Below are 144,179 nucleotides of genomic sequence, written 5' to 3'. Positions count from 1 at the left end.
GAAGATGACAGCAGCAATGTTACAGAACAAGCCATTAGCTGCAGAAAGCTGTTGTCCACAAGCCTGGTAAAAGCATCTGACTTGCTCTGCAGAGAAGCATTATTCCCAGTCATTCATATATTTAAATCATGCCTGTGTACACTCATCATTTGCCCATAGCAACCAACAAACTCAGCTGTGATACCTCAGATCTATAGATTATCTGTAGTTGTACATCAATGTCCTGAGGTCTCTCTCACAACAAAGAGTTTGTATTGTGTGTTTTGAGGTGTCTGTCTCTTTCTTTGAGACAAGTTTAATCCCCTTTAAAGAAATAAACAGAAAGAGAAGTAAAAAGGGTTTCTACAACTCTCATGTGACCAGAAAGCTTTTCTTGCCTTCTCTAAATTTTTATACCAAATACATTTCACCAAAAAGCCAATGCACTTGCTGTACCTATTCAACTATGTATACACCTTTATAGGTATTTGTGTAGGTAGATAACTTTCCTTAAAAGTGGCAGATAAGAGTAGATATGAATTCCACCTTGAAGACAAAACCATGTTAGTGAACTTGAAGAAAGCCATGCTATGCACTCTGGTGATAGGTTCCTTTCCATCTTGCAACTGGAAAAACTAAACTGCAATCAGAGAACACTCCTTACTCAGCCTGCTGCAAAATAAATCAGTTCTAAAAAATAAACCAGCTGCTGGTGTCCTGCAGGAGAAATGTTAGAGTCACAACCAGGTGAAAGTGAAACTAGGCCAAAAGCACCTATCTTTTGTGTGCAGTTCAAAATGCACACAGCATTCCCTAGCTACCGAATGTTTCTTAAGATTCCTGATCCATGCATCTGACCTTATTCTGCGGGGTTATGATGTTCCTGTGCACTTTCCTGAGGAAAATTTGAAAGCAGACTTCACTTACCATGCTGGCAACCACATAAGTAATTATGGGAAACATGAAAAAATCTCTGTAATCATAACCTAAACATGCAAGGTAATGACCCTCTTCCGCAGTGTATGGAACTTAGGCCTCAGTTACATGTCCTTTTCAAATGTCACCCTCTTTATCTACAAACGTAATGAGTTCTGCCTAGCTTAGCCAGTGTCTCACCTTAGATTTGAATTTGTAGCCATTTCTATAGATATAAGACACTGGAGGTTCCCCCCTGTAAATACTGTGATTGCAAATCTAAAATTTCCTTTCCACTGAAGCAAGGGGTAACATAACCTAGTTGTTCAAGGCAGTGTATCTTGTATACATGGCCCAGAAATATATAATAGTTTTTTTTGGTCTTCAAATCATCACAATACATACTTAAATATACATACTTTTAATACATTCTGATTTAAAGTTTCAGACAATATTTCCTTTACAACTTTGCTTTACCAGCAATTACACATAATTCAAATAAGTTTGTCTTAATTTTTTTATTTTTTTAAATGTGTGAGGCGAGCAGCATATATGAAAACAAAATTGAAACTGGGAAACATTAAACATCTCCTGTTTCAAAAGAGATTTTCAATTCACATATCCCCTTATCACACCAGAACATATTTGTGTAACAGCATCATCAGCAATAATAGCAGAGGTTTGGACGGAAGAATGTTTGTTTATTAACAGCTCTTGCAGAATCATAGGAGGACAATACCTAACAGATGGTCTGTTTCTGGAATATATGGAGCAGATTACCAGTACTTTTCTCGTATTTATGTTCTTGCCAAATAAGCAATGACTATTTTAAAGATATCTGTGGCAAACACTTAAGAGACAGGTTTACGGGAGTACTGAATATCCACCCCAGAAAGAATCAACAGGAGTTGCAGACATTTGGCCTCTCTAACAAGTAGACCTATAATCTTCAGTAATTTTCTCATAGTACTACTATAACAAGCTAAAATAGGTCACAATTTCTACCTACATTGTAAGCAATCTTATATTATTGTGTCTTATTTTCTGTTTTGGCATAGTACTTTTGTTTTCCAAGAAGCTGAATTTGCTGCAGTTAATATAAGAATATAAATGCATAGAGTAAGTTTATATATATTTTTAATACAGACACAAAATAATGAAAAAGGATCACAAATATTAGCAATTCTTCTGGAGTATAAATGCGCCCTATGAAAAGCTTACTAATCATATACCCAAAGCTTTGTTTATTCTCAGGAAATATAGGAAACTAAAATAAATTAAACATAGATGCTGACCAAATCTAAACTAGCAGAATTCAGAATACAGTGCTTAGCCCTGTAGGTATGAATTCTGAATAGTGACTTGAGATTTGCTACTGTTAGTCAGTACAGCCTGTTTGACAGACCTCTCTCAATTGTGAAATGTTGCTCTATGTGGAGAAACAGCAGTAAAAATGTCATGAACAAATATATTTATGCCTGAAGGATTACAGATATTAAAATGCAGTGTGAGTTGGGTATCAGCTACTTGTGCAGACAACAAGAAACAGCATTGAAGCCAAGCCTCTGAAGGAGGAACAAGAAGTTTAATCCATTATTTAATATTTCTTCTGTTTTTGACCAAAAGAGAAAATATTTCAGTTATGAATACCATAATTACACACCTTGTAGCCCTGACATTTATGTACTATTGAGGTACTATGAAAGTTATGTACTGCAGGTCTCATAAAGCTTTCCAGTCCTCTCTGCAGAAATGTTATATCATCTTTCTTTTTCTGTTTATTGTTATGACCAAAGGATACATACAAGACCATATGTGTGTATGAAATCTATCTTATTAATTGCTTGAATAGCTGTAGACAGAATTGATTAGCACAAACAGAGCAGATAGGAATTAAATCCAGGGGTGAAGGGATTTTGTTCTGAGAAAATCAATATTTCATATGGATATATCCTTGGGTTTTGTAGCTATTATTTTGGGGATGCATATAAAATAGATCCTTCACAATGTAATCACATTTAATTCTCAAATACTTGGTGAAAACATTCCACTCAGGAGTCTGGACACGTTGTAATTGTCCTTCCCAGACAGGCTACTGTCACGTATTACACCCAGATAGAGAGTGATCTTTGCCAAATCCTTCTCTGCTGCTATCTCTTCTGAGATCCAAATGATGTCAGTTTCAAGCAATAAAAAGATTGTACAAATATCTGTGGGCTCCACACTCTTCAAGTTTCACACATATTTATCCCAGTAATTTCAACTGTTTAAAGGGGTTTAAGTATGTACCTGTATCAACAGGAAAAGAAAAATTATGTAAGTCCAAAACAAACATATTTATTTGAATATTTCTGCTTTTCATTATTTTTTATCTATTTTTAATGTATATAACAGAAAGAATACAGAAAATAGTAATAATGTGAGCACAGAAAGGTATATGACCCCAGATCAGTTTATTACACAGATTAGTGAGGAGAATCCTAGTATATAGGAGTTTTTGCAGCTTACCTGCAGAAAGATTTTTCAGCCAAACTTCTCAATTCCAAAATTTGTGAATTTAACTTTAAAAGAACTTCAAAAATTCATCGGCATTTCAGTTGTTTTTGAAAGTGAAATAGAAAAATATACCTTAGATTTCTATTTTTCAGTTTGAAAGTTCAGTATTTAATTTATAAAATATTTAAAACATTTAAGCAAAATTATCCAAGGTTAACATTTAATTCAAGCAAGACTTTCTTTTTGTCTGGGCTATGAAAGGTAAATGAAGATCATCCCTCTATCTGGATGCTACAGGAAGATATTTCTATCCAGAGTACACAGTACTCAGTGAATCTCACACTCAACTTTCTGTTTAAAATCTGAGAATATGTCCATAAGATTATATTTCAACTCTTTGTCTCATTAGCTGCTCCACTGGACTTTGATTTAAATCAGATAGGAAAACCTCTGTTCTTAGAATCCTAATGGAAGAAGACAATCCTGATTTACAAGCATTAAGGAGTGCCTATTAAAAATATTTGCATTGGTTTAATGCCTTACCCCAAATCATCGTAAATGTTCAAGATTTTTGAATAAAAACACATGAAATTTCTGAAGATACAATTTTAAGCAGCTCCTGGCTTTTCACCTAAAGCCACTGCATGTCTAAATCTAGCTATTTAGATGGTTTTCATTATAATTTATCTTACTGTGTATCTGCCTGCAGCCCGCACCCAAGTCTCACAGCAGTGTCCAGCAATGATGCAAACCAGGGTCCTGTGTGCTCTGGGCCCATCTCAAACTCAGGTTCACAAAGTATCTCCAGAAGGCCTCTGTTTTTCCCTTTCTTTCCTGTCCAATAATTTCTATAAATTCTTTAAACACTTCCTTCTGTTTTTAGAAATCCTCTGCCATCCCCAAATGGCGACCCCCCTGCCAGGGCTCAAAGTTGGGACTCAGCTTACTCTGCTGTCCTCACATGCCATGAACTCTGTATGCTCCTCTTTTTTGGCATTACTCACTTCTGCCCTCCTCGCCTTCCTAACAGTCTCTAATGTTGTTCACACATATGTTCTAGATGTGCTTGCATTATATACTTGCTTCCGTCCCAAAAGTGCCATTTTCTCCTATACCTCCTGTCTTGGTTTATGGCAAATTTGGGTGGAAACCTTTGAATGGGGTTTTTCGAGGAAACAGATTTAAGCAGTCCCTCCTTTAACTTGGGGAGAAGTGTTTCCTTGGAGAGAAGTGGAAAAAAACCTGTTTATTTAACAGCAAAGAACTCCTCAGCACAAAAATGAACTAAACAGTAAAACTTTTCACCGCTCCAAAGAGATGACAAATTCAGACAAGTTTCTTTCATGGGTCACAGCCCAGCTCACTCAGTCTTTTCTCAGTTTTTCTAGTGCTGGGAAATGCCACGGCCCAGGCCAGGCCTGGTGGGCCACAGGTGTGAACTCCCAGTGCTCCTTCTGGGTTTTCAGCCCACAGCAGGTTCAAACAATTCCAAGAAAAAGGGAAAACCACAGTCCAGGGAACTTTTTTGCCTCACCTAGCCAGAAAAACTAACCAAAAGCAAAGGAGAGCTCTTTCCTGCTGTCCACTGCAGACAACACAGTCTGTGTGAAGGATGCAGGGGAAGTCTCTGATAACAAACTCTACACCTTTTCTCTCCTTTTTTACACCTGAAACCAGTCTTAAAGCTGCAGAATTTAATATTTAATGCCAACAGAGCAGACGATTTGTAGATACAAGCACCATAAAGTTACCCCAAGATATTCCAACCCTTATCCCCATATCACTACCCTACTACCATATTTAATATATATTCTAATTTTATAAACACATACATCAAATACAGTAATTTCACGACCATAAGGCGCACCGGACTACAAGGCACACCCCGCCGGAGTCGGCAAAATTCGCAACTCTGTAGATCAGATAAGGCGCACCTGACTATAAGGCGCGCTTTTTTTTTTGCAGAGAGGCTCCTCCCCCAGCTCACCCCGCATGGTTTCTGGCTGAGGCCCCGCCTCAACCCGACAGCCATTGGCCCCCGGGCCCACCTGCACCCAGCAGGGGCGGTGCAGCAAGCCAACGGGCCCCCCTGGACCAGGCAGCCATGGGCTCCCAGGACTGCCTAGACCCGGGAAGGCAGGTGCTGCGGGCCCCATAGCCCGCATTCACCCGGCAGCCATGGGCTCCCAGGACTGCCTGGACCCGGGAAGGCGGGTGCTGCAGGCCCCCTAGCCCGCATTCACCCGGCAGCCATGGGCTCCCGGGACTGCCTGGACCCGGGAAGGCAGGTGCCGCGGGCCCCCTAGCCCGCATTCACCCGGCAGCCATGGGCTCCTGGGACTGCCTGGACCCAAGAGGGGTGGTGCCGTGGGCCTCTGGGCCTGCCCCCAGCCAGCTGCTGTGGCACTGCTGGCTCCCCCCACAGCTCACACTTCCAGTTTGGCAAATTTTGCAACTTTGTACATCAGATAAGGCGCACCGGACTATAAGGCGCACTTCTGGGTTCGAGGGAAAATTTTAGTCAAAAGGGTGCGCCTTGCAGTCGTAAAATTTCTGTATTTTTATATATACAGGATACAGACAATAACAGTGACATTTAATAGCAATATTTACATATGGTTCTTACCTAATAATTAAATTTCTCTGAGGTACACATCTTGTTGTTCCATTTTTCTGCACTACTTGCCATGTGCAACCTGGTATTTGAGCAAAGACAATCCCCTGAATGGGTTTGTCTGTATTTGAGGCAGAATTGTTTTAAACCGTCTTTTTAAACAAACTTCTAACATGCTCTACTGGGACTTTACTTTCATCTACTTTATGCAAGGACTCAGGCTGGGCAGGACCTGCTTGGTTGGTGGAATCTTGGGTGTTAACTAACCAGGTGGATTTTGCTAGATGCTACTCCCAATTCTTGAAAGATTTCTTTTTTAATGCTTTCAAGGTGGTTTGTAACAGTCCATTGCACTTCTTTACTTTGCCTGCAGCTGGTGCATGGTAGGGGATATAGTACACTTACTTCATGCTGTTTTCCCTAGCCCAGGTGTTGATAAGGCTATTCTTGAACTTAGTCTTGTTGTCTGATTTCATTTTATTAGGGGTATCATGTTTTCCAAGCGCTTGCGTTTCCAGGGTCAGGATGGTATTCCGGGCAGTGGCATGAGGCACAGGATAGATCTCCAACTATGCAGTAGTGGCTTCCACCATGGTTAGCATGTAGTGCTTGCTTTGGTGCATCTGGGGCAGTGTGATGTAGTCAATTTGTCAGGCTTCCTCATACTTATATTTGGACACCACCCACCATACCAGAGGGACTTCATCCATTTGGATTGCTTGATGGCAGCACACATCTTACAATTATAGATAACTTGAGAAATACTGTTTATGGTTAGATCTATTCTTCAGTTTCGTGCCTACTTATAGGTGGCATTTTTGCCCTGATGACCTGAGGCATCATGGACCTATTGAGCTAGGAATAACTCTTTCTTGTGTTGCCAATCTAAGACTATTTTTGACACTTCTATTTGTGCAGCTTGATTTACTTGCTTGTTTTTTTGGTGCTCCTCATTAACTTTACTTTTGGGGACATGGGTATCTACATGATGAACTTTTATGAGTAGCCTCTCTATCTGAGTGGCAATGTCTTTCTATTCATTAGCAGCTCAGATTGGTTTTCCCCTACATTGCCAGCTAGCCTTTTTTTACTTTATCAGCTAACTCCATTAGAGCTTTGGCTACTGCCCATGAATTGGTGTAAAGGTAGAGCTTTGGCCACTTCTCTTTTTCATCAATGTCCAAGGCCAGCCGAACAGTTTTGAGTTTAGCAAGCTGACTTGATCTATCTTTTTTTTCAGTAGTTTGTGCAATCTGTCGTGTAAGGCTCCATATGGCTGCTTTCTACTTCAGATTTATCCCTACAATATGACAGAAGCCATCAGTAAAAAGTGCAAAGTGTGTTCATCTGCTTGGTAGTTGGTTGTATGATGGGGCTTCTTCAGCATGTGCTACTTGTTCCTGTTCCTCTTCATTAGTGAGACCAAAGTTTTCATCTTTGCGCAAATTTGCAATTATTTCCAAAATCCTAGGGTGATTTAATTTTTCAATTAAATTTCACTGGGTGATGAGGGCAATCCATTTGCTTCATGTGGCGTCAGTAGCATGGTGGGTAGAGGGAGCCTTTGCTTTAAACATCTACTCCAGCCAAGAGGAGTTGTGCATCCATGCTAATTACTTCTGAGGCAGCTTGAACTCTTTTATAGGCAGTTAAGATTTCCTTTTCTGTGGGAATGTAGCTGGCTTCGGACTCTCAGTAACTTTAAATCCAAAACTTTATGGCAAACTTTGAGTCTTACCAGGTACCTTCTGCCAAAGGCTCCAGGACAGACGATGGCTCCCAGAGGTACAGTAGAGCACATTCTTCACATCTGGTCTGGTCCTGACTGGGTCAAGGGGCTACTGCATGAGCGATCTCTAACTTGACCTAGATGAAGGCTTGCTGCTACTCATGGCTTCTGTGGAAATCATTTTTCTTGCAGGTTATCAGATAAAGAGGGCTTACAATCTGGCTGTACTCAGGAAAGTGCATTCTCTAAAAACTTATGGCATTTAAGAAACCATATGTTTCCTTATTGCTGGTCGGTGGAGACATTGTGGTGATCTTATTGATTACTTCAGAGAGGATCTGACGCTGTCCGTCTTGCCACATTACTTCCAGGAGCTGGATCTCTCAAGCAGGTCCTTTGACTTTGATTTTCTTGATGGCAAAACCAGCTTTCAGGAGAATCTGGATGATTTTCTCTCCTTTCACAGATACTTCTGTTGCCATGTTCCCCCACAGAATGATATCATTGCTATACTGTAAATGTTCTGGAGCCTTTTTTCCACTGTGGCCTGGATTAGTCCATGGCAGGTGGTGGGGCTGTGTTTCCACTTTCTCGAGCCCCACACTGGGCGCTAATAAGTAGGGCAAATTTGGGAGGAAACCTTTGAATGGGGTTCTTCAGGGAAACATATTTAAGAAGTCCCTCCTTTAACTGGTTCGGGGAAAATTATTTCCTTGGAGAGAAGTGGAAGAAACCCTGTTTATTTAACAGGCAAAGCACTCCTCAGCACAAAAATAAACAATACTAAACAGCAAAATTTTTCACCGCACAGAAGAGATGACAAATTCAGAAGAGTTTCTTCCATGGGTCACAGCCCAGCTCACTCAGTCTGTTCTCAGTTTTTCCAGTGCTGGGAAATGCCGCTATTTTACCAAAATATGAGTGTTAGTCTAATACCGATACTCAACTATGCCAGACAAATGACTCTAAGAATTTAAAGTTAGAAAGTGCATGTTTATTCAGCACTGGGCAGCAGCATGGGGTAGCCCCCTAATATGCATTGCAAAATTACAGGTGATCACAAAGACCATTTATTGACAAAATGTTCAAACAAATACATATTCAAAATAACAGCCGTTCCCATTCCCTGCTTCCTATGGTAATTAGCTTGAATAGTTATTAAGCAGGCGTGGTTGGTTTCTTGAATTAAGTCTAGGGTCATTTTTGGGGGGAGGGGTCTAAAAAGGAGGAAGTAAGGCAAGTATTCCTCGCCCTGAACTCTCGACCTTTTCTGTCAATGACAATACAAATGGCTTTTGGGACAACTCCAATTTAAGAGTGAGTTTCTGGTTGCAATTGTTTGTGTTCTTTGGACCTACTTACTAGTTCCATCCTTTCCCATTGCAAGCACAGCTAAGCAAACATAAATTGACAAGCAATCAATTATTTAAGTTTCAGCTAACTATCTCAAGCCCAGTTTCTTCTAACTTTTAACTAAAATCCTAATTTCCCTAAGATTAGTGTTTCAGCCCAGGCCAGGCCTGGTGGGCCACAGGTGTGAACTCCCAGTGCTCCTCCTGGGTTTTCAGCCCACAGCAGGTTCAAACAATTCCAAGAAAAAGGGAAAACCACAGTCCAGGGAACTTTTTTGCCTCACCTAGCCAGAAAAACTAACCAAAAGCAAAGGAGAGCTCTTTCCTGCTGTCCACTGCAGACAACACAGTCTATGTGAAGGATGCAGGGGAAGTAAGTGCAGTCTCTGATAACAAACTCTGCACCTTTTCTCTCCTTTTTTACACCTGAAACCAGTCTTAAAGCTGCAGAACTTAATATTTAATATTTAATATTTTAATATAAATCATATCCCCAAGCATCATAAAGTCACCCCAAGACACCTGCCTTCTCACTGTTGCCATTGTTTTGGCTCCTGCCTGAATGAAGACTCCCTAGTCCCAGGAAAATACATCTCCTTCCCTCTGGGAGATTTCCATACTCCTGTCCTTACACTTCATTTTCCTACCTGGATAAATCAACCACCCGTGGCAGTTCCAGCTTTTCAGCACAGTATCAACACTCCCTTGCCCCACAGAGAACAACGGGAATGGAGTAGGTAGGCTAATCAGGCACAGTGCAACACCCATTCTGTTTTCTGATTCCTGCTGAAATCTGCAGGCTCATCCAGTCTCCTGCCATTTGGCACGCTCAAAAACAGCCAGAAGACATCAGACGGTTTGTGCTGTAAGTCCTCAGAATGTGGCAGCTGGTATTTTATCCATTAGCAGATAGTAGAGGGATTAATTCAAACATCATCATTGACTAATAATTATGACACGGGTCTGCAGCAAACCAATTTTTCTATATGACCTTTTTCCTGGTTATCAGGAACAATTACATCCTGATTTTTAAAAATCCTCAACTTTCAGACTCAATCCTAAGGTATTTATTATTCAGGAAAGTTGTAATTATTAGTTATATTGCAGGAAATGCAAGTTATGATTATAATGAGACGTCTAGCTTTGAAGACATAATTGACCTAAATATAATGGTAATATTTAGGCTGGAATAAAGGCTAAATTGAACCAACCAAATTTGCAGTGGTCTTGCAGATGACTGGTTGAGAAAGAAAGAGTACAGTAATTTCATGATTATAAGCTGCACCATTTTGACTAAAATTTTGGTTCGAACCCAGAAGTGCGGCTTATAATCAGGTGCGACTTATATATGGACAAAGAACAAAAAGTTGCTGTTTTAGTTTGGAGGACAGGTGTCTGCTGAGAAAGGCAGGAACTTCTCTTTGAAATTGAGAATGTAAACCCCCTCCCTCCAAATTATTAGAATTTTGAAATCAAGGGGTTTTCAGGCAAAGATATGGGATTTAGGAACAACAGTTCTCTACTAGGGAAATCAAAATAGAAATACAGTACTACAAAGAAACAAACCCCAAACCCTGAAAAAGTCAGAGTACAACCTGACACCTTGTCAGGCAGGGTGTTGGTAGCAGTTCAATTAAATGGTGGTTGCAGTCCTCTTGCAGTGACAGATGTGATTCAGTTGAAGCAGTGGTCCTGTAGAAGGTACAGTTTCCCTCTAAAGGTCCAGTGGTGATGTGGAGAAATCCAGTTTTCCTCTGGAGTCCAGTGAAGAAAGGGGTTCCCTTAGTGTCCCAAAACCTCTGTTTTTTTCTTGGTAAGAAATGTTGGGCCCTTCCCCCCGTCTGGAGCAACATCCAATGGGATGAAGTTATTTTATCAGTCACACAGTGGGACTCAATGGGCCATTAGCAGAAACTGACTCGCTAGAGGAAGGATGAGTTGTGAAAAGATAAAGAACAATACCCTGCCTGGTTTCAATGGATGGCCCATTAGCAGAATATCTCTCGTGGAGATAAGGATTACTGCTTCCACCCTCACCAGACGGTGATAGAATAGATACCTTTTATCACGCTCTGTATTGTAACGTGCGGCTTATAATCAGGTGCATCTTATATATGGACAAAGAGCGAAAAGTTGCCGACACCAGGAAGTGCGGCTTATAATCACGTGCAGTTTATAATCGTGAAATTACTGTAAGTTTGGATATGCCGTTTTATGCAATGTGCCCATAAAGGCACCATAATGCAGTGAGTAGATAATTACACAACAGTTAAATATTATATCAAGGAAATAATCTAAAACCTCAATGTGATATTGGAGAGTGGTATGTATCATAAAATGAAATAATTCCTTATGGCAATTTTAATTTTAACTCAATTCTTACCATGAGGATTTTAATTGTGTTTGTGCATATAAATTTTTCTTGTCAAAAAAAAAAAAAGAGATACTACAACCATGATGAGAAGCCATTATTGTTTAAAAAGAAAATAAATTCTCATTCTCATATGCAGGCCAAAATAATTTAGACACCAGTACAGAAACAACTTTTTTTCACATCCTATCAATGAAAATATAATTCATCTTTCTTGTATGTTTCTTGATTGGTCCTGTTTTCTTGATTGAACAGGTGAAAGAGATAGTTGAGTGTTCACTTCTGATAGTGAGACATCACAATAATTGACTTCAAACTGCCCAGCCAGGCCATGGCACTTGGTTCTCCATCCATCCCTCCACTGTTTTCAGAAAATAAAAACATTTGTATCAGGAACTGTTAAGCCTTTACTACACCGTATTCAGTTCCCAGGAAAAACATTTCAGTTCATGTCTAACAACTCCTTCACATTTCATTGCTCCCAAGTGGTGACCGAATTTCCCCTGTATTTTAGATATTCTAAAGCAATGTGATTTTGAACAGCCTCATCTTAACTGATGCAGCATTTAAAGAAAAGAGAGGAATAACTACTTTCTGTCATGAGATTCCTGGGGTAACACAGGCAGAAACCACTACATAAAACCAACTTCGTATGCCTTGGGCTGGGTTTCAAAGCAGCTACAAATGCTAGGGGCATGGAGATGTTCAGCTGTGTACACATACACAAAGAGAAACCATGCGCCTGAAACAACACCAGCATGGTTTCACACTGTGCAATAACTCCAGAGGGTGTGTTTAGATTCTGAAAATGAAGATAGAAAGCATGAGACTGGAATGTTTGAACTCATTTCCTGAGAGAGCCTGAAAACTGCTACTCTGTAAAAACCTATTTCAGTTTCTGGTCTCAAACATAGTCAAGAAAACCTCCCAACAATGACATAAAATGCTTTTACTGTCCTTGTTTATTCCAGTTTTTAAAACGGTCCTTAGAAATCTTGCTATTAATTAGCTATACATGTTAAAACACAGCCAGTCACAGAAAACTCACGCTTAGTTATTAAAAATTAATACATATCATTAATATATATCAGTGCATTCCTTTGCTTCTTTCTAGTCATTTCAATTTTCTCCTCTTACTAATCAATCCACAATACTTAGCATATGCTTCATGCTAACACATAGTTCATATTATATAAACAATCTACCTTTCAGACTCATTTCCAAATAGCATCCTTTTAAAATCATGGTGTTTATCTTGATGAGACAAATGACAACTTGTATCAGTTTATTTCATTCTATTTAAGTGATGAAAAAAACCAGTTATTCTATTATATTGGTTTTAGTTGGCCTTGTAATCTCTCTTTTTCCTAAGTCACAAGCTCCTGTATCACTCCACTACATGCTATTCTTCAATATTTGCCACAACCTGGTACCAGCTATTTAATATAGAGTACTGTTTTATTACCACTTGGAGGCCATACAAATGTATCAGGAGTATGCATTTTCAGTCATTTTTAAACTAAGCTAAACATACCTTGGCCCTATAATCTTTCTTCACAGGGTAATAGTTCAACAATTCAACACTTATTTTCTTTTAGCATTCTGTTGTGGTTTAGTCCAGCAGGTAGCTAAACACAAAAGAGCAGCTCACTCACTCATTCCCAAACCTCCACTGGGATGAGGGAGAGAATTAGGGGAAAAAAAGTAAAATTCATAGGTTCAGTTACAGACTGTTTAACAGAACAGTAATGGATCAGAAAATTGCAACAACCACAAAACTAGAATTAGAATATACAAAAAAAGAGATGTAAAATGCAATTGCTCACTGCTGTTGTCTGAAGCTTACCCTGCTCCCTGTTAGCTCTGCAGCAGGGAAAGCCTAAGATTTCAGCATGAACAAGGGTAAAAGATACAAAAGAGGCTCTTTCCTTCCTGGGGGCTCTGGTGTTTATTTCTTCATGGTTTCCAGGAGGCAAAGAGGATGAGCGCAAAGGACAGGAGGGTCTTCTAGGGTCAGGGAAAGGGGCGGGGGGAATTGGCATCCTGCCAATAAGACAAAGGCAGAGGGGACAGGGTCAAACCACAGTGTATTATAGGGGTCACAGGAGTCAAGGGACATAACGTTCTTAACACATCTTGGATAGTGGATTACAACAGCTCACTGCTTACCGACAGCCAGCACCCTGCTTGTCCCTGACCAGTGGCTTCCTAGTCAGCTTTCCCCCAGAGTGTAGAATATCCCATGGGTGCATTGGGATCAGTTGTCCAGGCTGTGCACCCTTCCACCTTTCTGTGTCCCCCAAGCCTCTCACTGGTGGGGTAGCACAAGAAGCAGAAAAGGCCTTGATGCTAAGCAAGTCCTGCTTAGCAGTAACGAAAACGTCCCTGCATTATCAGTATTACTCTCACATTAAATTCAAACACAGCACTGTGCCAGCTACTTGGAAGAAAATTAGCTCTGTCCCCACCTAAACCAGGCCAAATTCTAGTCATTCTTTTTTGTCTATACATGACATTCGGATGCTTGCTACCTCCAAGTAAGAAAATGGTTTTGTTTCAGGATTATACCACACTGTTTCTGTTAATAGTCATTCAGTTGAATATATGATTTGGAGATACAGCTCATTTTCTTTTGAAGCATGAATCCTATGAGTCATAAAACAAAAAGAGCTGATATGAACTATTAATAAAGCTAAATATTACTACAAGAGACATTTCTGAGGGAAGGTTTTAGGGTCTTTTTAACAAATTCCCACCCTTGCATTTTATTCTGCCATTTAGATACTGATTTTTTTAGAGCACAAAATCAGACACCAAACCTCATTTTATTTAAATACAGATGTGGAATCATATACCTTACCATACTTAATTCCACTTCACTGCTTTCTTAAAGTCCACAATTTAAAATTCCTACTACTGAAAAACCAGCAAGAGCTTACTTAAAAAAATAAAGTTCACTTTCTACAGGAAAAGACAATTCTTATAAACTTCTCTAAATCCTAGCATTAAACCAGTAAAATTTCAAAGTTTTCCCATTCCTCTCAACTGATATAACTTACTTCAAGTTAATTTCACTATTGTACACCTCCTGTCTGTAGTTATTCTGCATTTCATCTTCAATGAATGACCTATTTTTGGGTTCAAGAATTAAAAATAATCTTTCCATTTTAGTACTAATAATTTATAGAAAGGATGCCATCAAGATGGAAGACGAGATGCACTTGGAAAAACCTAGAACCAGCACAAGTTGAGAATGGATCCTATGATCTATGACCTAATTATGGCCTTCCATTACCTGAAGCGAGCCCACAAGAAAGATGGAAAGGGACTAGTTATAGGGGCATATAGTGATGACAGAACTAAGGGGAATGGCTTCTAACTGAGAGTGTAAGTTATATTAGGAAAAAACTTTACTCTGAGGGTAGTGAGCTGAGGTAACCCTGGTACAGGTTGCCCAGAGAAGTTGTGGATGCCCCAAACCTGGAAGTGTTCAAGGCCAGTCTGGATGGGGCTCTGAGCAACTTGATCTAATGAAAGGTGTCCCAGCAGGTTGGAACTAGATGATCTTTAAGCTCCCTTCCAACACACACCATTCTATGGTTCTATCTTTCTATGATTCTAAATACTGTTATTATAATCTTTACGGGTCACAATATCTAGAGGCCTGCAACAAAAGAGATGTTGTACAAAGATGTCCAAAGAGATAAACTCTTGAACCAAAACAGAAGTTACGACTTAAATGAAAAAGAACAAAAAGTAAAGGAGTAAGAAAGACAGGGATTGTGCTGGCAAGTGACAAGAGAAGTGAATTCACTCTGCCCAGTTTTGCATGGACTAAATTTGCAAGAAATACTTAACTATGTGGGATCTCACTCACACCCAGAGCAATAGTCTAGCTGTATTAAGAAGCTGCTTTAGGAGAACATGTTATTTCAAGCCCCGAGCTGCAATAGTGAAATTAGGTTGTCCCCCACACTTCCTGTAGCAAGCTCTCTGCCAAGCTTCTATTTCACTACTCTTCTGCAAAGTTTTATAATTTCTGCAAGGCTATACAGGTGACAAGGTCATAGATACAAAAAATTGACGCTTTCCAGTATGCTTCCTAAAATCATTACTAGTTATTACTAGAAATCCAAACAGTCCATTCATGCTCAGATCACATTTTTAAATTTAAGTTGTTGAATTGCCTCTCTTCCTTTTGCTATTAGTAGGCAAAACTGTGTATTCTTGCCATAACTGCTAATGTAAATAAAAAAAAATATATCCATGAAATGTTTATGTTTTTTGTCATGGTTTGACGTTGACTAAAAGCCAGGCACCCATGATAAAAACAAACAAACAAACAAACAAGCAAACATTCACTCATTCTTCTCTGATACAGCTGAGCAGAGGAGGGGGAAAGAAAAATTGAAGGGCTCGTGAGTTAAGGATTAGGAGAAAATACTAAAGGCAAAGCAGGATCAAACTTAAAAGTATAAAGAAAAAGTATAATTAACAGAATTAAAAGAGGACAATGAAAGTTAAAATAAACCTTTAGAAAACCATTTTTCCCCTCCAGCCCCTCCCTCCTTTCCACCAACAGCGCAAGGACACAGGGCATGGGAGTTTTGGTCAGTTTTTTACTTTTTTGGTCGGTTTGAGAGGAATTTCGTCTGCTATACCATGGGGTTCTTCCCACGAGAGACAGTCCTCTGTGAACTTCTCCGACATGGTTCTAATTTTCAGGAGTAGCAGTCCTGCCCAACCTGCTGTAATATGAATTCCTCCTACAGGTAAAATAGTCCTCTGAAATTACATAGTGTGGGTCATTTTAGTTCATGGGATCCTCTATTTTTAGTTCTCATTTTAGTTCAAGCAAGGATCCTCTTTATCTGTGGAAGCAAGGGTCTTCTTTCTCTCTTCAAGCTTTCCACTAGATTACAGCTTTTCAGCATCCACACACTCCAGCATGAACACCTTTTCTCACAGGCTACGAGTGGACCTCTGCATCCCCCCATGCACTTCATTAATTACAGGGAAAAGTTTGTTGTGTTATAGTCCTCACCATGGCTTGTAGAAGACTCTCAGCTTCGACACCCAGAGCACCTCCTGCCCTCCCTCCTTTCACCGATCTTAGTGTTGCCGTGTTGTTCTCCTCACATATCTTCACCTTTTCATTTTCTCTGACTTGGGAGAGAATTATGTCCATAGGTTTATTTGTTCTCAGGTTCTGCCAATTGAAAAGTCTTCATAGGGTTTAGCTGCACTGAAATGTTGATCCTGTCCAGGTTTCACACTGGGGAATTGCTCATCGTGCCGCCCGCTGTCGGCCATGCAGTCCCTGCCAGCACCGCAGGCTCCATCCAGCACATCTCTTTATGTGGGGTGCCAAAAAGTAGAAGCTGCCCTTCTACCCTCAGCACGGCTGGCTAAAAGCAGCCAGGTAGGTAAAGTCCACTGCTGGCCATGCTGAGATGGTGGTGGCCACGTGGCCACTGGTGATGGTATGGCCTCTGCACCCCTTGGAAGGAGGATTGTGGACAATTTTTTTTCTTTCTTAAATATGTCATCACAGAGGAGTGACCAACTTCCCTAACTGGATCAGCAGCATGTCCAACTTCAGAGCCATCAGTGATTGGCTCTGCTGAACACAGTAGAAGCTTCAAGCAGGTTCTCTCAGAAGCCACTCTTTGTGGCTTTCCCCAGCTCCACCAAAAACTAGGCTGTATTAAACCAACAGAGTTTTATTCTCTTTTTGCAAATACTGTTCTGTCTTTGCTTTGGATTCCTATGAATTCAGACTGAATTACAATACGAAGCAAGATGACAGCACTCAACATTTCCCAACTAATTTTATTCTGTTTGTTTGTGCTGTCAGTAGCAACAAAATTTATTGCCACAGAAAAGTTTGGAAAAATGCACTCTTCTAAAATTCTACATATTTTCCAGATATAAATGAGGCCCTATCTGTGAAAGCCTCTCTCTTTCTACTAGTTAAAGTAGGGTCAAACACCCATCATGTTCTGCTGTTAAAAATGTGTGGAAATGAAATGCCACTTCCCATCCCTTTTTTAGGCAAGAGTAAGAGAATTTAAAAAAAGGAGGAAAGAAGGAAAAAGCCCACTCACAAAGAAAAGTTCTTAAAATAAGCAGTCACAAATAATGCTTGTTACCCTAGCAACTGCCACATCCCATGAAATTCAGTTTACCCCCAGGCTCCGCAGCATACTACAGAAATTTAAAAGGGTTTGGTCTTAAGAAATAGTTCACGTTCACATAATACAGACACACATACGCCCCAGAGGATTGATACACAAGCAAGGAATGTATTTATGTTTCTGAGTAATGCTTTATATACTTTTTTAATTTTACTATTTAGTTCTGAAACCCTGTTTGAGAGTTGATTTTTCTAACACTGAATTTGACATTAAGTTAGCTTTGTGATGCAGCCAAAAAATAGCACTAATTGGGACCACTGGGGTAAGGGAGAAACAAGAATTCAAAATAAACAATGTGGATAATACACAATGGGTTATTGCAGAGCACAGGTATATGATTGTACTACTCGTTCCAGAAGAATTTATCTATTTTGTATCATTCTAGCAAGATAAAGAAGCTAATAGATGGTGGCGCAGTGTGAGTGCTAACACAAAGTGAGGAGTGGGACATAATGGCAAGGGGAGTGAATTAAAATCTTAATTCATGAGACATACTAAAGCAAAATAAATAGCAAAAGTGTCCATTTTCATAGTTTTGGCAGCATAGAAGACCACAACTTTTGTGTTCTACAATTTTTTTTTCTCGGAAGATGTATGTTAGCAAAAAAAGCACCTTTTTGAATCACTACAGTCAACATATGAGATGTTGGCTTTCATCTACAGTTATTCATTCTGAATTTAGATTAGCACAGAATAGCCTAGGAAACAATTTCACAAAAGCAATGTTCATTAAAATATAGCTGCTTCTCAACAATAGGGAAATGTGAGCCTGGAAGTAATTATTATATGAGAATTGCTCAGAACTTTGTATTTAACTATGCTGTGACAGTAGTTTTCACAGAGTAAGAACAGGGAGTTTTTGAACATGAGTGATACAGAAGCCTGCATCTACCTTTTTAATATTGTAGACTGTACTACCATGTAGTAAACACTTGGCTACATCCTGCTTTTGTACAGGAAAATATAAACACAAGCACAATAACTCAGAGAAAACTTTTTAAGTAAAGCAGACCATGGGCAGCCCTGTTCAGTCTATGGCCGCATCTTGGGACTTGAAAAAGACTGGAAGCCTTTAACACAGTCAATGATTTGTTCAGGGAAGCCTAACTCTCTGCACTGCTGTCTAGGGAAGCTCTGGCAACTGTGAACTTTAGATTTTTCTATTATAAAAAGCAATTAAACTTGGAATTTAAAATAATTTTAAAATATCTGTTTTAACATGCCTAATGACAGTGAAGTGAAATAGAAGGCGTAAGGGCATAATGGCTAAAGGTGCAGTTCAGCTGAACGTGCAGCTGAAATCCGAAATTACTGATGTCATGTGGATGTCATATTACAATCAGGCTAAACGCTATAATGGCCCCTCCCAGTCTTAACTCTTCCAGCCTCAGGGAAGGATAGAAGAAAAGAAAATAATACAGAAATTCAATCTGCAGTAAGAGAGTTTCAACAATCCAAGGTTCAGGCCAATAGGAAATATATTTCAACCCACAAACATCTCTTGCAAAACAAGGGAGCAAGAGGAGACAGCTTGCTTTAATGGAAACAGATAAAAATGTTGAACCCCATGGAAATGCAGAGCAGATAAGCTGCCTTAGCTTGCCTTGTTAGCAAGAGGATGTTGGATGACTTAGTCAAGTGAGTCAGAATATGGAGCACAGCACACACATATCCTACAAGGACAGTGACTGCACATGGGTATTTCTGCACTATCCAGATGTGCTTTAACAGCTGTTGCTCCATCTGTAGAATTCTTAAACATAATCCTAAACAAGAGGTCAAAAGGGACACTGCAAGACAACCAAGCCTGGCATCACCTCAGTTTTAAGGGCAGCCTGATGTACCCCTGCTCCGAGGACAGGAATGCATGCATGGTTGGAACACGTTTTTTCAGAAGGGACTTTGACCCTGTCAGAAAATATGGCAACTCCCTTAGTAATCTGGTTTTGAGACCAAGTGATTCATTCAAAGTTTAAGGAAAAAAAAATTAAAATTAATCCAATATTCTTGGGCTGAGATTTCATGCAGTTTTTCTTCCCTCACATTTTTAAATTAAAGAACCCTTTTGAGTCCTCATTACTTTCAATTAATTATAAATAAATAATTTCTCATTATTCTGATAACCTGTTGCCTGATCTCACTTGTATGAATAATTTATTGTGTGCATGAGACCTTCCCCAACAATTTCAGCAACAAAAATGAAACAAGGAATTCACCGTCTGTCAGTCTCATCACCCAAGCACCTTGACATTTTTTTCCTCCCGTCATCTCCTCACTTGTTCCCCAAATGAGTTCCTGCTTTTGATGCATTTAGAGAACTTTGCACTACCATCTTTTATTTCCACAGAGAAGTAAGTTTCCTAACTATCTCATAACCCTGTTTCCAACTAAGCAGTCCATCATACACTGTCTGACTTGTCCTGTGCATTTAAGTAGGTTTTTAAATTCTCAAATCAGCCTTTCCCCTGTGATAGCAACCCAAAATCTTCTAAGGAGTCAGATATGATTTAATGCTTGGAGGTTTCTTACTTTTTGGACTGCCTGGTTTTTACATAATTAAAACACGTGTAATTCATCCAGAGGTAAGAGTTCAGTGTCATCTGGAGCAAAGCACAAAAAAACTTCTTCCAATAAACTATCCAATAAAAATTCTTTGAGAAAGCAGCTGTCTGCTAAATAAACAAAAAGTAAAAAACAAAACAAAAAAAAAAACCAAAACAACACCACCAAAAAAACCCCAAAACCAAACCAAACCAAACAAAAAAAAAAACCCCAAAACAAAACAAACAAATAAAACAACAAACCCCAAAACACTCACTATATATATGATACATATTCTAATAAAGACCTTTTTATTCAGTTATAGCATGTAGTTATGGTTCATATTGACAAATGTTGATCAAATAATTTAAAAAAGGCTTCCTTTTCCATCTTAAGAATTAGGTTTGCATTTTGGTAGTGAGCATTTAATCCTTCAGCCAGTTTATAGCATCCTGATGATGTCATCTTAACTGGGTGGATAAAGACAGATTTAGTCTTCCAATCACAGAAAATATTTAGTCTAAAAGGGAGCTTTAATCAGAATGATTACTTGCTGTGTAGAAATTGCCCCAGCAAGCAGCATTATTGACCCTCCCACTGCAAGAAATTTAAACTTCTGCCTGTTGATCAGTCAGGATTACTACCTTTTCACACCACATGAGGATTAAATGCACTTCCCAGATCAAAGATATGAGAAAACTTTTCACTTGTGTGAGTAGAATACTGCAGATACCTATTGTTGTAGGTTTGTTTTGCTAAGTTGTCTTTAAAGGACACCTTGGGGGACTCCAATTTCAGTAATTTCACGACTATAAGGCGCATCCTTTTGACTAAAATTTTCCCTGGAACCCGGAAGCGCGCCTTATAGTCCGGTGCGCCTTATCTGACGGACAAAGTTCAAAAAATTTGCCTACCCGGAAGTGAGAGCTGCGAGCCACAAGGGGAGCCGGCAGGGCCATGGCTGACAGATGGAGGCAGGGCGGAGCAGCGGTGGGCACACCCTGGCCCCGTAGAGGCAGAGCCGCCCCTCCAGAGGCATGCCCCGGCCCCGTGCAGGCGGCACGGCCCCTACACAGGCATCCCCCGGCCCTGTGGAGGTGGAGCCGCCCCTCCAGAGGCACCCCCTGGCCCCGTGGAGGCGGAGCCGCCCATTGACAGGCACGCCCCCGGCCCCGTGCAGGCGGAGCCGCCCCTCCAGAGGCACGCCCTGGCCTCGTGCAGTCGGAGCCGCCCCTCCAGAGGCATGCCCTGGCCCCATGGAGGTGGCATGGCCCCTCCAGAGGCTCACCCCTGTCATGTCTCCTCTGGTTAACACACATACTTTTGCTTTTTTTTTTTTTTCTAGCAGTATTTATATAACTTAGTATTTAGCTTTAGCTACTCTCATAAGGTTTCTGCCTTTTTCCTTCAACTCACCATCAAATAAATACAAAAAACAGTGCCCCCAAAATTATTTCTCCTGACATAAGCAAGTCACAACTGATAAAATTTTTTAAACCAATAAAACAAGTTAAGACTTTTTCCCTGGAAAATTGGCCACTTGAGGCAATCTTTTAATTCCAAAAATGGTTGCCTTCTGGCTGATGTTCTAAATTAAACAACAAGAACTCCAATCAGCAGGCAGCTGATGGGAAGTTTTACTGCAAAATAGTGTCACAGCTTTATTTTCCTGAAGTCCAGATCCTCTAACATTAAAACCAATGGCATTCTTCCCATTAACTGGAAACCTAAATCATGTAAGGAGGGAAAATGCCAACATTTATATGCATTTAAAAATATGTCTCTTTTTGAGGCCACATAGAAAAGTTATCAATTACTGCAGTAGTGATTTCAATACTGATTAAAATCTTGGATGACTCTGCAGTTAATCAGATAAAGCATCTATCATATGACAAGAGCATGTAAAAATGAGAAGGATTTTTTTCTTTACGTTTCTTAGAACCTAGTTCTAAGGAGACAGAAGAAGTTATTTGAAATGCATAACCAGCGTCTTGAAAATGGAAGGCAGATAAAAACATTCAAATATTCAAAACCAGCTGCAACTCAAATCCAGTGCTCAAGTTTTGGGCCTCTCACAAAAAGAAAGACATTGAGGTGCTGGAGTGAGTCCAGAGAAGTGAATGGAGTTGATGAGGAGCAGCTGAGGGAGCTGGGAGGGCTCAAGGTGGACCTTGTTGCTCTCTACAATAACCAGAGTGGAGGGAGTAGCCAGGTGGGCGTGGGGGTCAGGCTCTTCTCCTAAAGCGACAGGACAATAGGAAACAGTCTCAAGTTGCACCATGTGCGGTTTAGGTTCAATATTAGGGGAAATTTTTTCATGTTAAAGGTTGTCAAGCACTGTGAAGACTGCCCAGGGCTATGGCGGCATAATCATCCCTGGAGCTATTTAAAGACCTGTAGATGTGGCACTCAAGGACATGGTTTAGTGTGGACTTGGGAGCAGGTTGATGGTTGGACTCAATGATCTTGGAGGTATTTTCAAACTTTAATGACTCTGTGTTTGTAGAAGAACTAGGTACTCCCGCCTTCTAAAAGCCTCTCTGAAAAGTTAAAACTAATATCCGCAAAGCACTTCATCATCTCAAAAACATGCCTGTGTCTCACTACATGTACAGATTGGAGCAGTCTTTATAGATCATTGTGTCCCACCTCTGCTCCTGGGATTCTTTTTTCCCCCCAGGCTTGCAGTTCTACTTCAAAGCGATTATTAAATCAATAGGAAGGTCGCTATTTACATAAAGGTTTATCTACCATTTTTACTGAGACCCCATCAGTATTTCTTACTTCAATTTTTTTTTCCAACTATCTCTTTACCAAGCCTAATTCAGAAAGAAAACTAGCTAAATATTGAAAAGCCCATTTTAAAAAAAGTATTTAAATTCTATGGAAAGCATTATTATAGATGGATATGTAAAAACCTTACATACAGTCATTTGTTTGGAGCCGTAGCTATTCTCGATATCCTCCAATTTTTCTTCATAAAAATTGGAAGATGTCTGCCACAATTAACATTAAAAACTTAACATCACCGAGAAAAGGCAGAAACAAATTAATTTGCATTTAATACATTCTTTTTTCTGCTCTCATTCACTCAGCTTAAAATGTTGGTTTTCCACTGCTCAATATTCCAGTACACAACGATATTCTCTCTCCCCTTCTGCTTTTATCCATTTGCAGACTTTAGTTCACACCATGCTGCAAAATTCCTGACCTGAAATAGACTTCTAAAAGCATCCCAGTACCCCATACTTTTTTGGAACATTTTCTGACTTTCTGAAAAATCAACTAATGTAAAGCACTACAGCAAATCATGGCTTGCTCCATTTTCTCATAGAGTTCAGGCTGTCAGTACAGCTCTCAATGTTCTTGCATATTTTAGCACTTCCATCTCATCACAGAAATAACAGCTCTGGGAAGGGTCTAGCAAAATGCCAAAATGGAACACAACAATAATCCCACCAGATATCATAGTTGGTATTAACACCATAGTAGATACTGAAGGTTGAAAGTTTCTTAATGTTTTAAAAACTGAAATTAATAATAAATTAACTTAATAGACAAAAGTTTAGCTTTTTCATACAGCTTCTCAGAATACAAAATTGCACCACCTACCTATTCACTCTGTGTAGGGCTGCTCATTATCATAAAACACCACAAAATTTGAATTCAGGCCACACTCAATTGGAACAAAATGATTGTTTTATTCCTTCAGCACTCTCATCTGAATTTCATCTAAGCTTATGAGTATGAAAGTGTTACATACACAGCCTCAAGCTCCTGCTTCCCACCTTCATTGCAGTCTAGACTGATCACAGCATTTTGCAAAGATATTGCATCAGCCTCCTTAACTGGGCAAAAATACTCAATTTCTTCCTAGAGAGGCCAGCTCACCACCTTCTTCCATGTCTTTGTTTTTTCTGACACTGGAACCATACTCCTGCTATTCTTGTTGTGCTGCTTCTCTGAGGTTCCCTATTTATTTCTCCAGCCTTTCCCCAATATATTACAGTAAATTCTTCCTATCCTTTCACTCTCCACAGAAATTAATGCAATGTGCAAGGTTCCCCTCCTCTTAAAAAGAGGCTCCCCCTCTTTTTACTCCAGGCCAGTTTCTTGATAGGTATGCCTTGATAGGATGCCTTGATACCAGGGATAGGCAAGGTGAGAGAACTTGTCTCCTAAAACTGAATGGAATGCGGTCAGTTAATTTCCTTACCTTCTGTTTTGTTTTCAACACAAGCCAACTGATTCCAGGTTTTTCCCCCAAAAGTGATAGTCTTCTTTCCTCAGCTCTTCTAATGTGGCCTCTGCAGGTTTGCATCAATGTCATTCTCTACCACCACACTACTTAAGAGTAAGTTTAGAAGGGTGTAAAACAGAGTGGGTATTGAAATATTACGGTTATGTTCCCTTGCTCTTTCAAGAAGGAAAGGATACTTTCCACATCCTGTAGACCTGAAAGTACTTTCATCTTCCCTGGGTGCTTTTGTGATGGAATAAAGAGGAAAAAAAAAATTACCCTGGCAAAATCAGTGGGGGACAAAACCCATATAATCTGTCAGAAGGAGTTCAAGACTTGGAAAGTTGGCATTACCTTCTAGCTAAAAAAATGTACAGTGAGACACAGGAAAAAAAAAATCAGTACAGTAATTTCACAATTACAAGCCGCACCTAATTATAAGCCGCATGTCCAGGTGTCGGCAACATCTCGTTCTTTGTCCATAAATAAGCCGCACCGGATTATTAGCCACACTTTCGTTCGAAGCAGCAAGGATCCGGGTGCAACTTTCACAAAGTTGCCAATTAGTAACAGAATCAGGGGGTTGCGCAGTTTACTGGCTCGGGGCCAGGCAGGCCCGGCTCACGGCCACCCCTCCAGGGCCAGGGTATGCCTGCCGCCGCTCGGCGGGCTTGTATTTCCAGGTTGGGAAATTTCTGAACTTTGCTCATATATTGGCCACATCGGATTATAAGCCGCACTTCCGGGTTGGGACCAAAATTTTAGTCAAAATGGTGCTGCTTATATTCGTGAAATTACTGTAATTCAAACATTATTGTATTCTTCTAAGGATCTATCTGACATATGTTTGTGCTACTCTTACAGTGCACAGTGTAATCACCCATCATGGAAAGTGATGTCCCAACTAAGCAATTACAGCAAACCATTAATGCAAAAAAGTCATCCTCAGAATCATGAATAAATCCTCACTTGCCATCTCCAACAACATACAAAGAGATGTGGTTGCCAAGCTTGACATTGTCTTTAAAGCTACTAGCATTGTAATGAATACACATTTTTCAGTTTTAATCAACATTTTTCCTGGAACAGCTTAACAACTTACAATAATTTCATGACCATAAGGCGCACCGGACTATATGGCACACTTTTTTTTTTGCAGCAAAGATCTGTGCCACACAAAGTAATGAATTAGTAACAGAAACCCGCAATCATGGAGTTTATTGGCAGGTGCTCAACTTGCAAACATTTTTCACAGATTGGTGCAGCCTTTAAACACAGCCCCAAGAGCCCTCCCTGTGCGCGGGGCCCAGCACTCCCGCCCGCCCCCAGCTGGCGATGCAGGGCTCGGGGCGGCCGTGGCTCAGGACCATCCACAGCTCGGGGCGGTGGGGCACTGCCCGCTCCCTCTCTCTCTGTGTGGCTCCTGCTGGCCGGGGGCTGCCCACTCCCTCTCTCCCCGCACGGCTCCTGCTGGCCGGGAGCTGCCCGCTCCCTCTCTCCCCGTGCGGCTGCTGCAGGTCGGGGGCTGGCAGCTCCTGCCCCACCTCGCAGCTCGGCTCACGGCTCGCACTTTATTTTTGCAGCGAGGAGCTGTGCCGCGTGCAACAAAGTAATGAAATACTGGCAGGTGCTCAATTTGCAAACATTTTTCACAGATTGGCGTAGCCTTTAAATGCAGCCCCAGGTGCCCTCCCCGTGCCGCAGACCCTGGCACTCCCACCCGCCCCCGGCACCCCCGCTCGCCCCCGGCACCGGCTGTCGCGGTTCGCAGCTCCTGGCTACCACCGCGCAGCTGCAGGTCCCGGCTTCCCCTGCCCAGCAGCTGCAGCTGCCGCGGGCCCAGGCACTCCCGCCCAGCGCTGGCTGGCGCAGCTTGGCTTCTTGCTCCCCCACGCCAGCACCAGCTCCTCCCTCCCCGCATGGTGGCCAAGGCCGGGGTCAGCACTGGCTCCCTCCCTCCCCACGCGGCGGCTGAAGCCGGGGCCGGCGGCAGCTCCCTCCCTTCCCGCACAGCTCCTGCCAGCTGCGGCTGACCGCTCCCGCCCCTTCTCGCAACTCGGTGCTCCCGCGGCACCGCCCCCGCATTGTGGCTCACACTTCCAGGTTGGCAAATTTCACAACTTTGTCCATTATATAAAGTGCACCGGACTATAAGGTGCACTTCTGGGTTCGGGGGAAAATTTTAGTCAAAAGGGTGCGCCGTATAGTCGTGAAATTACTGTATTTATACTTCTGTACTGTAGCTTCACTATAAAATTAAGTCTTATTTAAAGCATTTTTTCTAGTTTTTGCTGTCTATATTATCAATAAAGATTATCTCTTCCAATTGTTTCCCTTTAGCACATAATGCTTTAATAATGCAACTTAATAACTGACTTCAACCAGACCACACTACAGAGCTTTTAAAAACTGATCATGTTGGAAAATTTGTTTTTGATTCTATGGTACCACTGATTCCATGGTACCACTGAAACATAGAAAAAACTAAGTTATCTATTATTAACAATTCCTTGCTTAGTCTGTATTACAGGTAGTGTAAATAGTATTTCCCATGTTATGACGGCTGCAAGTGTGTGTGAGTTAAGCAATCACTATGACCGTGTCTGAGCACTTTGACAAACAAAAGAAAGATAAAATACCAACACATTTTTTATGTCTGAACTCAGCTAAATAGCCATCAACCAGTCTCTTAGTGTATCAGTATACCATTACAGCATTGGACATCAAAAACATTCACATAAGGTAAATGTATTGCCCTTTTCCCAAAATAAAGAAACAGAACTACGCAATTTATTTCACAGAAATCCAGGAGTCCAACTTTCAAGTTGTTTTTAAATGCTCCCCAGTCTAAAGTTGTATTTTTTAAAACATCCTCTTTTTCTCCTACACAGTGAATTAATCCACAACAACAGCTGTTTATAATACCCTTTTAATTTTTCAGCCAGAAATATAATTTAATTTGATATTTCAATTAACAGTGGTGTTTATTCCATAAACAAATCCCCTATCTCTTTAGCATCTGACCATATTCTTCTGTTTTTCAAACTAAAGACTATATAGGAAGACTTTACTTTCAAGACATTAAATTTACATTAGAGTAGTTAACTTTGAAAAATACACTTTTTAAAAAAAAAAAATTATTTTCCAATAAACCTTAAAAAAATAACCAAAGCACAAAATGTTTAGTAGTGGGCTGCCTTCATTTAAACTGTGGAGTGACAGAGTAAGAACTCATTGTCCAGAGCACATGTACTACCTAATGTTTTCTTGTAATTCTGAGTGATAAACAAACAAAAAAAAAATCTTAACTCTATCAGAAACAACTGATCAAGTAACTTATGTTTCAAAGCAATATGAAATTATTTTTAACTTCTGCAGAGGTCATCAGGCAAAATCAAGTTTTGTACTGCTTTGGTAAAAGACTGCACCTAAAAAAAAAAAAAGACAGTATGAAAACCATTTTAATTTTTAAACTAAAGTTACTAAAATGTTTTAAACACATGTAGAAATACAGCATCAAAACTGCATTTGATGCCATGTTTGGATAAAAATTCATTAAGTAACAAAAGTAAGCCAGTGCATTATACTGCTGAAAAATCCAAAATCATCTCTTCAATGCTGACAAGAAATATTTCACTGCATTGTTGTGAAGAAAAAATCTGCCCTCCAGAGCTCATGTTCAGTGCTTCAATTCTACAGAACTTCCAAAGCTATACTGAAGTTGACACCTTCTGCTACTATAGATGAAATGAAAATCACAAATTAAAATCAAAAACATTACCAACATACTAGTACAGACATTCCAATTTCTTCTCAAGACAATATAAAAACAAAATCCAATAAAAAAAAATACAATATAAAATACAACACACAACCAAAAATCTTCATCTCCTGGAAGACTTGCTTTAAATAACTTAAATATTTATTCTGAATATGTTTTACGGAATAAAAACGACAAAGCAATTACTTCCATGCAGAAACTTAAAAAAATAATTTAATAGGATTCGAGTAGCAAACGTTTCTTTTACAAATGAATCTCATCCACATAACCAGTACAAGCACATTCTCAAAATGTATGAATTGGATTGTTTAAACAGCAAGTGATTCATCCAGTCAAGTTTACTTTCCAATCTACATTGTATGAAAAACCCACACATCTTACTATAGAAACAAAAAGTAAACCCAAAAAACCTCCTTGAGCACTTATCCAAGAGCAGTTTCTAACATCAAGTCAAAATTAGCAACTACCAAGCAGACATCATCAATTTGTCAGTGTTGAATTATGGTAAATAGCAGATGTAGCAGTACAGAAAAAACATTCCAAAATCAAAAGTGTTTTTTTGTTAAAATGTATTTGAAGAAATACCTACTAATTGCAGTCAAATCAGAAGCTGCTTGATCAGGAAAGATTTCTCTCTCCTAGTATTTGTAGAAAACTGCATTGCCAAGACTGTATACAAATAAATTACAGTAATTTCACGACTATAAGGTGCACCCTTTTGACTACAATTTTGATCAAAACCTGGAAGTGCTTCTTATAATCCTGTGCACCTTATATATGGACAAAGTTGGGAAATTTGCCACGCCGCAAGTCGTGGTTGACACAGGGGCCAAGCCGCGAGGCGCAGCGGACGTGGGGGCCGAGCTGCGAGGCGTGGCAGCGGCAAGAGCCGAGCCACAAGGTGCACTGTGAGCTGAGCCACATCAGCCGGTGCCGGGTGGGAGTGCTGGGGCCCACGGCACGGGGAAGGTACCTGGGGCTGTGTTTAAAGGCTACACCAATCTGTGAAAAACGTTTGCAAATTGAGCACCTGCCAGTAAACCCTGCGATCGCATGATTCTGTTACTAATTCATTACTTTGTTATGCGTGGATCCTCGTTGCAAAAAAAAAGTGCACCTTATAGTCCAGTGCGCCTTCTTTATAGACAAAGTTCGGAAATTTGCCAACACCTGGAACTGTGCCTTATAATCCAGTGCACCTTATAGTTGTGACATTACTGTACTTTCCTCATAACATGAGCTGATAAAACCACCTACAATGTGGACAGACTCATACACAATAAAACAGTGGATTTTTGCAGCAACAGAGAAAAGTTCTGAAACCATTTCTGAATTTGAGATGATAACTCACATGCTATTCCTTGCAAACATACGATCCCCTCTAAGAGTAAGGTGTTGGAGTTGGTATTGTAGCACTTCTGTGTCAGCAGATTCCTTAATGCTCATTTTGTCTAAATTGAGGTAGTCCAGGGATTTTGAATGAGACCTTTTACCTTTCAAAAGGCAGACAGGTAGGGGACCATAAAGTGCCTTACAAGGTTCATATGGTAAAGCTTTATTGTATTTATCCCCTGAGCTGGGCATCCGTCTCCTCCTCCTTCCATTTACTGCTGGGATCTCATATGGCTGATAGTACCTACTTCTAGTTTTGTACAAACGCGAAGAACGTGGCAGTCCTGAATCAAGATGTTTGGAGCCCAAACTAGGACCAGATTCTCCTTTGTTCTCCTCACTTCCCGTACACTTATGAGCTAATTTTAGCAGCTCCTCACCAGTTTTGAAGCCAACCAGGTAGTTAGAATCCATGTGAAGGATCTGATATCCTGCAACTGTTCGCCGCAATGGTGAGCACGGGGTGCTGGAACAGCGTGGCTTTTCTGCTTCAATCCTGGCTGCAGAACTCACCTCTGCAAGATGCACAGGCAGGGCAGAGTAGGCAGTTCTGGACACTCCATTCACATCAACTTCCATTTTAAATACAAAGCTTTGATCCTAAAAATAAAACAGAGCTTGATCAGAAAAGGCAACACAAGGTGCTGACAGAAGACCACAGAAATGGAATTTTGTATTTGTATAACCAGTACTTCCCTATTCAGCCTAATCTTAGCTCTGCACGGTGTCATGTAACAGAATTATCACCCACATCTGTCTTTCAAAATTATCTTGGGTGGGTTTTTTTAAAAAAGATACCATAAAGATACTGATAATTCTGAATAGCTAAAAGCATACTTGAGTACTATCATACACAAAAATGGAGCATCTCTCTGGATCTTTTTTGCAGCCTTTTGCTGCATTTGATTCCTTGTAGTCCCTCATCTCTTGGAGCATCTACATCCACTAGCAGATCCATAGCACTTTCCTCCATCTTTACTGTGTAATTTGTCTAGTGACAGTATTCTTACTGAACAGTTTTCAAAAACCATGCCTAGAAGGTACCCCCTCATTCAGATATGACCATGGACCAGACCTGATCTGAGTTATTGCAATACTTCCATCTTCCAGATGTGCAGCTTGCTTTAAATTCAGAGAATAGCATTCTAACTGTTCCACACCTGTCTGATTAGGTCATCAGCAATCCTCACCCACTCCCCAAGAAAATTCACGTATCGTCTTATTCACAATTAATCAAACATAGACTCTTTCATTCTAACAGGATTGTAATGTATTTCTAACAGAGTATGCCGTTTATAGAATATAGCATTAGATTCTTATAAGCAGTATTTATTTGGTTTATTTTCTATTTCTCTTGTAAACAGACTGCTTAGTCCCGAGTCAAACCTGTTGCTCCCTATACTAATAAACTAGGATTAAAAAAAATGCCCATGGTTCTGCAAAAGAGGATTTTATTTGCCATTATCAGACTTTTATTATGGAGAGATTACTTCTGATATTCCTTATGGTCTCATATTTTCACAGTCACGGTGTACGGAGGATTCCTCATTACCAGTTTTCTGTACTGTAACTCTTGCAGATAATACTTCATTGAGTGCGTTTTTAAGCATTTTGGGATTTGACTAGATGGTCTGGGGTTGGACTAAATGATCTCCATAAATCACTTCCAATCCTAACAATTCTGTGAATCAAATAATACAAATAAAACAGTTAAATAAATAATTTAAATACTGAAGCAAAACAGAGACCAAAAGATTTTACTGCCGGAAGTCCACATAACTCAATAATGCTTCCCATTATATTTAACTGACTTCAATATACATACACAATTACCAATTTTAGAACAGCAGCAGCAGTTGTTTCCTATTTTAACACCGTATCCAGCAGCGAAACAGTAAATTTGATCAAGCTTCAGGTGCTGAGACAAAAATATTAATGACAATTTCATAAATTGAAATTATGTACTACCAGGAACCATGATTACTGGAGGCATAGCACACAGAAATGCTGCATTACAACTTTCAGCTACCCTGTGACTTTAGGTAAGAAATTTAAGTATCTGTTCATGTTCTTAATTCCCAAGTTTTACCCTGCAGTTTGGAAATCTCCTGGAACCTTCCAAAAAGACTCAATTTGTTCTGTTAAAAGAAACTGAAATGATGCTAGAAAATGTATAAATACAAAGGATATACTGCAAGGTTGGAAATCAATCATATTATCTAGTCATATATAAACAGCAAAATCAACAAAACAATCAAACAAACAAAACCCAAAAATACCCACAAAAAACAAACAAAAAACAAAAAAACCCAAATCAAATAAAATCAAAAGTCAAACAAGCCCAAAACAAACAAATCACTTGCCAGTGCAATGTGTGCCCTAAAGAGGAAGGAGGAAGAGATATCTTCGTGCACTTTAGGAGTTTAAAATCTGAAAGTGACACAAAGGCTCTTCTCAGTATACAACTTTTAAAATTAATTTACTTTACTTTTGCTTGAAACATGGCTGTGTGCTCTGGTAACCGAGAGCAATCAACTTGGAAAAGTAACCATGCAGAAGGGAAAGAGTCAGCAGTTCACCACACAGTAATTACCCTCACTGTAAACCAGTACAAAGAAAAATCAGAGCCAAAAGTCTTCAAGCCAGCAAGGTCTAGCCTAGTCCTTTAGGTTCTTAAACTGCAGAGTCCCATTCTGTGCTACAGTGTGAAGAACAGTATTAAAACCAAGAAATCTTTCAGACATTTGAAAGCAACAGCAACATCAGAAGCTGGTGTCACAAACATCAAAAACTCAAGGGAAACAGCACTGCTATCTGGTCACAGGAATGACTGGACACTCCATAAGCAAAGGACCAAAACTCAGCACGTATGTGTTCAGCTCTTCCTTCCCAAGAATTTTAATGCCAGTTATTCAAGTTGCCATATGGTTCAAAATTATTTGTATCCTTATCTGGGAAAAAAACAATACTTCCATTTAACAAGATTACTTCTTCAGATCACAGTTGGCTTGTCTTCTTGCCTCTCAAACAGAATGCCAACAAAGTGATGCCAATTCAAGGTAACTTATAATTAAAGAGTATTATTGAATCTAAGCAAGGAGATTAACAAGATGGCACATCCTTTGTTGCTGAACCACATATCAAAAAAAAAATGCAAAGTAACTGAAAATAGCAGTTACCAAGAGAGTTCATCTGATCAGTACCTACTAGAATGGCATTCAAAAGAGAATTAAACGAGATTTTACAAGATTTTATCAATTTTATTTGTATATTTAAAGCAGGTTCTGCATATAAATAACCAGACCCAATCCAGATAAATACTGAGAAAATTGTCTAAAACAGAGCAGAGAAATAATGAAGATAAATGCTAGATTAACTACTAAAAAACACTGTATGACCTCAAAGAATCCATTAACACTCTTGAGACAGTTCTTTTAGTGTAAAGCCATCAAAATTGCCACATTTTGCAAATAGAAAGGCTTTCTGGTTATTGAATCTTTCACAAAGTTTTATCAAAACTTCCACAAAGTTTTATCAAAAGTCAGATACCATTCGTATCTTTCTCATAACATGGGACAAATAAAAAACAGACATGCAGGACACACTAGGGCCTGATATTACAAGATATGCACTGTAAATTATTTATTGTTGAAATGACTTCTTGCAGTATGCCTCACTGGACTCAATCTTTTGGGTTTTTTTCCTGTTCCATGCATTACTTCCTGTCTTCCTGCGAAAAGAAATGTGACTGACTAAAAACAAACTTCAATTACAGTAAATTCACGAATACAAGCCGCACTGAGTATAAGCCGCATCTCTGGGTGTTGGTAAATATTTCGGTTTTTGTCCATAAATAAGCCGCACCCGAATATAAGCCGCTCTGTCGTTCACAGCGAGGACCCGCGTGCAATTAGTAACAGAACCGTGGCATGGCGGGGGGTTTACTGGCTGAGCTAAGGCTGTGCAGGCTCGGCCCGCTAGGGGCCGCTGAAGGGGCCAGGTGGCCCAGCCCGGTGCTGCCGCTCAGGGTCACCCGCCGCCGCTGCCACTGGGCTCGGTCACTCCGGGTCGGCGCTGCCCCGCGGTGGCAGGCAGGGATGGAGCTTCCCCCGCTCCTACGGCAGCGGCGGTGGGCGGGGACGGAGCTTTCCCGCGCCCGTGGCGCCGGCGGCGGGCGCGGACAAAGCACCCCGCCTCCTCCCCGGGCCACAGCAATGGCTGCGTGGGGCTCCCATCGGCTCCCCGAGCCGCAGCAATGGCGGCGCGTACTTCCCACCCCCTGCCCGGGCCGCGGCAATGGCTGCACAGGGCCCCCGCCGGCTCCCCGAGCCGTAGCAATGGTGGCGCCCCCCGCCTCCGTCCTCCCCGGGCCACGGCAATGACGGCGCCCCCCCCCGTCCTCCCTGAGCCGCGGCAATGGTTGCGCGCCCCCCCGTCCTCCCCGGGCCGTGGCAATGATGGCGCGGCCCCCCCCCCTCCTCCCCGAGCCGCGGCAATGGCGGCGTGGCCCCTCCCCTCCTCCCCGGGCCGCGGCAATGGCGGCGCAGGGCCCCCGTCGGCTCCCCAAACCGCGGCAATGGAGGCGCGGCCCCCCCCCCTCCCTCCCCTGGGCTGCAGCAGAGGAGGGAAGAAGAGAGCTCTCCCGCCTCTCTCCCCGCCCCCCGTGCTGCCTGCAGGGAGCCAGGGCAACACGGTAACACTGTAACAATTGCGAAATGCCAGCTTTTACTGGCAGGTGCTTGGCTCGGCACCCTGGCTGGCATGTCTGGGGTTGTAAATGTCAGAAAATTATTCACGTGTTAACTGCCCCCAACTATTAGCCGCACTTCCAGGTTTCCACCAAAATTTTTGTCAAATTGCTGCGCCTTGTATTCGTGAAATTACTGTACTCAGTATTTAATGAAAAAGAAAGATGAAGAGTCATTTTCCTTGATACTCATTATGTCAAAATATCCATCTCAGTAAGATTTTTCAGTTTCCGTTTTTACACTTCTTTCCCGTGGTCTGCTAAAGGTTTTTTTAATTGTCCATATGCATCCCGTTCCAAGGTGGAAAGTCTTTGTCCCATCTTGGAACCAGAAAAACTGGGGGATTCAGGTAGGGGAACCCAACCAGTTAAAGGGAGGAGCAACAGTCTTTCCTCTTCCCTCTGCTCACCTGCTTTTCCCACAGGGGTTCCAAGATGACTGGCTCTGAAGATCACTCAATGCGTTGGGCCCGATGATTTCCACAGCAGAGAGCTCCTATTTCGGTTTGCAATAACCCAGCTAAACTGAAAACCCTCCAAGTCCCTCTCAATATGAGAAGTCCCTATTCAGGAGCACCACGTGTTGCATCTGCAGAGGGTTTTCCCCTTGCGACAATCTCACCAGCTTAACCAGGTTACAGCATGGATAATAAAATACATGGGACAGGTGTGCCAGAGATATCCTTTAAACCATGTGAGAAGGCAGCATCCAAAAGCAATGTTGCTCAAGAGCAGTCAGCAACCAAAGATGTGAGGGAGGGATTGGGTTCACAACATATAGGGCAAAGAACACATACCTGAGGGCAAAGAACACAGGACAGGGACCTGACCTTATATGTCAAAAGTCTTGCACCAACAGAGAATCCGGGCTAGGAATAAGATTTGCTTTGGAATGAGCTAATTAGCAACTTCCAGTGCTCAGCCTCCCAGGGTCTCAGGTTTATGTCCTCTATCTCAGTTGTTTCAATTCCCACACTTTTATGCTTTGTAGAAAGTCCACATTATATTGGAACCACTGTAAGTTAGTCGTAACAAAATGGCATTTCTAATGCTACTTATCTCCTCAGCTAGAATCTGAACTGATTTGACAACACTCCCTTTTCTTCTTGATAAGCATTAAATTTCTATCCATTCAGTAAAAGCTTTCTTCTTAAGAACTGATTCTTCCTCCTAGATGCCAAGTATGCAGGCAATACAATTACTTCAGAATCACTAATATATGTCATATTGATAAAATTAAGAAAAACAGGATGGAGATGGCCGTGGTGATACCAACTGTAAAGAGTCAAAAATACTGAATAGAGATATTAAGCGAGTTTTGTTACTTTCTCATCTTAGTGCTGCCATTACTTGACATACTGTTGGGGGAGTTTTTTACTCTTTCCCTCAGTGGAGGAAATTTTTCCCATTAGCATGTCAAAGGAACCTGGCCTGGGAAACTCTCCGGTTTCCAATTACTCAAGACAAAAGAGGGGGTGGGAATGAACAGCTGTAAGTTGCTTTGTCCTGGGGCCACTCGCTCTCGCGGCCTGAACACGGAGGAGAGAACTTCTTTTTTCTCCATGGTGCGGCCAGATCCTGCACTCCAACACTGCTACAGTTTCCTGCTTCTGAGAACAGCACTGAGAACCAGGACGCAAACAGTGAGCGGAGGTTTCTTTTCCTTTACCCTTCTCCCACCTGGGATCCCCTGCCACTGCCGCCTGCCTGCTCCTGCAGTTCCCGTGACTGAGAGAAGAGAGAAGGCCACTCCACCCCCGCTCCACCGGGACCGTGTGGAGGAGGAGGGCATCTGACTAGACAAAAGACTAAGACCGAGTTTCGTTCTATTTTGTCACTGATCTTTTCATAGCTGATGTTCTTATTTTGTCTTGCAGACGTATCAGTAAAGAACTGTTATTCCTAAACCCATACCTTTTGCCTGAGAGTTCCTTAATTTCCAAATTATAGTAAACTGGGAGGGAGGGAATTTTCACTCTCCATTTTGGGAAAAAACTCTTGCCTTTTTTCTTTTCTGGCAATACTGTCCCCTAAACCAGGACACATACACAATGCACTTAAAAGACAAAACGTTTTCTCTGTGAAACATCAGGAGTAAGTGAAATCACCCAGCACATGTGAAGCCAGGACACTTTTAATTATTTTAATTGCATCTTTGTGAGGAGTAAAACATAAGGTCTACATCATTCTCCTTGCAGTCTGAAGGAATGAAAAATGTTTGCTCTTCCTTACAAGAAATTCAACACTCCTCTAAGGTAAAGAGAAGGGGGGAATATGAAATTGTTGCACCACATAAGAAAACATTCAGATGGAGTAGCAACTAAGGGTAGCACAGGTTCACTTCCTCAAAATTACATGCAAGAAAACAAAATTTTGTGTAAGACGTGTATATGTATAATCCTGCAGACCTTAAGGAAACATGAATTGATATTACTGAATTAATAAAGCCAGTGCAGTAATTGCAGAACGTAATGTAAAACAGCTTACAAAACAACTAATAAAGTGTGTGTCTATATTGGGGGGGAGGGGAGATGTTCTTGTCAACAGGCAAAATACTAAGTCATTCAGCTACCCAATATACCAGGCAATAAATACCACATGGCTTACATAAAACTAGAATTTACAAAATGTTCTTTTTAAAAAGATGATTACAGTAGTTTCACGAATACAAGCCGCACGGATTATAAGCCGCACCCCCGGTGCCTCGACAATGTTGCTGTCTTTGTCAATAGATAAGCCGCACCCCGAATATTAGCCGCACTTTCGTTCGTCGCGAGAATCCGTGCGCAGCTTTCACAAATTGGCCAATTAGTAAGAGGATCGCGGCATAGCGGGCTTTACTGGCTCGGGGCGGGGCCAGGCAGGCTCGGCCCGCTCATGGTTGCCGACGGGGCCGGGTGGCCCAGCTCAGCGCCACGGCTCGGCGGGGCTGGCCGGGTGGTGCTGCCGCCGCCGCCGGGCTCGCTGGCCCCCCTCTCCCGTCAGCACCGCCCCGCTGCCGCGTTCGCTCGCCCGGCTGGCAGGGCTGCCGCCGCCGGGCTCGCCGTCCGCCCCGCTGCCGCTTTCGCTCGCCCTGCGCCGCGCCTCGCGAGCGCCGCGCCCGCCCCGCGGCGCTTTCGCGGCTCGCGGCGGCGCTTTCGCGGCTCGCGGTTCGCGGCTCGCGGTTCGCGGCTCGCGGCTCGCGGCGGCGCTTTCGCGGCTCGCGGTTCGCGGCTCGCGGCGGCGCTTTCGCGGCTCGCGGTTCACGGCTCGCGGTTCGCGGCTCGCGGCGGCGCTTTCGCGGCTCGCGGCGGCGCTTTCGCGGCTCGCGGTTCGCGGCTCGCGGCGGCGCTTTCGCGGTTCGCGGTTCGCGGCTCGCGGCGGCGCTTTCGCGGCTCGCGGTTCGCGGCTCGCGGTGGCGCTTTCGCGGCTCGCGGTTCGCGGCTCGCGGCGGTGCTTTCGCGGCTCGCGGTTCGCGGCTCGCAGCGGCGCTTTCGCGGCTCGCGGTTCGCGGCGAGCGGCGGCGCTTTCGCGGCGAGCGGCGGCGCTTTCGCGAGCGGCGGCGCTTTCGCTCGCCGGGCGGCGCTTTCGCGGGCGCCGCTTTCGCGAGCGCCGCTTTCGCTCGCCCCGCCGGCAGGGCTGCCGCCGCCGCCACCACGCTCGCCGGCTGCCCCCTCCCGTCTGCACCGCCGCCGCGTTTCCTCGCCCTGGCCGGCACTGCAGGCCCCCGCACCGCCGGGCTCCCCCACGCTGCTGGCCCCGATTATGCTGGGCTTCCCCCGCTGCCAGGCAGCCCCACCCGCCGGCCTTCCTGCTTCTGCCATGCTCCCCTGCACTGCTAGCCCCAGTTCTCCCGGGCTCCCCCACCCTGCTGGCTCAGGCTCTGCCGCCCGCCCCCGACACTGCTGGCCCCGCCTCTGCCAGGCTTTCCCACCTCTGCCAGGGCCGGCCGGGCTCCAGCTTGGCTTGGGGCTGCCGCGGGCTCTCACTTCCGTGTTGGCAGCTTTTAGAATTTTGTTAATAGATTAGCCGCCCCGGAATATTAGCCGCACTTCCGGGTTTCCACCAAAATTTTGGTCAAATTGGTGCGGCTTGTATTCGTGAAATTACTGTACATTAACTTCTATCAATATGCACCTAATCCAAGTAGCAGTAAACAGAGTTCTTTAATTCTTGTCATTTACACAGTTTTGAATAGAAAACTCTTATGATCCAGAAACCTATCTTTTAAAATCGAAGACGGTCTTAGTGTACTACTAAGAAACTACAAGCAACACAAGTTACTAGCTCAGACCAGACCCACATGACAGAACATACCACGTACACAGAAGAGAGACAGATGGAATGTCAAGAGTCTGACCAGACTAACGAATTTTGTATAAGCAGACTTAGCAAGCAGAAGAAGTGAAAGAAAACGGTGGGAAAGAAGGCAATTTAATATTTGTCTGCCAAGTAATACTAGACAGAAGTGTTTAACAGACAATAACTTTTCTGAAATATTTAGAGTCTTCCACATAGTCAATGCAACTTCATTGCTGGACTGAATCACAAACAAGCACTCCCCTTCACTTGGTCAGTAAAACTATGCTCCTGACCAGCATAAGGTGGTTGTTTACTATGCTGACTCATCAAAAGTTGAAACCATTAGATACACACATACATACATGCAAAGAAGATGATATATATTGTAACAAAAATAATTTTTATTCTTTATTTAGTGAGTAAAACAATGTTTCCCTCATCCTTTCATTTTTACTTCTCTGTATTTTTGATCTTCCATCTTTTCATCAACTAAAATCTCAGTTTCATTTTCAAAGGTCTTATTTTCAGGTTAGCCTACTAGAGAACACACCAAACAACCTGGATTGTCAACAAAAAACTAAACTGCCTTTTAAAAATAAGAGACAGGAAAAAACAAAAGGAGAGCACTTAAAGTATTCCAGTTTTCACAAAAAATATACTGATTTATTTTCTTTAAAAACCAAAGTTCTAGCAGGACTATAGGTCTCCACTGTGCGTTAAAAAATAAATTCAGGTTGGGTAGTATCCTACATTTCCAAGTCAGTGCAGTTCTGGTGACATTACTTTGAAATGATCAGCCTAAACCAAGCAATATTCAGCCTCTGACCAGGAACAGCTATTCAAAGAAACTTTAAAAATAGACCTACTCACACATATTATGAAAAATATGTTTAATCAATGCAATTTCATTTTTTCACTTTTTTAAATGGAAGCTCTTTAAGTAACTAGTTCTTTGTCCTAACTTTCTACAATCTGCAGCAGATATTTAGCTATTTGGTAGAAAGGTTTTGATGCCTTGAGAGACTATCTAGAACAGAGGCTAGACAGTGTTAAAGGAATAAAGTAAGTATTTCTTAAAAGGCCTTCAAAGGACACATCTTGGACAGTACAAGATTCTGACTACGGCTATACCCAAGATGGACACCCGGTCACAAGTTTCCAGACTCTTATAAGTTTTGGTCCATCTACATATTAATTGCCCAATTACAGCTGCAGGTTATGAAGTCTCATTCTCCTAGACTGCTCTCCTCAATTCATTGTTGCTTATACTTTTTAGGCCTGAAGCTGCAACGGTGTCCTTGGTTCTCAGGCTGGAAAAGGATTGCTTTATCTAACAAACCATGAAGAGCACTTTCTAACACTTTTATACAAAGTTCAGAGTTGCACACTAATCCAGCACAGAATCTGGAAAATCGAAAGCTAAAATTAAATGCATCAGTTTCACATTCACTTATATTGATAAAGGTCACTTTCTCAAGCTCACTAGAGTAATGTACATAACATCTTCAAAGTTTTGTTGTTTACCTGCTTCTCAAATTCTCCTTCCCTTACCTACATGCTGCTTAAAAACAAGTGCAATGCAAGTATGGAGTAACAATTAATAAAAGCCCAACAGTACATGCAGTTACAGTAAATTTCTATTAAACTTACAACTAATGTGAACAGAAATCTTCCTCCCAGAATGCTCAGTTCTGACCTATCTGACTTTGCCATACCATACAATATTTGCATATGATTACACATGCCTGGTGGCCAAGCCAACAGCATAAGGCTGATCAAAGAAGAGACTGTACAGAAAGCCAAACTATAATGTCAGTACTCTTGAGCAAGAGCTTAATTTCAGTGATTGCACTGCCACTACCTCATTTCCCTCTGCTTCAAAGCCAGCATGAGAACAACCCTCCTCTATCTTCATTATCCTAACAAATGCTCTTCCTCAAGGGCGAAAAAAAAAACCAACTGAAGCAAGCACACCTGGCACTGCCCTGCTGGAATATGGTTCAAAATATACCAACAGCAAGAGGGTAGTGGGAGGAGCAGCTTTCTGACATCCATTCATTTCTTCACGCAGCTATGCAAGTGCACATGTGTGACATCCCGGCCTACTTTAGAGAACACAGTAACAAAGAACGTTCATAAGAAACATTTGCTGGTGTTCATAATTCTCTATTTTCTTTGTAATGCTAGACAAAATCCCTATATAAAACAGCATATAAGTAATATATACAGAGAACTACAATCTGAGATTATTATCCTACATTCTGCAGACCACTCAAAACAGCACCACAGCTGCTCAAAGATACTCTTCCAGTAAATGTGCAGAGACAGAACTGGAAGAAGATGCCTGTTAATGAACCTAAGCAGCTTAGCAAGTTTCATACTCTAAAGAAACACTTTAATGCACTTTAGTGCACGCGGGAAGTCAGGGAACGTCACAGGCCATAAATATTAAGACAAAACCCTTAAGTCGATGTGTACTCTTCACTAAGCAAAATTTACTACAAAGAAATATAAAGTTACCAACAGAAGGCTGTGCACTTCTGTTGCTGTCAGAATCAATAGTAAGGTCATATTCAAATTTATCTTGCCTCAGAGTATGGGGCTGCCAGAGGCTTTAAACTGCAATTGAGACGACAGTTATACATACTAAATACATATATACACTAATACCAGATACAGCTGCAAAAAGCTATATTCTGGGCTCTTCCGCCGCTTACACTGTCACCCATCGGGTGGCACGGAGAGCGCCCAGGAGCACCCTCAGCGCAGGCTGAAGAACCCTCATGGCAACTCCCCCGGCTTCCCTGTACATAGGGGGATCGCCACCAGCATGCTCCTCTCCAGCCCGGGCAGCTCCGGCCTTGCTCCTCCCGGCTGTCTCAGCCCCGCCGCACTCGGGACCGCAAGGTGGGCTCCGGACCCTCCAAGAGCGCACAGCCGCCGCTCGCACCTCGCGACCTGGCGCTCCAGTGCACAGCCCACCCGGCCCCTCAGTCCACAGGCCCCACCGCCGCAGGCATCGGATCTACCGCCCTCGGGAGGCCCGGTCCACACCGTGCGGCTCCTTGGGCCTCCTCCACCGCCCAAACCGCACTGCTGCCGCCCTACGATCCGTTCCTGGGCCCACCCAGCTCCAGGAGCCAAGGGCAGGGCCAGAGGCCATGGAACCGAAGCTCAATTGCTGCCCGCTCCTACCTGCGGCCCAGCGCGTCGGGGCCCGCACAGCAGCGGCTGCCACAGGGGCGGCGTGCGGAGCACTCCGGTACCGTGGACCCGCCCGGCGCTGGGCTGAGGGCGGAGCACGGCGGCGGCTCCGTGCAGTGCATCCAGGCTGTCCCGAACTCCGCCTCTCTGCCCGGCCTGAGCCTCGGTGTGTTCCGCCTGGTTTAATAAGCATTAGTCTGATCTGCCATTTTCCGTCGTATGGAGCTGTAAGAATGGATCGAGTAACCATCTCTTGATGGCTTTCTCTTCACGGGAAACCGCTCACTTCTGTAGTATTTCCACGCGGTCTGCAGAGTTTGAACGCTGACTAGATAACAAACCTTTAGTCATGGGTTTTTCCAACAACCAATCAGATCATGTCCCTATTGCATTTTGCTGCGTAAGCAAAGATGCTGTAACTGCAGCAAATCTTACAAGCAATTGCTTAACTTGGCTTTTGCAAGTAAAAACGGAAGAGGAAGGGAAAAGTGTGCTGTCACAGTCCTATGTTTCCCCTTTAGTAATAGGTACAAGTTCTACCCCACAGCTCTTAAATCTGTGGGGGTAGGCTTAAGCTATGTTTTGTTTCTGAAACGTGGTCTTTGAAGACGCATTCTTAAACACACAGCTGAAGTATATTAATCTGATTGGGAAGGCCGTGTACATGTCCCCCATACAAAGGCCATGTTCTGTTCTCTCTCTAGTCCCCATGGTCCTCCTAAGAAAGTTGCAGGTGCTTTGGTCTTGAGTTGCACTGAAGGGTGTAGGCATTCCATATGCACCCAGACTAACCATTGTGCACCCAAATGCTCCTGGAATTTGTGTTTCTTGGAAATTCTTAGCTAAAGCAAACAACAGAGAAATGAAACCCACGGTTTTTATAAGGAATTTTAATTATAGGCTCTGCAAGTCCCTAAGAATTATAGGTTTGCAAGATCACAACAGTCTCTAAGAAATAAGTAAATTTCAGAACAGAACATGGGGAATGTATCTGGTCAAGCAGCAGAAAAGGAACCTGTTCAGGGTCATTATGATGCCCCATCCATGTTGCTTACAGTACACAAACTCCTTTGGTTCATGTTGATACCTGCAATACTGGCCTGAATGGGAAATCCCATCATCCTATGTTGTCCTGAGGTATCAATGAGGTAAGATCTTGTGAGTTAGTATATCACAACTTTCGCCCATCAAATTTCCTCCCAACAACTTCCTGCTCTTGCTGTCAGCTGAGTTTTCAGACTCTGAAATGGAGTTCCAAGAAGGAGAGGGCAGGCAGCAGTAGTGATTGACTAGGAGACACCAGGTGCTTGGGAGTGATTTTAATGTGTTTTGACTTCGTAGCTGTTTAAAAGAAAACATATTTTACAGATTAGCAGTACTGTCTTATTATCTGTTCCCCCTCTCTCTCCAGATATTTTAGTATTTCATTAGCTGTAAAATTTGTTAACGTTTATCATACTGACAGAATTAACATGGTGCAAAACTTTTAAATTCCTAGGCACCAAAAGAAAGGCACATCCTGAAGACTTCTTCTAAAGCTAGTGTTCAAATTCCAAACCGAATACTTAAAAATTAATCTACAGTTTCCTAAATCCCCATAATTTTAAAAATTTTGTATTTTCAATGCAAACATGCTGTTAATATTTTCCCAAGATAAACTACTGTATTTCATTGGTTTTTTGCAATGTTTATCAAGGCATCCAAGAGACATGGAAAATGAAGATATTTTAGATAACTTGGGCTTTGTTTTCCCACATAAGATCTGATTAACACCTTTTAGTCCTACTGCAAGACAGAGGGAAAGAGACCATCATCTCTCTGCATCATCCTGGCAAGAACATGAAATGCTAACATCTTAGAGTGTCTGTGCTCGTCAGTAGTTTACCACATCAATAACAGTCAATTAGAATGATGATACATGACACTTTGTGAGTAAACGCTATATTAAATGTGAAATACACAGAAAACAGCTCAATTTCTATTCTTATCTTCAAGCTCTTCCTGATTTATTATCCCTAGAGTGCTTTTATCAAAAGGTTTAGTATTCCATGTTTGTACATTGGAAACTGCTATGATGAAAGCTGAGCAATTTATAGAGTATTAACTCATTGTGTTTCTTTGGCTCTCTGTACATGGATTTAATTCCAAGGCCTAATGAGACAAGCATTTTTATGAAATACTCACTTTCCTTTCCCTTTTAAAGGACTTTCACCATTATTTTGAAAATCTGGTTTTTGCTGGAAATCCAGAACCACATTCACAATAAAAAATAAAGTGCTAATTTGAGAGGGGGAAGGGAAGCAAAAAGTAGCTGTGAGAAGGGTAGGTTGATGTGGCAGAATAATGTTATACTGAGGAGCAGGGAGGGAAAAGGAATATTTTTGTTTTAAAAGACTAAGAAAGAAATATTATGTATTGCCATATAACTTGCAACTTTTGTAATCCAAATTCAAAAGTTTGGTAATTTCTTAAAGGACTTCTTGGCTAAATAAAAAATTTAGCAGACCAGTGAATACAGTGAGAATTTATTTAAAACCTAAACAAAATTTCTTAAACACATGATTTATTAAAATACCATCTTAATTTTTTATATAAGAATTTTTCAAAAAGAGTTTAGTAAGTGTGAAAAGCATCCTTTGATTTATTTATTGGGACAACTTGATGTTTTTTCCTAATCTGATTTCAGCCGGAAGAGCAGCCTATTTAAGCAAGGTGAATTTCGTCCAATGGACACAAGCACAGGAAAGAATATGAAAAAGAAGTGGTGGGTTTAGAGCTTTTTTCATACTGCAGATTTTCAGGTAGTACCAGCTCTGATTCAGAATATCTGGAAGCAATAAACAGAACTATTCAACTTGAAAAGACGCATTGTCCTACAGCATGAGATCTAAAAGTTACTGGGAAAGGGAAGTGAAGTTTTGGACCAGTCATTAACAAAATCTGAAATTGTGTGCACATGTATAGGAAGAGGCAACAGAAAATACTTGCCAATGTTGCTGTAGGTCTTTTAACTGAATGTAAGTAAGTTTATCATAATCAAGCTGCAAATTGTTAAGAAGCAAGAGAAGTGATGAAGACATGTCTGTGAGTGGACCTGGCTGCTCACAGAGTTGGTGCAGTCTCCATCCTTCAAGGCTGTCAAACACAAACTGGATTAAGTGACATGGTTTGGTCCCACAGATCACCCTGATTTGAGCCACCCTGACATTGAACCACAGTCCTCCTGAGGCCGTTTCCATCCTAGTTACTCTGTGTTCCTGTTTAACCTTAGTGCTTTTGGATTGAATACTTAGCCTATCGTGAGGTTAAAATGTATGGGAATTAATAATGAGCAGGACAGAATGGTATAGTATAGTATAGTATAGTATAGTATAGTATAGTATAGTATAGTATAGTATAGTACAGTATACTATAGTATAGTACAGTCGGAAGGGACCTACAATAATCATTACACTTCAGAGCTGACCAAACTTTAAGCCCGTTATGAAGGACTTTGTCCAGATACCTGTTTTAAAGGCACGGACAGGCTCAGGGTATCAACCACCTCTCTAGAAAGTCTGTGCCAGGGTTGACCACCCTCTCAGGTAAAAAAAAAGCTTCCAGTCAGAATCTCCCCTGATGCAGCTTTGAGCCATTCCTACACACCCTGTTGCTGAATTGCAGGGAGAAGAGCTCAGCACCTCCTTCTCCACTTCCCCTCCTCTAGGAGCTGAAAACAATAGTGATGCTGCCCCTCAGCCTCCTACTTTCCAAATCCCATCACTCCTTGCAGGACAGACCTTCCAGGCCTTCTACCTGCTTGGCTGTCTTCTGGATGTATTCTGATGTCTTAGCATTGTTTTTAATTTTTGTGGCCCAGAACTGCACATAGTTCTAGTCCATGTTTATTTACTCGTAACTAATATTAAAGCTAGAAAAGGCGGGAACCTCCAGGTTTTTGCTTTTTCCATTCCATTCTATTTCAAATACAATGTCATTTCAGTCTTTTGAATTCTCTTGGCTGGATTTTCTCCTTTATTTTCTTTTCTACTTTTCGGTGTCTGTAACTCTACATGTTCTGTGTGAGTGCTCTTTAAAAATGTTTACAGACCTAGTTTAAATACATTAATAGTTCAAAATACTTTTCAGAGTAGCCTTTTAAAATAATTTGCAGTAATTTCACGACTATAAGGTACACCGGCTTATGAGGCGCACTTTTTTTTTGCAATGTCGATCCATGTGCAACTTTCGCAAACAAATTACTAACGGAATTGCGTGATCACGGAGTTTCATTTTCAAGGTGCTCAATTTTCAAACATTTTTCATGGATCAGCGTAGCCTTTAAACACAGCCTAAAAAGAATCAAAACACTAAAAAAATACAAACAAGAACAACATCAGCTATGGAAAATCAGTGACAAAACAGAACAAAACTCTGTCTCAGTCTCTTTTCCAGTCACAGACACTCTTCTCCTCTGCACAGTCCCGCTGGAGAGCGGGGCAGGGCGGCCCCCTCCCACTGGCAGCAGCAGGCAGGAGCAAGGAGGAGAGGCGGCAGTGGCAGGGCTGTCTGTGTGTCAATTCTCAGCGCTGTTCTCAGAAGCAGGAGGCTGTAGCAGTTTCGGGTTGTAGGGCAGATCTCACCACAGAGAGACCTCTCTCCTCTGTGTTCAGACCAGCAAGTGTCTCCCTCAGAAGGACAAAGAACCAACGACCATCCACCCTGACCCCTCAAACCCTTCCCCTAGTGATTGAGCCACAGCACCCCCACCCATCCCTTTTGTCCTGAGCAATTAAAAACTAAGGGAGCCACCCAACCAGCTTTCTTAGCAGGATAATGGGAAAAATTCTCTACCTCCACCAAGGGAAAGAGTAAAACCACCCCCAACACCACTTCAACCCATTTTTGCTTGGGAAAGGTGCGGCACAGTATCAGTTAACGGTAAATTTCCAAACTTTTTCCATATATAAGGCGCACTGGATTGTAAGGCACACTTCCAGGTTTTGATCAAATTTTAGGATTTTAAGTGTGCCTTATAGTCATGAAATTGCTGTATGTAAGTTTTACATATAATATTTTAAGTCTAAATATATTCCAAGCCATCACCAAAAGAGAAATTAAAAAGCTGTCAAGAGTCTGAAGACAAATAAGACAGGAGGTCTGAACTGACTTAGATATTAAAAGATTCACATTGTTTTAATACTTGTATTAGTATACAACACATAATAAATTTATTAAATAAAGAAGCAGTTATTCCTTCTTCTGGAGAGATGAAATAGGAGATGTAGTAAGACAGGTGCACTCAGACCAAACAAACTTGGTTGGAAACAAAGATACTGTCATTGTATTACAAGTATTCTGGATCCACTGCAAAGTGCATGTCAGCCAGTTACAGTAATTTCACGAATACAAGCCACACCAATTTGACCAAAATTTTGGTGGAAACCCGGAAGTGCGGCTAATATTCCGGGGCGGCTAATCTATTAACAAAATTCTAAAAGCTGCCAACACGGAAGTGAGAGCCCGCGGCAGCCCCAAGCCAAGCTGGAGCCCGGCCGGCCCCGGCAGAGGTGGGAAAGCCTGGCAGAGGCGGGGCCAGCAGTGTGGGGGCGGGCGGCAGAGCCTGAGCCAGCAGGGCGGGGCAGGGAGGGCGGCAGAGCCTGAGCCAGCATGGCGGGGGAGCCGGGGAGAACTGGGGCTAGCAGTGCAGGGGAGCATGGCAGAAGCAGGAAGGCCGGCGGGTGGGGCTGCCTGGCAGCGGGGGAAGCCCAGCATAATCAGGGCCAGCAGCGTGGGGGAGCCCGGCGGTGCGGGGGCCTGCAGTGCCGGCCAGGGCGAGGAAACGCGGCGGCGGTGCAGACGGGAGGGGGCGGCCGGCGAGCCTGGTGGCGGCGGCGGCAGCCCTGCCGGTGGGGCGAGCGAAAGCGGCGCTCGCGAAGCGCCGCCACCGCTCGCGAAGCGCCGCTGCCGCTCGCGGAAGCGCCGCCGCCGCGAGCGAAGCGCCGCCGCCGCTCGCGAAGCGCCGCCACCGCTCGCGAAGCGCCGCCGCCGCTCGCGAAGCGCCGCCGCCGCTCGCGGAAGCGCCGCCGCTCGCGAAGCGCCGCCGCCGCGAGCGAAGCGCCGCCGCCGCTCGCGAAGCGCCGCCACCGCTCGCGAAGCGCCGCCGCCGCTCGCGAAGCGCCGCCGCCGCTCGCGGAAGCGCCGCCGCTCGCGAAGCGCCGCTGCCGCTCGCGAAGCGCCGCCGCCGCTCGCGGAAGCGCTGCCGCCGCTCGCGAAGCGCCGCCACCGCTCGCGGAAGCGCCGCCGCTCGCGAAGCGCCGCCGCCGCTCGCGGAAGCGCCGCCACCGCGAGCGAAGCGCCGCCGCCGCGAGCGAAAGCGCCGCGGGGCGGGCGCGGCGCTCGCGAGGCGCGGCGCTCGCGAGGCGCGGTGCAGGGCGAGCGAAAGCGGCAGCGGGGCGGGCGGCGAGCCCGGCGGCGGCAGCCCTGCCAGCCGGGCGAGCGAACGCGGCAGCGGGGCGGTGCTGACGGGAGAGGGGGGCCAGCGAGCCCGGCGGCGGCGGCAGCACCACCCGGCCAGCCCCGCCGAGCCGTGGCGCTGAGCTGGGCCACCCGGCCCCGTCAGCAACCATGAGCGGGCCGAGCCTTCCTGGCCCCGCCCCGAGCCAGTAAAGCCCGCTATGCTGCGATCCTGTTACTAATTGGCCAATTTGTGAAAGCTGCGCACGGATTCTCGCGACGAACGAAAGTGCGGCTAATATTCGGGGTGCGGCTTATCTATTGACAAAGACAGCAACATTGTCGAGGCACCGGGGGTGCGGCTTATAATCCGTGCGGCTTGTATTCGTGAAACTACTGTACTTTGTTTTCCTTGTCAGTTACTTATCTCTGACCGAACAGGATGAAGATCTGTAAATTCTAATTTTCAGGACTCTGGATTTTCGATACTATAGAAATAGTATCTATTTTTATACGCTATATTCATACACTGTGCGGCACAGAGACAACTTGTCGTGGTTAGGACAAATTTGGTAGGAAATCTCTGAATGGGGTCCCTCTAGGAAATAGATTCAAGTGGTCGCTCCCCCAGCTGGTTTGGGAAAATATTTCCTTGGAGAGAAGTGGATAAAAATTGTTTATTTAACAGGCAAAGCACTCCTCAGCACAAAAATGAACAATACTAAGCAACAAAACCTCAAAACCTCTTGTGACTCTGAAGAGATGACAAATTGCATAAGTTGCAGCCCAGCTCCCTCAGTCTGCTCTCAGACCCCTGGCACTGGTGTAATATATGTTGTTATAATTCATGTTTATATAAAAAGGTTGTATGAAATAAAATAGAATAAAAAGAACCTCTTAAACACCAAGCACCCGGGGCCATAGACAATGACCGTAATTAGCATATCAACAGACCCAGCCAGGTGATCTCCACAACGGACAGGAAGAGATCATCGAAAAAATTCCTGCCTAAGTACCAATCATCTCCGATGGTTCCCATAAGTGAGAAGACACCACTTCATTACACATCAATATGGAGCAGACACAGCCTTCATCAGCATGCAGGAAGGTTCTTTGTACAGAGCAGCACCAGAAAAAGGATTTAATCTAAATATGAGAATCTGCAGCAGAAACAAAGGAAACTCTCGCCTCAGGCCAGAAAAAACTGTATAAAGTTGGAGTCTCTGAGATGGCAGGGTATGAACACAGGGAGATCTGATGCGATAGAGGTCAGATCAGTGTGTGTGTCTACCCAGTGCCAACCCCGGGCTCGGCGCTGTCGTGTTTTTGCTTGTGGTTTCCCAGGACCATATTTTTGGTCACAAAAGTAAAAATTGCTGTTTTGCTATTTAATTCGACTTGATTCGGTTATTATCTATAACAATCTGGTGACCCCCGACGTGATCCTGATTTGGGGTTCAGGTGGGACCCGCTTTCCGTCCAGGAGGCACCTCACTGACTTCAGCGACCTGGCAGGATTGGGAAACTCCCCAGTACCATTCAGGAACCCGAACTAAAACCAGAAGCCACAATCAAAAAGGGGGAAACGGGCCCAGAGCTCTCGGATAACTGTGGCAACTTTTCACTCATAAAACTTGACGTGCACAAAGAATCCCTGCAGGAAAAGGAACCGTAAGTATTGCGTGGTTGAGTGAGGTGTGACTGAGCGTGTGAGTGAGACGTGATTTGATCACGAAGCGAGTCCGCTTCCCGCGAGGGACGTGGTTCCACCATTCCCACGAGGGAAGCGAACGTTACGTGTAAGAACTCTTTCTCACGTGTCAAGCCTAAAACTAAGGGTGTTTTGGGTGTCGGTCACAGGGTGGGGATCAGGAGGGAAGTACATTTCCTAGGATTTGGTAAACTGGTAAACCTCTCGGTCCAGGGGCTAGTTCAAGCCCAGGAAAAGAGAGCTCGTCTCCTTTCGAAAAGCTCCACGGAACGGTTCTCTGTGTGAGGTGAGTAGATTGGAAAAATTGAAATAAATAAAGTTTAAAACTGCAGTTCAATATGTCTCAGATTCGGAAGGTCCCGGCGTGAAACACGGTAAAAAGGTATACTAAGATAGCTTGAGATTTTTTATTTTTGTTTGTAAAAGAAATCAAAAGAAAAAGAGCAAACCCCTGGATAAACTAAAAAAGATAAAAAAAGGTAAGTTGCCCGAGATCCCACGAGACAGCCCGCTGGGTTGGAGGATAGAACATTGGGAAAGGAGGCCCGATTGGAGAAGTAAATCTAAGGAAAAGTTGATTCACTATTGCATGGAGGTTGGGGGGGGCATGGAAATCAGGGAGCATGTAATTTGGCCCGTTTTTGGTACGTTGAAGAGATGGGTTTGCCTGGTCTTAATCAGCCATGTGAGCGAAAAATACCCTCAGGTAAGAGAAGAGAAAGATTATGCCAAATTATGGAAGCACACCAGTACTGGGTTATATCCGGTCAAAACTTGCAAGGATGTTGCATCTCCAGGTGAGGTATGGGAACCCCTTGATAGTCTACCACCTCCATACCTAAATCCTCACCCCAACCTCTCCCTGCCTCAACACCCCAACCTCTCCCTGCCTCAGCACCCCAACCTCTCCCGGCTCCGGCACCTTTTCCCGCACCCACGGATTTCTCGTGAGGAAGAAGACAGACGTAAAATCCTCCCTTTGAGGGAGGTACCTACCGCCCCGGGAATTATTGGGTTTGTGCATGTACCAATAAATACTGGGGATGTGAGAGCCTTTAAGAGGGAAATGGATAATTTGATGGATGACCCAATAGGGGTCGCTGACCGTTTGGACGAATATTTAGGGACCAGCATATACACATATGATGATGTTAATGCCATATTAAGGTCGTTGTTTAGTATCGAGGAACGAGAAATGATTAGGCAAGCCGCAATTCGGGCTTAGGAGCGCAGAAACCCACTGGGAGGGTGAGGGGACCAGAGGTAGCCCAGCATGAGACCGTCGTGGGACACTCAGACGGAAGAAGGCAGGCTAAGAATGACGGAGCTAAGAAGCATGGTGATACAAGGCGTGTGGGAGGCGGTGCCAAAAGGGCAGAACTTGAGTAAAGCGCTGGGGGAATGTCAGAAGAGGGAGGAGTCCCCAGCTGAGTGGCTGGAGAGATTGAGAAAAAGTATCTGAATGTATTCAGGGACGGACCCTGACTCCCCTATAGGAGAAATCCTCCTGAAAACTCGGTTTGTTGCAAAATCGTGGGAGGATATACGGAGGAAGCTTGAGAAGATAGAGGGTTGGCAGGAGTTGCAGGAGTTATTAAAGGAGGCCCAGAGGGTTTACATGAAAAGGGAAATAGAGCAACAGAAGACAAACGTGAAAGTATTCATGGCCACCGTGAGAGAAGCCCAGAAAGAGGAGCAGACCCAAGGCAACCCGAGACTGGTGCCGAATCAGCAGTCCCAGAAGAAACAAAGCCCCACCCAGAAGAAACAGGCAGCTGGTCAGGGAGAAGTGCCCGAGTGCTTTTACTGCAAAAGAAAAGGGGGCATTTCAAAAGGGACTGTACAAAGCGAATAAAGGATGAGAATATGTTTCAGGAGGATTGGAGGTGTCGAGCTCTTTCACTTAGGGTCCAGAACATCCCGGGAGCCCCTGGTAAAGCTAAGAATAGGACCCCAGAAAATAATTTTGGTATTTTTAGTAGACTCTGGTGCAGAGTGCAGCACTGTTCAGCAGTTACCTTCAGGATGTGTAAAAAGTAAAGAAACTGTGAAGGTTATTGGAGCAAAGGGGGAACCTTTTGAAGTGTCTGTCATTAAAGATGTTGAAATAGAATCAGAAAATAGGTTTTGTTTAGGCAATCTGCTATTAGTAAAAGAAGCTGATTATAATTTATTGGGAAGGGATTTGATGGTATCATTAGAGATAAGCTTGATTGTGGAAGGTTCCAGGCTTATGGTGCGTTTATTTAAATTAACAATAGAAGATGAAAAAAGAATTGATTCAAAGGTTTGGCACAAGCAAGGGGAGGCAGGGAAATTAGAAATGGAACCAATACACATAGAAATTGATAAACCAGAAGAGCCTGTTAGAATCAAACAGTATCGCATCCCTATGGAAGGAAGAAAGGGGTTGAAACCTGTCATAGAGGACCTCCTAGACAAAGGAACTTTGGAACCTTGTGTGTCCAGGCATAACACTCCTATCCTAGCAGTCTGAAAAGCTGATGGCAGCTACAGGTCAGTCCAAGATCTTAGAGCAGTAAACATGAGAACTAAGATCTTGTTTCCCACAGTCCCAAACCCATATACTCTGTTAAATAAAGTTTCTCCAGAAGACACCTGGTATAGTGTAATAGATTTAAAGGATGCATTTTGGTCTTGTTCCCTGGCTGAGGACAGTGGGGACTATTTTGCCTTTCAATGGGAGGACCCAGACACCAATCGTAAGCAACAATACAGATGGACCTCCTTACCTCAGGGATTTGTGGACTCACCCAACCTGTTTGGTCAGGCCCTGGAACAGCTACTAAGCCAGTTTGTGCCGGGGGAAGGGGCTAAATTGCTGCAATATGTAGATGATTTACTAGTAGCCGGTCAAAAGGAAGAGGATGTCAGGATAACCTTCATACAGTTGCTAAATTTTTAAGGAGAAAAAGGATTAAAGGTCTCTAAATCAAAGCTGCAGTTTGTTGAACCAGAGGTTAAATATTTAGGGCATTGGTTAGTAAAGGGAAGGAAGAAACTGGACCCAGAAAGGATAGCAGGGATTATATCTTTACCCTCCCCACGGACAAAAAGGGAGGTAAGGCAATTATTGGAACTCCTGGGCTATTGCAGGCAGTGGATTGAGGGATACAGTGAAAAAGTAAAGTTCTTATATGAGAAATTGACTACAGATTAGGTAAAGTGGACAGAACAAGATGAGGAGGAGTTCAAAGAGGTGAAAAAACTCTCCTAACTGCTCCCGTCTTAAACCTCCCAGATGTTAAAAGGCCATTTCAGTTGTTTGTGGATGTTGATAACCATACTGCCTACGGGGTTTTAACACGGGAGTGGGCAGGAGCTAGGAAGCCGGTGGGGTATGTGTCAAAGCTTCTGGACCCGGTAAGGAGGAGTTGGCCCTCTTGCCTACAAGCAATTGCAGTCGTAGCATTGTTAGTGGAAGAAGTGAAGAAAGTAACATTTGGGGCCTCACTGGTGGTGTATACGCCACATGATGTAAGGAGTATATTGCGACAAAAAGCGGATAAATGGTTCATGGATGCTAGGTTGTTAAAATATGAGGCTATACTAATAAATTCACATGATTTAGAACTACGAACAGTCACTGCAGTAAATCCAGCACAATTTTTATATGGTGAAGTATCAGAGGGACCAACCCATAAGTATGCTGAAATAGTAGAATTACCGACAAAAATCCGAACGGACTTAGAGGAAGAAGAACTTGAAGGGGGGGGAAAATGGTTTGTGGATGGTTCAGCAAGAGTGGTAGAGGGAGAAAGAAAATCAGGATATGTAATAATTGATGGGAAAACAGGAGAAGTAATTGAATCAGGACCCTTAAATGTGAGTTGGTCAGATCAGGCATGTGAATTGTATGCAGTTTTATGAGCATTAAAAGGATTAAAAGGAAAGAGAGGAACAATATTTACAGATTCAAAATATATCTTTGGGGTGGTACATACTTTTGGGAAAATTTGGGAAGAAAGAGGACTAATAAATACTTGGGGACGGGGACTGGTCCATGGAGAAATAATAAAACAAATCCTAGAGGCTGTCCGAGAGCCAGAAGCAATTGCAGTCGTGCATGTGAAAGGACATCAAACAGGAATACAATTTCGGATCAGAGGAAACAATTTAGCAGATAAGGAAGCAAAAAGTGCAGCACTACTAATGGTAAGTACCCCAGAATTCGGGGAAAGTGGGACTCAGGGATATCCCCCTTGTCCCTCCCAAAAAGAGATTGAAGAATACAAAAAGATAGGAGGTATATTAGAAGAAGGTAAGTAGAAATTACCAGATGGGACAGAATTAATATCTAAGGATTATACCAGAAAAATTCTAAAGAGACTACATTTGCAAACACATTGGGGATCACAGGCTCTGGCAGAACAATTTCTGAGATTCTTTTGGTGTACCGGGATTTATGAATTAGCTAAACAGGAAGTGCAGGGGTGCCTGATATGCAAAAAGGTTAACAAAGCCAGGACACGATAGGTAATTTGGGGTAGTCGCCCTATAGCCTATTGTCCATTTGAAAGAATCCAAGTGGATTTCACTGAATTACCAAAGGTTGGGAGGTATAAATTCTTGTTAGTACTAGTAGACAAATTAACTCATTGGGTAGAAGCTTACCTAAGCTCAAGGGCTACAGCCCAGACAGTATCTAAATTTCTTCTGGAAGAAATCATCCCCCGGTATGGTATAATCAACTATATAGACTCAGACCAAGGAACACATTTCACCTCAAAGGTTATTAAACAACTGGCTGAAGCCCTAGGGATTCGGTGGGAATATCATACACCATGACATCCCCAGAGTTCTGGACAAGTTGAGAGAATGAATCAGACTTTAAAGGCGCAACTATCAAAATTAGTAATAGAAACAAAAATGTCCTGGCCAAAATGCCTCCCCTTAGCATTATTAAATATTAGGACAATGCCTCACTCTGAGACAGGGCTATCTCCTTTTGAAATGTTATATGGGATGCCATATGATCATGGGATGCCAGTAGGACATCCAAAAATAGAAGATGGACAAATACAACCCTACCTGATAACAATAAATAAAAATTTACAGGAATTGCAAAAACAGGGAATCGTCACACAAAATGCTCCTTTGGGGTTCACCATACACAAAATACAACCAGGAGATCGAGTCCTCATTAAAATCTGGAAAGAAGTTTCTGTCTCTCCTCACTGGGAAGGTCCTTTTCTTGTCCTTTTAACCACAGACACAGCAGTCCGGACAGCAGAAAAAGGCTGGACACACGCCTCCAGAGTAAAGAGGATAGAGATAACTGAGGAAACACCCAAGTGGAAAGTGGCTTCCACCCCTAGAGACCTCAAGATAAAATTGCGCCGAACAAGCCGATAAGCAACCTAGATCAAATACGGTGTATAGCTTCCAGGTGCAGGTATTTCCTTTTATTCATTTCAGGTGCCAGATCTGTCGTGGGGTTTGGGTTACACATTGTGTATGGGGGATCCAACCTGGAGGGCTCTGTACTAAGTGTTTTGAGAAAGAGCTATCTCTGACTGACCGAATTCTAGTACTTGCCACTGAATTGAATATCATTGAACTAGATTCTGTAGAGCAGTTTCTTTTATACCAACACGGGCTTAGTGAAAAACTAAATTGCAGAACTGAAATTTTAAGAGTGCCGGAGAACAAACAAGATACCTTGTTGGATGGACACGATAAAATTATCAAGGTGGGATGTCTTTAAGAGGCAACATGCAGCTCGGACTTTGCGTTGATCCCTGAAGAATAACTCTGCTGCCAAGAAGATGGTTTTCCTTGCCGCTAGCAGCAAACTAGCGTAGGCAGAGGCAGAGAGGTACGCCTGTGGGGAATCCTGGTGAGCCTGAGCCTAGCCATGTTCCCACCGATTAATGCATACCCAAGGAACTCTGCAAACCCTGCGGCACAAAGCCGTAACAATGAGTGTGGGGGATGCCCACTAATTAGCACCCTGACTAGCTCTGTCCTGGCCAACTGCACCCATAAAGGAAAGGAGGAGTACTGTACCTTTAATGGCACTCAGTATGTGAAGTGTAAATGGGGAAAGAAAATGATATGGTATGATCTCAAGGCAAGACATGGGAAAGGGCAGTCAGAGACATTCGCTCACAATATCCAGAAGAGAAATGTCAATCAAACACCTCTTCCCACTTGTGGACAATGCAATCACTCGGTGTGGGTAGGGGGAAAACAGAAGTCGGTATTTGTGGCTTATTTTCAGGTGAATGAGTTATGCTATGACAATACCCGATTAGGTATGTGTGTCATGGAAGGGAAAACATATTGGGTGGGCAAAAATCTTAAGTTTGAGAATGGGTTGATCTCGGACGGTAAACCAATCATCATCGACCTACTTGAAGAAAGTGATGAACGGGTTTGTGCCCAATTCGATAACACTCTTTGTTTCTCCAGAAATAAGGAAGGCATGGATCCTGAAAGTAAAATAGAGCAAATAACAGTAAACTCAAACAACAAAAGCAAAACTTGGCAACCAGACACCCTTGTTGGATACTGGAGCCTAGAAAGAGAGAATAACTGTGAATGGAGTGACAAAATTGGACTTTGTTGGAACAAAGGCTCTGGAGCTAACCCTTACCAATCACTAGGGGAGTTAAGTACTTATTGGACCAAACCAGAAAGCACAGAAATCACCTGGAAAGCTCCAGATGGGATATACTGGGTGCGTGGAAGGAAAGCATACGGTGAATTACCACAAAGGTGGAAGGGGTCATATACTTTGGGGATAATTCAGCCTGTTTTCTTTACCTTGCCAAGATCTGACAGTGGAATGTTGGGGGGACCCCTCTACGAGACACTGAAACGGGAAAAAAGAGAATTGAAAGAGATACTCCCTGATGTGGGTGGTAGCCAAACTTGGGGAGGGAAGGAGTGGCCAGCTGAGAGAATAATAGAGTATTATGGTCCTGCAGCCTGGGTGCAGGATGGGAGTTGGGGTTATCGGACTCCAATGTACCTTCTAAATAGGCTAATAAGGCTGCAGGCAGTGGTGGAAATTGTGTCCAATGACACTTCAGATGCTCTCAAATTATTAGCTAAACAGCACTCCCAGATTTGAGTTTTTGTATATCAAAATAGAATAGCCCTGGACTACTTGTTAGCTGAGGAAGGAGGGGTTTGTGGGAAGTTTAATGAATCCGAATGTTGTGTGGAAATTGATGACTATGGAGAAACTATAAGGGATCTTGCTACAGAGATAAAAAGGGTGACACATGTCCCTGTCCAAAAGTGGAATTCCATTCTCCAGGCATCTTAGTGGGAACAGTTATTCTTGGGAGCATGGTGGAAAAAGATTGTGTTCTTTATCCTGTGCTCAGTAGCTGGAGTCATCTTCCTACCATGTTTGATACCTTGTTTCATCAGATTAATATACTCAGTAGTGCAGGGCATGCAAATAGCCGCTATGCTCATGGACCCAGAAATTGCATCTGGGAGAGCGAATGGCAAGGCATCCAAATTGCTAAAATTGGGAGAACAGGAGGTAGATACTAGTGCAGTAGAGGCACTTGCAAAATTTGAAGAGCAAATGGGGAAAAATAAACGCCCTTACATAGATTATCAAGAATAGCCAATGGAAGAATGGGATAGCAGTGATGAGTCTGAAGAAAACTGAGAGGGGAACACAAATTAATTTGGTTATATAGAAGGGGAGGGATTGTAATATATGTTGTTATAATTCATGTTTATATAAAAAGGTTGTATGAAATAAAATAGAATAAAAAGAACCTCTTAAACACCAAGCACCTGGGGCCATAGACAATGGCCGTAATTAGCATATCAACAGACCTAGCCAGGTGATCTCCACAATGGACAGGAAGAGATCATGGATAAAATACCTGCCAAAGTACCAATCACCTCCTATAGTCCCCACAAGCGAGAAGACAGCACTTCATTACACATCAATATGGAGCAGACACAGCCTTCATCAGCATGCAGGAACGTTCTTTGTACAGAGCAGCACCAGAAAAAGGATTTAATCTAAATATGAGAATCTGCAGCAGAAACAAAGGAAACTCTCGCCTCAGGCCAGAAAAAACTGTATAAAGCTGGACTCTCCATGATGGCAGTGTGTGAACACAGCGGGGGTCTGATGCGGTAGAGGTTAGATCAGCGTGTGTGTCCACCCAGTGCCGACCCCAGGCTCGGCACTGTCGTGTTTTCACTTGTGGCTTCCCAGGACCCTATTTTCAGTCGCAAAAATAAAAATTGCTGTTTTGCTATTTAATTCGACTTGATTCGGTTATTATCTATAACACTGGGAAATGATGATGGGCCACAGGTGTGAGCTCCCAGTGCTCTTCTGGGTTTTCAGTCCAGAGCTGGTTCAAAAAATTCCAAGAAAAAGGGAAAAAACCCACAGTCCACAGAACTTCTCTGACTCAGCTAGCCAAAAACTAAGAGCAAAGGAGAGCTCTCCCCTGCTATCCACTGCAGACAGCACAGTCTTTGTGAAGGATACGGGAGAGCAAGTGCAGTCTCTGATAACAAATTCTGCACCTCTACTCTGCCCCTTCACTCCTGGAACCAGTCTTAAAAACCAGCCTTAAAGCTGCAGAACTCAACATCCAACACAAATAGAACAGATGATTTGGGATACAAGCATTATAAAGTCACTGCAGGACATTGCACCTCTTATCCCCGTATCATCAGATTACTACCATATCTAATATATGTTCTAACTTTACAAATACATACATTATATATATATATATATATATACACACATACACAGTATACAACCAAATACAGACAATGGCAGTGACATTAAGCAGTGATATTTACATATGATTCTCACCCAACAATCAGATCTCCCTGAGGTACACATTGTGTTGTCCCATCTTTCTGCATTATCCACCATGTGCAACTTGGTCCCTGAGCAAAGACCATCCTACGAATGGGTTTGTCTGTACTTGAGGCAGAATTGATCCAAACTGTCTTCCCTAACAAAACTCTGACATACATCAGTGGGACTTTGTCTCCATCTACTATATGGAGAGGCTTATATTGGGCAGGGCTTGCTTGGTTGGTGGAGCCTCAAGTGTTCACTAACCATGTGGTCTTTGCTAGATGCTGCTCTCGGTTCTTGAAAGATCCCCCACTCAATGCTTTCAGGGTGGTTTTTAACAGTGCATTGTACTTCTCCACTTAACCTGCAGCTGGTGCATGGTAGGGGATATAGTACACCCACTCAATGCCATGTTCCCTAGCCCAATTGTCAATAAGACTGTTCTTGAAATATGCCCCACTGTCTGACTCAATCCTCTCAAGGGTACCATGCCTCCGAAGGACTTGCGTTTCAAGGGCTAGGATGGCGTTACACGCCATAGCGTGAGGCATAGGATAGGTTTCCAGCCATCCACCTCTCAGTCCACCTCTAAGTCTCGTGCCCACTTATAGGTGGCATCTCTGCCCTGATAAATGAGGTATCATGGGCCCATCGAGCTAGGAACAACTCTCCCTTGTGTTACCAATCTAAGTCTATCTTTGACACCTCTATCTTTGCAGCCTGATCTGCCTGATCATTGTTTCGGCGCTACTTATTAGTCCAGCTCTTGGGGACATGGGCATCTACCTGATGGACTTTCACGGGTAGCTTCTCTACCCGAGTGGCAATGTCTTTCCACTTGTCAGCAGTCCAGATTGGTTTTCTCTGACACTGCCAGTTTGCCTTTTTCCACCTTTCCAGCCAACCCCACAGAGCACTGGCTACCATCCAGGAATCAGTATAGAGGTAGGGCTTTGACCACTTCTCTCTTTCAGCAATGTCCAGGGCCAGCTGAACAGCTTTGAGTTCAGTAAGCTGACCTAATCCACCTTCTCCTTTAGAAGCTTCTGCGACCTTTTTGTGGGGCTCCATACGGCTGTTTTCCACTTTCGTTTCATTCTATAATGTGGCGAGAAAAATCAGTAAAAAGAGCGTAGTGTGTTTCATCTGCTGGCAGTTGGTTGTATGGTGGAGCTTCTTCAGCCTGTGTCATTTGTTCTTCATTTTCATCAGTGAGACCAAATTTTCACCTTCTGGCCAATTTATAATTATCACCAAAATCACCAAGCAATTCAATTTTCCAATACAGGTATGCTATATGATGACAGCAGTCTGCTTGCTCCATGTGGCATTGGTGGCATGGGAGGTAGAGGGCACCTTTGCTTTGAACATCCACCCCAGCACTGGTAGTCGGGGTGCCAGGAGGAGTTGTGCTTCTGTGCTGATTACCTCTGAGGCGGCTTGGATTCCTTCATAGGTTGCTAAAAGTTCCTTCTCTGCTGGAGTGTAGCTGGCTTCAGACCCTCTGTAACTTCAACTCCAAAATCCCAGTGGCCATCCTTGAATCTTACCAGACACCTTCTGCCAAAAGCTCCATGGCTCCCAGCTTCAGGGTAAAGCACATTCTTCACATCTGGTCCTGTCCTGACTGGGCCAAGGGCTACAGCATGAGCAGCTGCTTGATCTGGGCAAAGGCTTGTTGCTGTTCAGGGCCCCACTGGAAAGTGTTCTTGCAGGTAAGTAGGTAGAGAGGGCTCACAGTCTGGCTGTACTCAGGAATGTGCATTCTACAAAAGCCTATGGCACCTAAGAAAGCTTGTGTTTCCTTCTTACTGGTTGGTGGAGACATTGATCTTATTGATGACTTAGTGGGAATCTGATGCCATCCATCTTGCCAGTTTACTCTTAGGAACTGGATATCTTGAGCAGGTCGTTTAACTTTGCTTTTCTTGCTGTTTCTTGATTGCAAAACCAGTTTTCAAGAGAATCTGGATGATTTTCTATCCTTTTTCAAACACTTCTGCTGTCATGTTCCCCTACACAATGATGTCATCAATGTACTGCAGATGTTCTGGAGCTTCACCCTTTTCCAGTACAGTCTGGATTAGTCCATGGCAGATGGTGGGGCTGTGTTTCCACCCCTGGGACAGTGGGTTCCAGGTGTACTGCACGCCCCTCCAGGTGAAAGCAAACTGAGGCCTAAATTCTGCTGCCTAGGAAATGGAGAAAAATGCATTGGTAATGTCAAGGGTAGTGTACTACTTTGCTGCCTTGGACTCCAGCTCGTACTGGACTTCCAGCATGTCCAGCATGGCAGCGCTCAGCGGTGGAGTCACTTTGTTCAGCGCACGATAGTCCACAGTCAATCTCCATTCTCCATCAGACTTGCACACTGGCCAAATGGGGCTGTTGAAGGGTGAGTTTTGCTAACCACCCCTTGACTCACCAGTTCATGGATCATTTTGTGGATGTGGATCACAGCTTCTCAAGTTGTTCTGTACTGGCAATGCACTGCAGAGGTGGCAGTTGGTTCTTGTTGCTCTTCCACCTTCAGGAGCTTTACTGCAGATGGGTTCTCTGATAGTCCAGGTGAGGTGTTCCTCTGTCTCTACAGCTGCTATTCCAAAAGCCCACCTGAGTCCCTTTGGGTCTTTGAAATACCCATTTCAGAGGAAGTCTATGCCCAAAATGCACGGGGCTTTTGGGCTAGCCACAGTAAGGTGTCTCTTCCACTCATTTCCAGTCAGGCTCACATCAGCTTCCACCAAAGTAAAATCCTGTGATCCCCCTGTCATGCCAGCAATAGAAACAGATTCTGTCCCTACATGTCTCAATGGGATTAGTGTGCACTGTGCACCAGTCGACCAAGGCCTCATATTTTCATGGTTCTGATGTGCCAGGCTAAAAAATCCACACAGTCCAAAAACCACAGTTTTCCCTAGCCTCTACCTGGCTAGAGAGAGGGCCCCTCTAAGCCTGGTTATTCTTCTTTCCCTGAGCATATGTCTTGGAGGTTCCTTCAAGGGGATTGGACATATTATCATCATACCTGGCAGTTTGGCTATAGGCTACTGGAGCTGCTCCTTTTTGATGGAACTTCCTCCCTGCGCCTTGCTGTCCTGCAATTCAAGTACCTGTTTTGCCAGAACAGCAGTAGATTTCCATCTTATCTTTCATGTTTTCTCCACAATCACATGGGAAAAAGCACAGCTCAGCTCGTGGGGTGTACCTTCTCTCCTCATCTGGGGAATGTCTATGTTAGGTACCGGAACCTCTGATCTGTACTACTGAGATTTGGAGAAATTTGTCTTTCATCTCCTAAGTTTCTTGTGATTCTCCTCTATCTTTCCTTCTAATTTCTGCAGACATGTTTCCACAGCTGCGATTCTTAACTGTTGGGCCATGCACCGTATCTGCATATGCTTGGAGATTCTTCACCATATCAAGCAAGGTGTCTTCCCTGTCATCCTGCTTCATTATTGCTAAAGCAGAAGCATATTCTTGTGGTTCAAGTGGTACAAGTTTTCGCCACATCGCAGATATACATGGCACCAAGTCTGGCTTCTTAGTTGTTAGGTCATCTGAGAAGACAATCTCTGCCACTGCCATTTCTCTTAAGCGTTGTTCTATAGTCTTCCACTGGGTTTACTGCATACAGAGATCATCTGCACATGGATATCTTTGTGCACGTGTGTATATTTCCTATTTCCCAGGACCTGTGCCCAGAGACTGTGAGGGTAAACCCCCATCATCATTCCTTGGTCGATAACCGGATCATGTGATAGGGATTCCAAATGCCTTGCTTCAGTACCTACAGCATCCCAAAGATGGACTAGCCAATTTATTATTGATTCATCAGGTCACGGAGTGTAATCCTTTCTTAGACCATGAAGGTCTTTCAGAGAAAAGGACTCAATAGAGACTTCTGATCTTCTGTCAGTTGCTATGACTTCTGATTTTGTATCAGGAGCTTGCTTTGAGATTCCTTCCCCATCATCGTCCAATGGCTAATCAGTTTTGCTTGTGTGCTCCTTTCCTACAGTGACTGCCAGTGGCTTAGGCTCGCTGTCTGGCTTAGCTACACCTGAGTAACTGGGGTGTTGGCTGATTTATCTCCCTGCCCCCTGTCTGCTGCCCTGCAGTATCTAGCAGTATGCGATACACATATGCTAGGGCCCAGCTTATTGCAAGGAGCTTTTTCTCATTAGAATCATCATGGCAGTTCTCTTCCAGATATTTTCCCACCTCATCTGGGTTCTGAATTTGTTCACTTGAAAATTCCCAGGCTGGGGGATTGTCACGGTGGGCATTGGTAGGAGTGCCACGACCTTCCCTGATAAGCATCCTTAGAAGGACATCCTGGGGGCACAGACACGTCTGCACTCTCAGTGGGTGACCAGCTCTGTTGTGAATCTGGGCAAGGCAGAAGAAGGAGGTGGGGTCCTTGTGTGGAGTTCCAAGGAGAGCCTTTATTGCTTCAGCCTCGAAGGCATCCAGGGACGAAAGACCAGATAGGGGAAACAGGTGTATATAGGAATAGTGAAGGGCAGGGCAGAAGACTGGGACCAATGGGATGAGGGCACAGGGGTGTAGCAAAGGGGAAGGACCAATCGGGTGCAAGGAATCAACATAAAGCAGCAAAGGATGCCAGAGGCAATCTTTTTGCACTCCATAACCAATGGTTATGGCATAGGAGTTGGTCTGCCAGGGGAGTGCAGTAGGCTTTCTCTTGGCCAGTTCTGTGGTCCCCACATGGGATCAGAAACTTCCTTGAGGGTTCAGCCAATTCTTGACACCACTCAGAATTTTCCACGCCTGGGCCTACTCCTGGGTCAGGGGTCTCATCAGCTCCTCTGGACATCTCAGCCCTCATTCTACAGAGGCTGCATATACAGGAAGCTTACCAGGTGAAGTACCAGGAAGGTGATATCCTTGGTATTCAGGGGAAACTGAACATTCTCAAAAAGATTCAAAGGAAAAGAGGTAAAGGCTGAAAAGTCTCATCCCCTGCTCCTCCTGTAACAAACTGGCTGCAACTACTAACAAACCCCCAAAACATGCTACTGGAACTGGGATGCAGTGTAAGATGGATAAACCATAAACCATACATACCTGGAATAAACTCTAGTTCCTTTATAAACTTTCTATAAATCATTACCACTAAGCCCAGCACAATAGCTGTTCTAATCTGTGGACCTCTGCTGTAAATAGGGACACTACTGGAGCTATCTCTGGATAAGAAAAAAGCCTAGGGACCAGATAGGCACGAAGGCCTCCACTCTGAGAGACATTATGAATTCAAGCAACATGGCTACTGACTGCTTTATCCCAATACAGCGTAGGTTCAACCAAAATGCAATCAGGACAGGTTTTTTTCCACTTTCTCAAGCATTGGGTCCCAATTAATGCATTTGTCCTTGTTAGGGCAAGTTTGGGAGGAAACCTCCAAATGAGATCCCTCCAGGAAACAGATTCAAGTGGTCCCTCCCCCAGCTGGTTTGGGAAAATATTTCCTCAGAGACAAGTGGGAAAAAAATGTTTATTTAACAGGCAAAGCACTCCTCAGCACGAAAATGAACAATACTAAGCAACAAAAACTCTCGCTGCTCTGAAGAGATGACAAATACAGAAGAGTCCCTTTCATGGGTTACAGCCCAGCTGTTGTGGGTTGGCGAGGTTTAGAAATTTTTCCCATTATTGTGTTAAGCTAGCCGGGATGGCTCTCCTATTAGCCGTTAAGAGCTGGAGATAAAGGACTGCTGAAGCAATGATGGCCCATTAGGGAAAGGTGGAGTCCTGCTTTTGTGTTCCGCAAGTAAGAGGACACTGGGGGTAGGAGAACTACACAGCTCGCCGGCCGAACTGGAGGAGAGAGGTTCCGTTTCTCCTGTTGGGATCAGGCTTCTTGGATTTGGACTGCTAAAGCTTTCTGCTTCCTCGGAACAACTGGGAACTGGGACGCCCACGGTGAGCAGAGTTTCCTTCCTCTCACCCTTTCTTCCACCTGGGGTGGTGAGGCCACCTGGCCCCCTCCCCTGCCCCTGTGCAGCAGCCGCGACTAAGAAGCCGCCCGCCCTGGTCCATCGGAGAGCCATCGGTGACTGAAAAAAAAAGGACTGGGACTGAATTCCGTTCTGTTCTGTCACTGTTTTTTTTTTCTTTCGTATAGCTGATGCTGTTTTTGTTTGTCTTATAAATATTTCAGTAAAGAACTGTTATTCCCAACCTATACCTTTTTTGTGCCTGCGAGTTCCTGAATTCCCTTTTCCTGGTAATACTGTCCCTTTAAACCGCGACAGATCTTGGCGCCCGAACGTGTGGCACGAGGTTAAGGAATAACAGTTCTTCGGTTGCCTGAGACTGTTTTTTTTTGTGTGTGCTAGCAACATGTGGTCCAGTTTAATCTGGTTTGGGCTGCACGTGTTCATACATGTATATCTCCCATTTGCAAACCCTTACATAAGCATGGGCCCTGTAACTAAGGCTACTGTAACTGTTATCGAACTTGCTTTATGGGTTGATAAGGTGAGGAATTCATGGATTTTTAACTTCCTTTGGACGGCGGGTACATGGATTCAGGGATACCACACACTAAATGCATGTTTTTGGGATTACTTTAATAATGGCACCTACTGTGAGGGAATAACACCAGGGGAAATTTTCTCCCAACCCCTCACCCAAATTTTTGGGTCTACCCCACCAGTTTTTGAAGGGTTCAGATTTCCTCTGAATGCTAATGATATCGTACAGTGGCTGGTGTTACTGATAGGCTTGTCCTATTTAACATTAAGAGATAACGGGAGATTGAGCTGGATAACAACTCTGATACCTACTCCAGGAAATAGGGATGGTGCTGCAGACATTGACCCTGCCCCAGAGACTAGGGATGCGGCCACAGAGACTGACCCTGCCCCAGAGACTAGGGATGCTGCCACAGAGCCTGACCCTGCCCCAGAGACTAGGGATGCTGCCACAGAACCTGACCCTGCCCCAGAGACTAGGGATGCTGCCACAGAACCTGACCCTGCCCCAAAGACTAGGGATGCTGCCCCAGAGCCTGACCCTGCCCCACAGCCCATCTCAGAAAGAAACCAGCCGGAGTGGGTGGGGCTTCTAGTGAAGGAGATACGTGAGATGGGCCAGATGATGAAGGAGTACCTCTCCCCAGCTGGTGACAAGCCCTGCCATAAAGGGGGAGAATCCAGTGATGCTGTAGTGGAACCCATAGGTGTTACATCTGCCCAGGGTCCAGCTGAATTGCAAGGGCATTCACAGCCAGCAGCAGTCGCCCCTGTAGAAACTAGGAAGTCTAAAATGAAAGCAAGGCACCTAGACAAAGAGGACCAGAGAGGAGGGCCCTCACAACCAGCAGGGGAGCCAGAGGTTGAAATCATCACTGAGTCCCTGTCTTATGAAAATCTCCGCAATCTGCGGAAAGATATTGCACGACGGGGCCGGGAGGCTTTGACAACTTGGTTACTTCGGGTCTGGGACCTTATGGGTACAGGTGTGCACTTGGATGGTACAGAGGCAAGGAATTTGGGATCCTTGTCCCAGGACTCAGGTGTGGACCAAATATTCGTAAGGGAGCCAGGCCCACTTCCCCTCTGGGAGCGGCTTTTAATGAGTGTAAGAGAGAGGTTTGTCAACAAAGAAAGAATGCAGGAGTACCATAATAGAATGCATTGGAAAACCGTTGAGGAAGGGATTCAACAGCTGAGAGAGGTGGCGGTACTGGAGGTACTCTTTGGGAGGGATGGACAGCATGACAATGACCCTGACAAGGTCAGGTGCACAGGTCACATGCTGTGGAACCTGGCAAACCGAGGGCCATCTCAATACACCACCTTCATTGCAATGATTAATGCTGATGAGCACCGAGAAACAGTGAGCTCTGTTGCTAACAAGCTTAGGGATTTTCACAGTATGATGAATGGCGTAGTGCAGGCCCAGGTTTCTTCCGTGGTCCAAGAGATGAGGGGGATGAGGGAGGAGATCAGGGAGGTGAGGGGGATGAGAGGTGACATAAGTGAGATGAGGGAGGAGATCAGGAAGATCAAGGCAGCACCAGTGCGAGCCTCATACCCCAAGGTTACAGCCCCACGCCCCCCAGCTAGTGGAAGAGGGTACACCCCACGAGCTGACCTATGGTTTTTCCTGCGTGACCATGGGGAAGATATGGGAAAATGGGATGGGAAACCCACTTCTGTCTTGGCAGCACGGGTGCGTCAACTCAGGGAGGGAAATGCTAACCGAGGGAGCTACACTAAAGTGAAGGTAGCCTCAACCTCCCATGACCAAGGTGCTGGGCATTACAGAAGGGAGGATGATCTGTCAGACCCACTTGAAGGAACCTCCACTATGTATGTTCAGGAAAGGAGTAATAGCCAGGGCTAGAGGGGCCCTGCCTCTAGCCAGGGAGAGGCACGGGATAACAGAGTCTATTGGATGGTGTGGGTCCGATGGCCTGGCACATCAGAACCACAAGAATACAGGGTATTAGTTGATACTGGTTCACAATGCACTCTAATACCATCAGAACATGTGGGGGAAGAGCGTGTTTCCATTGTTGGGGTGACGGGGGGATCACAGGAATTGTCTTTGCTGGAAGCTGAGGTGAGCCTGACAGGAGAGGGGTGGCAGAAACATCCGATTGTAACTGGCCCAGAGGCACCGCCCATTCTAGGCATAGACTTTCTCAGGAGTGGCTACTACAAAGACCCAAAGGGATACAGATGGGCTTTTGGAATAGCTGCTGTAGTGGCAGAGGGCATTAAGCAGTTGAACACCTTGCCTGGACTGTCAGAAAACCCATCTGCAGTGGGACTCCTGAAGGTGGAAGAGCAGCGAGTGCCAATTGCCACCTCAACAGTGCACCGCCGGCAGTACCGGACGAATCGAGATGCTGTGATCCCCATCCACAAGATGATCCGTGAGCTGGAGAGCCAAGGGGTGGTCAGCAAAACCCACTCACCCTTCAACAGCCCCATCTGGCCCGTGCGCAAGTCTGATGGAGAATGGAGATTGACTGTGGACTATCGTGCGTTGAACGAAGTGACTCCACCGCTGAGCGCTGCCGTGCCGGACATGCTGGAACTCCAGTACGAGCTGGAGTCCAAGGCAGCAAGGTGGTATGCCACCATTGACATTGCCAACGCATTTTTCTCCATTCCCCTGGCAGCAGAGTGCAGGCCTCAGTTTGCCTTTACATGGAGGGGCGTGCAGTACACCTGGAATCGTCTGCCCCAGGGGTGGAAACACAGCCCCACCATCTGTCATGGACTGATCCAGGCTGCACTGGAAAAGGGTGAGGCTCCAGAACACCTGCAATACATTGATGACATCATTGTGTGGGGGAACACGGCAGTGGAGGTATTTGAGAAAGGAGAAAAGATCATCCAGATTCTGCTGAGAGCCGGCTTTGCCATTAAAAAGAGCAAAGTCAAAGGACCTGCCCGAGAGATCCAGTTCCTGGGAGTAAAGTGGCAAGATGGACGGCGCCAGATCCCCACTGAGGTCATCAATAAGATCACCGCAATGTCTCCACCAACCAGCAAGAAGGAAACACAAGCTTTCCTAGGTGCCATAGGCTTTTGGAGAATGCACATTCCTGAGTACAGCCAGATTGTGAGCCCTCTCTACCTGGTCACCCGTAAGAAGAACGATTTCCACTGGGGTGCTGAGCAGCAGCAAGCCTTTGCCCAGATCAAGCAGGAGATCGCTCATGCAGTGGCCCTTGGCCCAGTCAGGACGGGACCAGAGGTAAAGAATGTGCTTTATTCTGCAGCCGGGAACCATGGCTTGTCCTGGAGCCTTTGGCAGAAGGTGCCTGGGGAGACTCGAGGCCGACCTCTGGGATTCTGGAGCCGGAGCTACAGAGGGTCTGAAGCCAACTACACTCCCACAGAGAAGGAGATCTTGGCTGCCTATGAAGGAGTCCAAGCTGCCTCAGAGGTGATTGGGACGGAAGCACAACTCCTCCTGGCACCCCGACTACCAGTGCTGGGGTGGATGTTCAAAGGAAAGGTTCCCTCTACCCACCACGCCACCGACGCCACATGGAGCAAGTGGATTGCCCTCATCACACAACGCGCCCGCATCGGAAACCCAAATCGCCCTGGGATTTTGGAGATAATTACGAACTGGCCAGAAGGTGAAAATTTTGGTCTCGCCGATGATGAGGAGCAAGAACAAGTGAGCCGCGCTGAGGAAGCCCCACCGTATAACCAACTGCCAGCAGATGAAACACGCTACGCTCTTTTCACCGACGGCTCCTGCCGCGTCGTGGGAATGAACCGGAAGTGGAAAGCAGCCGTATGGAGCCCCACACGACAGGTTGCACAAGCTACTGAAGGAGAAGGTGGATCAAGTCAATTTGCTGAACTCAAAGCTGTTCAGCTGGCCCTGGACATTGCTGAAAGAGAGAAGTGGCCAAAGCTCTACCTTTATACTGACTCGTGGATGGTAGCCAATGCTCTGTGGGGTTGGCTGGAAAGGTGGAAAAAGGCAAACTGGCAACGTAGGGGAAAACCAATCTGGGCTGCCGACGAGTGGAAAGACATTGCCACCCGGGTAGAGAAGCTACCTGTGAAAGTTCGTCACGTGGATGCCCATGTCCCCAAGAGTCGGGCTAATGAGGAACACCAACACAACGAGCAGGTTGATCAGGCCTCAAAGATAGAGGTGTCACAAATAGACCTGGATTGGCAACACAAGGGAGAATTGTTCCTGGCTCGATGGGCCCATGACGCCTCAGGTCATCAGGGCAGAGATGCCACGTATAAGTGGGCACGAGACCGAGGGGTGGATCTAACCATGGACAGTATCTCTCAAGTCATCCATGACTGTGATACGTGCGCTGCCATCAAACAGGCCAAGCGAGTGAAGCCCCTCTGGTATGGTGGGCGTTGGTCCAAATATAAGTATGGGGAGGCCTGGCAGATTGACTACATCACACTGCCTCAGACCCGCCAAGGCAAGCGCTACGTGCTGACCATGGTGGAAGCCACCACCGGATGGTTGGAGACCTACCCTGTGCCCCACGCCACTGCTCGGAACACCATCCTGGGCCTTGAGAAACAGGTCCTTTGGAGGCATGGCACCCCTGAGAGAATTGAGTCAGACAATGGGACTCATTTCAAGAACAGCCTCATAAACAGCTGGGCTAGGGAACACGGCATTGAGTGGGTGTACCATATTCCCTACCATGCACCTGCAGCTGGGAAGGTCGAACGGTGCAATGGCCTGCTTAAAACCACCTTGAAGGCACTGGGTGGGGGGACTTTCAAGAACTGGGAAAGTAATCTACCAAAGGCCACATGGTTAGTGAATACCCGAGGTTCCACTAACCGAGCAGGCCCTGCCCAATCTGAGCTCTTGGGAACACCAGATGGGGATAAGGTTCCAGTGGTACACATGAGAGGTATGCTAGGGAAAACTGTTTGGGTGAACTCTGCCTCCAGCAAAGACAATCCTGTCCGTGGGGTGGTTTTTGCTCAAGGACCAGGTTGTACCTGGTGGGTGATGCAAAAGGATGGAGAAACCCGATGCATACCCCAAGGAGACCTTGTTCTGGGGTGAACTACCTATGATACTGTGTCTGTAACTGCATGTATGTATGTAATTTAAAGGTTCTAATTTAATGTAGTATGTTAGCATGGAAAAAATTTGGGGTGGATAATGTTGTGGGTTGGCGAGGTTTAGAAATTTTTCCCATTATTGTGTTAAGCTAGCCGGGATGGCTCTCCTATTAGCCGTTAAGAGCTGGAGATAAAGGACTGCTGAAGCAATGATGGCCCATTAGGGAAAGGTGGAGTCCTGCTTTTGTGTTCCGCAAGTAAGAGGACACTGGGGGTAGGAGAACTACACAGCTCGCCGGCCGAACTGGAAGAGAGAGGTTCCGTTTCTCCTGTTGGGATCAGGCTTCTTGGATTTGGACTGCTAAAGCTTTCTGCTTCCTCGGAACAACTGGGAACTGGGACGCCCACGGTGAGCAGAGTTTCCTTCCTCTCACCCTTTCTTCCACCTGGGGTGGTGAGGCCACCTGGCCCCCTCCCCTGCCCCTGTGCAGCAGCCGCGACTAAGAAGCCGCCCGCCCTGGTCCATCGGAGAGCCATCGGTGACTGAAAAAAAAAGGACTGGGACTGAATTCCGTTCTGTTCTGTCACTGTTTTTTTTTTTCTTTCGTATAGCTGATGCTGTTTTTGTTTGTCTTATAAATATTTCAGTAAAGAACTGTTATTCCCAACCTATACCTTTTTTGTGCCTGCGAGTTCCTGAATTCCCTTTTCCTGGTAATACTGTCCCTTTAAACCGCGACACCAGCCTACTCAGTCTGTTCTCAATCCCTCTGGCACTGGGAAATGATGCAGCCCAGGCCAGGCCCCAGTGGGCCACAGGTGTGAGCTCCAAGTGCTCTTCTGGGTTTTCAGTCCAGAGCTGGTTCAAAAAATTCCAAGAAAAAGGGAAAAAACCCACAGTCCACAGAACTTCTCTGACTCAGCTAGCCAAAAACTAAGAGCAAAGGAGAGCTCTCCCCTGCTATCCACTGCAGACAACAGTATGTGTGAAGGATGTGGGGGAAGCAAGTGCAGTCTCTGATAACAAACTCTGCACCTCTTCTCTCCCCCTTCACTCCTGGAACCAGTCTTAAAGCTACAGAACTCAACATCCAACACAAATAGAACAGATGATTTGGGATACAAGCATCATGAAGTCATCCCAGGACACAACTTTTTAATCCAGTCTATTTTTGTTTTTTTTTTTAAATGAGGTCCACTTTAGAACTGGCTTGTATCAATGCAGAATTTAAGCTTCATGTAAGGTCTTTTCTACACTAGCTTCTACCTGTTATGATATGTATGTTCTCTGTATTTAGTGCTTTCTCCTCATCCTAGGTTGACATTTGATGCCATTCACACACTCACAACATTCTTTTTTATAGATAAAAAATTTGGCCTGTTGTTTTATTCAAGATATTTTTCACAGTAGCACAGGCTGGACTGCTTTGGTGTTACACCAGTTTCTGTATTTTGCAGCACAAGATGGTTGTTTTTAAGGCTAAGTTACAGAATCAAATACAGTAATTTCACGACCATAAGGCGCACCGGACTACAAGGTGCAGCCCCGGGGAGTTGGCAAAATTCGCAACTATGTAGATCATATAAGGACTATAAGGCACACTTTTTTTTGCAGCGAGGCTCCGGCCCCAGCTCCCCCTGCGTGGTTGCTGGCCGAGGCCCCTCCTCCACCTGGCAGCCATTGGCACCCGGGCCCGCCTGTACCTGGCAGGGGCGGTGCTGTGGGCCCCCAGGCCCGTCTACACCCGGCGGGGCTGGGGCATGCCTGCCACTGCTCCGTGCTGCCTCTGCGGGGCCGGGGCATGCCCGTCGCCCCTCAGTGCCGCCTCTCTGGGGCCAGGCTATGGCCACCGTCCCTCCGTGCCACCTCCACGGGGCCGGGGGATGCCTCTGGAGGGGCCACCCCGCCTGCACGGGGCTGGGGCGTGCCTCTGGAGGGGCTGTCCCACCTGCACGGGGCCAGGGCGTGCCTGTGGGGGGGCTGTCCCACCTGCACAGGGCCGGGGCGTGCCTGTGGAGGGGCCATCCCGCCTGCACGGGGCGGGGGCGTGCCTGCCGCCACTCTGCCCCGTGTCCACCAGGCAGCCGCAGCCCTGCCAGCTCTCCCGACGGCTCGCAGCTCTCACTTCCGGGTAGGCAAATTTCTGAACTTTGTCCATCAGATAAGGTGCACCCTACTATGAGGCGCACTTCCGGGTTCAGGGAAAAATTTTAGTCAAAAGGGTGCACCTTATAGTCATGAAATTACTGTAATTAGCATTTAAAAATACTCAATTAAATTTGTCCTTCTTACAAAAGCAAGCAAAATGCAAGCCATTATTTAAAAAGTAAAATAAATATTAATTACTACTAGAAAGTACACTTCTTTGCTTATACTGCTTCTTGCAGAATTGACTTGTTGGAAAAGTTTTTCCTATTTTTTCTTTAGCAAGTTACTTATGGCATTGTCAAAAATATAGTTGCTGTAAATTAAGGAAAAATTCAGGAAAAATAAAAGAATATTTTGCTTTTGTCTGTGTTAGAGGACAAAGTACTCTTAAACCCCTATGTTAGGCCACTTGTCTACTACACTCAAATGACTTCTAAAAATCTTTGTTACACCTGTTCTGCCATTATCCTTTGAACTGTTTTTGATGCTTGTTCAATGTATGATCATTATTTTTGATATATAATAATAATATGTATAATTACTTATTGTATGCATACCTGCCTAGGCTTTTTCATATGGATGTCTACAAAACTGAACTTTGGAAGCACATCTGCTTTCCCTTAACAGCTTCTTTGTTCTTAGATAATTACATAACTGAAATTTATCTAATATAATAAAGAAACATAAAACAGGATTGGAATTAATTTTAGGAGTTTTCACATGCATTTTTGTGGTTTGGACTATTTCGTAATGATGCTTTGTTTTTGAAGAAATGCTAAACTAAATAATTATAGTAATTTCACGATTATAAGCTGCACCGATTATAAGCCGCATTTCCAGTGTGTCAGCAACGTTGAAACAAGCCGCACCCAATTATTTGCCGCACTTTCGTTTGCGGCGAACTTTCACAAAGTTGTCTTTTAGTAACAGAATCGCGGGATTGCTGGGGCTTACTGGCAGGTGCCAAAACATTATTTCCAAGTGAAAAAAGACACAGACCATAGCTGCGGCAGCGTACTCTGCAAGTTTTATTTGCAAGCCGAAAAAGACACGAACAATAGTGTCGTGCTTTGCGAGCATTCCCAACGGATCCGCGTTGCCTTTAAACAGCTGCACAGCCGCTCAGCTGCACGGGTGGGCAGTGGAGCTCCGAGTGGAGCTGCTCCTCTGCATCAGCACAGCCACCCCACTCATCCACTCGAGCACGGCCTGGCCCCTCCCCTCATCCGCGACGGTACAGCCACCCTGCTCATCCAAGTGAGCACAACCTGGCTCGGCCCGGCCCTTCCCTTCATTCCGCGCCAGCCCAGCCCCCCCCCCACAATCTGCGCCAGCCCAGCCGCCCCGCTCATCTGCACGAGCACAGCCAGCCGCGCAGCCACACAAGACTGAAAACATTTAAAAAAGTACAGAGAAATATTACACACTTTTATCAAACTGCTGAGGTAACTTGCCGAGGTAACTCACCCCGATAACACCCCCCACCTCTCAGTAACGTCGCCATCCACAGGCAGGCAATAAGCTGTTCTCTGATGGATTCATCGTCGGAACAACAGGAAACCATGGATTTCAAACCATTTTTGCTCGGGACAGGACCGGCACGGTACCAGGTAAGGGTAGATATCACATTTTTGTTAATATATTAGCCGCCCCGGATTACTAGCCGCACTTCCGGGTTTCCACCAAAACTTTGGTCAAAATGGTGCGGCTTGTAATCGTGAAATTACTGTACTTAAACTACATTGCAGGGTGGTAATATTTTGGGAGTCACAGTCCACAGTGACCACTGATTTTCTTTGACCTCTGTCAAATCTGGTTGGAAGAAGATGCATAGTTCAAAAACTTTAATGTGAGAGAGACTGCTATTAAATAAAGAAACTGAATTAAATAGTTTCTAATCTGTGCAGTCCACATTGTGTTCCTACTATCAGTCTCAACAGCAAGTACAAGAGCATTCAGTGGTCTTGTATTTGATGTTACCATTCTGGAACACGACAAAGCATTGCAGAATGTGTGACTGCTACTTACCTTTTTGAGGAGTGATTTCAGTATAAAATGATACTGTCATTTCTTTTATGCCACATCCTTACCCTCTAAGAGTAATTTTGGCTTATTTGTAAATTAATGGTTGATAAGTATATTGTTTTCCACTTTGTCAGCTAGTCACTTCACAGTGCTTTTAAAAGAAAACACCATAGACAGAAGTTGCCAGTGACCTTGATTTTATTTAAGAGCACATAAAAAAAGTTATGCCACAGCTTTGGTTGACTGGAATGATATGTATACTTAAATTTGTAGATTTTTTTTTTAAACAGTAAAGTAGCGTACATTCAGTTGTATGCAAGACCAACATTGTCAGTAACACAATTACACTACAGAAAAAGAAATGCCTGAAGTATATAGCTGTGAAATACTTTCATATATTTGGTGTTTAACCAGCATTGTTAGAAATAGTCTGCTGAAGCCATTTCATTCGTATATAGCAAACACTGAAAAAAGACCCTGTGGCAAACTGAATGTAACTATAGTTGCACTGGCTCTGGAGACAAGTAAGAGCCCTACTTACACATTTTATTCATAAGGTATGTCTTCTGCAGCTTAAACATGAAAGGAAACACCTATCTTGTAGTTATGAAGTCTATTCTTACTACTCAGTTGCTTGAAATTAAAGAAGTGGTCTATATTTTCATAATCAGGGATACTCATAACCCAGTAATTCTTCATGCCACAGAAAAAAATTACAATTGCTTAAGACTGGATAATTATTCCAAATAACACCATAACTCCATGTTCCACCAATTTAGAAATGCTTCTTTCATCTCTTATAAAATGTTCAGATTTTTTCCTTTTTTGTTTGTTCTGTGGGTTTTTTTTCTGGGGTTTCTGGGTGTTTTTGTTGGTTTTTTTGTTTGTTTGTTTAGTTGATTGGTTGGTTGGTTTTTCGGTTTGTTTGTGTAGGATATTTTTGTTTGTTTTTTGGTTTGTTTTGTTGTGTTTTTTGGGGTTGTTTTTTTTTTGAGAGCTGCTGTCAACTACCTAGATTAGAAGGCGAAGAATATGAAAATACCCAGGTCATGATGAATCCTGAGTATTTTGGAACTGTATGCACTGAGTTCTGGTACTTTTGCAGTCTTTCTCTATGCTGAAAGGATGATGATAAAACATAGATGGAGTATTTACAATATTTAGAGTAAACCTTGTAGCAGACCAGCTGTAACCATTCCTTCTTCTACAAAACCTGCTTTTTAGTATCCCCATTTTCTAGAAACACATGACAAAGAAAATAAAACTGTCTTTTTTAGTAAGCAATAGAAGGTTTTGATAAAAATATTTAAAAGACAGTTTTATCTGCTGGATGATATACAGATACCTGTATACCAGAAGGTATATTTGAATGTTACAGGTCTGATGTAAACACAGGGAAAAAAAGTCATTAAAAGTGCTGATACATGAAATTGCTCCATCATGCCTAATTATTGCAGCATATATGATTAAAATAATTGAAATGCAGAAAACAACTGCTTATATTCAAACCAAGGAAAATAGATCTCTTTGGAAATCTAGTTAAATTTTAAAAAGTCAAGGTGTGTGTTACATTTCAGCACACAGAAGAAATTCAGAGGGAGATTATAAACTCCTGAAAACAGACGTTTATGATGACAACAGAATGTTTTCATTACATCAACAGATGTAATGAAATATGACATCAACAGAGCCGCTGTAACACATACCATTTTATTTTTGTACAGGCTTAGAGCAGATATTTGAAGACACAGAAAAGGTTCATGTGCAGCTTGTCCATTAAAAGGTGTGCGGTTCATCAAACTCTTAAGTGTATTTCCTGACGTTTTAGAGATTACCTAAATACTGTGCACACTAATTAACCATGTGTAAAGATTCTTAAGTGCACTATGAATTGCAGATGCAGACACGAATGGCTTTTGACAGCTCAGTAATTTTCCTGAATGCAAACTAAAGAACCATTTGAGGAGCTGTTTCCAGTTTTGTCTCATCATTTCTTCTCAGAAACAGTTTCACAACAAAGTTCTGCATCTAGTGAGGCCTCTTCAAGAGATGGTTTAGTATTAGATACATTAACAGAACATCCAAGGGTAGCTGTACAGAGAGAAAAGAAGCATTAGGTTTTACACTTTGATGCTAAAAAGCATCAAAGGCAAGAAAAATGCATGTTATCTAGCATAGAAACAAATAAGCTACACTATCTAATGAAATTAGAAATCCAAGTGAAATTTGGTCTCTAAACAGCACAACCATCCAAAACGAGACAGTGTATCTGGCCAGCAGTTCAGATTGAACATACTAATGATTGAATGCATCATCATGTTATTGGCAGTTTTAGTCAGAACAGAGTCACAGAGCTCTACATCAGGTGTTTAGAAAACATGTTAGAAATTCAGCCATTTAAATAAATAAATTTACTTTGTCTTACTTGGAGATAGCTGTCATACTTCAAAGCAAAAGCTTGTGAACTTCAGGCCATAGAAAATGAAACAATTCAGAGGATAAGAGAAAGTAACTATTAACACTGTTTTACTGTTAAAGCTATTTGTGCAATGCTATTGAGTTCACACTGACCCACAAAATTATTCTACTTCTGCAGCTGTTTCTGTTAAGAAACAGAATAAGTCATGTAACATGTAAGGAAGAATTAGACTATCGGAAATAATTGTTAGCCATTCTGCTTTTGACAGAATTTACTTACATAAGGTTAGTTTCTCTACCGCTAGCCTTTCAGGTAAAGTTTCAAGTGGAGTTGGTTGAATTTTTGCAGGGGTAAATGTATTTAAAGAATTTTTTCTTCCTGAAAGGGGTATCATCTGAGCAGGAGAAGCTAAAATGGTAGGGAAAAGAAGAATCATTAATAATAGAAGTATTCTCACCTAAACCAGATGTCAAGACTGTAGTCACAGGACTTTGTATCCATTCAGCAAAACAGATACCGCATTTATACAACCAGCTGCTCAGCTACCAATTTTTGACTTTACTGTCAAAACTTCCTAACATGAAAGACAAGTCTTAAAATCTCTTTTTTACCACAGAAAGCAACACAGTAAGTTCATGCTGTTAGGGTAGCATTTCAGTAACAGGCGCCTTGCCACAAGACTGGCAAAAGCATTACTGCTGTTTCTTACAGGTTATGAAGATTGTATCTGAATAGGTTTTAAGTCCAACACGTCTATGAAAAGTGCACACAATGCATTAATCTCTAGACAATCTCCAAACAGTAGAGGAAAGCAGGAGAATCAAACATCTTTGACTTCAATTGTATCAGGTCCATTTTCCAACCAAACCTTGGTGACAACTATACACTAGAAGTATGACATGTTTTGCTTTTCAATACTTCTTCATCTTGTATACTCTCAATTCTGAACTGATTTTGAAGACTGGCCAACTTTCTAACCTGTGTTAGGAAAAAACTAGCTAATCATAAAAAGACATTTTAAATAAATGAGAATTTTCATATACTTGTAAGCCTCTCTGAGGTCTTTTTCAGTTATATCAATTTTCTTAAATTGCAAATATAGGAAGCCTCCCATATCAAATAAGCTGCTGATTAAAATCTAAAGTGTATAAAATAATGGGGGGAAAAAGGAAAAATCATGTAGCAGAAAAAAGGGAAAAGTCTTAATAGGCAGGATACTGTTGTATCAGTACTTGAAAGTACAAGTTTCCTGATCAAAGCGTAAGTCTTTAGACACTTCCTTAAGAAGAATAATGACACATTATTTATAAGCATCCTTAATATGTGGTAAATCTGACCTAACTGAAACCACTTCAGTAAAGTAACAGAACAGTAAAGTCACAATGGAAAAATCGTTTCCCCAGACACATGCACATCCATAGAACTCAGCTGTATTTCCTTTCAAGATCACCTAAATTTTAAACATGCAGCACAAACTGCTAAAAAGCTAAATAACTGGAAAGCACTTTATGGGTGAAACCCCAAGTAATACTGAAGGAAACAGGAAATAATGAAGTTTGAAGTGTAAATGCAACATTATTCTGCTGAGGTACTGCAGTATAGTATAAAGCTGGGAATACTGCATGCTACCTGAAAAGCATTACAGTAATTTCACGATTATAAGCCGCACCTGATTACAAGGCGCACTTCTGGGTGTCAGCAACTTTTCGTTCTTTGTCCATATATAAGCTGTACCTGATTATAAGCTGCACATTACAATACAGAGTGTGATAAAAGGTATCTATTCTATCACCATCTAGTGAGGCTAGGGGCAGTGATCCTTATCTCTGCGAGAGATATTCTGCAAATGGGCCATCCATTGAAACCAGGTGGGGCATTGTTCTTTATTTTTTCACAACCCATCCTTCCTCCAGCGAGTCATTTTCTGCTAATGGCCCATTGAGTTCCACTCTGTGACTGATAAAATTACTTCATCCCATTGGAAGTTGCTCCAGCCAGAGGGAAGAGCCCAACATTTCTTACCAAAATATAAACAGAGGTTTTGGGACACTAAGGTAGCCCCTTTCTCCACTGGGCTTCAGAGGAAAACTGGATTTCTCCACATCACCAACCACTGCACCTCCGGAGAGAAACCGCACCTTCTACAGGACCACTGCTTCAACTGAATCACATCTATCACTGCAGGAGGATTTAATGGGACTGCTACCAACACCCTGCCAGACGAGGTGTCAGGTTGTACTCTGACTTTGTTAGGGTTTGGAGTTTGTTTCTTTGTAGTACTGTATTTCTATTTTAATTTCCCTAAAAAAGAACTGTTAATCCTAATTCCCATATCTTTGCCTGAAAGCCCCTTGATTTCAAAATTCTAATAATTTGGAGGGAGGGGGTTTACATTCTCCATTTCAAACAGAAGCTCCTGCATTTCTCAGCAGATACCTGTCCTCCAAACTAAAACAGCAATTTTTTGTTCTTTGTCCATATATAAGCCGCACCTGATTATAAACCGCACTTCGGATTCGGACCAAAATTTTAGTCAAAATGGTGCAGCTTATAATCGTGAAATTACTGTAATTCAGCTGCATGTGGACAGTACAGAGAAGTCAATGCAATAATAAAAGAAATAAACTATGATTTCATTAAATCCTTAATTTACTACCTCTGCCAACAGAGAAATTACTTCAATGAATTATGTGTCCATACCCAAAAGATAGTGCAAAAAGTAAAATTATGGTTTATGTATGTTTCCCATTTTCTTCAAAAACAGTATCCTTAGTTTACCTGTTAACTGCAAAACACTGCAAAGATGAACCAGACATTACTTAGGAATTTAAAATTAACATAATTACAAACTATAACCAGTACATGTCTCCTGTAGATTTTCCCTCGATGGAGCAGCAACAGAAGCAAGAAACTCATCCACCTGCTTCAGAGACAAGGAATTGTGTAGCGTTTCCAAAGGGCAAATAGAAGGCACCATGGAATACAGTTCAAAACCTAAAAGAAAAATAATAAACAAAGAGATTTCCAAACATAAGACAGGATTTAAGCTACTGCATTAACACATGATAAAAAGTGCTTAGTTTACATTAGCTTGTGCAGGCATAAGTCTCTTGAAATCATGGAAATTTAATATTACAAGAGTTGGAACAAGATGAGCCAAATTCCAGCTAAAGATACTGTGTAACATACCATGGGATACACCTCCTGTGTACAGATGAAGTATATGTGTCCACAAATCATTCAAACATGAGAACTGTGCTCTACTCCCAAATCAGTTCATTAAAGATAATTTCCCTTTAAGACAAACTTAACAGATCATTAAAAAAAAAGTCAGGAAAAGGTAGTATTTCTCCTACTCATTCTTATACCTGGCACAAGACTAAATAGGTAACTCATTCATGCAAGAAAGTAGGATAGCTATTTTATTAGCAGACAAAATGCTGTATCTTCCAAGAAATAAATTTGCAGAATTCATGTTCTATCATCTTCAGTATTCTGTGAAAACAAACTGTTGTCTTTAATGTCAAAGGAAAACCACTGTTAGCATTTTTTACCTTGAGGTCACATGGTTTTACTTTCTGAGACAGATATACATCTACCTTTATGCATTTAAAAACAGTATTGAAAGGCTAGAAGTTTCATGTATTAGAACAGGTAAGTAAAGTAACCCAAAAATCGAAAAAATTATTTGACTTTGCTTTTCTATGTTAGTATAGATCATACACTAACCATGCATCCATATGCATTTAAACATCTTGGCTAAAAAAAAAAATTGCAGTCCTCTAAAGTGATTCAAGTTTGGTAACTCAATAACCAGCATTTCATCCAGTTGCATTTCAAAGAGGATAATATGTCCATTAGTGTTTTCAACATACAGCTGTAACATTACAACTTTGCAATTCAATAGTGTAAATTTCTTCTAAGACAATTAAATGAAGAAGCAATAGTGAATGAAATAATGTTTAGAATTTCAGTTCAAGGTACATTTATTAGAGATAGCATTATGACTGTGAACTGTTCTTTCCCATAAAATAATAAATAAGCAACAATATTCCTGGGATATCCAATGTTGCCCATTCGCTCACCATCAGTACTTTGCATAAAGAAGAAATTCAACAAGATTTCAACCCCCAAATGTGTATACTTATATTTAGATGCACCCTGGCTATATTAAAATTTCAGAGACCATTGCTACAAATATTCAACCGAGGTGTACTTATGTCAGCTTCACTTAAATTACAAACAAAGTGTTGCATTTCATGAAAAGTTGGATTTTGCGTACAAAAGAACCACCACCACACTATTAATTTGTATTCTCCTATCAAGTCAGTAGATAACCTTCAGTGTAAGCACTAAAATGCTTGCCATACATATTAATATCCTAAATAATTATATGCATGCATGTAAAGCACAAACCCTTTCATTGCCTTACAGTAAAATGTAAGGTTTCTCTTTATCCTGACAGAAAAGTGACTATCACTCAAATGAGAATTTATATTACTAATTTTGCAATTAATAAAGTGGGACAATGTCAGGTTAATTTTTTAGTAACTATTATTATTATAGTGCATGTTACAGAGAACCAGAAAGTAATTCCAAAATGCACTCATACCCTTTAAAAGAGGGAAAAAAAAAAATTCTTATTTTATTAATTTCCCCTCCAAATTTTTTCATTGAGTTTTGATAATTCTGCTGTCAGCTAGTCATATCCCAGCAGATCGTTGTAGTATCTTTATGGCTGAGGGATATGGCTTAAAACATAATCTGGAAATCTATGTGTAGTGTTTTGTTTGAAACCTTTCTGATAATTATTTTATGATGTTACAAGAAATAAACTTGTAATTTTATGATGAAGAAGCCTGACAGTATCCCTTTAAGAAGGCAATTTCCTGTACACTAGCAGCCTTTGATTTTTGGCTGTATGCATTCTTAAAGCATCAAAAGGCAAGACAATGAAAGGGTTAATGCAGCATCTCAAAAAGCCACCCTGCTGTCTTAAGATTCAAAAGCTGTAGAGACATACCACTGGAGCCTAGAAATTCCACAGAGGACATGGACCAGCACCTAAAGAGGTGTGGGTGTTCTGCAGAGGCCCAGAAAAAAAGGTATAGCACTTTCAGAAGATACTTGTTTCACCATGTTCCTTGAACTAAAGGGGGGGGAGTCTGAAATGAGTTAAGAGGGTGTGATAACAACATAAAAGTAAGAAAAAAACACAGTGAAAGGACAAGGATAATTAAAATGATAATTCAGAGGACAGATGAAACAACATCAATATGGTGTTATGTTAGTAGAGAACCCCTGGAAACCTGCAATATACTTGGGGCTCACAGGAGCTCATACTGCATGCATTAGTCTTGTCAAAGATGTGTGGTAAAACTGCTGCGTTAAATGAATCAGAATCAGTGATCATTAAAAGCTATTTAGATCCTTTTTTAAAAGAACAGAGTCACAAAAAGTGACTAAATGGAACAGAAAGTAATCCACAGATTAGCCACATATTCTTGAATGCATTTCTTTCTGACCTTGTAATGTTTTGGCAATATTGTTTGGTTTGTGTTATAACATAAAAATGGACTCCTAACTTTTCTATTTGAGAAGAAACATTAGATTTGGCCTTTTAGATCAAACACAGTCTTAATGGTATAAATTTTGCCTTATAATTTTCCTTCATGAAGCACTGCAGTGCAAAAAAGTCACTATGGATTTAAAATTAATGTAACAAAATACAAGCAAAGCTAAACCAAAATTCAAGTTTTGTTTTTTTTTTTATACTTTCTTTCTAAGCAAATATATTTTAAATCTAACAAGAAAATACTGATGATTTCCACAGCAACTTCAATTTCACTATCACTGAACTCAGCCAGTAGTCATGCACGTTTTTAAACTGCAGTTAAGAAATCTGGAAAAGCTACATTCAGGTCCAGTGGATCCTGAAGACTGAGTCTACTTTACATGAACAGGATATATCTGGGGCCTATTCAATCATGTCGAAAGGGAGGCACAAAATATTTTGCTGAGGAAGAAAAAGACATACCTCTGTCCTGTGTGCTAAATGAGAATTTTTGCAAACTGAAGACAGTTAACTCTCACTCTAGAAGCTCAAGAGGTCAATGCTGCTCAAGAAGTCACAGCCTTCTTGCTGTGATTTTTAGTGCAATATTTAAGTAATTTGCACATCTGATGAACAGAGAAGTATGAGAAGGTAAAATAAATTTTTGTCCCATAAAAAACACAATTTAGCAGGAATGGAACCAAAGCTTCTGTTTTAGCATTTGTAATTTAGCATCACTTCAAGAAGATAGGCATAAACTCCAGCTGTCAATTCAGAGATTTATTTTAGAATGGGCAGGCTGAGAGAATCAGATCAGCAGAAGACAAAGAAGAAGCAGCAGCTATCAAGAAGTCTATATCTAGTAAGACCAGATTTTACTGTCTGTATCTTGTACCATACCGGTCTGATTAAACAAGAACTTCTGAAGAATAATTTATTAGAGAGATCATGATTAACAGTAGCACTTCATTTTTTTGTGGATTATTCAAAGTAATGAATTTTGATGTTGTATTTATACTAATGAATGGTAAAGAAAGGATTGAGGATATCTAATGATCACAAATATATTTGGAATTGGACTTGAAGTTAGAAACGACAGACGGCTGGATGATACTGTACACCCCGTGTTTGAAATAAAAATAAAAGGGATGAAGCAAGAAACCTTTTGTTTTTGAATTTGGTTTTAAAATAAAAGCAAAACGTACCATTGGTTGGGTGTCGAGCAAATGAGATAGAAAACCTTTTAACAGCAGAACCGCGTGTGGTGTCTGAGAAAGAGAAAAACAGGTACCTGAAATTTGTAACAGCTACCAAAAGAGGGAGATTTTAAAATAGAAAAGGAAGAAGAAAGGTAAAAAGAAAAGATGAGAAGGTATTAGAAGTAAGTGGCATGCAAAAGGGACCAAGGAAAAGGACTAAAATCTAAATAGATGTTAAAAAGAAGAAAATTTTGATTGTTGGTAACTACAAGATGTGTAATGAAGTGTATGAAAACAAGCAGAATGAGCTGGTGATTCTGGCATACAAGGTTATTCAGGTTAGACTTGAATACTGAGAAGTGAAGTGGGGGAAAACAGCATGAATACTGTTTCACCTCAGAGTTATAAAGGTGTGCTTTGGTATCTCTACATTCTGAAATCTAGTGAGAAAGTTTCTTCTCTATGCCAGATTATCCAAAACTGAGAATCTCCTGCTCCTTTGTAATACAAATCCCACCAAAAAAAAAAAAAAAAAAGTTAGGAATCCTAAAATTTTCACCATCAGTATTTAACTTATCACTTTATAATTTCGTTCCTTGTATATGCTCCAAATAATTTATTTAATTTCAAGATAAATTAGCAGTGATAAAAAAACAATTTAAAATCATTAAAGAATTTAAAAACAAAACTTTCAGTTTATTTTAAAAATGCACTTGCTGGCATCTCCTGGCGCACATTACGAGTCTGTAATCTAGTACAATTCAAGACAAACAATAATTAACTATGCTATTAAGTTAAACATAGGCAAGCTATGGGCAATAAAGAAGCAATAGAAACTCATAAAATTAATACTAAGGCCAAAGATTCTAGGATTCCATTAAAATCTTTAGAAGTTCAATGTGGCACATGGGTTGTGCGTGCATGTGCGAGTGTGTGCACATACCATCTATGAAGCCAGAAGAAGTCAGCTTTTTACGATGCGTACGAGCATAATCCTGTAGGTTAGGTGCACTTGAAGAACCCCCGAGCACTGAGGTGCTAAACAGGCCCGCACAGTGAGACCCTGATGGGAGTTAGAGAAAATACATACAACAACCAGGTGTTCGTCCATTCACATTGGGGATGCATGCAGCATGCAAGCACATGGCTCTTACCACACAAAAGGCAGCTTTTGGCAGTGCCTTGGACAGGTTCACAATATGCTTGTAATGTCAGAATGGGACTTGTAGGCTGAAACTATCATAATTTATTGTTTTTCTACTCATGAAACTGCACACTCTGCTATATGTGCAAAGAGAGGACTGACTTTAACAAAGTGAGTTCTGGTCCTGCTTTCACTTTTGGTAAAAAGAAAGTTACCAGTTAGCATCAAAGTAAATATAAACAAAACAACAAAACAAAATGAGGATGATGATGACAATAATGATTGATGATGATGATGTGAAAGTTGTGTCTTTGAAAACCCGTATTCCTGAAACAAATATAAACTGGAAAAATACTGCTCACTGCTTTCATCCAAATCAGCCTTTGACATGATAGGCTGCTATGAAGTACTCACGCAGTTCCACAGACTTAGTATGTGGAAATACTTCTAACCCCAACAAAATCTTAACCTAAGTGGAGATACTCTATTCAGACTTCAGCTCCCATTACTGACAATATTACAAACTGAAAATACCTGAAAATTTCAAGTTTAACATGACTTCCTTTCCTGAGAAGACCTTTGCATATCTCCATGGATTTGACAGTACTTTTGTTACAACTCATGCATTCCTGCCACTAGAATGGGAGTTAAAACAAATCACTGAAAGCCACAGACAAAAATATAAAAACAACTTTTGCAATCGCCAATCGATTACATAATGAAACTTACATACGACAATGAACAGAATGGGAAAAAAGTTTTTTTTTCTTTACATTTTATGACTAGTTGAAAGGAGAAACAATTTTTCACTCAGAACTTAACTTTTACATTTCAGATAAGCAGTAGCAGATTTTTTTTTGAAAACCAGCAATACTTCTTTTCATTACTTATAACAGTCCAGTGGGGAGAAACATTACTAGCACATGTGACCAATCATAGCCAAAATAAATTGGCGCCTGGTCTGTGGCAAAAGCCTTTTGCACCAAATATAATACCTTAATCTACACAAAAATACATCAACTTCCATAAGCCATATTGTGTCACACAAAAGAATATTCATTTAACTTTAGCAAGCACATTATAAAAACCAGGATTTCAGTAAACAAGAGCACCTGATGTATGCATTTTACTATGGGATAAATATAATGGGAAGAAAAGTATCACAGAAAGATTACACATACCAAAAACATGTACCTTTGCGAATAAAGGAAAAGCTACTTCTAGTTTATGCATATAGGTGATGCATATTTTATACATAATGTTTCCAGTGAAAAGACACACAGATGAAAAAAGCAATATTGATTTACAGTAGTGCATGATTTCATTTTTTTGCATGTGAGTCATATGTAAGCCTGTTTTAATAAAGCAATAGAAGAGCACTACTTAAATTAAGAGAATTTGAAAGAAGCCTTTGAATTATAGCATGAGTAATTCTAATGTTGGAAAGAAGAAATTAATTTTCAAAGACGAATATGTGCAAAATCCCTGATACTATCAAGAAACTTTATGTTTGCTCCCCATCCCCCTTCCCTTAGAAAAACATCTTCACTTTCATCAATTACCCACAGTAGGAAACAGAAATTTTCAAGAAAAGTGTTTCCATAGCAGGCCATTTTAGTCCAAAATATTCTTGCAAAATCCAAAAGCTCATTCAGAAATGACCTTCTCTTATCTTAAAATCCTGCTTTATGTCAAAAACAATCCTGTGTACCTGTGGTAAGCAGTACAAAATCAGTAGTATGGAGGGTCTCAAACAATTTGCTCTTTTCAGTTATAAGTTATTTTAAAATTTGCTGCAAAAAATTGTCCAGTTCATCAGCAGATACTCAGCATATGTTGTTGATAACAAGTACTATTGGGTCCTGTTAACAAAAAAGCTATTCAAAGAATATACAAGAGAGAACAGCAGGCAGATGAAAAGCTGATAACATCAAACAAAATTTCTAGGCACATACCTAGACCACTCTGCTTTTGTTCCAGAATAGTTCTTGGTGTTCGTAAGTTACTACTGCTTTCTGATAGGACCTGGATATAAGAAACAGAAAAATAAGGGAAAATAGAACAGCAGCATGAAACATCCATTTAACTTGATACAGCAGCCTGTTTCAGACAGACAGGTGTTAATAAGCTGTATGATAAGTGTTAGTAAAAATATGTAAAGGAAACATGAGAGATCATGCAATATCCCCTTCTGAAGGGAGTCCATTTCACATATGAGTTCCTTGCAATGAGGTGGTGCAAAGCAAGCATTCTGAATGAGAAAGGACACAGACCAAGATTGATATGAGAACAAACATTTGAGACATTTTATTTCATTTTACCAAATGCACTTTCCTAAACTGCGCCTGTATTGAAAAAAGGAGGGGAGGGAAGGAAAGACAGACAAACTATTGAGGACACCATATGATCACTGACCATGCACAGGCTCAATCAGTATAATCTTCAGATGTTCACAGCCTTTGCTGATATAAACTTTTCCAACATAAATAATTTTAGAATTTTCTACAATAAATTATGAAAATTTTCAAAGAAAAAGGATATGGTTACAGAACACCATCCATTGTGCTACATGTAAACAATATTTTGACATTCTGAATAGCTTCAGATCTTCACTGTTGCTTCTAAAACATTTACTGTTTCTTTTTTCCCTGCTTTCCCCTCACCCCCCATTACATAGAACAATCTTCAAAATATTGTACAAGTCAATGGATGATGTACTGTGTTGGGAGTTTCAGATATCTCCAGATTTAGATGACAAGAATTATTAGTGCTAGAGTTTTTTCCTTGCAATAGTTAATACCAGGCCACTGAAAATATGATATATATGCAAAACAAGTTTTGAATAGCCACATGAAGTACCAAATAAATTATTTTAAATGGTATTGGTTGCAATTGTTTTTTTCATTTACCTACCACCAAATTAAGCAATGCTGGTTTTAAAGTCTTAAAGGACAACTAAACCAAAGCATAATTCTCTTTCAGTAGGCAGTACACTAAGTCTTTTTTACTGTGGTAACATTGGCAATTCCTATAAAGAAATCAAACGTTTATGAAAGCGTGTAACACATTCAGTGGAAAAACATGCACTTGCTCTTTTTCCCCCCAAACATTCTTGGCAAGTAATTTTAAGAAGTGGAAGATATTGTTTGAAACATAATCCGTAACAAGGGATTAGATGTCCTTAAAGACAGTTGTTGCTTGGAATGCATAAAATGTTTAATGAAGTAAAGTTTAAAAACCTGTTGCCATGAGCCAAAAATACTGGATGTGAAAGCCAGTGATTTAGGGGAGACAGGGGAAGAAGTGATTTGTTCCCCTGATCTGCGTCTTCGACGCCCAGTACCCACACCACTGGTGTAATGCAGCCAGGTACCAATACACTCTGGGCTAGACACACTCAGGGGGCTCTCTTCCTGGAAGTGAGAAAGGGGGCAAAAAACAGCAAAGCATGCAAAGTTAGATTCAACAGAGCCAAATGAACAGAAAAGAAAAAAAACCAATCTGCTTGCACCCTTTTACATACTACCTTTAAAACTATTAAACAGTGGAGAAGAGTAACAATACAATACTAGAAAGTTATCGGTTTCACTTTTATCTCTTCATCCAACTATATCTTCTACTACAACTCAATCAAATTTCTAGTAGACTAATATTAGACATGAAAGAAAACATTTGCTATCAATAATTGATTCATAAATTTAGGAATTTTTCACATGTTGTAAACAGAACTTCTGTTACCCTTGACATGAAGTATTATAGCTTTTTTCCCCTCCTAAGTATATTAAACTTTCCTATTTATTACTTAATAGGTTCCATTTCTAGTCTATAAGCCTATCTGAAAGCTTCTTTTTATATTTTAAAATTGCCTTTGAGACTTTACAGCTGACTCACTAGTAGTAGCACCAAATTGACTGGTAGTAGTTTCCCAAACTTATAGATGTCCTAAAAATTATCTGATGCTAGACACCTTACCAGGACTGCAAAGGAGAATAGTGTCAGGCTAAGCAACCCCCCATGTCTACATCAGTATGTGTCATTAGCAATTAACATTCTTTGTAATACAGAGTTTGCTTCCCAATGTCAATGAGCTTTACATTCTTGTTTTACTGCTACAACTCCGCTTTTTTTTTCTTTTCATGACTCAGTCACAGTTGCATTGCTTTTGCAAATATTGCTGACTATAACCGAGATAAAAACTTCCACATAATCTCACACCTGACAGTGTCCTTTCAAATTAATGGACTTAGGTAAAAACAGAATTGCCTTACAGGAGGGGGAAAAAAAGGGGGTGGGGGGGAGGGGCAGTGAAAAAAAAGGGGGGGGAAGAGGAAAAAAAGGAAAAAAAAGAAAAAAAAAGGGAAAAAAAATGTTCAACGCAGTTGCAGTTTAAGTTGCAGCGACTTCTTTAAATTGCTCCAAAATACTGTTTAGTTTAAATATTCCAAATACTAGTTTTGCAGATTTCAGTAGGCCACGTGAAACTACCTATTCTATTAGCAGAAAAAGATGTTTTATAGTGTACATTTTCTTTAAATTGGCTATTTCCTTCCAGAAAATAAGCAAGCTCTGAATGCTGAAACAAATTCAATTTTAACATGTATTATCTGCACAGTCAAAATCTGGCAATTTGTACTTCTGATATCCTGTAAAAGTTAACTTCCATATAATTTATGAAAATGATTGGAAGTCTGAAGTAATAGACTGTTAAGCTGTGCATAAGTGAACTCATAGTTAGGAGGGGAGTTTGCATGACCATCGCAAAAACAGCTTTTAAAATCAAAAATATTGATGATGTGAGCATTTGTTTACAAAAAAACTTGGAAATAGAAAATGTAAGACGTTAACATTTATTATGTCTGTTAATTTATGGAAGTAATGTGAAGTTATATAGATATCCTTACAGAAGGGAATCATGCATCTTTTTCTCTCCATACTGCCAATAACCAAGTGATTTCCAAATCTCTAATACTTTTACTGCATACAGACAACTCATTCCCAACACAAACATGACAGAAAAAGCTTCTGGCATGAATCTTCATTTCTGATGGTTTTAAGCAACTGAAAATGAGGCAATAAGAAGTTGTTAGTCTGCTTCTAGCATTAATATCACAGAAGTGCGACTTTGCAACATCTGAGTTTCCACTTAACCATCCCAATGGTATCAGTGATACAGCTGTGCATCCGCCCACTTCTGTGACATTAAGCCATATCTGTGAAGCACAGCTAGATGTCATGGCTTTCAAGACAGCAAACTAGGTTGTTCAAGACGTTACCTACAGAATTCATGAAATAGAAACCCCAGCCACTTAAAAAAAGGGCTTCCACTTTATCTTCTTACCTTCAAAAGCTTGACAAGTGGAGTCACTTTCACTTCATGTAAAAGCAAACACAGTAGATGCCTCACCTTCTGCAGCTCCCCTACCACCCTAAACCCTCTGTTCCCTTTCAGTACAATCACCCTGAAAGTTTGCTCAATTCTCAGTAGTAGCTATCTTATAAGAATGAATAGAAATGCAATGTATGTTAATCTGTAGAGGTAGGTTTAGACTGAAAGTCTTCAATTTCAAATATCAACTCTTCTAAAATGGCTTTAAAAAAAGGAACTAAGTCCTTTAAAAAGGACTTAAAATAGAAACATCTCTTTAGAGAAATTATTGCCATGGAGGATTTCCCACTGAGTAAGGGCAAACCTTCCGTGAGATGTATCATGCTGCTCCTGTATAATCAAAAGCAGAATTACACTTTGTTTTGTTCTCTTAAAAGCAAGCAAAAGTTAATGTCTTTGACAGAAATTATCTGGAACACAAACACTTACTTCAACAGAACCAATCTTCCTGGATCTTGGAAGGGGTGACTTCCTATGTATGTGGATTGGGTCTGATACCATTGGCTTGAACATCACTACTGATCGATCCATTTCATCTCTTTTATGAGTGTGCACCTCCTCATCACTATCATTTCTATGAGAGGTTTTCTTCGAGCCTTCATTCTACAGAAAATACATAATTCAACTTAAATTTATCTGCACACCTTCAAACATGTAGACAGAGTGGCTCTTAAACAAATATTCTGCATAAAGATAAAAGAAGTTCATTTTTAAAATACAAGATGCAAACCATGTATTACTGAAAAAGCTGCTCTAGACTTCAATAATCTACATAATAATCTGTTTCTTCTTTCTTCTTCTATTTAGAAGTATTTCAGCCAAGCTTTGCTCTCATTCCTTTCTCAAAAAGCAGTTGTAACTGCACTTACCTGACCATGTATCTTGGAAAATATCAATCCTTCCTCAACAATCTGTATTCATAAACATGTCAAACTACTTTGTTAAATATGTCTTCCAATTCCCAGAATATTATTCATGTGACACTCTAATGCTGATATCACTCTTCTTAGAGTATTTTGTATTTCTAGTAAAAATTATGGCAAAGCCTTAGAACATCCAAATTGTCTGTGTCCGTTACCTCAGTGCCCATTCAAAATGGAAAACATTGGGCTGCTTGTCTTTAACTGCACATTTTTCTACAAAAAAAACCCCACATTTGTATTTTTTTACATAAAAATAAACTGCTTATTTTAGGTACATCCATATCCAAAAAACCTAAGTTATGCTTTATAGAAAGGCATAATTATTACCTCTCTGGAAGCAGGTCTGTATCCATATCCAGATGGCAAATTTTTATCTTCTTCACAGCCTTTAGCTCCTGGACTGAAATGCAGCTCTACATGAAAACGTTCTTCCGAAGAAAGTTCCTGAAGTAAAATAATTAAGTTTATACTTTAATCCATAGCTCAGCGCTACTTATTTCTGAAGATATTTATCCCTTTTAAATACCTTGTTTGGATCCTCATAAAGCATGATGACAATCTGTGTCATGTAATTAAGTTCATTGACTACATTTAAGTAATCCATAGCTCGTTTCCATTGTTCATCTTTTGATTCCTTATAGAGAAAAAAAAAAGTATCAATAAATAAAACTCCGCTATTTTCTTTAAAAGACTGATGATTTACATATATTTTCACAGCATCATAGCTAAGGAAAATGCAGAGGTACAAGAAAAAAACAATTACGAACCTCTGTGAGTGACTTAAAATTGTTCATCAAATGACTGAAAAGTGAAGAGCAGAGCTCTTTGTATGTTATTTCAGTGTGTCTTTCATGTTTCTTCACCAATGATATGTAGACAGAGGCACTGATGAGACCTGCTAATTATGTGCTAAATTCATTTCAGCTAGTGTATTGTGAAAAAAGTTTTCAGATAGCAAACTAACAGAGGTATCAGTCAAACAGAGTAAATGAAGCTTTCTAGTATGTAGAGGAGGTACAACCGTGACATCCCAAACGACTTAAATGAATAGCGTTCATGCTGTAGGAAAGAAACCATTTAGTAATCCACCTTCAAGAAAAATCAAAAGTTTATCAGACTTAAACTTGGAGTGCACCTGTTGTAGCATGTCACAGAGTTTTATAAAAGCTTTTGCTATCACTGAGTTTAGTCATCCATCACCTGAAGCAAGTATGGCAATACAACAATTTGAAAACTAGTATGTAAGTCAAACTGTATCTCACAAACAGATAGGTTTTTGGTGCTGCATGTATCTTCTCCAACAGCTCAATAATATCTGAATCTGGAGACCCTGTCTTTTTCAGTGTCAAAGACTATCAGATGGAGAATAATGCACCACCTTTGTAGTGCTCTATAACAGTATAGGAGAGTAAGAAAGAGTATGCTATGAGCATTGAAATTCAGTAGGGACATCCTGACAGTATGTCAATGGTCAAAAATAGCAAGCCAGTGCAAAAGTAAATTCAAAAGAACCCTGAATCATAACATGAGAATATAAGTTGGAAGAATTATTGGTGACAACAGAAGACAACAAAAAAGTATCTGGCCTTTCCATATCTATTTGAGATTCTAACACATACAGCCATTGGAACACAGCATTACTTTGGTGGAAACGAGCAGGCCAATTAATGTGAACTTGCAGTATGTTTCTCCACAAGTAACAGAAAATCAAATGTTTGAAAAAAATGTCATAAATTTCAAAGACAGTTAAGGTTTCAATTGATACAGTCAGAGAAAGATTCAGGTTTTTCCCGAAATATCAGGGCTTCAACAGAGAAACTTACATCACATAAGGCACCATAACGAAGGGTGGATAACAGAGAGTGGACATGACTCTCACTAGTGAAATATAGCCGGGTACGAACATGGCGTTCTGGGGACATAACACCCCTAGAGTAGCTTTAAAAAAAAGTAAAATGTTATTAGATCAAGATAAGATGTGTCCCTATTTTTTAAATAGCTGTTAATAAATATATAAATTATATTTTTTAATTTCTATGAGCAAAAAAGATACTTCAAATATGAAAGCTATAGAATATCTGTATTTTTAATGGGAATTAATGTAACTGGCTTACAGAGGGTGAAGCTTATTAACAGTGTCATCATCTTGAGTTCTCTGAAGGTCAGAACGTATTTTTCTGACTAGAGGAGTGCAGTAACCTTTGGCAATCTCCAATTTCTCAGCTTTAGAAATACCATATTCCTGTGTAAAAACAGACTTTTAAAATTCAGTTAAAGATTAAAAAGCTTTCTAATTCAAAGCTTCTACATCAAAGCAAATTAGTCATTTATTAGTTTGCTCTTGCTACAAAGTATTTTTTTTGTTTGTTTAACATTTTTACTGCATATGATTACTGATGTAGCTTCAACGAACAAGCAGTTTGCATTTTTGCTGTTTGATTTGATACAGAGAAAAAGTTTTTCCTTCACTAGTTAAACCAAAGGAGTGGATTTGGAATGATAAAGCTCTTTTTCTTAACCAAACCATCTATGGAGTCATTCCTCTTTTTTGTCACCATCTCCATCTCCTATCCTGTCCCCACAATGTTCTGTTGGTTTAGATTTTTTTTAACCTTTCTTTTAACAGTTATGAAAGAGACATATTTGGAATGTCTGCCTTAGTTTGGGGTAAACCCACCCAGAGAAGATCTATTTATGTCAAATAATAACAAATGGTATCATGCATAATTGGGAAATTACTAGTCATATTAAATGTTGTAATATCATCACTATTTAGAAGTATACTTTTCCAGGAGCTTCATACTCCACACTGCACATGGTATTAAAGGGCTCTCACAGTTAGAATGAATCTTCTTGTTACCCTAGAGAGCAACATGAGCACTCTTACTTGCATTATGTAGGTAATCCAGTTTTCATTTTTTTCCTTCCATGTGTGTCCTTATTTTTACCTGCTCTTCTCTACTTTTCTGTTAAAAATTTCAGCTTAAGAGAACCACAATGCATTCTTAAGAATCACTACTATTTTTGTCCCCCATGTCAAGGAGTTTGAGAGATGGGGAGAGGAAGAACTTCCTTCACATGCTGCACACAATATATTGGGTAAACACCTCAGTTACGACACTGCTCTGTAACTGCAGGGACACTCAGGGAAAGCTTTTAGTCAGTTCTGTCCTGTTATCACAAATCAATTTCACGTCCTGCCACTTACAAGCTTTTAGAGCTAACCCAAGTTTAACAGTTTGCAAAGTACGTAAGTTAAACTTGTCCACTTCTGGTCTGAAATGCTATGAAATCTACATTCACATCACGGAATGTTAGCATTTTCAAAAACCAGTAAGGTTTTTTAAATTAAAATTGTTTAAAATGAGTTAAATTACATAGATTAAGATTAACAGTATCATTTGCAAAGAGCCCAAAAATGAAATTTCAATCAACAGGAAAAATGAAATGAAAAGCAATTTCAGAAAACAGACTTATTCACAAAGGCAACCATTAAATTTATGATGCATGGTGCATATGAACCATTGTACTTTAATACCCTGCTGTAAAGGAAGGAGGCATGTTCACACCCTAAATTAATTATGAATCAAATTTTTCGTAAAAAATCCCAGTCAGTTTGCTACTGAAAAATAAGAGATAATGTTAAGGACTTCTATTATTGCAAAATGTGGAAGCTTCGGAAAAAAATACCAAGTAGATATTTTCACAAAAATACTTTAAAAGCATTTATTCCACACTTTCTTGTATTTGATAACTGAAAATGCTTACCTGAGGAATCACAATGTCAGCTAAAGCCTTTGAAAGCCTATATAATTCCATCATGTTTTCTAATTTTAGCGATCCATTGTGTTGTACATCATATTTTATACAGTCATAAATATCAGGAATCTTGCTAATATCATATCTGCCATTTTTTGTTTTGAAGTCTTTTTCCAACTTGGCCCACCTGCGCAACATCAGTTCTAGAGTTTCACTGTGGTACAGCTGAATATCTGCATAGACACGTATCTCTTATTAAAATTACTTAATTAAGGCCATTCAAGTAACAAAAGGACATTTTAATTATACAGCAGTGGCAAATAAATTACAGAGGGATCAAAAAAAGTTACAGTAATTTCACAACTATAAGGGGCACCGGATTATAAGGCGCACTTCTGGGTGTCAGCAAATTTCTGAACTTTGTCCACATATAAGGTGCACCGGATTATAAAAGGTGCACCTTTTTTTTTTGCAGCGAGGATCCGTGTGCAACAAAGTAACAAATTAGTAGCGGAATTGCCCCATCGCAGGGTTTACCGGTAGGCGCTCAGTTTGCAAACATTTTTCACAGATTGGTGTAGCCTTTAAATGCAGCTCCAGGCACCCTCCCCGTGCACGGGCCCCGGCACTCCCGCCTGCCCCTGGTGCTGGCTGGTGTGGTTGGCGCAGCTAGGCTCCCGTAGCACTGCCACAGCTCAGGGCTGCTGCGGCTCGAGGCTTGGGGCTCCCACGGTACGGTCATGGCTCGCGGTGCCGCAGCGCAGCCACGGCTCGCACTTCCAGGGTGGCTCAGGGCAGCTGCACCTCGCAGTTTGGGGCTGCCGCGGCGTGGCCGTGGCTCGCACTTCCAGGTTGGCAGATTTCCCAACTTTGTCCATATATAAGGCGCACCACATTATAAGGCACACTTCCAGGTTTCCATGAAAATTTTAGTCAAAAGGGTGCGCCTTATAGTCATGAAATTACTGTAATTGCATTACTACTAAGAAGGCAGCACAGCTGGGCATAACACTAATTTTAGTGCTGATAGCATCACAATTACATAGTTCCACTATGATACTAAAACACATTGCTGCAGAAATGCACTCCTGAGCCTTAAATATAAGATGTATTCACGTAACTTAGCATTAGTACCATCAACTATTTCTATTACTTTTGTGGAATGCTGAGTTTCAAATAACTAAGACAAAAATTTTTGCAGTACAACCACACATTCCTCATGCCTTTTTATTTCAAAACTGTGCACATGAAATCAGACTGTGAAAATATTTAATCCATTATTGGGTGATTAATGTTCTGCTAAAAAAGAGTTTAGTAAGAAAAGTTATGTTGCAATTCTCTTTCATGTAAGTTAACTAGAGAAACTTAATACAAGTACAACTAAATACAAGTACAAAAAAAATGTTTCAGTACCTGCAGACTTTGGGTCTTCCATTCTCTGCCTGATCTGAGAAGTCAAACTCTGGATCAAGTAATAGACCTTGTCACATGTCTTTACAGGATTTTTAATAACCTGCATTGATTTTATCAGCGAGATGCTTCCAGATGGAGTGAGCTACAATTTGAGATAAATACAAAATTACCTGATCAGACTAGATTTGAAAGACCTAGTGAGATAAGATGAAATATATCAAAGGTAACAAATATTGGAGAAAAAGCATTCAAGCAGGTTGGTATGAATATTTTTAATAATTTACCGATTGTCTTTTATCTTTGAGGCATTAAGAAAACATAATAAAATGTAGCACCATTTATTAGAGATTCAAAGGTAATAAGAAATTCATAGAGCAACTAATTCTATACAGTAAATGTAAGTAACTATGAGAATTCATAAAACCATTAATTTTATTCCAAGACAACCTGGGAAAATATTTAAAACTTTGTATATACTTAGCAAGCCTCCATATCTTCATTTCAAGTAACTTCTGTATTCGAAAGCTTACAAAAGTAAATTCTGTTAGAAATGTTGTCATTAAGCTACAGACCTCACAAAATATTTTTTGCTCTATAGGAACCAGATTCGCCAGATACCTTACTGATACCTTAAAAATTTTGCCTGTTCCTGTCCTAGGTTTTTGTTTCTACAGGACTGCAGGACACAAACACAAAAAGAAAGCCTTTAAATGCACATATAGGAACAACATATTAGATGTTCTTCAGAACTGCATTAATTATAGAAGTGGTAAAAGCTACAACCTATCACTATCAAGGTGAGTGTCACTAAAACAATAGTCAATATATGTGTGAGGTTTAACCTCATTTTTTTCAGAAAAGTCTGCAGAATGCAAAGTGACCAATGATATGAAACAGTGATTTAAACATAAAACACACACTTATTTGCACTTTCCTCGGCTTCCTGAAAAGGACAGAGTAATTTGGATGTGGAAAATATCTGCTCTCTACCTAAAAGTAAGCCATTCCTATCTCCCTATTATGATTTAAATCAAGAAACTGATTATTTATACATAATAGGGAGGCAGGCACAGGAATAAACCCCATACACTTTTCCCAAATCACAAGTAAATTTAAAAACCTCCATAAATAAATGAACCCCCCAAAAGTTTTTATTGCTTTATAATCCCAAAAGTTAGTAACTTTCAGTGACTGAAGAGTACTCTATTAATTGCAGCTACATTTCAAGCCTGATTATATCTATATAACAAACATCAATAAATCCTTTCGTTTTCCAATTACTGTTGAATCCACTAGGAGTGAATGATACTTTATATATTTAAATGAATCCACACAGAGTATATACATGCAGGGTCTTTTATTCTTAATTAATTTGCTCCCAATACTTTTTCAAAAATACCAGTTTAAGATTAAACTTCATTTGAGGACTTGTATTTGATTGTTATATGAGACAGAAAGAAAGCAATTGAAAGAGAAAGAAGTTTCATAGCTGTAACAAACAATATATTTAAAACCAGAAATAGTGACATGTTCTGCATTAAGTCAACATAAACTGTATTACTATGTGCTAATTTAGCATCTTAATGAGTGGAAGTATTCTACTGCTTCTCAGTATCTTAGTATTCTAAGTCAAAAAAAAAGACATTGCAGCAGATTAACGATTGAAACAACTGCAGTAGGTAGGAAAACATTTTGTTACACCACACACTGTCAAAGTAAAGATTACTAAGAATGCAAACATTATAATGTAACTTCTTGAAGAATTAAAATATTTTAATGGAACAGGGAAAACAACAGGTTTACAAACAAGATTCCTGTCTACTCCTTCTTCAAAGTTTGTAGCTATTTTGATTATCCAAATCACAGGATAAAATATCTACAGCCACAGCTAGTACAGCCATCTTTACAGTTCAAACTATTTGCAAGCACTCAATCTTGCAAAACAGATACATAAAATCACTGCTCAGTACTTTTGCAAAGGAATTTTCATAATTATTTATTTTATTTCATAGGAAACTAATCATATGCTAACCTTATCATAGTCATCAGCAGTAAATTCTCTGTCTCTCTGGAGAATTTCATGGAGTCTTGCTTTAACACGATGTTGACAGCTGCTTAAAGAGTCACTGTCACTGTCCAACAGACCATTCATATTAGCACTTTTTACCATCTGGACAAGAATAGGAGTCAGCTCTCCCTCTAAGGCCAGTAGTCCCTGAGGCAAACAATAACAATATTCAGGCAAATAGATGAAAAAATTAGTGTATTTTAAAAAATGCCCAAAACACTACTTTAAATTCAAGATGGTATTACTTGGCTATGGGTTAGATAAACAGGGGTACAATGCACATACTTACAGAGAAATGGTTCCCTAAACATTGCTAGTGTGCAGTACTGATACAGATGGTGCTACAGTGATGGTGACACGTCACAGAGAATGTTCCCCAACACCAGCTGTTCAGGTCCTGGATTGTGGGGAGTGCAGGTGCCTTCTCCCTGAGGCTGGAAGCAACAGCTGCCTGACTTATGGGTGGCATGCTTTGCTCAAGGACTTGTGTTACCAGACAGGAGCTATGAGAAGAATTTGCAAATCAAATAGCATCTGGCAGGATAAACAGCAGATAGGTAGGGTCTTACAGAGATTCCACAGAGGCAAAAAGCCAAGCCATTTGAGTCACAGGACAATCAAAGGCTTTGAACAAGAGATGAATGGAGAATTCCAAAATGAAGAAAGCTGGAAACTTTTGTGACTTTTCTGGCAATGGAAGGGCTCTGGAATAAAGCAGGAAATGGTGTGGTGTCTCTTCAAGCCTGCTGACCAAGGGAAAGCAGGTCAGATGACTTAAATATTTCTGTACAAACACATGCAGCAGAGAAACAAATAGGAGAAACAGAAGTCTGAAGACTTGCAGAGCTTTAAGTTAATTCAAATTACAGAGATATAGTAGAATAGTTCACACAAACTTTGCTGTAACTAGATATAGGACCTTCTGGAAGCCAGGTAGACAGCACAGTATCATGGTAGGCCTCTACTACAGACCACCAAGTGAAAAGAGGAAATTGATAAAACCTTCTTAACACCAGTGTAGAAAGCCACCTAACTGCAGGCCTTGTTTCCATGGGTACTCTTGGCCCTGGACACCTGGATACCCTCCATGGCAATATTGCAGGGGACAAGGAACCAAGATTTCTGGAAAACACCCAGGACAAATATTTGACAGAGGTTACTGATGAACTACTGAGCACAGGCATTGCCCTCGATCTCTTACAAGTGTCAGGAAAGTAAAGGTAGATGGCAGTCTTGGTAATTGAAATCTGATGTTATAACAGTTCCATGGAGAAGTCAACAAGACAAATATTTGCATGAGAGCCTAGGACTTCAAGTGAGCAAACTTTAGCTTGTTCCCATAATCTTATGGAGGAGAGCCTTGCAGGACAAAAGTGCCTCACACTGTTTAATTAAAAACTGTCTTCATCTGCTCAAAGAATTTCAAATGTTTGGAACGTTATTTGGATACTTTTTCACACTGACCTACTCTTTGAAAATAGCTTTTTCTAATACACTGTCAATCTCTCCCAGACTTCAAAATAAAAAACAAACCTGAGAATATCAGAATTTTAGAACTGAAAATACCATTTCACAATGTACCTTTGCAAAAGCTGCTGCAGTCATCTGAACTCGTCCCTCATCAGAAGCATAGATCTTGAGATCATGTCGGTAAGTGCTATGTAATCTAAGTAAACCACATCCAGGAAATCCAGCATAATCTCCTACCAAACAAACATTTTGCTCAAACTCTCATCTTGCACTTGATTATCTTCAAAAGTGACTTATGACACTCAGTTGATTTTTTTTGAAAATTATTATTATAATTTTCCTTTTACCTTGTCCGCCTGGATACATACACCTGAAAGCTCTTCCAAGCTCCTCTGCTTGAACCCTGCCTGCAGGGGTCAACTCTCCTCCCCATTTTAGAACCAGAAGTAGGGATGGCTCATTTCTTCTATTATCTAATGGTACACAGGGAGAGGAGATTAGTAGTGAAGTATACTGCTAATGTTTTTTTCTAAATGAACAAAAAATATTTGGTCTATGAAAAGCTTTGTCAAAGGATCTTTTCAACATTATGACTCTTTATTAGCATTCTAACATTAAGGAAATATTGACTTGGTGAACTAAATGGGCACTTTAAACAGAGAAAAACTGAAAAAAATAAAACTATGAAGAGAATATACGTGAAAAATATTTAATATGAATCTGAAGCAAAAAGTAAATCCAGATAGAAAAATTAAAACAGATTGGATGCTAAACACTCTCCAGTTTGCAAATATTTTAAAGATAATAATTGCTGAGTGGGATTTTCTTATACTGGCTCAAAACACTGCTTTGATGAATCACTGAAGTTTCTTGTCATTCTACTCTTCTGTTGCAAAAGAGCAGGGTTAGAAGACAAATTTATTACAGAGTTTTAGGTGTACAGTTCAGCATATTAAAATACTGTTGATATCTGCTAACTACAAACATTATTTCAAAACAAAATATTCCCTTTTTTTGACATCACGACATCTTGTACCAGAAGTCCATGACTATTATATACACATAATATTAAGTGATTAAGTACTGAAGTAATACAATACCTTCCTCTTCACTTGAGGTCTTAGGGCAGCCATGAGGAAGATATGTTAACTGAACTTTGCGATTTATGCCTGAAAAATGCCCATACCTTAAGCAAGAACAGGGAAAAATTATAGAGAAAGAGGGAGAGAAATATTTTAAATATTTTCCTCCAAAACTGCTAAAATCCTGCAATAGAATATAAGAAACCTCTGTTGGTCAGTGATTTGTGCATTTGACCAACATTTATTGATGCACTCCTTAGAATAAACATTAATTCAACAAGCACAGAATTAGCACAAATAACTACTATGCTAAAATGAAACATCTTAAAATACTCACTTAATTCTATTTTTTACAACACTGAACATTAAACTGGAACCCCACCCCCCACAAGAGCATGAAGTATTGGACATGCAACAAGTAATTTATCTATACAGATCAAAATTACAGCAGCTATCAGTATCCAGAAAGGGGTCTTAGAGTGAAGATGGCTACTGATTTTATAGCCATTTAAGTTCTCAAGCAAAACTCAGTATATAAAACAATTAATATAAATTTCAGTAATAATTGCCTGTTTCCTGATATATTTTTAATTAAAAACTCCTATTATCATTTCACATTAAGACCTTTAACCAACTTTAAAGCCTTATTCGTTTCTGTTGTTTTCTTTGGGCGGTTGAGTTTTTACAGTTCTTTTTAAATTACAGCAATTTCAAGACTATAAGGCGCACCCTTTTGACTAAAATTTTGGTCTGAACCTGGAAGCGCGCAGAAATTTGCCAACCTGGAAGTGGGAGCCGCATCCGCCCCGAGATGCAGCAGCCCCGTGGTGCCGGGATTGCTGTGGCATGGGGCGGCCACAGCTCCCGCTTCCGGGTTGGCTCGGAGTGGCCACGGTTCCTGCGGCATGGGGCTCCTGTGGTGCTGGGGGTGCGGCAGAACAGGGCTCCCGCGGCGCTGGGGGCGCCGCAGCACGGAGCGGCCGTGGCTCCCACTTCCAGTTTGGCTCAGGGTGGCCGCAGCTCCCACTTCCGGGTTGGCTCGGGGTGGCCACGGCTCCCACTTTCGGGTTGGCTGGGGGTGGCCGCGGCTCCTGCAGCACTGGGCTCCTGTGGTGCTGGGGGTCCCGCATCATGGGGCTGCCGTGGTTCGAGGCGGCATGGGGCTCCCACAGCGCTGGGGCGGCACACGGGGATCCCGAAGTGCCAGGGCGGCCGCGGCTCCCACCTCCAGGTTGGCTCAGGGCGGTCACGGGTCCTGTGACAGGGGCTCCCACAGTGCCGGGGTGGCATGCGGCTCCTGAAGTGCCAGGGCAGCATGAGGTTCCCAGAGTGGCACGGGGCTCCCAAAGCACCGGGGCGGCACGGAGCTCCACAGCACCAGGGTGGTGCAGGGAGGGAGGGAGCGGGCAGCTGGAGAAGCCTAAGTCGCAAGCCGCAGCCACCCCAGAAGTGCGAGCTGCCCTGAGCCACGGGCAGCCCTGAGTGGCCCCGTGCCGCAGGCGGCCCTGAGCTGCCCTGAACCATGGCAGCCCCAAGCTGCGAGTTGCAGCCGCCCTGAGCCACGCCTCACCAGCCAGCACCGGGGCAGGCAGGAGTGCTGGGGCCTGCGCACAGGGAGGGTGCTTGGGGTTGCGTTTAAAGGCTACACCAATCTGTGAAAAATGTTTGCAAATTGAGCACCTGCCAGTAAACCCAGCAATCGAGCGATTCCGTTACTAATTTGTTACTTTGTTGCACACGGATCCTCGCAAAAAAAAGGTGCATCTTATAGTCCGGTGCACCTTATATGCGGACAAAGTTCAGAAACTTGCCGACACCCAGAAGTGCGTCTTATAATCCCGTGCACCTTATAGTTGTGAAATTACTGTATTAAATATTTCAGGGTTAGTACAGAACAACTCATTTGTCTTCAATGCTCAAAGTTTGCTGTAAATAGACAAGTAAGCATGGTGAAAGCTCTTACTGGCTCTATCAGACATCATTATGCCGCACTGCAAGAAGCAGACCCTGCTTACAAGTATTTTCATTTTAAAAACATGCAAGAAAACCACATTTGACATCAACAAAAGTAACCTTCTCTTGTTGAGCATATACTGAGACACTAGATACAGCAATAATTTAAAAGTCAAGAAGAAAAAAACCAGTGATGGCCTATATCAAACATGACATCCTTTCTCTTCAAAAACTTTGTGCTTGAATTATTATATTATTATGTAGTTGATAACATTGCAATCCATACAGTAACTGGTGAAACAAGTCAATACAGCCAATTTTCGTTCCTTTCTATGAAGCCTGAAAATTACACACTTACATTTCTAACACAGTCTTTAGCTGTTCAAGTTTTGCTTTACTTTCTTCAATTTCAGAATCATTGTTTTGCCCAAGTTCTACAAGGAGTTGCCTTGCTATATCAAGCACTTCCTAAAGGAAGGAAACATGGCATTTAATTAAATAAACAAATTTCTACTTAAAAAATCTTATAGTAAAAAAATAAAGACAAACTTGCCTGCAACTGTTTTGGTTTTTTCAGTTTCAGTTTTCCAGATTTATATCCATCACATTTTTCAAAAAGATCAAAAAATCTTTAAGATAAAGAAAAGTAATTTTAAAACTTCATTAATAAATTAAATTACTACTACTTGAACAGGAAGTTCTTAAAGTGATCTAAAATTAGTAAATTTACAGTATTTGAAAGGTTAAGACCTGCAGTACAGAGGTCAAAACAAGTTTTATACAAATGCCATCTCCTCAGAAAGCCTTCAATGCACTAGGGAAATAAGAGCGCTGAAAATGTTCTCTTACTGACTTGCTAAGTATTAAAAAAATCCCAAACACCATATTCTACATATTTGCATGATACACTATTTGAATATGTAGCTATATAAATTCTTAATCTTCAGTAATAATCCTGATCAGAAGTAGGAAGCAAAAACACCAAGTGAGCAGTGCTACACTTCCTCAGCATGTTCTGAATGCAATAATGAAGTCTCAAAATAAATAATTCCTTTTCACTGAAACTGCACCTAGTTCCAGGTCAATTATATACATCATCTTATGAATGTCAACATAACAATGATATCTATCAGAAATTCAGAGTCTAGTATTAAACTTTGAGAAAAACAACTAGGAAAATATGACATTGCATACAATAATAATTACAATAAAAAGCAGAAGGCAGAAGTCATGGTCTAATGGAGAACCAGAAATACTCTCTGCTGCATTATTTTTAATAAAGACATTTATAGACACAAAGCATTTTCCATAAAATCAAACAGGACTGTTCACAATGCAGAGCATGTATTAAAGGAATTCTGCATAAGCAAGTTGACAGTCCTGTTAGAAAGAGAGGCACACACTTGTAATTATTTGCAATATCTAAAACTGTTAGGTTTAGAGGAAAACAAAACAAAAAGCAACTTGCAGTTGTGTAATTCCTGGTTAATTCACTGCTTGCTTAGACCCAAAATCCTATACTCTAAAATATGGAAAATTATTTTTACCAAGATTCTATTTACCTCTGATGTTTAACTTCCATTTTCATTTTTTGCTTTGGTGTTCGATCCCCATGGCGTATTACAGCTATAACACATCTAAGCTCCATCCTGAAATTTCAAGAGTTGTATTTCACAAGTTTGTACACAAGGGTCTTTAATATTAAACCAACCACAATCAAGACAGTTGACAAAGTTGTAGTCATCTGACATAGCTACAGAAGTGATGGAAGCATATGCAAGAATATAAAGGTTAACTGAAAATGATGCAAGGTATATAATATAAATACTGATTTTAAGACTTAGGTAACTATAGAATATCTATTTGAAGTAGTTTTTAAAACAACAAATTTGAGGATCATTAAATGAGAGAGCATGTTTATTAGAAGCGCTTATTAAGTTGGTGCTGGAACAATGATTAGCAGTGGAAGCTATGCACAACAGACGCTACACTAGAAAATCTGCTGTTCTATACTCAGCTTGACTAAGGGTGAGAAACTCTGACAGCTGGTATAGCAATTGTGATTTCTTCCTTGTTTTCAGCACACAAAACAAGCATTCATAGGCCAATCTGGGCACACCTTGTAAAAAGAAAAAAAGATTCACCCAAAAGTTACACTGGGAGTTTGCACAATTCATATAAAGCTACTATTTCCTTACATCGTTCCAGAGGTAGTTGGCACAATAGGAATGTCTTCAGCTTCCAAAGGAATTGACCATGGTATTTGAAACTGGGGAGCAAGTTCTCTCATTATGATATTTCTAAAATAAGAGTTTAAAATAGAAAAACACATCAAGTAAGTTTAAAACACAGCTTATACAACATATGCCAACCTCCAAATCAAACAGATTATATACATATGCATTTTTATTAATGCAGTTTTAGAGTACTAGCACACATGAATGTATAGATACATGTTTTTCTTTTAATTGCATAATAAATACCATTTAATAATTTAGAACTACAGTGACATTAGACTACTGGCCCTGTCTTTATAATGAACTTCAGCTTTTCAACTCCAGTTCCTAAAGAATTCCTTGGATAGGAATTTGCTTGTTCATTTGTATATGCAGACAACTGGCTTCACTGCCGAACTAAAAGTGCCTAATAATCAATAAGCCATTCTTATCAAAGAGTTAACTGCTATCTTTTACCAATAGTTTCTCAAAAATTTCTGTGATAAAACTGGACAAATAAGTACAGTCTCTCATCTTAACTATAAAATGACAATGCAGTCTCTACCTCAAGAAGGTTGGCACATCTAACATTCTCTTTCATAAATATTTCATCAAAATCCACAGAATTTCAGATTAATATCTACGCAAGAAGCAGTAACAGAGGGGAAAAAAGTCTATCCTAAAGTACAATAAGCCAAAATATAATTCCTAAAAATCTTGAAGAAACTTTCAAAATCCTTAAAAAAGTAAGATTCCAGACAATTAGATAATGCAAAAAGTAATGCTGTAGCTCATTAGTGCAATCTTACTGTAAAGACATTCACAACAAGCTTAGTCTACTTTGAGAACATTTCCTTGGCATATAGTTCTGTACCCAATTCCATATGATCTTACATAATACCTTTTTTGCCTCCAGTGGTAGAGACAAGATGCCAAGATAGAAGACACCTTGATTCTATTTCAATTTGGTTTTACAAGTGTGAAATCCTCAAATGCACAACTATACACCAGCTTCAGATCAAGGAACAATGTACAGCAATTTAGACACATAAACAGGAGCAATCACAACCATCCAGGGGTGCTTCACTACTTGAAAAGATCTCATCTATCTTTAAAAACTTAATCTTGCTTTCAAAATACTTACGCAGTTAGCTTAAAGCATTTTTCAACATTCAGATGTTTGGCATAATTTTAGGAATAAGGAATTTAGTTAGTACTTATTTATTGATGTAGGATTCTCTTTAATCATACCTTTAAATTATTTATGTTATTTACTTTTAATGTGACATTTTATTTCTAATAAATAATTAATAGTAATAAGAAATAATATTAATAGTATTAAGTAAATAATAGCAATAAGAAATCTGGTAGTACATAAACTACAGTAATATGCAAGGGAGTTAATAAGTAAACCTGAAATAAATCAGAAAAGGCTTACCCCAGTATCTTAGCACAATCATCATAATATTTCATGGAGTTTTTCACAAAACTGAAGCCATTCACATCACAAACATAGGACTGTCCATTAGCACGTAGCAAATCAAAGCCACAAACTGTTTGCTGTTTTAAAGAATAAAAGTTCAAGTGACTTAGGATTGCTTATTCTAAACAAACTTTATATTTCAACAGGGTATTAATCTGAAAACATGACACACTTCATGCATAGTATCTTTTGTCAGTTTCACGACACCTTCAAGGAACCCACATCATCCAAACATCTTCCTCTCATTCACTTTCTATCCCCAATTTGATTTTATACTTCCTGCATATCCCTAGCAGTATTAGTATTGAATGTCAGGTTCACATGAGCACAAACTTCAAGACTTGCAGCAGCCATGGGCCTAAAAATCCCCCCTCTCACAGTGATTTCCCACTACATATAGTTTTTAAGGACGGCAGGCAAGAAATCACAAAAAAAGTGAAAAACAATTTTTGTCAAAATTTGACAAGATAGTTTTGACATTAACATACAGTAATTTCACAACCATAAGGTGCACCAGACTATAAGGCGCACCCCCCGGGAGTCGGCAACTTTCGCAACTTTGTAGATTATATAAGGCGCACCGGACTATAAGGCGCACTATTTTTTTGCAGCGAGGAGCCGCACGGTGAGCAACAAAGTAACAACTTACTGGCAGGTGCTCGATTTGCAAACATTTTTCAAAGATTGGTGTAGCCTTTAAATGCAGCCCCAGACACCCTCCCTGTGCAGCGGGCTCCGGCACTCCCCCGCCGGTGCCGGCTGGCACAGCTCATGGCTCATGGATCCCACTGCGCGCGTCCTGGCTTCCCCTCGGCCGGCGGCAGCGCCGCTTTTTCGCCGCTTTTCAGTGCTTTCCAGAAGCACTTTTTCGCTGCTTTTCAGCGCTTTCCAGCAGCACTTTCTCACTGCTTTTCCACAGCATTTTTCCGCCACTTCTCAGTGCTTTTCCACGGCGCTTTTTTGCCACTTTTCCGCGCTTTCCCATGGCGCTTTTACGCTGCTTTTCGGGGGCGCTTTTCTGCTGCTTTTCAGCACTTTCCCGGGGCGCTTTTTCCCCGCTTTTCGGTGCTTTCTGGGGGTACTTTTTCACCGCTTTTCTCTGCTTTCCTGCGGCACTTTTTTGCTGCTTTTCGCTGCTTTCCTGGGGCGCTTTTTCGCGGTGCTTTCCCGCGGCGCTTTTTTGCGGTGCTTTTTCGCTGCTTTTCAGGGGCGCTTTTTCGCCACTTATTCGGTGCTTTCCTGGGGCGCTTTTTCACCGCTTTTCAGCGCTTTCCCATGGCGCTTTTTCGCTGCTTTTTGGTGGTTTCCAGGGGTACTTTTTCGCTGCTTTTCGTGCTTTCCTGCGGCGCTTTTTTGCTGCTTTTCGCTGCTTTCCTGGGGCGCTTTTTCGCCACTTATTCGGTGTTTTCCTGGGGCGCTTTTTCACCGCTTTTCAGCGCTTTCCCATGGCGCTTTTTCGCTGCTTTTCGGTGGTTTCTGGGGGTACTTTTTCGCTGCTTTTCATGCTTTCCCGTGGTGCTTTTTTGCTGCTTTCTGCCGCTTTCCTGGGGCGCTTTTTCGCGGCGCTTTCCTGCGGCGCTTTTTTGCCGCTTTTTCGCTGCTTTTTCACCACTTTTTGGAGCTTTCCTGGGGTGCTTTTTCGCTGCTTTTTGGCTCTTTCCCGGGGCGCTTTTTCGCCGCTTTTCCGCAGCGCTTTTTCTCCGCTTTTCGGTGCTTTCCCACGGTGCTTGCCCGGGGCGCTTTTTCGCCGCCTCTTGGCGCTGTCCCGGGGCGCTTTCCCGTGGCCGTGCCACTTCCCCCCGCTTCTCCCCGGCTGGCGGTCGCACTGGTTCCTGGTTTCCCCCACCTGGCGGCCGCGGCTCTCATAGTTCCCAACTCCCCCCGCACGGCCGCAGCTCCCGCAGGTCCCGGCTCAGCTCGCAGATTGCACTTCCAGGTTTGCAAACTTCTGAACTTTGCACATCAGATAAGGCGCACCGGACTATAAGGCGCGCTTCTGGGTTCGGGGGAAAATTTTAGTCAAAAGGGTGCGCCTTATAGTCGTGAAATTACTGTACTATTGACAATATTAGCAGAGGATACTAAAAGCTATTTCAACTGATTATTTTTTTAAGATTTCAAAATTCATTTTTCTGATAGTGCTCACACCCTATAGGCTCCAGATTGCCATCACAGTCACACACAAGTTAAAGAGATAGACTGAAAGCCTTTTTATAAAACAGGTGAAAGGAGGGTGAGAGACTGAAGGAACTTTTGTACAGAAGAATCCTTACAACTATACAGCAATCTTGAAATTATACAGAAATGGAAACTATCAAATTACTATCAATTTAGTCAAATAAGTACTTAATCATGTTACTACCAAATTAACAATAATTTGTATCTGACATAAATACTAGGTAACAGAAGTTACAAAAACTTTATTGAAACTGTGTTTTGCCACCTTAGACACTATTATCAAAATGTGTGAAAATATATATAAAATAGATACACTGTGGGCTAGCAAAACACAATAGCAACATGTAAATTCAGGGAACTAATGCAGTACAAGCAACTTACTGAGAACTTCTCAATACACTGAGGAAAGAGTCCTTCTTGATTAAAAAAAAAAAATGTAGAAATAGAAATTTAACTTTTCACCTTCCTAGGAGTGCTGCAGCAATTACCACTGCTGTCTCACGCACTAAAACTCTACAAAGTTTCATGTAACAAACAATTAACACTAAATGTTTGATCAGACAGGAAAGCAATCAGCTTACCTTAAAGGCAAGGCATACTTTCCAAGCAATTAACTTTTCTCTTGCATTCAGGATGACTGGATATCTCACTTCTTTTCCTTCACTGTCTCTTTCTACTTTGCCATCCAGAGCTGGAGACTTCCGGGCCTCAGCATGAGCATAGTCTGGACCTACTGTGTACACCTGTATTGATAAATCAGGAGCTCTTGATCCAGTCTATTTAAATTATGTTGCATAAATTTGCAGAATGTACGCATATAACTAAAGTATCTAAAACTAAAGCATCTTCCTCAGTGGTATTCTGTCCCTTCAGAGAATACTCATCAGTTACTGACAGCCTACGATAAAATGAGAAAAAGAGTCATTATAAAAACTCAATTAATAAAAAATAATTTCTCAGTTATGATGATACAGAGATGTAAATGTTTTCTTCTCCAAAACATCTGCAGAACCTGGAGAACTGGTTACTTTGAGAATTATTTCAGTTTACTTATGGAAATCTGGCTGCAGGTCTAAGTGATTCTCTTGATTTAAAAAGTATTGGTAAAATATGGGTTTCACATGTTTTGAAATGAGCTTAAAATAGCCAAAATGAACACAAAGGGAAAGGAAGTAATCTTCACACATGGCTGGTTTAATACTTACTTCGTTATTGCTCTGTTTTAGCATTTTCTTATGGTACCTAATCTTTACATCTGTTAAGAACTTAAATGAATGAAAAACAAAAAATTATTACAGGTCCACAATGGTTATCTTCTTTGACTCCATAAAATTTTGGCAAGTAACTTTTGTTTATTAATTAGCACATCAAGATCTACTTCAGTTAGATTCTTTGTAATCTTTAAACTTCAGATAAAATATCTAAGCAGAGTCCGTTACCAAGGCAAAGAAGATGCTGTTCTGGTACTAATACAAGAAAGAGGAAGACAATATGTTGGGTAGCCAGCCTTTGGCACTTACAATGCACACACATCTGCTCTACATGACAAGTACAGTAATTTCACGATTACAAGCTGCACCGATTATAAGTCGCACTTCTGGGGTATTGGCAACGTTTCGTTTTTCCTCCATATACAAGCTGCACCGGATTGTACGCCGCAGTTTTGTTCGCAGCGAGGATCTGTGTACAACTTTCACAAAGTTGCCAATCAGTAACAGAATCGCGGGAACACAGGGTTTACTGGCTTGGGGCCATGTGGGCTCGGCTCGGCCTCCCCACCACCACGCGGAGCTGCCCCAGCCCAGCATGGCCCCCCTGCCACCGCCGCGGAGCTGCCCCTGCCCAGCTCGGCTCCCGTCTCCCCTGCCTGACAGCTGCACCGGCCTGGCATGGCTCCCGCCTCCCCCGCTGGAGAGCTGCACCAGCCCGGCTCGGCTCCCCCTTCCCCCGTCACGGAGCTGCCCTGGCCCGGCATGGTGCCCCACTCCCTCGCTGCGGAGCTGCCCCGGCCTGGCTTGGCCCCGTCACCATGGAGCTGCCCCGGTCTGGCTCGGCCCCACCGCCACAGAGTTGCCCCGGTCCAGCAACCCCCTCCCCCGCCGGCCCCGGCCCCGCTCCCCCGCGTCCGCCGAGGTGGCCCTGACCCTGCTCAGGGCCACACAGGCTTGGCTCGGCTCGGGGTTGCTGCATGCTCGCATTTCCGGTTGGCAAATTTCTGAACTTTTTTTTCATATATTAGCTGCTCTGGAATACAAGCTGCACTTCCGGGTACGGAGCAAAACTTTAGTCAAACTGGTGCGGCTTATAATCGTGAAATTACTATAGCTAGAATCAGAATTACATTCTTTACTTATGAACTGTATTAAAACTCAATTAAAATTAATCCTTGACCAAGATACACTATTAACTTTAGAAATTACAAGCTCTTCATAAATAAGAATGTACAGTTGCTATACCTTCACATCAGTTCCATCCGTAGGCATGAATTCCTCATAAATATAGGAGCCTGTTTTCCTCACACTGCTTTCAGGAGAATAAACACTGCTTCTGCTGCCAATCTAAAAGATATATTTTTCCATTAAGAAAACTCATAGACTACAGCTTGAGAAACTTTAAAACTACCTAAAACAACACACTTGTACTGCAAAAACGCTTACTAAATGAAGCAAACTTTTGACCACTGCTAAAACATTTTTGCAAGACTCTAGAACTACATTCATGGTGTGTGCTAGGAATCTGCAGTACCTAACTGTCTACTGCAAGAAACATAGGCCTTCATTCAACCTACATGTTCTCCTGAAACTTCTCTGATCTGCCACTATTCCTAAGCAAGCAGGATATGGCAGAATTACTCTGCAATCCTGTTAGAAATCTAAAGCATTTCAATAGCTTTAGCACTATAACCTCACCTTTCGAAAGAGCCTCTGGCTTCCACCTCCAGCAGATGTTGGATAATAAATATAAACATTGTGGTCCTCAGCACTAACTGGCTTTTCTACAAAGGGCTTCTGGAAAACTTCTCCATTCACTTCTACATGATCTTCTCCTTCAATCAAGTTGCATTCTGAAGAACAGTGCAAATAACATAGCTGTAATGGTATACTAATAGCATACAATTATTAAGAGATCTGCATTAATTTGCAGGTTGAAATAATATTCTATGACATCTTTGTTTCTCTTATTTGTTACTGACTACACAATGACGGATGATCACATATAGTACATGTTTGCTGTACCATGTCTATATTATGCTATTTAAATACTATGTTTCTGAATTTCTGTTGATTCCCTCAGTGTCAGATAGGAAATTGTCTCCAGGTGCATAAGTTGCATAAGGTGGTGTATTTTTGAAAGGTTTTGAATACGGGGAAGTGCTATTGTTTTTTTTTTTTTTTCAGTGCCTTTCTCTGAAATAGCAGGGAGCTGGCAAGTGAACAGTACACACAGTGTAGTGTGTACACAGTGGTGTGAACAGTACACACATCGGCACCTTCCGTAGGGTTAGAACTCATATCGTGTGATAGATGCACCCTGTGTATAAGATTAGGTCCCCCAGTATCAGCAATCAGGAATCTGGTATTCAATAGTGGTTAACTATAAGCAGTAGCTTTTATTTCACTTTTGAAGCATAAATGTGCCCTTTTTTCCATAGATCACACAGACACTTCAATGAGAAACTCCCTTGACCTGTCATTGCAATCTCTTACGTTGCTTAAAGTTTTTATTTTAGTAGAAAAGCGTCAGTATGTTTGCAGGTACACAAAAAATTAATTCCCAATTGTATTCATAGTACAGTACCTGCAGCATGTCTAAAACAGAGTTCAAATATATGGTTGCTTATAATCAGAAGGGGAAGTATTCAATAGCCTGACTTGTTTCTGTCAATAGTACAGTAATTTCACGACTATAAGGGGCATCGGATTATAAGGCGCACCTCCGGGAGTCGGCAGATTTTGCAACTTTAGACATTATATAAGGCGCACTGGACTATAAGGTGCACTTTGTTTTTGCAGCGAGGAGTTGCGCTGCACGCAACAAAGGAATGAATTGCTGGCAGGTCCTCAATTTGCAAACATTTTTCACAGATCAGTGTAACCTTTAAATTCAGCCCCAGGTACCCTCCCCGTGCCGCGGGCCCTGGCATTCCCGCCCGCCCCCGGCACCGGCTGGCACGGCTCGCTGTTCCTGGCTACCACCGTGCAGCCGTGTTGCGTCCTGGCGTCCCCCTGGCCGGCAGCCGCGGTGGGTCCCGGCTTCTCCCCGGCCAGCGGCGGCACTGCTTCCCCTCAGCCGGCGGCCGCACCGTGTCCCCCTGGCCAGCGGCTGCGCCACCTCCCGGCGTCCCCCCGCCTGGCAGCCGTGGTGTGTCCTGGCATCCCCCTAGCTGGTAGCCATGCCGGGTCCCGGCTTCCCCTGCCCAGTGGCTGCGGCTCCCACAGGTTCCAGCTTAGCTCGCAGCTTGCACTTCCGGGTTGTCAAACTTCCGAACTTTGTCCATATATAAGGCGCATCCGGATTATAGGGCGCACTTCCGGATTCCGACCAAAATTTTAGTCCAATTCACGACTATATGGCGCACCCATTTGACTAAAATTTTGGTCGGAACCCGGAAGTGCGCCCCATAATCCGGATGCGCCTTATATATGGACAAAGTTCGGAAGTTTGACAACCCGGAAGTGCAAGCTGCGAGCCGAACCACAAGGGGAGGTGGTGGTGCAGGCAGGAGCCGTGCAGGGAGGGAAGGAGCGGGCAACCCTGGCCGGCAGGAGCCGCACAGGGTGGACGGGACTGGGCGGCCATGGGTAGCCCCAGCCAGCAGGAGCCGCACGGGGCGGGTGACAGCCCCGGCCGGCAGGAGCCGTGTGGGGAGAGAGGGAGCCTCGAGCTGCAGCAGCCCCGAGGTGCGGCAGCCCTGAGCCTCCCCAAACAGCAGCAGCCCCAAGCCGTGCCTTGCCAGCCATTGCCAGGTGCGGGCAGGAGTGCTGGGGCCCATGCATGGGGAGGGTGCTTGGGGCTGCGTTAAAAGGCTACACCAATCAGTGAAAAATGTTTGCAAATTGAGCACCTGCCAGTAAATCCTGCAATCGTGCGAGTCCGTTACCAATTCGTTACTTTGTTGCACGCAGCATGGATCCTCGCTGCAAAAAAAAAAAAAAAAAGGTGCGCCTTATAGTCTGGTGCACCTTATGTATGGAGAAAGTTTGGAATTTTGCCGACTCCCGGAGGTGCGCCTTATAATCCAGTGTGCCTTGTAGTCGTGAAATTACTGTAATGATTGTAGTTAATAGAATATCCTGGATGCTGCTGTCTTTGGAGACATATTAGAAGCTCAGTTTGAGTAAGGAGGCCCTTATATTCTAGTTGTTCTATGATGTCTGTAAGATGTATGGTGTCAGAATCATACTTCTCAGGTGCACACTTGTACTGCCTTTGGCTGAGATGGGGTTAATTTTTCTTCACAGCAGTTGGTATGGTGCTATGTTTTGAACTTGTGACAAGAAAGTCTTGATATTTTTGGTAATGCTGAACAGTGCTTACACAGCCTCAACCTCTTTTCTCTTTCACATACTGTACCCCACAGCCAGTAGGGATCAACCCACAACAACACTTCAAATGCTGGCAAAGAAATCAAACTGCAAAAATTAGTTGTCTAGGCTGTGAAATTTAGCTTTCCACTATGATTCTACTGTTCTCCAGTGGAAACAAAGAGATGTTAATGGTTGATATTTCTTCTCTGTTCTTTTTACCTTGGGGATTGTTTGGATCACGGTTCAGAACTGCATAGCGGGGAAGTAAAATGCCTTCAGCTTTAAGAATACCATAGACTTCTCTTCTAGAAGAAAAGAAGTATTGCACAATGAGCCAAGAAATTGTGCTAATATTTGCATCTTACAATCCATGAGTAAAGGAGGAGAAAAACAAACAATTTTTTTCTTCAAATCACACAAGGTAAGGTTACATATATAATACTCTATTTTACTAATATAATGCTATAAAGGTCACTGACACAGCCATACCTTTGCAGTGATCTCTTCAACATCAATAAAAATGCACTTTGCAATGCCAGTACTTTCCTCCCTGGCTGTGCAATAGACATTTGCACAAAACAACTGTCTTGTTTAATGAGATTTTTCAACCTTTCATTTTAAGCTTATACAGAACAGTAACTGGACGTATCCAAAGTAGGAGGTCTGCTCACTGTTCAGAAGGTTCCAGTGTTTATATCTTTTCCTCACCATTGTTTTATTAATGTTTGCTAGGCATGACCTCAGCTCAAAAAAAAATTCACTTTCAATAACCACATGACCTTTGAGTACTCACATCTTCTGTTAAGTATCATCTTTACAGAAAAATACTCTGCAAATCACATGAATTCTACAATTATCTGAGCCTGTACAGCTTCTATACATCCCTATCCTATAGGTAGTTTAAGAGTTTAAACATTCTTATTTGCTAAGCTTTAGAAAAATGCATCACCAAATTTTTAACTTGCTAAATCTTCATATGTATCAATGTAAAAACAGCAAAAGAAGAACACACACCTTAAGACACATCCCAGAAAACTGTGCATACATTAATAAAGTGTAGCATTCACTGCAATTTTATTTAAACTACTGTACAATCATGGAATCACAGAATGGTTTGAATTAGAAGAGATGTTAAAAATCATCTAGTCCCAAACCCTCCATCATGGGCAGGGACAATACACTGGAACTGTTGCTTATGCAGTAACAACAAATTTATATAGTCTCTGACAGAAATGGCTTGCTTTAAAGGGTGATTAGTGTTATTTACCTGTCCTGTATGTGATACTGCATATTCAAGTCATTGATTATGAACGGATTCCTGAGTTTTGCATAGGCTACTGCTTTGTCCAGTGGAAACCCTAAAATATTTATTAAGAAAACAAATCAACATTACAAGACACATTACCAGTAAATAGTTTGGGACCTTTGCATGAACCTTTGCACTACTTCCACTGGCTTAAAACATATTTACTACTGGGACAGCTCTTCTTATATTTTGTCAGACAAGACTTTCTCAAGCCATGTAAACAGCATCATTTTAAAAACTTTCACTTCAAAAATCAGTTACATTATATTAAAAAAGACAAAAGAATCACTTCCTAGTAAAACCCAATAAAACTGCAAGACAAAAAACCTAAAAGGACTTTCAAAGGACTTAAATAATTCAGCTGTCACAAGTATTTATGGTATTATTATTACAAGATTTACCTTTAGAGTGAAAAGAAATGAGACAGTCACATAAAGGCCAGTTTTCTACTGGCTCATTCAAAATAACATCTTCTTCAAATATCACCACAGTTATATACTTAAACATGGAGAGACGTTCAAGAATTTCTTTCATTGGTTTGGACTTTGATTTCTTAGCCATGGAACAAATCCCAACTGCGATTTGTCTTTCTGGTGGCTGGAAAGAAGGTGGGGGAAGGGAAAAGTAATTATTACATGTTCTCAAAACACAACAGGGTTTTAGCAACACAATACTAGAGCAGGTATTTTCTCTTAAAGTTCATGTTCTGCCTTTAATTTAGTTTTTAATCAGGTAAATTGCTATCAGATAACAAAATGCAACGTAAGAGCATAAAACACTGCATCCACACAAAAAATGCCTCAAGAGTGAAACTGTGGCATACAGTTCATCTACTTTAGACTAAAATTAACTAGCAATTGATTTTTCAATTATGTCATTTTTTCCTGTCTAATTAACAATCACAAGGCCTATCATCACCTATTATTACAAGTGAATTATGAAAAGGAAAATTAAAAACCAAGAACTACTCTTCTAGATTTCTGAACTATTAAGTGCATAAATAATTTCACTTTTTTTGCATATTCTATATTTACTTTCATGTTAAACTTTCAATAACTCTTTTCTGTCAGTGGTATTTCTAAAGGCAAAAGCCAACTTACTCTGCTCTATAAAGGAAACAAAAAGCCCACAGAGCAATTCTTTAATTTATTGCTTTTTGAAAACCCAGCCAGTTACCTTCCCTTGCCAAAACTGACTCACTTAACTGAACTACCTGCTAATTTTGCACTGCTACTCTGCATTTCCAAGTTACTTTTAATCATGGAAAGTGCTTTAGCAATGCTGTATTGCATTTAAACTTTTTAGACTTATTTACAATTAGTGAAAATGCATTCTATTCCATAAAGGGCAATATTGCAAGAAGAACAAACAACAAACAGTCAAAAAGCTGACATGATGACTCATGCGTAATAAAATTAAAGAGTTTGTCTTAAGCAAGCTAAAAATCAGTGAGCACAGTGCTGAAATACAATTCAGAACACTTAATAAAGATAATATACTAAGGTTAACTTAGTATGCACTTTCAATATACCAAGACAAAGAATAAAAAAAATAACAATCAAGTCAACTCTGAAGCAGTTAACAGCGCACATAAGAAAAATTCGCAGTAATTGTTTTTGTTTCCAACTATCCAAATAAATAAAACAGAGGCTTATGCCATCATCAAATTCATTCTCAGAATCCAAATCAAGTCTGCAAACCATGCACATCAACCTCAGTTGCCCTGAAACTCTCTAAAATCAAGCACATCTACTTCACAGTTCAAGGTATACTTAATTTTCCAGCATCCTTCTTTTCCAAGCATTACTGAGAAATCATATCTGAACATGAACAATTGCTCAGTTTGGAACACCATTTCAGTACTAGACTTATGTGAGTTAATGCCATTTTTGAAAAACAATTAAATACTGAGAAATTTTGAAAAAATATTTTTAGAAACCAATTTCAAAAAATTTGGAAATCAAACATAATGCTTGAGAATAAAGAATAGTAAACAAGTGTCCCTACAATACATACAGAGTCATACTCTTCCTCCTCTTCTTCCCCATGGTCATAGAAGTGTTCATAATCTGTAGATCTGGCTGAATCCAACAATCCTTCTCCATCTTCACCCACAAAAAATCTGGGAGGATCATTCTCTGTCGCATTAACAGACATGGTTACAGGACCTATAGAAATCTATGCAAAAATTGCAGGCACTCTGGCAGGTGAGATCCTGGGCATGTTTCCTACTGACTTGGGAACACCAAAGTCCCCTGCTTTTTGACGTTGCTTGTGCAGGGTTGCCACTGTGATTGCGTTGTTTACCAGGTACTGTTTAACTCATTATCATCTGGTCATTTCACATTAGAGCTGCGGCTCCAAGAAACTCACAATGTGCTGCTGCTTCCCTGAGACGGTATGACTTTTTAACCTAAAATAAATTGACAAAAAAACACCCCCACTTGATAAAGGGGATAAAGGGAGATAAAATAAACTCATCTTATTTAGAAAAAGTGTTTGGATAATTATGTACCTCTGAGCAAAGCGTAAGAAATAAAACAATGTGCACCACACGCAGTCTACACTTTCACACGTATGTTTAGAGCATGCATGCGAAATCATTGCAAAATTATTATCAAACTACGATACATAAATTTTAGAAACAGACAATATAACTCACGGAGGTAAAAGCCGGCAAATGCATTTTTTCCTAACTTAAGAAGGCTTAAGTGAAGAGTACATATTGTACATGAAAAATACAATAAAAATATTCTCAAATATTTACAATATTTAACTTACTATCCATATCATTAGCTGTTTTTTCCACAGAAGTTCTGCAATCAAATGGCAATGGCAAACAGTAGTGTTAATGAAAAAAAAATCCACAATTAAGCCTACTAAAAAAACCCTGGTCTTGAAACTCGAGTGAACTATTGCAACAGCTTGCAACACAGTGTTGCCTTATTTTCACTCTGAAAAATCAAAAATTACAGAGATGGACATGAGCACTGCCTTCCTAGAAAAGGACTTCTAACTACTAATATTGTATCCTTTTAACCTGTCATGTGAAAATAGAGTAACAACTTGTATACAGAAACAGACCCACAGATCAGGCATCTGTTTCAAGTAGGTAACTGATGCTGTGAGATGTATAAGGCTTCATAGTATTAATTATTATGCATCACTACTACTTAGCAAATTTACGAGCAGTTACTTGTTTAGAAGCTCATCTGACCCAAAGGGTTAGGTTGTTTATTTGTAGGTCATTACGCAAGTGCCATTCAACAATGATGTCTCAGCAAAATTGAATTTGTTTTCAAATATCAGTAAAAATTACTTTGGCTATCCTATGAACTAAGTGAAGCAATAGTAAATTCCTAGAGGTGGTTGGTCAACCATTCAGCTTCCTGTAAAGGGGGATGGTAAGCAAAGCAAAAAGCTGCCCAGAAAGAATCTGTCCTAATTCAGAGGCTGCGTGTGGGTCAACAATACTGTCCCAGTTTTGGAGTCAAATTGCAGGAGAAAATGCCCTAGAATGAGCATTTCCTCTTAAAAGAAAAAGTCCTTTAATAACTGCCTTTTTGTCTGCCAATGAGAGAAATTCATACCAGCAGGTGAAAGAGTAGGAAAAATACCAAACAAAAATCCCCTTGCTTATTAACAACAAAAAGCAAAACAAACAAACAAACAAACAAACAAACAAACAAGTGGAGGGTACCCGTAAGGCACAGAAAATGATTGAATAAATGCTAGATATCAATTCTCAGAAACCTAACCTCCACACATCCGGACACCCACCAGAAAAAAACAACAACATCAACAAAAACAACAAATCAGAAAAATGCCTGGGCAAAAAAAATACACAGGCTGATTGCGTGGCACGGAAAACAAAATGGAAGCAGGTCACTTTTGTCTCTGGGAAGGCGAAGCCTAGATCACATAGCAGCCCGGAGCAGAGCACATGGGAAAGCTGAATTTCTGGCGTGGGTCTCCTGGGTCTCTTCCTCACCGCACCAAAGTTCGTGGATTTTAATGTCCTTTCTCATGTTGGTTCAGCTCCTCTGAGATCTAGAGTTCAAGGTGGTCCTGACGGCTCCCCGGACAGGCCGAAAATAAAAACAAGCCAAGTCGAAAACAGTTCAAGGGAACAAAAAAACAGTAAGTCGCTGAGAGGATTCCCAATACAGCCTCCAAGCTAGGAGATGGGAAGGCAAGGGAAAAACAATCCTTCTTGCTTCAAGCTAGCAAAAACCCAAACCAACTAAAAGAAGATTACAACATCTGAAGCACCCGGAGAGAGAGAGATTGAACAGAGCCCGCGCCTCGCGTTCCCAGGCTCTGGCCCTGCCCCCTGAATCGTCTTAAAGAAACTGCAGACATTTCTGGGCATAAAGCAGATGATTAGGGAATGAAGTATCACGATAAAATCACCCCAAGACAAATACAAGAGCTTCAGATCCAGAAGTTGAAACTGAGCTCTGAACATAAAGATCCTGGGCTCACAGAAGACGATTTAAAAGATTTATTTCTTAAACTAATTTGCTATGTATCTGTTGTCTTTCAATTTCGCTAACAAAAATTACTTTCACTTAGAATGTGAAACTGCAGCTGTTTGCCTTTCAAGCAGTAAAAACAAGATGAAATTTCAAATACCTAATTCATCGGACTCTCACGAGAGTTAGAAATTGGGTGTTGAGGTAAATTAATCCTGTTTATGACATGGTAAAGAAAGAGTACTTTCCAAATATTATTTCTAGCAAGCTTCAGAAAAGTAGAGGTTATTGCCAACATCTACTGGTAACTAAAACAGAGTTTTATAAACGTATTAAAACCAAAAAAGACACCTCTCCCCAACCTCTAATAAAGCCAAAAAATGAAGTTCCTCTTGTATTACCTTCGATCCCACTACCCAAAATCTGTACATTAGCAACCAGTTTCTTAACAGCTTACTGAAACTTAGATTTTCTCATAAAGAAGGAAGAACGTCGACTTGAAACAAGTAAGTTGAGGTCTTAGAACAATTTTTAGGCCTTCCTTCCCCTACATATTCCTGTAGTACATTTTGTGAGAGAAGGAGAAATTAGGAAGTTTGTGTACAACTGGTGACTGGTTAGTTCATGGGGATACCTGGCACTAACCAGTCACTGTAGCCAAAAAGGATTACTTCTCAAAGCATGTAAAATCCACACAAATAAATTGAAGGGAAAGAGCAAGATATTGTCTACAAATGACAGAAAGATATAACCTGACACATTTACTTCCCCAACAGACCTATCTGAAAACTCATTATTCTGCTACCTTCCTCTTTCAAGAATCTGGAGACTGATGTTATGAGTGGCAAGTACATTACAGTACGGTTTCATGTGCAGAAAATAGACTTTGAGCAGTCACACAGTTCACTTGGAATTAACAGATTATTTTCTCCACGATTAACATTTTTCACCCATTTGAAGACAAACGAATAACTAAATTGTTACTCCATACTACCGTCACTAGGCCCTAGAGTTTTCATACCATTTGTAAAAGTAAAACTGAAGGATACAGATCAGACAAGGATAAGGATGTTTTTCAGGCTTATAAATTTCTGCATAAACTCACTTTTTTTTTTTTTTGCATAAAAACCGCCATTTTGATGGTTGCCAGTTTATGTCCCCGATAGCAGATACTACAAGCTACTGTCATTAACACAAATTTGTATCAGGATATATTTAATAAATTACAGTAATTTCAAGAGTATAAGGCACACTGGGGTTAAAGGCGCACTTCCCGGTGTCGGCAAATTTCCGAACTTTGTCCATATATAAGACGCTCCGGGGTATAAGGCACACTTTCGTTCGCAGTGAGGATCTGCGCACAAGAAAGTAATCAATTTGTAACAATCATGCGATCACGGGTTTTACTGGTAGGCGCTCAATTTGCGAGCTGTGCTCCCCCCACTGTGCCGGCGGGAGCCCCGACTCTCCCCTGTGCCACAGTGCCAGCGGGAGGGAGCCCCTGCTCTCCCCTACCCCATGGTGCCGGCAGGAGGGAGCCCTTGCTTCCCCCTGTGCCGCCAGCAGGAGCCCGCTCCGCCCACTGCGCAACAGAGTAACCAATTTGTAACAATTGCGCAACTGTGGGTTTTACTGGTAGGTGCTCAATTCGTGAGCTTGGCTCAGCCCACGGCTCACACTTCCAGGTCGGCAAATTTCTGAACTTAGTCCATATATAAGGCACTCCAGAGTATAAGGCACTCTTCCAGGTTGGGACCAAAATTTTAGTCAAAAGAGTGTGCCTTATACGTGTGAAATTACTGTATCTAATTTTTAGAATTAATGCTTTCAGAGATGGGAATTAAAATTCTTTCCTCTCAAATACTACAATAAAAATTGAGATTCCCTTCTTTTTTGTGGTATGTGGAATAAAAATAAACCAAGAAAAAGGACAAGCAAAGAGAAATAGTGACTGCAACTGCAATGAGCAACTTAAACAAGTCTCCCAAACACCATCTACAGTTATCTGATATCAAAAATGCAGTAAGACCACACTTGAGTAAACACATGGTTCTCTAGCTATATGCCAGGAAATAATAAATGGCAGAGCAAGAAGATGGAGTTGTCTTCCGGCTTCAGAAATACTATTAGTGCTGACTGAAGAAGCTTCCACAACATGGTGCCCTATGCAGAATTCCATCTTGCTGCCCCTTTGCTGGGCATTGGTTTTGCCTTTCCTTGAGACCTTGAGATGCAGAGAGGGAGAGCCCCCCTGCTTTTTTGGGATTTCTCTAAGAGGGTAGAGGAAAAGAGGGGTTAGAAGATTAGAAGCAAGTGAAGGAGGGTGGGAGGCAGTTGCTAGCCCACTCGCTTTTGGCTTCGGAGGAGCAAGGTTATTGCTGCTAGCCTGGAGCTGCCTCTTCTGTTGCTAGACCCAGCAATGTCCTGCGTCACCTTGCTATTTTCTGAGCGTTTCCACCTCTTCTCCATCTCTTCCCATCTGGGACACAGCCACCATCACCCCCAGCACTCCTACAGCTGTGGGGTGCGCATCTGCTCCACCGGGAATCTGCCAGCACTCACTGCCAGCTGTGACTGTAACTGTGACGGCAACTGCACCAAAGGGAAAGTGCCTGCAGCTGAGAAGGACTGGAACTGGGTTACTGTTCTGTTTGCTGTTAATTTCATAATTGTTGTTTTGTTTCTCTTGTTAGATATACTAATAAAGAACTGTTATTCCTATCCCTGTGTCTTTGCCTGACAGCTCCTTAATTTCAAAATTATACTAATTCAGAGGGAGGAATTTATTAACTCCATTTCAAGAGAAGGCCCTGCTCTTCCCTAGCACACACATCTTTTCAAACCAGGACACCCTTGAGCATATAAGTCTTCTCAGGGTCATTTTTCTGCATTAAGTGAGCAGCAGCAGCAATATAAGGCAGAGATACTTTATGTTAGATCTTGCACTTGGTGCATGAGCCTAAGCCTCATTAGACAGTGAATGTTAGACAATTATGTACTCATTCCAGCCATGAAAGACTGCATGGTAAGCAAGACAAAACCTGAAGCTTTGTGTTGGAACATACACTGACCTATTTCCAAAGAGATAGCATGAATAAAATCCAGACAACAATCTCCCACTGTGCTATGACCTCTTCAAGTAAAATTAACTAGACTGTGTTCTGTTTAAACCTCACCTGTTACATTACACTTCTCTTTCATAGCTTATAGATTTAAAAATCTTCACTCTTTTTGAAAAATGTACAGGTGCTCTTAAAAAGACTTTCAACCAAATGTGTGGCCTGTCTGCAACATGATGTCTTAGCCAAAAGCACAAAAAAAAAAAAAAAAAAAAACAAACAACAACAACAAAAAAAAACCAAACAAAAAAACCCCCAACAACATTCTAAATATATAAAATCAGAGATTTTGATAGCCTGTGCCCTGCATTCCAAGTTCCATGTTTACTCCAGTGGTAATCTACAGATTTTTCTTCGAACAGAACATTTCTCAATTTCCACAAGAATATTCTAAAGAAATTTCAAAGCATATTCTGAAAGAATAAGCCAAAACATAGTCCTCACTGTGTTAACAGATATATCCATGGTTTTCCTGTCCCTATTCCACATGTCCCATTCCAGCAACTCAGTAATCCAGCCCCAGTGTTTCTAATATTTACTTAGACCATAATAAAGATTGATATTCCAGTAACTGTCAGCAACAAATCAGCTCAACACAGTAGCAGTTGTCTGAGCAGTCATGAAAAAGAGGCTCAAACTCACATTTTGAATACTAATAAGAACATATACAACTCCTGTACAAACACAAGCATTTCACCAGATTTCCTTTTTTGTCTCTGCAGCCATCAGAAGTAAAAATAAACACTTTCTTCACTGCACACTAATGGAAAGCAATGGAACAAAACTATAGAAAAAGTGCTTCTTATCTGTTATTGCAAGAAAAAAAGATAACACATCATACATTAAATAGCACAAAATATTTTTAAATTACCCACCACTCAGGAAAACAACTTTTAAAAATGCCATTATATCAAAATGGTGACATTTATATTGTGGAATTTATCAAATGACAAAGAATCATAAGCAGTGCTCATCTGTTACACGATTCTGCACATATATATGCATAATAGCAACAAAACAGACTACTGCCCTGTGCTCTACCTGCATATTGCTTCTTTTAAAGTTTTACTTTTTACTGCTGTAGGCATATTCCAAGTGTACCCCTTATCAACAATTTAAATTACATTATTAAAACACAATACTGCTAATAGCAATTCTTCAGATACTCTCAAGTCGAAAAAAGATTTTTAGTATCTTCCTGCTAAAACCACTATAGCTAATATTTTAATTATCAGTACATTTAACAGCAAAAATGTTTGCCTGAATCCTGTTTGAGGCATTTACCTGTTTTAAAACAATTCTGCAATATGATTTATGGTGTAAGAAACCAAAGACAGAGAGTTTGTTGGGTTGCTGGTGATGCAAGAAAGAAAGCATGAGGAGGAAACAAAGTGGAAACACAAGACAGGAAGACAGGATCAGTGGAGTCAGATAGCTGAGAGCACCATGTGCTGCAATCCCAAGAGTTCTCTGTGCATGTGTGACACCTTTCTATAGATGATTCAAAAAAAGTTAAACTTAAATGTGAGACTTTAGAACTACTAGCAAGAACCCATACTCAAAAATAGCATTTTTTCAGGTCTGACAAATACAGTAATTTCACGAATACAAGCCGCACCAATTTGACCAAAATTTTGGTGGAAACCCGCAAGTGCGGCCAATATTCCGGGGCGGCTAATACATTAACAAAATTCTAAAAGCTGCCAACACGGAAGTGAGAGCCCGCGGCAGCCCCAAGCCAAGCTGGAGCCCGGCCGGCCCCGGCAGAGGTGGGAAAGCCTGGCAGAGGCGGGGCCAGCAGTGTGGGGGGCGGGCGGCAGAGCCTGAGCCAGCAGGGCGGGGCAGGGGGGGCGGGGGAGCCCGGGAGAACTGGGGCTAGCAGTGCAGGGGAGCATGACAGAAGCAGGAAGGCTGGCGGGTGGGGCTGCCTGGCAGCGGGGGAAGCCCAGCAGAATCGGGGCCAGCAGCGTGGGGGAGCCCGGCGGTGCGGGGGCCTGCAGTGCCGGTCAGGGCGAGGAAACGCGGTGGCGGTGCAGACGGGAGGGGGCGGCCGGCGAGCCTGGTGGCGGCGGCGGCAGCCCTGCCGGCGGGGCGAGCGAAAGTGGCGCTCGCGAAAGCGGCGCTCGCGAAAGCGGCGCTCGGCGAGCGAAAGCGGCGCTCGCGAAAGCGGCGCTCGCGAAAGCGGCGCGGCGCGGGCGTGGGGCGGGCGCGGCGCGAGCGAAAGCGGCACGAGCGAAAGCGGCGCGAGCGAAAGCGGCGCGGGGCGGGCGCGGCGCAGGGCGGGCGCGGCGCGAGCGAGGCGCGGCGCGAGCAAGGCGCGGCGCAGGGCGAGCGAACGCGGCGCGAGTGAACGCGGCGCGGCGCGGGGCGAACGCGGCGCGGGGTGAGCGGCGAGCCCGGCGGCGGCGGCGGCAGCCCTGCCAGCCGGGCGAGCGAACGCGGCAGCGGGGCGGTGCTGACGGGAGAGGGGGGCCAGCGAGCCCGGCGGTGGCGGCAGCACCACCCGGCCAGCCCCGCCGAGCCGTGGCACTGAGCTGGGCCACCCGGCCCCGTCGGCAACCATAAGCGGGCCGAGCCTGCCTGGCCCCGCCCCGAGCCAGTAAAGCCCGCTATGCCGCGATCCTGTTACTAATTGGCCAATTTGTGAAAGCTGCGCACGGATTCTCGCGACGAACGAAAGTGCGGCTAATATTCGGGGTGCGGCTTATCTATTGACAAAGACAGCAACATTGTCGAGGCACCGGGGGTGCGGCTTATAATCCGTGCGGCTTGTATTCGTGAAACTACTGTAACAAGGAATAGAGAAAGGATAGTCAAAAGGCAGAAAAAGAGGAAAAGGATGCCAAACACAAGCTGCTGAAGACAGTAAACCATAGGCGACTTGTTTACTGCTGCACCTTACACAGCAAGAGATACATATTCTCTTCAACTTAAAACTGGACAGAATTTAAACACAAAATTTCTCCTGTGACATGTAATCAATAATAAAAAAATTAACATTTACATACAGATGTGGTTCTGTTCCACCACGCATCATGTGAGATGCTGAGCAGTAGCTGTCAGCACTTTACTGAGATGGACTAAATCTAAAAAAAATTATTGAACAGCTTTATCCCAATATTTCTTAACACAAATAATGTTATAGTCAATGCCTGCTAATATTTCTCCACAATAGCAAAACCTCAAGATCCCCTTTTTCCTTCAGGGCAAAGGATCTCCCGAACACTTCAACCCCTCACGACTTTTTCCACGGTTTATAGGAATTTTTAGTGTAGCGTAGTCCACCCTTACAGCTTATAATAAGATTTTTCAGCCACCCCTCACAACGTCTCCTCATTTTCCTTCCATCTAAAACTCTGCTTCTGCTTTACTGCCTTTAGCGTATCCTTTCTGGCTTTTTTCTTCTTACTCAAGAAAGGATTGAAGGTCTGTAAGTCTTATCTGAGCACTGGAAATTAAAATCTCACACAGAAGATGTAGGGAGCTGCATCTGGCTATGCTGGAACGGTGCCAGGATCTCAGGACACTCAGGCCACACTGGAGAGCTGGGAGAGGGCTGACGGCTGGCACCCGTCTTTACCTTGCCCACGAAGCAAGGCCTGGAGGGGCTTCACCTAAACGTGGCTCAGCTGTCTCCTCTCCCACAGGCTGCACGGGCGGCTGGGCGGGTTCCGCCACCCCACGACTGCTCCGAGCCGGCGGCAGAACAGGGCCCCGCCGAGCAGCGGCCATGCCGGGGCGGGGGGAAGGCTACGATTTTAGCCATGGCCCTCTCCTCCCCCTCACCATCGCAGCCCCTGGTTAAAAAACGGGGCCCAGCAGCCTCCCGAGCCTACTCCTGCCCAGCCCGGTCCACATGGGAAGAAGCCCGGGTTGGCTGCTGTTACCTTGTGAAACGTTGGAAATGAAAGACGGTTTTTCCTGGGGTTTACTTGCTTTAAAAATGTGGATTCATGGAGCGAACTAACTTCTCTAATTGGTTTCTCAGGCTGTGAACAACTAAACCATCCTCCAGCTGGTCTCATCAATACACAGAGGAAGTTCTCATGGAAAAATTCTTTTAAGTACGCCTTGCCCCCAGGTGCCTTCAATGCATAACCAGCACACTCCACCAGAAAAATTACAGCAGTCCCCATTCAAAAAGAGACTATCCATCTTCCAGTTTCACTGTACAGAAATCTCAGAAAACCTTGAGAATAAAAGGGTCTTCCTTGCCAGGTAAGTGTCGCAGCCGGGAGCGGTGGTGGAGTGCTGTGACCTTCTGAGGAAGCATCCTGAGAAGGACGTCCTGTAGACACAGGCACGTCCTTGCTTCCAGGCGGAATGATCAGCCCTTTTGTGAAACCCCCACTTTGGCCAATGCCGGAGAAAAACACGGCAGCCACGCACAGTGATACAACGCGAAGTTTATTAACCCCCTTCACCAGGGACAACCAGGGACAAACTAACCCAAAGTACCTGAGGGATTAGGGTTTATATAGGAAAGCTAGGGGGTGGGGTAGAGCAACATACGAATCAACATACGAGGGCACAGGGGTGGTACAAAGGAGGAAGGACCAATGGGGTACAAACACTCTACATGGAACAGGGAGGCATGCTGGGAGTAACTTTTCTTAACCATGCTGCAAGGGCATTCCTGCCAGGGGAGGGAGGCAGACTCTTTCTCAGTTGGACCATCAGCCTCCACAGGAAAGTGTCTGCATTGGGTTTCCCTCGTAAGGTTCTGACAGTGAGCGGGCTGCAGCAGGGGGATCAGAAACTGTCCCCGTATCTGACAGAGCCAGTTCCAGTCAGCTCCAAGATGCACCTGCTGCTGCCCAAAGCTGAGCCCCTCAGCCATGCTGGTGATGCCTCTGCTAATAAGGCATTTAGGAAAGGGTAAAGAACACTGCAGAGCAGCTGAGAAAGGTGAGAACAACTGAGAGAACTCTGCAGAACCCCAATTCATGAGAAAGGGCATGCAAGAAATGCTCCAGACAGTTAGAGATTGCCCAACAGCCAACTGTAAAGCAGCCTATGCCCGTGTAGGCCCATGGAGGTCCACAGCATAGCAGTGATCTACCTGCAGCCCACAGCGAACCCTATGCTGGAGTAGTGCCTAGAAAAGCTGATCTGGAACAGAGACTAGAAAGAGTTAAAAGGAATAAAATAGGTATTTACTGAAAGGCCTAAAAGGATACACCTTGGGCAGTAGAAGAGCCTGGTCAGGGCTGCACACAGCTTGAATCCAAGATGGCTCCCGTCCATGTGTTTTTACACTTTTATAAGTTTTGGTTCACCTACATACTGGGGTCAATTGTCCAACCACAGCTCCAGGTCATCAAGTCTCAATCCCCTGGCTCCCTTCCCTTCCCTTCCCTTCCCTTCCCTTCCCTTCCCTTCCCTTCCCTTCCCTTCCCTTCCCTTCCCTTCCCTTCCCTTCCCTTCCCTTCCCTTCCCTTCCCGGAACTTCCCTTCCCGGAACTTCCCTTCCCTTCCCTTCCCGGAACTTCCCTTCCCGGAACTTCCCTTCCCTTCCCGGAACTTCCCTTCCCTTCCCGGAACTTCCCTTCCCGGAACTTCCCTTCCCTTCCCAGAACTTCCCTTCCCTTCCCGGAACTTCCCTTCCCTATTGCTTATGCTTTTTGGGTAACGGTTGTCCTTGATTCTCTAGCTAGGAAGGGATTGTTTCGTCTAACTACCCTGTGAAGAGAACAAATTAACACCTAATATGAAGTTTCAGAGTTACACACCAAGCAGCAGATAATCTGAAAAATACCAACGCTAAAACCCAAGGCATCATTTGCACCACAGTTCTGCTTAGTAAGAACCTGCTGGCCAGTTAATGTGTTTTCTGGGGAAAAATATCTAACTGCTCTGTTACTTACACTCCATCTTCGGCAGTAATGTATGGATGCAGATGCTTTTACCCACACACTTTTCAGCTTGGTGGTTAGGACACACTTCTGATTAACAGAAAACGGAGTTGAAACCTCTGATACAGGAGAGAACAGTGATAGTATTTGTCCTGTTCTATTCAACTTCTAACCACTAGGCTATCATAACCCAACTTCACTTTCTCCATCTACCACTGCAGAGAGTTAGGGACATGCGTGCGGAAGATACCGGGCTGTACGGTCAGTTAGGACACACCCCCCTCTGCAGCCAGACCCCTGCCCTGTACCTGGATGTACCTTGCTGACGTAAGCAGGAGGAAGTGACACTAACTACCCAAGCTATAAGAACCCTTGTGACCCCTCAATAAACGCCATTTGTTTTTCCACCACATTGGTGTCAGGAGCATTTGGACCGAGTGGCCCTGTGGTTGGGTCACCGTGCCGGGCCAGAATCAGGTCGCCACGCCTTGAGAAGGTGACATCCACTAAGTGGGTTTTTGTCAAGTTTTTTTGGTTGTTTTGCTGTTGTTTTTTTGGTTTGTTTTTTTTTCAAGTCAGCCTCTGGATTGCTTTTCACAGTCGAGGGCTTGCTGATTGGCATTCCAAGCAGAAGAAAGGTCCTTAGTCCGCCAAATCTTACCAATGAGACACTTCCAAGCACCTACTCTCAAGCATCAGGAATCTAGAAATACCCACCCTACTGGCATTTTCTACTGGAAACAACTCTCCTCATGAGTACCTAACATTTCTTGAAATTCTATATAGCTAGGCTAGCTAACAAGCTTCATTTGCCTAAATCTTTTTCTATGGACCCTTATTATTTTCCAAGAATGATGGATGTCTGTACCAAAAGTAACATTCAACCTTGATCCTCTGTATTACAGTATCTTAGGGGACAGAAAACTGGGAAGAGTTGTGCCATGCCATGTAAGCCAGGAGGAATCTGTTAAGAGGCCAGCTTTGTAGTAAGGAAATACATGCCTTCTAGGTTGTTGAAAAATAAGACGTCTCATCTTAAAGCACAACAGCTCCAGTTTTCAAACAATAATTACTTGGCTGATTTCCCTATGTCTCCCAGTAATTATATAGTTAGTAAGGCAAAGTATTTTCAGCAATTTAGAATTACCAAACCTAAAGTGAAATAACTTTTCAATGGATCTTTTCCTGACCTAAACTTATTATTCCCTAACATTTCACCAACAAAACACTGACTTTTCAGCACATATAAAACTGAGTTTTATCTCCAAATATTGCAGTGTCACAGGTATATTTCAAATCTCCAGCTGACACCGCAAAATAAACCATTACTATCCTTCAATAGAAGTGTTAAAACAGCCTTAGAAGTCTAGAAAAACCCATCTGATAAATATCATTCTCTTACCTTCCAGAGAGAAAAGCAGCGTTATTTTAAACTGGCAAACTACACAAACTGACATCTGGCATATGTTTTAAGTGTCATCTGCACAGCCACAAAATAGATAACCTTCATATTCATTAACCTCTAAGCTCCTTTCTAAATCAAACTCTGTCAAACACAAAATCACATAAAGTCATTTATACTTGAGACAAGTTTGAATATTACAGGAACACTGGTTTCCAAAATTTTAAGAGATCCCACTCACAGATATCAAAAGAGCTTCTTCACATTCTTACAAAGAACTTTACTTCAGCTTTGCTGAGACAAGAGGTTTTGCAAAAAAAAAACCTGTACCCAAGTTCATTTGGCTCAGCCTCTGGATGCCTGATTTGTTCTAATCACAGATGCCAGAAGAGTGAAAGTGTCTTCCATAGAAAGAATCAGACAACCATGCCAATCAGTATAAAAATTCGAATTTCTCACAAACTGAACCATAAGAGGCATATTATATCACCATATATCACAAAAAAAAGTTTTACATAACAAGAATAACAAGTTTTGTTACTGATTGTTCACCAAGATAAAGATGGATTCCTTAAGAATTTTGATACTTCAGGGGAAAAAAAAGAACCTCGGCTTGTTACTTAAGAGTATGAAGATGATACAGAAGGGATGCAGAAAAGATGGAAAGATACAGGCTAAACAGATAGAGGAAAACAGCGCTTAAAAAGACCCATACAACAATGCAGAAACACTGTTACAAAAAGCTGTGAAGGGTACACCAGTAGTAGAAGTAGTTTGTACGTGAAAGAAAACAACTTATTTCCTTGCGGTTATGATACTGATATACACCAGTCTTACTGCTTGTGACCAGCTACCGGGAAACAATAGAAGTGACAAACCCCCAGCATTTTCAGAGCCAACCAATACCCTATAAAGTTGCCACGTTCTGGAAAACACAACGAAAACAAAGATAAATGTCACGCAGGACATGCAGTCTTTACATCTCTCTCATCTCTGTTCCTGACATGTAATCAATTCTCAACATTGGGGGTGCTGCTGCTCCCCTCCCCACCGCCTACCCCCTATTTTGATTACAGACAGATTATCTCCCTTGCTCCAACTTATTTGATACTGAATTTATCATCAATTTTTGGGATGTTAACGGAGTGTTCCAACGCAGAGCTACAAGAGATGCTCTATCGCTTCCCTCCTCATCCCCGTTTAGGCACAAACTAACTTTCACCCCGCATTCACCTGTACCAAAACGCTTCACCTTGCACTGACAGCACCGCACGCTGAAACCCCACATACCCTGTGTGCGGCACCGCCGCTGCTTCAGCGAAACCCTGTCCGAGAGTAGAACGACCCAGATACAAAGCGCGGGCCGTGCAGCCTTGGGCGTGCCCGAAGAACCGGCAGGGGAGCACGCGGGACTCTGCCCAGCCCGCGCTCCGGTGCGGAGCCCATGCCCGCCGCACCGCCTCCGCTGCCCGCCCCCCGCGACACCGCTTCTCACGGAACTCCTACTCGCCTCAGCCACTGCGCTGCTTAGCTAAGTCCCAGCTAGGCCAGGAATGGAAAGAAAGGAAAAGACGGAAAGGAAGAAGGCAGAGGCCGCCTCACCTGCCCGCGGCGGTTCCCGCAGTCCCCCTAGGAGGCGGTGTCGCCGCTACCCCGCCCCCTCCCCTCCCTCCCGCCACTTCCGGAGGCGCTACAAAAGTCTCGCGGCGCCGGCAGCGCCGTCGCTGTGGTTGGTCTAAGCCAGGAAACTGTGGCCCCGACGACGAGCCTTGCCGATACCTCTGCCGGAGCAGGTGCGTACCCGCGGCACGGCGGATGTTCCCGGCTGTGCCCGCCGGGCCGAGAGGGCGGTGGGTGGCGGTCGCGGGAAGCAAAAAGGTCGCGTTGGCTTTGCTTTGTGCATGCGCAGGGTGCGAGGCCCAGGGAACGGTCGCTCACAATCGCCGCTCCCAGCATGCCGTGCGCTGGGGCGATGCACGCTGGGTTGTGTAGCGCAGTGGGCGGGAACGAGGAGGGGCCTTCCCGAGAGGAATCGCTGGTGGGCGTTCTGGATGGTGCCTGGCGCTACGGCGGGCAGCGAGGCGCAACTTAGCCTGTGTACCCACTCGGCCTTGTCGGCACCCGCCCCAACCTTCTGTCACCCTTGCAAAACCAGGGAGGAATGTAGGCGAGTCTGTTAGTCTGATTTACACTTTTTTGGAAGCACCTGGGTTAAAAAAAACGGTGTTCTGAAGCTGTAAACTGAAGACAGCCTGTAAAGGAGCTAGAGGGGGACTTCTTACATGAACATTTACTGATTGGACAAGGAGGAATATATTCAAAGAAAGAGAGCAAGTTTAGATCAGATATTAGGGGGAAAAAATTATTGAGAGGATGGTGAGGCACTGGCACGGGTTGCCCAGAAAAGCTGGAAGAGTTTGAGCCCAAGTAGATTTGGGGCTCTGAGAAACCTCGTCTAGTGGAAGGTGTCCCTGACCATGGCAGCTTATGATATTTAAAGTCTGGCCCAACACAAATCATTATGTGACTGTGATCCAGGGCTCCACAGGCAATTTCTCTTTCTTGTAGAACAACAGTCACAGGTAGGGGGATTGGTCAAAAGCTGGGCTAAATACTTTTGGAGTTAGGATTGTATTTGTGTGTAGGAGAAAGTGGGCATTAAAAAATGAAATACCTGAGTGTTAGCAGGGGTGACTGTTTTGGCTAAGCCAGTAATGCCAAAAGACCTCTGGTTATATGGAAGTTTCATTCTCCTTGCTAAAATACTTTACAGTGTATACTTTTTGAGCTTCAAAGGTACTAAAAATGGATAGATGATTTTTTATCTTCTATTTTTAGACTACCAGATGCATAAGGAGCATTGAGAGACATAGCATATTAATTATCTGCATAAACAAGAAAACCAGAAGATTTTATAAATTGTTCTTTTCAGGGCTGTTTTGTTTGGCATTTTTTAGGAGTAGGCCAAACAAAGTAAATTAGATAGTGGGGGAAAAAAATCAGTAAGGGCACAAGAAACTAAATATCCAGGAAGGAAGCATAATAGATAGCAGTCCAGCAGACTTAAGAACTTACCAGTTTGCTGGATCAGGATCCTACTAAATTAATGTGTGCGGGTGCATACATGGTGAATTCTTTCTTAATTGGCTTACCTAAGCTCTTCAAAACACTTTTAACAGAAACTGCCGTTGTAGGATAGAATGTCTGCTTAGCTTAAGTGTATGCTGTGGTCCTGCTTAGAAAGATCTTGTTGCTGTGCAACTTCATTTTATTAAAATGGGCAATTTTGGCCTCCATGGAGAATATTTGCTGTTTCAGGCAAGTTTCAAAAGTACTGGAAGAACAAAGAATGTTCTGTAACATCTTCTCTTCCCATGTGTGCAAGTCTGTGTCAAGCCAAAAGAGTCCATCATCCCTGTGGTTAAGTGACAGTTCATGCTGGGCTAGTTTTGACTTCAGGTAAATTAAGTGCTGGACTGGCATGGACGAAACCCCTAAGTAAAACTTGAGTGTGTGCCCCTGGCAGTTGGGATATTTTAACTGCCCTTCACCAATGCTCTTTTACTGTCAGAAATACTAGTTAATTGACTTATTTTAAACAACAGAGACATGAATTTACTTCATGGTAGCCTCACCTCCTGTTCTGCTGTTAGTTATCCAAGTTACCAGCTCAGTGGGTTGGTTTAGCGTGTGCTGTCAGATATAAAATTACACGAAACTGCTGTGTCAGAACAGTCCTGTGTTCTGGCTCCTCTCCTTCCCTGTTCTGAAACACCCTCTTTCTTCACAGGTGAGATCATGGTATTGGAAAGTACATCTGTGTTAGTTCTCTCAGGAATGAAAATTTTACTTTAACACTCTATGGCTATATGACAAGAGACTTGGCTTGTTTTGAAAACCAGCTCTAGGTTGCATAAAATGAATTATTCAGTGAGGCAAAATTCTTGTCACTTTTTGAATGGGAAGTTCATGTCATGCATTTGCCATTGCTAACAGCAGCACTTAGCTCAGGGTGCAGGCTCCAAAAACAACATGTAGCGTTTTATTTTCTGGGAGGAAAGGATGAAATGAAAGTAGGCATAATCACTCTTTAGAGTGATTCTTCCCACTACCAGCATAGTAAAGGTGAGAATCTGTAAACTGAAAAATAGACATCTTATCTTACACATTCTGTTTTTGAATAACATCAGCATAGTAAAGGTGAGAATCTGTAAATTGAAAAAAAAAGTCTGACACATTCTGTTTTTGAATAACATCGCCATGTAATGAGATGATGTGCATTCTAGAGTGTCTGAATGTTGTCGCTTCCCCATAATTATAAGCCACTTAGCACATGTGGCAGACAAGCTAATTACTCTTTTTAGCAGACTATGTATTGTCACAGTCTGGCACTGGAACAGTGGCAGGATAAGGAAGAAATTTACTTAATGCTGTGGATAACCAGTATTCACTATAAAATTATGACATGGCTGACCCCAAGCTTGATCCTGTTCCTGCAGCCATTGACAAGAACAGGACTAAACTACTGCCTCATCTATGCTGCTGGAACAGATTTGGAAAATGTCCTGGTTTGGAGGACAGGTACTGCCAAGAAAAGAAGGCAGGAGCTCCTCTGAAATGGAGAGTGAAAATCCCCTCCCTCCAATTTATTATAATTTGGAAATTAAAGGGCTCTCAGGCAAAGATAAAGGTTTAGCAATAACAGTTCTTTTACTAATATATCTACAAGACAAACAAGAACAACATCAGCTATGAAAATCAGCGACAAAAAAGAACAAATAACTTAGTTCCAGTCCCGTTTCCAGTCACAGACACTCTCTTCCTCTGCACGGTTCCAGTGGGCGGAGCAGGGCATGGCCCTCGGAGCCGCGGCGGCAGCAGGCGGGAGCAGGGAGGCAGAGGCTGCGGGGCCGTGTCCCAGGTGGGAGAAGGGTGAAGGAAGGCTCTCCGCTCACCGTTTGGGTCCCGGTGCTCAGCCGTGGTCTCAGAAGCAGGCGGCTGTAGCAGGGCAGGGTGCAGGGCAAATCCGACCGCAGAGAACTTCACTCCTCCGCGTTTCGGACAGCGAGTGTCCCAAGGAAAAAAACGACCAACCTCTCAGACCCCCAAAACCTGCCAGGAAAGGAGACAGCCCCCACCCTTTCTCTTGAGCAAAGCTGGGAGAGCCGCCCTGCAGACTTCCTTAGCATGATAATGGGAAAAATTCTCCACAGAGGAGGGAAGACTAAGAGAACAAACCCAGCCCCCAACCCCAACAGAAAAATCCAAACCACTCAAGTCATGGAGAGGCTGCATCAATAATCCTGCCTGTGAATATTTCACTTTTTATTATTACATAATTATTTTGATGTTACTCTTGCTAAACCCAAGTATGTTCTGTGTCAGTGGCCCATTTTACTAATGACATTATTGCTTATTAATGTTATCAGGGAAGTCAGCCTGTGTCAAGGAAGGAATTTTTATCTTGCATGCAGAGTCTGATTTGAAATTTCAAAATCTAATTGTCTGATTAATTAGTGAAAAAAAATTCCCCTGGTTTCTCTCTGGGAAGTTATTTTTTTTCCTATTTGTCGATGGAGATTTTTCTTAGCAAGGTAGATGTTTGGACAGTCTCCAGTACAACTGAATTTGAGAGGTATCCAAGAATGAGAAGAACAATTTCTTTCTCTCTGATACCATTTCTTTTCCCTGTCCAATGAGTGTAGCAGAAGTCTCTTGTGTGGAAATTTTAAAGTATAGTTTGACAAAACCAACTCTGCTTGGAACAAAATTAGTGTTTCAAGCAGTGTTTCTTGTTGCTAAAGTTGATGGTGGACATGTATAATGGATGGTGTAACCTAGAGGCTACGTAACCAGGATGCCTCAGAGGTACAAGGAAATCAGTAAAAACTTGAAGATGTGCTTCACTGACAATTTATCTAATAAATTCTGTGCATTTTGTTCAGATTGGCAATGGTTCGTAGTGGAAAAAATGGTGGGCTCCACCTGAAGCAGATTGCATACTACAAGCAAACAGGGGAATATCATCCCACAACATTATCAAGTGAAAGAAGTGGAATCAGGAGAGCTTCCAAAAAATTTGTTTTCAAGGGTAAAACTTTTTTTTCTCAGTTGTTGTTTTCCCCTCGTTGTTTCCCCCCAATTTTTTTCCTCTCAATTATGCTAAAAATAGATATTAAGGTGAAGATTTGCTAACATGAAAAAAAAAGTGAGATCGTGCTCTGTAGCATTCTGGATTTTAATAAACATTCTCTGAGACAAATGCTCCTCAAATCCCTGGTTAATATATAACAGGATGTTTGTAGAAATGGAAGCTCAAACTGCTTTAGTCCAGGACAGGTTTATTTATCTGTATGAAAGCAAAACCTTGTTTTATATATTGTAGAAATATGTAGTCACTGCAATCCATAATTGAAAGGCTTACAGAAAGGGAGATAGATCTGCAGCTAGAGACGAGGAATGCTCCATCCAGTCTGGGGGATGGCTGGGCAGAAGTGCAAGGACAACTTTGCCATCAGTCACCTGAGTCACTTCCAGGCCCTTCCTGTCTTAATTGCAGTCCTGCTGTGCTATCTCAATCCCATCGAAACTGCCAATGTTGTGTAGAGAGAAGGCATAGCGGAGGTAAATCTGACTATCAGTGTCACGTTGCTGGCAGGCACCCAACAACTTCACAAACAACAGCTTCAGCACTCCTACCTTCCCTTTTCAACCCCAATGTTAGTTTGTGTTTCATACTTCCTGTGGGAATGCTGTTTGCATTCTAACTTGGCCTTGTAACTTTTTGTGTCCAGATAAACTTGGCTGAACTAACATCTCTTCAGAGGAAATAACTCAAATGTTTGTAAACAAAAAATGCTATGTTTACACCAAGTGAACTTATTGTAATAAGTTCTATTCTGAATCATGCTCAGTAGTTTAGTAAACTAAACAGAAAACAAAGCACTTGCTTATAATTTGCTGGTACTTCTTTCAGAAAACAAGTTGTTCTATGTTGGAAAAGACAGAAAACAAATGCGCCTGGTAATTGTTTCAGATGAAGAGAAGAAAAAGGTCCTCGAGAAATGCCACAAAAATGCTGCTGGCACTCATCATGGTATATCAAGAACACTGACTTTAGTGGAGACTAATTACTACTGGACCTCTGTAACAAACGATGTCAAGCAGTGGGTATGACTTCATAGCTTACTTTATGTAGTCTATTACAAATGTTTGGTAATCCTATGAACTGTGATACAGAAAGTACCCAGGCTGTTTCCTGAAGAGGAAATGTTAGCTTGCAATCACACTACAACTGGTCATCTTGGCAATGCACTCTTTCTGCGTTTTTCTCCTTCTGCGTTTCACTCTCTCTTTTACTGCTAGCTTGTAACACACTTGCACACACTATGGTGTGATGGAGACCCATAATCTCTTTTGGTTTGGTCCCTGAGAGATATTTCTTGTGCAAGGACTCTCACATATTTTTGTTATGATGCACTGTGCCATCAGAAGGATGTGTGACCAGAGTACTGCCAGGAGATGAAAATGATGTCTCTGCTTTATAATTAGGCATGTCCAGGAAAGAGTTAAACATATCAAAGCTTGGGAAAGTTCTTTTTCCTTCACCCAAAGATACAGGGGAAGGAACCCCTAGCAGAATTTGATCTTTCAGGAAACTGTATGTAAATGTTCTTTAAGGCCAAATTATTGTTGCTATTGGCTTGCTGCATCACCTTTCCTTTATGATTTACAGTTAGTAATGGGTTTTAAAATTTGCACTGTAAACTTGAAAGAGCACAGTGTTTTCAGAATGGAGAGAATTCAGCTATGAGTTCTTTTACATGTTTCTCTCCTGACCTTCAGTATTTTTAGGGTTTTTTTGTTTTTATGCTGTTTCTGGAAAATCTAAGGGTAAAAAATTGTAAGAAAGATGACAGATTTGTTTTGCATTGCATGGTCTGACCTGATTTACAGAGAAGTAGTGGAGATATATGATTCTGACTGTTATCATCACCTCACCATCGCTTTTTAACGATAACATCTTCCCTGCTGTTTTCTCTAGGTGTATGCTTGCCAGCATTGCCAGGTGGCAAAGAACACAGCCACCAGAGTGCCAAAAAAACACCCTATCAAAGCAGAGGACGCATGGACAGCAGTCACTATAGAGCTAATGGGACCTTTCAGTGTTACCAGCAGAAGTCACAAATACATCATAATTATGACAGATTTGTTTACAAGATGGACTGTTACCTTACCACTGCGTGACACTTCAGCAGCTGAAATTGCTAAGGCAATCATAAATGTGTTTTTCTTATATGGGCCACCTCAAAAGATGCCTATTGCTCAAGGGAAAGAGTTTGTTTATCAGGTAATTATTTACACAGCTGGTTAATATCTTTTTGTTGTTGTTGTTTTATCCCTCAAAAAATCCCCACAACATTTTCCCTTATATTAGATTTGAATTTTAGATTGTTTTTGAGAAAGAGTTTAGTATTTTTTTCTTTCATTAAAAAGGTAAAGAAGTTCGCACATACCAAAAATGTCAAACCAATTATTTGTAATTGTAATGCTATCCAGTGTTTCCCAGGGCTTTATTCTTTGTAAAAAGAACACGGTAAAATTATTTCCTGTCATAATGCAGGTTTTGTCACTCACTTGAACTGGCATAAATTTGCACACTGTGCAGTTGTTGTGTACAGCAATAGCTAGGTATTATATATTATAATATATTACTTAGTATAGCGATAGCTAAGGGTATTTTTGACATTGGCTTATAGTGATTATGAAGGACTTATTGCACTTTGTTCCTCTCAGAGATGATGAAGTCATCAGACTGTGATATGGAGGTAATGACAGATCGAGTTAAGTGGTAAAAATATGGTTAGGAACCATCAATCACTTGCTCCTAAACCTTACGGCTTTAGCTGTCATTCACATGGTGTGCTTGGTGCCAATATGTATGCAAGATTTTCCCCAGTCACCATCATATCAACAAAAGGGGTGAAAAACTTTTCAATAAACTTTTTAAAGAGGTTTTTTTTACTTGAAATGAGATGCAGAACAGGGGAAATGTTTACTATTTGTGTTCTTCTTCTTTTGAAGATAAATGAAGAACTGTTTGCACTGTTTGGAATGAAACAAATTGTGTTGCCTTATCCTCAGACAGATGATGTAAATGAAAGCATGTCCAAGACAATCAAAACCTTCCTTAACAAGTATTGTATAGACCATCCAAATGATTGGGATGAACATTTGTCTGCTATAGCCTATGCTTTCAATCTGACAAATTTGGTATGTGAAGGTTCTTCTTCTTTTGACTGATGTCTTACAAAATGTCTGCAAAGCTGTATGCTAAATTTGCTTGCTTTTGTTTCCTATATAAATAGGTGCCTGATCAAAACACCCCATATTTCCAAATGTTCAACCGTAACCCACATGTTCGTGATCCTGTTAATATACGTGTGGAAGGAGACTACAGTAATTTTGCCAAAATATTTGAAGCAACTAAAAAACTCAGTCAAGCACTGGAAGAAGAGAAAACCTCAGATTGCCAGGTGAATGTTATGTATTTGAATTTTACTAGTAAGAAGACAAGATAAAGATGAAAAGGTCTCAGGCGTAAAGTATAACTAGCTAACCTTTTAAAATTATGTAGGGATTTGAATGGTGGTTTTTAGTTTGTTTTCCTTCTCCTATGATCCCTTGATTTCAGTGTAACACATCTCACTTGTATTTGGGGGAAGTAACCTTAACAGAGACCTATTGTCAGAAATGTCTGACTATGTCTGACTTAGAGAGCAGAATAGAGAAGTCGAAAACTATTGCCCGTGGACTGGTGATTTATGAAGATAAAAGCAATTTCTTCATCACTTGTCAGTCCCACGTAATTGCAAAGTACACACATCCAAAAACCACTCAATGTCCTACTTAAGCACTGTTAACCAATGCTACAAAATTGCATGATTACTTTTGGGGAAAAAAAAAAATCATTTACCCATATCTTTCCGTAGGCAGATAAAAAAACTTCAGATGAACAAAACATCAGAACCAAAATCACAGTCAAAAGGAAGCCAAAACAATTAAATACCCTTCAACTTAAAGTTGGTCATGAAGTCCTCAGGCGAAGAAAAAACTGGTGGAAAGATGGTCGTTTCCAGTCAGAATGGATTGGTCCTTGTGTCGTAGATTACATCACAGAAAATGGCTGTGCAATATTAAGAGATTCCACAGGATCCCGGCTGAAAAGACCCATCAAGATGTCTCATCTCAAGCCATATATAAGAGCGTCCAGTGAAAAAGGTGTATATAACTTTTTGCTAAGTTTGTATTTTTATATATGTAAAAAAGCTGGGTTTTTTTTTTTTAACGTCTCTGTTGTGGTGTTACGTTATAAGAATGAAAAAGTATCATTCACTCACCAGTGGGAGTTATATTAGCACATACAATAATGTCATAGCTGTACTTTTGAGTATAAGGAGAATAAGTGAGTGTGAGTGACGTCAAACTATGTAGAGCATGGAACAGAGTTCATTAATAATGTTTCAAAGTCTTTTTAAAAATAGACTCCATTAAAGTGCTTCAAATCACTGGTTTGGCTTTAATCATGCTAGTGGATAGAAGTATAAGAGCACGGTAAAAGTATACGCAGGCTGAACTGTGTTCAAGGAGCATTTTCTGACTGTGTTTCTGTTTTGGTGCAGGCAGGATTCACATTAATTTCGCTTGGGCAATGGAAATGTTTTCTGTTCTACAATTTTAGAGTGTCTTCTAAAGCCTAAAAATAGGAAGACTACATCAGAGAACTGATTTTGGAATTACTTTAGTTCATTTTAAATTGTCCTGTTAAATAAGTCAGTGTTTCTCTTACCAGAGCAAATAAAATTGTCATGCTCTGTGGTAGGATGGCTAGAAAAAGATTTGGATAACCAGCTTCTGGTCTTGGTCTTACATATTCAGCATGCCCTTTCACAAATCAAACAGTGGCAGCTGCTTCTTTTCTGCTCATGCTTTGAGTCACCAGAGGCATTTTTTAAAAAATTAAATACTTGGTGTACAGAAGAGTTCTGTCACAGAACAAGCTGCTTTCTGCTTTGGTGTTCTTGAAGAGCAGAACAGTTCCCACCCTATTGGCACATGTAGCCAAGCTTTGGTTCTTGTAAATATGTAATAACATAGAGATGGTAATTTCTTCCATCACCACTTAAAGCTGAGAGATTTGCAAAGCTGAAACCAGTTCTGGACTTTCGTGTAACAAGCTGGAATATTTGTCAGTCATCAGTTACGGATTTTGTAACTAATACTGATTGCATGTCATTTCACGAGGCTGCTACTGTTTTTGAAGGATCACTCTGTGCCTTCCAATTTCTCATTAAATTGCTGATGCATGAGAAGGAAGTCACATACATATCAAACATGTAGATAATGAACAGCTATTACAATAATTTTTAGTAAATTGTGTGACTGTATAAAAAGCTAGAAGTAGTAGTCTTTGTAGTATTAGACCCTTAAACATTTACTACTGAATACTACTGAAGCAATGTGTAAATGTAGAATTCCCTTTTTCAGGAAGTGACTGTCTTGGTCGTGGCTGGGATTGATTTTGGATATTTGTTTGGGTTTTTTTTTCTTGGTTTGGTTTTGGTTTTTTTGTTTTGTTTTTTGGGGTTTTTTGGTGGGTTTTTGTTTGTTTGTTTGTTTGTTGGTTTGGTTTTGTGGGTTTTTTTTGTTTTTTGGGGTTTTTTTACTTACCTACTGTACTTTAAAAATTTTTTATGGTTTAAGAATGCCTTTTCTGTATTGCATGAAGAGTTCCCTTTGAGAGCATGAAGAAACCACATTTATCCATGTGCATGCACAGAATGGAAGAATCTACATATCCATTTATTCAATCTGTTAGTTCAGTAGGTGACTATGGTAGACATCAAGCTAGTCATTGATGCTAAGAAAAGCTCTAAATGTAGATCATCACAAGGATCATTTTGTGGATGTAACAAGATGCCACATATTTGATGCTGAGGGAAATTGGGAAGTTCACATTATCAATCTGCTGTCACTCCAACATTCTTGTCCTCTTTTGGAAATTGTTTTGAAAAGTAAGTTCGCACCTCACTAGCATTTTAAGTGTGGCTTCAGGGATCTGAACTAATGGCTATTTTCCTTTTACAGACAACCATCACATTCTACAAGGTGCAGTAGTTTTTGACCATGACTATATTGGTTTATCTGAAAGATCTAATAATTCGAGCCAACCAGACTCTGTTGCTGAAGAGGAAATAAATGCCTACAAAAGAGAAAATATGCCCACTGTACAGATTCCGCCTGAAGCCTGCAAAGACCAAGAATCAGCAGATAGTAAACATGAGTCTGAGGTCAGAGAAGATCATTGCATTGAACCAAACACTGCAAAGCCAGAGCAATGGCCCTCACCCTGTTGGGCCCTTCAGACAAAAACAGAGAATACTTAAGCAATACTCTTCCATTACATTTCATTGCCAAGCAGTTTGGCATTACTGTGGCAAACTGGAAAAAAAAAGTAAAGTAATTTCACGATTGCAAGCCGCACCTGATTATAAGCTGCAGCTCAGGGTGTCGGCAACCTTTAGGTCTTTGTCCATATATAAGCCACACCGGAATATAAGCCACTCTGTTGTTCACAGTGAGGACCTGCGTGCAACTAAGTTGCCAGTTAGTAACAGAATCATGGGATCGCGGGGTTTACTGGCTCGGCTCGGGGCCAGGCGGACTCGGCCCGCTCGGGGCTGCTGACAGGGCCAGGTGGCCCAGCTCGGCGTTGCCGCTCAGCAGCAGGCGGGAACGGAGCCCGCCGGCACCCGCGGAGGCGGCAGCAGGCGGAGACGGAGCCCCCTCGCTCCTGTGGCAGCAGGCGGAGATAGAGCCCCCCTGCTCCCACAGCGGCAGGCGAGGAAGGAGCCCCCCTGCTCCCACAGAGGCAGGTGGGGAAGGAGCCCCACCGCTCCCGCGGTTGCGGCGGCAGGTGGGGAAGGAGCACCCCTGCACCCGCGGCAGCAGGCGGGGATGGAGCCCGCCTGCTCCCATGGCACTGGTGGGAGGCGGGCACGGAGTCCCCCACCTTCCCCCCAGGCCACAGGGCCAGCAGGAGGGAGCCCCTGCCTCCCCTGGGCCGTGCTGCTGGCACTAAGGCCGCCTCCACCCACTGTGCAATTTGTAACAATCGCGCAATCCTGGGTTTTACTGGCAGGTGCTCAGCTTGGCACCCTGGCTGGCACTTCTGGGGTTGGAAATTTCCAAACTTTTTCATATATTCGCCTCTCCTGAGTGTAAGCCGCATTTCTGGAGTGGGAGCAAAATTTTAGTCAAAATGGTGTGGCTTATAATTGTGAAATTACTGTAATAGCTCCAACTTCCCAATCCACTTTACTCCTTGATGAATCTAAGAGTGTTTCAGGTATCTAATTTGTCTGGGTGTTAAGAAAAAACATTAGTAAAAGCATATATTCTGATCATGCATTTAAATTTCAGATTTTGTTGGTAGAATGGCAATATGGCCATGCCTTACTGTTACCCTCTTAGGACACATTGCATCATTGTAATAACCTATTCCATTTAACCCTTGGATGACTCATTCCTAATGTGCACTGTGAGATGAATTTAAACCTAAGCAAGTTAGTGTAAATTCTCCCTTCACTACAGAGAAGCTCATTTTCCTGTTGTGTAACAATTTTCTATTCTTTCTGGGAAGC

At 42.1% G+C, this 144,179-nt stretch overlaps 3 protein-coding genes across 24 annotated transcripts; 1 reads left to right on the top strand and 2 right to left on the bottom strand.

The window, feature by feature from the left end:
* Positions 1 to 1,417: 1,417 nt before the first annotated feature.
* MACIR (macrophage immunometabolism regulator) lies at positions 1,418 to 42,179 on the bottom strand. 2 transcript variants are annotated; one of them, XM_033084678.1, is made up of 3 exons: positions 41,831 to 42,179; positions 29,567 to 30,207; positions 1,418 to 3,183 (listed from the first exon to the last, which is right to left on the bottom strand). In XM_033084678.1, exons 2-3 carry the CDS (start codon positions 30,184 to 30,186, stop codon positions 3,162 to 3,164), a joined length of 642 nt encoding a protein of 213 aa, XP_032940569.1. In that variant the 5' UTR covers positions 30,187 to 30,207; positions 41,831 to 42,179; the 3' UTR covers positions 1,418 to 3,161. The 2 variants fall into 2 exon arrangements, with proteins under 2 accessions (XP_032940569.1, XP_032940568.1); XM_033084677.2 differs by lacking the exon at positions 1,418 to 3,183 and adding an exon at positions 26,628 to 27,862.
* A 33,302-nt stretch (positions 42,180 to 75,481) lies between these two features.
* On the bottom strand, positions 75,482 to 132,538 carry PPIP5K2 (diphosphoinositol pentakisphosphate kinase 2). 19 transcript variants are annotated; one of them, XM_033084645.2, is made up of 32 exons: positions 132,278 to 132,365; positions 117,642 to 118,038; positions 116,027 to 116,222; positions 115,587 to 115,677; positions 114,539 to 114,624; positions 111,701 to 111,855; positions 111,248 to 111,349; positions 109,373 to 109,534; positions 106,569 to 106,690; positions 105,113 to 105,214; positions 104,477 to 104,563; positions 103,468 to 103,543; positions 103,273 to 103,382; positions 100,980 to 101,065; positions 100,227 to 100,352; positions 99,991 to 100,112; positions 98,374 to 98,556; positions 96,342 to 96,483; positions 94,938 to 95,161; positions 93,284 to 93,411; positions 92,993 to 93,107; positions 91,696 to 91,803; positions 91,497 to 91,613; positions 90,676 to 90,849; positions 88,100 to 88,273; positions 86,816 to 86,885; positions 84,660 to 84,779; positions 83,723 to 83,785; positions 81,987 to 82,046; positions 79,826 to 79,957; positions 77,243 to 77,371; positions 75,482 to 76,635 (listed from the first exon to the last, which is right to left on the bottom strand). In XM_033084645.2, exons 2-32 carry the CDS (start codon positions 117,780 to 117,782, stop codon positions 76,532 to 76,534), a joined length of 3,807 nt encoding a protein of 1,268 aa, XP_032940536.1. In that variant the 5' UTR covers positions 117,783 to 118,038; positions 132,278 to 132,365; the 3' UTR covers positions 75,482 to 76,531. The 19 variants fall into 19 exon arrangements, with proteins under 19 accessions (XP_032940536.1, XP_032940534.1, XP_032940535.1 ...); XM_033084643.2 differs by having other exon boundaries at positions 132,256 to 132,343; XM_033084644.2 differs by lacking the exon at positions 132,278 to 132,365 and adding an exon at positions 132,079 to 132,135.
* On the top strand, positions 132,162 to 143,047 carry GIN1 (gypsy retrotransposon integrase 1). 3 transcript variants are annotated; one of them, XM_033084675.1, is made up of 8 exons: positions 132,162 to 132,269; positions 136,422 to 136,567; positions 137,513 to 137,646; positions 138,521 to 138,826; positions 139,561 to 139,749; positions 139,845 to 140,012; positions 140,469 to 140,757; positions 142,624 to 143,047. In XM_033084675.1, exons 2-8 carry the CDS (start codon positions 136,429 to 136,431, stop codon positions 142,920 to 142,922), a joined length of 1,524 nt encoding a protein of 507 aa, XP_032940566.1. In that variant the 5' UTR covers positions 132,162 to 132,269; positions 136,422 to 136,428; the 3' UTR covers positions 142,923 to 143,047. The 3 variants fall into 3 exon arrangements, with proteins under 3 accessions (XP_032940566.1, XP_032940565.1, XP_032940567.1); XM_033084674.1 differs by having other exon boundaries at positions 137,453 to 137,646; XM_033084676.2 differs by lacking the exon at positions 136,422 to 136,567 and having other exon boundaries at positions 132,163 to 132,269; positions 137,453 to 137,646.
* Positions 143,048 to 144,179: the final 1,132 nt, after the last annotated feature.

This window comes from Catharus ustulatus, chromosome Z, assembly GCF_009819885.2.
Source record: "Catharus ustulatus isolate bCatUst1 chromosome Z, bCatUst1.pri.v2, whole genome shotgun sequence".
Lineage (NCBI taxonomy): Eukaryota > Metazoa > Chordata > Aves > Passeriformes > Turdidae > Catharus > Catharus ustulatus.
Note: the sequence above shows the minus strand (reverse complement) of the source record. Positions and strands in the feature narration are given on the sequence as shown.

What these genes read in the sequence shown, in the direction of transcription:
- PPIP5K2 (XM_033084662.2), bottom strand. Translation starts at nt 132,432, where the DNA reads ATGCTGGGAGCGGCGATTGTGAGCGACCGTTCCCTGGGCCTCGCACCC. An exon ending in GCCAGAGGCTCTTTCGAAAG is followed by an intron (nt 111,350 to 111,700) that starts GTGAGGTTATAG and finishes TATATCTTTTAG; the next exon opens with ATTGGCAGCAGAAGCAGTGT. An exon ending in AAGTATGCCTTGCCTTTAAG is followed by an intron (nt 106,691 to 109,372) that starts GTAAGCTGATTG and finishes TCTTTAAAACAG; the next exon opens with CAAACAGTTTGTGGCTTTGA.
- GIN1 (XM_033084674.1), top strand. Translation starts at nt 136,429, where the DNA reads ATGGTTCGTAGTGGAAAAAATGGTGGGCTCCACCTGAAGCAGATTGCA. An exon ending in GGAAAGAGTTTGTTTATCAG is followed by an intron (nt 138,827 to 139,560) that starts GTAATTATTTAC and finishes CTTCTTTTGAAG; the next exon opens with ATAAATGAAGAACTGTTTGC. An exon ending in AAGAGCGTCCAGTGAAAAAG is followed by an intron (nt 140,758 to 142,623) that starts GTGTATATAACT and finishes TTCCTTTTACAG; the next exon opens with ACAACCATCACATTCTACAA.
- MACIR (XM_033084677.2), bottom strand. Translation starts at nt 30,186, where the DNA reads ATGGAAGTTGATGTGAATGGAGTGTCCAGAACTGCCTACTCTGCCCTG. An exon ending in ATGTTTGCAAGGAATAGCAT is followed by an intron (nt 27,863 to 29,566) that starts GTGAGTTATCAT and finishes TTTTTTTTTTAG; the next exon opens with GTGCAGTCTTTTACCAAAGC.